The 136,956-nt window shown below is 41.2% G+C and overlaps 1 protein-coding gene across 1 annotated transcript; it reads right to left on the reverse strand.

Annotated features, from left to right (window-relative positions):
- Positions 1 to 1,274: 1,274 nt before the first annotated feature.
- lamb1a (laminin, beta 1a) lies at positions 1,275 to 107,543 on the reverse strand. The gene is made up of 33 exons (XM_060842930.1): positions 107,356 to 107,543; positions 105,862 to 106,037; positions 95,248 to 95,377; positions 92,035 to 92,108; positions 86,455 to 86,643; positions 86,205 to 86,268; positions 84,772 to 84,977; positions 79,946 to 80,066; positions 75,963 to 76,151; positions 73,463 to 73,642; positions 70,597 to 70,709; positions 69,713 to 69,792; positions 68,860 to 68,995; positions 68,615 to 68,773; positions 68,396 to 68,523; positions 68,070 to 68,190; positions 67,459 to 67,660; positions 61,646 to 61,789; positions 59,405 to 59,636; positions 59,139 to 59,302; positions 56,853 to 57,077; positions 51,339 to 51,556; positions 49,133 to 49,229; positions 28,063 to 28,432; positions 26,236 to 26,420; positions 25,418 to 25,659; positions 24,851 to 25,054; positions 21,784 to 21,928; positions 9,130 to 9,337; positions 8,364 to 8,505; positions 6,289 to 6,465; positions 4,693 to 4,852; positions 1,275 to 2,450 (listed from the first exon to the last, which is right to left on the reverse strand). The coding sequence occupies exons 1-33, from the start codon at positions 107,384 to 107,386 to the stop codon at positions 2,314 to 2,316; spliced, it is 5,349 nt and encodes a 1,782-aa protein (XP_060698913.1). The 5' UTR covers positions 107,387 to 107,543; the 3' UTR covers positions 1,275 to 2,313.
- Positions 107,544 to 136,956: the final 29,413 nt, after the last annotated feature.

Here is a 136,956-nt window from a genome sequence, read left to right on the forward strand (position 1 = left end):
TTGGCCAAGTATGTCCTGTACATTAAAAAAGACATATCCAACTTGACCAACTATAGTCTCATCAGTGTACTCTTGATCATTATCAACAGTGCTATCTAGCAGCATCTGTTCAGCCACACCCAGTTCCTTACCTCATCACAGCCTTGGTTCAAGCAGAGAGAAAAAAAAAATTCCAAAAGGTAGGCTGCTAGTGATAGCCCTCGACATCAAGACCACATTTGACTGAGTGTAGCATCAAGGACCCCTAGCAAAATTGCAATCAACGGGACTCAACGGCAAATTCTTCACTGGTTGGAGTCATACCTGACATATAGAAAGATGGTTGTGGTCGTTGAAGGTCAGTCATCTCAGTTGCAGGAAGTCTCTGCAGGAATTCCTCAGGATAGTGTCGCTGGCTCACCCATTTGCAGCAGCTTCATCAATGACCTTCCTTCATTCAAAAGGTCAGAAGTGGAGATATTTGCTGTTGATTGCACAATGTTCAGCATCATTCACAACTCCTCAGATATTGAAGTAGTCCAATTTCAAATGCAACAAGATCCAGACAATATCCAGGCTTAGGCTGACAAGTGATAAGTAACATGTGTGCTACACAAATTCCAGGGAAAACCCTGTCTCCAGTAAGGGACAACCTAACTGGTACTGAACCCCCACTACCAATATCCTGGACATTACCATTGACCAGAAACTCAATTGGATGCATTACATAAACAGTGGCTACAAAAGCAAGTCAGAGGTTCAGAATAATGTTATAGGTATCTCACCTCCTGACTCAAAGTCTATCTACCATCTACAAGGCACATGTCAGGAACATGATGGAATATGCCCCACTTGCCTGGCTGGGTGCAGCGTCAACACTCTAGAAGCTTGACATCAACCAAGACAAAGCAGCCCACTTTTTGATTGGTATCATATCCACAAGCATCTACTCCCTCCTTCAATGCTCACGAGCAGCAGTGTGTGTACTATCTACAAGATGTATTGCAGAAATTCCCCCAAAATCCTTAGGCAGCATGTTATAAATCCATCACTACATCCATCTAGAAGAACAAAGGCAGCAGATACATGGACCAACACCACCTGACAGTTCCCCTATATGCCACTCATCACCCTGACTAGGAATTATATCAGTGTTCTTTCACTGCCACTGTGTCAAAATTCTCAAATTCCTTCTGTAAAGGCATTATAAGGCCACATGCAGCATGCAGTCTGCAATGGTTAAATCATTTGTGGATTGTTTAAAAAGTTGCAAAGACCAAAGCAATTTTTTTAAAAAAGCATTTATTGCGCAATGGATGTTTATGATGTCCATTTTATATATGATTTGAATGCAATAAATGTATTCAATACTGGCTACAAAAAAGTTTGCTACCTTTTCCGGAGAACTTTAACTTCATTTTCCACTAAGTTTAAAGAACAATAATATAAAAATACTGCTGGTGCCTGCAAATTGCATTTTATGGTTGCAACATTTGTTGTTAAACATTTGAAACACAGGTAGCTCTCCTATAACGCGCGTTTATAAATACGATATGGTTGCAAGGCAATTTGTGAATTGCAGACTTGTTGAAAAAAACAAAGTGAACCCCTGTTCACTGTTACACGGATTCTATCCCCCGCTGGAGTTGAACAGCAAAACCCAGCCTCAGGATCCTGCATCTGCAAAATGCAAATTCAGTGTGTACAGCTAAAACAGGAATGCAATCAGCTCTGCAAGCCTTGAAACTTAGTTTGAAACTGGGAATTGTAATCTACATTTAGGAGGAACTTTATTTCAAACTGTGGGAGAATCTTAGGGAGGACTGGACTTCCGTGTTGGCATCACTTGGACAGTCAGCTCACGCACTTTCTGGTGAAGAGCATCATGAAAAGGTACAATGCTGTGGTCAGTGTTTTTTGTGTTACAATGTTAGATTTACTCTGTTATTTAATTAAAATATATGATTTAAAGATGTATTTAGACTGCGCTATTGTTTGTGTTACGCTAATTATTATGTGCGTTTAATTTTTACTGATATTTTTAGCGGTTTGCCTGACCCCTGTTTTTTTCCATCAGCCCTGTTATTGATATTATGCTATTTTCTACAACAAGTTGTCACACGGGAACACAACTACTGCGTTATAGGAGAACTACATGTAAAAATCAAAGTGCTTACAAATAATGTACCACTTTAAACAATGACTCAATAAATTTGCAAGCTTTCCTTTTAAAATGTTGGCTTGGCATGGATTGTTCTTCAGCTTAACAAGTAGAATATTAGGGACTGACAGGAAGGCAGCTTGAAGTATATAGTGTCAGTGAAGTGATTCGCATTATAAACAGGTACTATAGATGGCAACCTTCTGGCTAATCGTTTGCAGCAACAAGCGCACATCTTCTTCCAGTTTTATTAACTTTTGGGCTTTTTCCTCCAAAGCTTTTTGGTTGTCTTCATAACTTTTTTCCAGTTCTGTAAGGAAACACAATGTCAACTTGTAATTCTTGAGCAGTTAGATATGAATACACAATTTCTGACAGCAGTCTTATCTCATCTGCTTTACGATTCAATTAGCTAAAATCTTTATTCATATTTAATATTTCAATGTATGAAGAGGAAGATATTGACATTGAAAATAAAATTTCCAAATTGTGCGTGCAAGAACATCACCTTGTCAAAGCTATTCAGAGCTGGAGGATGTTAAATCAATGCTACAACTTCAGATAGGAATCCCTTTAGTTGACACTTGTTAAGAAATGTGATATGAACATGTGGTCTGATCAAAGTGCATGATCAATACTTGATTAATTTTAACCCTTGCTGACAATATGCTTGCAGTACTTAGTGCAACTAATATCAAGTGATTTGCTTTCAATAGAATAGAAATGAAAAAGTCACAAAAGCTACAGCTTGATCAAGTCATTTAACCAAACTGGGGAGGGCTTTAGGAGACAGAAAATTCACATTCATAACACAATGCATGGACTGTAGATAGATCAGCTTGTTCAGACTTACTTTATTCCAGAAGGTTCTAGTATTCATACCCTCGGTCCAACCCGTCCATGCCGACCAGATATCCCAACCCAATCTAGTCCCACCTGCCAGCACTCAGCCCATATCCCTCCAAACCCTTCCTATTCATATACCCATCCAAATGCCTTTTAAATGTTGCAATTATACCAGCCTCCACCACATCCTCGGGCAGCTCATTTCATACATGTACCACCCTCAGCGTGAAAACGTTGCCCCTCAGGACCCTTTTATATCTTTCCCCTCTCACCCTAAACCTATGCCCTCTAGTTCTGGACTGCCCGACCCCCAGGGAAAAGACTTTGCCTTTTATCCTATCCATGCCCCTCATAAATTTTTTAAACCTCTATAAGGTTGCTCCTCAGCCTCCGATGCTCCAGGGAAAACAGCCCCAGCCTGTTCAGCCTCTCCTGTAGCTCAAATCCTCCAACCCTGGCAACATCCTTGTAAATCTTTTCTGAACCCTTTCTAGTTTCATAACATCTTTGCAATAGGAAGGAGACCAGAATTGCACGCAATATTCCAAAAGTGGCCTAACCAATGTCCTGTACAGCTGCAACAGACCTCCCAACTCCTGTACTCAATACTCTGAACCAATAAAGGAAAGCATACCAAATGCCTTCTTCACTATCCTATCTACCTGTGACTCCACTCTCAAGAAGCTATGATCCTGCACTCCAGTACCAAGATTGGTATAACACTGAGCTCTGATCAGATGGGGAAAAACTCTCTTTAAATCTAACTGCAACTAACATACACATAAAACTTGATTACTTAATTGTACCGCCAGAATAGGAGTAATTAATGTGAAATTACCACAACAAAATTACTATCAACAAGACTGAGGAGATGGACATCAGACCTGGCTGTGCTAAGAAATAAGATGTTAGCAGATGTAAGCATTGAAAATTCTGAAGAAATCCAGTGAACTTCACTAGCAATGAACTGATTTTTGCTGAAATAAAGCATAAAGCACATCTTGTAAAGTCTACAACTCTTAAATCTAGGCACTATCAATTGAAACTACTAACGAACCACTAGATGGCACTTCCCTTTGAGTGCTATAACTGGCAATTTATCAATTTGACTTCAATCTATTGCCATCAAAATAAGATACATGCAAGGCAGAACACAAAACAGTTTTAGATGCATTTATATCGTTCCTTTCTTTAAAAAAAAAGTCTCCTAATCTAATCAGAATGAACTGTTGCTGATAGTCAAAGAAAAAGATCTGTTGCTCATTCGCTCTTTGTGGACAATGTGAATCAGAAATTTTTTGTTATGCTCCTGGCACAATGCCTTAGTACTTCTTTGCTGCTCACTCAGACCTGACCCCAAATTCAGTCCAAACAAAGTTTAAACCCTCAATATCAATAGTCACGAAATACTATCTTCCACTTAGTCCAAACATTTTGATGACTGTCAACATCAATGAGTAATTGTTATGCTACTCAAAACAGAAGTAAACAGTACTGTGTTTCAGAATGTAAGGCTGTTGAACAGCTGGACTGAATTCCATCTTACTCTGGATTTGCTACAATACATTAAAGGATTTTTAGCAATGAAACTGAAGTTTAAGCCATAAATACTTATAGAAGCAGCTTCAGTGTCTTGCTTGAGCATTTTCATATTGTTTGCCCACTGAATCATGTAATCGCCACTTTACGTTCAATGTAATACTTACTCTTTAATAACTCAAGTTTCCGACTTGCATCTGATAACAAAGATTCAGCTTCGACCTGCAATAACTTGGCTTTTTTCCGAGCATCAGAAGCTGCATCAGATTTTTTGATGATAGTGTCTTCTACAATGGTGTACTTGCCTTTCAGGACAGTGTCGAGTACCTAGGTTAAAGACAGCACCTTTAAATATATGGTTAACATCTCACAAAGGACGGTTACCAATGTACTCTGCAGGATGGCTCTGTCTACTGTATTCATATACTGGAATCAATAATTAAATGTATAGCACAATAACTAGATCAACAGCTCAAATGGCAGATCATATCTATGTTCAATGAACTTCCCACTCCTTACTTTACCTGGAACGATCCGGAAATGAAATGTAACGTATTCACACAGCAATATGAGCTAAACTCAGATGTTGAATTTCTACACAGGGTAGGAGTACAAAAAGAGAGAATTTTGGATAAGGCAGTGACTTACAGCCTGAGGAATTGAGAGCAAAGGACTCTGCCAGAATTAGGTACCCTCATCTCAAACTCATTAAGCCGCCGCCAGTGGAACATTCCCTATCTTAAGGGAGTGTTAAGATCATGGAGTGAAAAGTACCTGACACAGAGCCAGATGCAAGAAATTAAAAGGAAAGTGAACCTGCTATCTGCTTTATTTGAAAGCAAAAGGACTTTCATTTATACAATGCCAACCAGAATCTTTGAATGTTACAGCACAAAATCTTTTTCCCATCCCATATAGAATTTTCATGAGATTTCCTTAAAATCACATTTTGATTTCCAGGGGCTCTTTCCCAGGAACTTATTTATAATGAAGTACAGGGCAAATCAGAGCTCAAAGAGTTCATCAGTATCCTTAATTATAAACCCTCAATTAAAATTTAAACCCACCAAACTCCAAAAAATTTCCTAGACCCTTGTTTTTAAACTGACAAAATCACAGGCATACGTTAGAAACAAAAGTTTTATTTTCCCCTCAGAATAGGAGACGAGACAATTCTAAACAAAACAAAAATCTATCAGCATAAACACTACTTACTGGTGAAATCAAAGCTAATATATTTCCATAACATATTCCTAACAGCTGGAACATGCCAACTATGCATTTCTGATTTAAACTTAACAATTGACAGTGTTCATTACAATATAATTCACTGCACTGCTCTTCATTTAGTAGCTCCTGAACGTGCACAGTTTTAAGGTGCAGATTCCAAATTCATTTGTAAGCAACCTATTACCTCAATGATTTTAAGTTTTCCTAGCCTCCAATTAACACAGTTTTCCTTTCATGTGCTTAAAACCGTTCTGCAGCCTTCCTCTCTCTCACACCTTCTCTCTGTGCACCCTTATAACCTTCCTCCATCCAAGTCCACAACCTGTAGCCACTTGCTCTTCCCCACCCTATGCCCATTGTTTCTCTTTGACATCCATCTCAGAGAAGTCGAGGCCAGAGCTTCATGTCTCGGTTGAAGAGCCTGGGAATACTTTTCCAGAAGATGAAAATGTTCTAGGCTGAAAATATTGAAATAAAATCAAGACAAAATGAACTGGATTCTAAATTTCCTTTGAACGATCATAAATGCCTACCTGTTTGGCTTCATCTGCAGTCTGCTTTATTTTATCTGCTGTATCCCCAATGTTTTCTGCAGTATGTGTGTTGTCAGTGGTCTTTTGTTTTATTTCATCAATGTCCTTTTCAATCTGTGCCAGGCGTTCAGTTGCATTGTTGAGGCTTTGTTCTGATGCTACTGTCTCTGATTCAATCTAAACAGCATTTAAAACAGTAAAGGTTTTTTCATACTGAAGTACAGGAGGTAAACCAAGAACAACTTATAGTCTTGAAATGCAATTATCCAATAGCTTACAAGAGAGAAGTTCAACACAGGGGAAACATTTTCATTTAGACTATAAACCAACATCTTCACATACCCTGTTTTGAAGTATAGATTGTACTGGTTTTCCAATTAGATGTCTAATTTCCTTGCCCGGTAGACCATACCATATGAGAAAGAGTGTAATAGATGGTGTAAATGTACACTAAAGGCCTGTCATAAACCTTAGTTGGCACATTAGAACCACAGCAAAACTGGAAACTTCTTGAATGCTGAAGAAATTTCACCTCTATGAATTTGAGTTTTCTCTTGATTAAAATAATGAATGTAAGAAACAACTTTGGCAACAAAATTAGAATGCGTAAGGATGAGAAACATTTATCACTAACACAAACATCAGCAAGACTGAAATGATTGAGATTGGCGTCTGGCTACAGGCTAGTCTGCACTCAACTAGCATGATTAGCTAATCAATCTTTTTTTTGACCAAACTAAATGATACAACATACTAGCCAACTGCAATTTCTCAAGTTTCATGGCTTGAGAGCAGTAAATTGATTTGCAATATATGTATACAAAAAGAGACATTTCAAATTCTTTAATGGTTGAATTAAGGCTTGCTACCTTCTTTACTGTCAAACGCATTTGCTTTATGTTTCACTGAGATGACAAGTTTAAACAAACAGGCATCCATCTACGAGCAGGAATGGATTACTGAAACAGACAAAAACGTGCTAAAACCAAGGATGTGAGAGAGAGAGAGTGTGAGAGAGAGAGAGAGAGAACAGATTGTGCTATGCATTCCCTGTCAAACAAATATGCACTTAGGAAACTGTAATAGTTAACTTTGCTCCAGTTCTTTGATCTAATCACAGGGGCTACTCTGACTTAGACTGTGCACGGACTATTTTGTGATCTAAGTGGCGATACAGCTGAAGGCAACGGGTGAAATTCTGGCATTTTATCACGAAACATAAACCTGCACAGAGTAGTTCAAAGCATATGACATTAGCACCTAATGCATTACTGCTCTGGGTTAGCTATAAATTCACAATTATCAGGCGAAGGCATCAGGGCAGCTTAATAACTACAATAGAATTTTTCAAACCTAAGTACAATCTTACAGATGAACCTGAACAGAAAACATATGGAATAGTTTTGAACCCACAGCCATATTCAAAACACTGCGAAATGTTTGTTGAAAGATAAGTTTTTATTTTCTTTTCCCCCACGAATGGCAAGTAAATGCAACATCTTGTTTGGGGTTGCACAGAATGTGAAAATCTCCAGTTCCTGGTTTGAGTCTAGTTAGCTTATTTAGCTAGTGCACTGCAATGCAAGTGTAGAGGGTTTTCCTGTTTCACATCACTGTCTTATAATCTTTCCATAAAAAGTGTGCACATTGCAACATTAACTGAAGGGTGAAACTGCTGTAATAACTATTCCATTTAAACAGCTCGTGATGCCAAGTTCACATCTGAAGGATGGACATCAGTGCAAAGTACCAAAGCCTGCACTAAAATAGTACGATAGTATTTTCAGGGGCTAAGAGTGCAGGAGGGAGAGTGACAACAGTCTATATTACACACAAATCAATCCCAATGGTCCAGCACCAAATTCTTGGGTGGGGGGTTTAAGGGTGAAGGTCAATTTTACAGCAGATTAAAGCTAACATCAGAAATGAAAATAAACAAGCGATTGCAGCACATGCAAAGTTAAAACTATGACAGCTTCCCTACATGCAGAGGGCAATGGAAGAGTAAGGACATCAAAACCTCTATTTAGAAACTCCTTGCAAATGAAGTCCAACTTATCGATATAAGAACATACTGAGGTCAGAAGGTCCTGTGTTCCCTCAATGTCTTCGTTAGCTTGTTTAATTGCTTTCACAGCTGCGTTCTGTGCCTTTTCTGCTTCATCCAAGGCCTCCTTCACACGATCAGCTGCAACTTTAACATCTGTTGCATGGATTCTGCACCACAGGAGTAGCCATGTTAATATAATCAGCCTCTGAACTTAAATTCATTATGCAATTGGAGAAAATTAAAACAGGAGATTTGGCTAATCTAATTTCCATTAAAATGTGGCATTTGACATTTTAAATTACTGGTGACAGCAATTATTTGAGGATACTGACGGATGAAAATGTGAAGAAAATCAATATTGAAAGATTGATTTAGTAATATTTCCAAATTTAAGAAATATTTCATTACTCAGTGAATGAATATGGCTAATATATAGCAATAAAATGAGAGGACAAATTGTTGAACTCAAATGAGTTCAAAAGGAGGTATATATTTTAAAGTAAAAAATGAGGTCTGCAGATGCTGGAGATCACAGCTGCAAATGTGTTGCTGGTCAAAGCACAGCAGGTTAGGCAGCATCTCAGGAATAGAGAATTCGACGTTTCGAGCATAAGCCCTTCATCAGGAATAAGCTTATTCCTGATGAAGGGCTTATGCTCGAAACGTCGAATTCTCTATTCCTGAGATGCTGCCTAACCTGCTGTGCTTTGACCAGCAACACATTTGCAGATATATTTTAAAGTAAATAGCATCTACCAGCTGATATATTTTAAAGAAAAAGAATGACTCACTTGGCCTTCCTGGCTTCATCCAACAATGCTTCAGCCCGCTCAATATCTGCAGCACTCTGGTTTAGAATCACTTCCACGTCTGACAGACTTTCCACTCGGTCCCGAATGTCATTGGTCAGGTCCTGAAGCTGCTGAGGAGTGGTGGGCATTTCTAACTTCAGTACTTCATTGGCAACTGCCTCAATGCTCTCCAGATCAGCGCCGTCCTCTGCAGCATGTGCAAAACAAGGCGGTTGGGTTTTTTGGATCAAAGTAAAATGGATTTCAAAGTGCAACCAACAGAGAAAGGCCAGTGAATTTAAAACATTTTAATCTCAAATGTAATCAGGTTTAGAAACCTAACTTGCGCGCACACACTTTTGAAGAGAAAAGTGATCATTCTATGAACTAATGGCTGCCCATGATATACCAACAAGACAGACAAGAGCACTGTACCTTATTTGATTGGTTCTTAGCACTGGGTTTGCACTGACAAGTACAATGTGGTTGTTAAACTGGACTAAAAGTTCTCCACAGAATGAGCACTGATGTTATTGAAATTGTTGCACCCAGAACAATAAACAAAACTAAGGAGGTCTGCAAAGTTTATCTTTTAATCTTATTTTTATGTTTTTTGCTACACTATAATTACTGAGATGTTTAATTTTGTTCTATCTTTCTACTTAAGATTCTTGCACCTAATGTGCCACATTGTGTGGTGACATACACATCTCACTGTACTGCTGAACTTTTGCACTCGAATATGCTTGACAATCAAAATTTAAAAATCAAAATCAAAGAGGGAGTTTGTTTTCTTCCCAAAATATCCAAATGAGATCTATTTCATTGCATCACCTACTTGGTCCTCAATTCTCTCCTTATTTGAGAGGACACTACAACTGGAACAAATTTCCAAACAGTATCTACCTGCCCAGGAATAGCATCACTATCTTGAGTTTGCTTAAAATACAAGGGAAGTATGTACTTGATAAGTATGTACCAGTCAGGCAAGGAGGGAGTTGTCGATTAAGGGAGCCATGGTTTACTAAAGAAGTTGAATCTCTTGTCAAGAGGAAGGCAGCGGCTTGTGTGTTAGGAATGAGACATGAAAGCTCAGCTAGGGTGCTTGAGAGTTGCAGGTTAGCCAGTAAAGACCTAAAGAGAGGGCTAAGAAAAGCTAGAAGGGCACATGAGAAGCTGTTGGTGGATAAGATCAAGAAAAACCCTAAGGCTTTCTATAGGTATATCAAGAATAAAAGAATGACTAGTGTAAGATTAGGGCCAATCAAGGATAGTAGCGGGAAGTTGTGCGTGGAGATAGGGGAAGTGCTAAATTAATATTTTTCATCAGTATTCACACTAGAAAAAGACAATGCTGTAGAGGAGAATACTGAGATACAGGTTATTAGACTAGATAGAATTGAAGTTCACAAGGAGGTGGTGTTAACAATTCTGGAAAATGTAAAATATGTAAGTCCCATGGGCCGGATGGGATTTATCCTCGGATTCTCTGGGAAGCCAGGGAGGAGACTGCCAAGACTTTGGCTTTGATCTTTATGTCTTCATTGTCTATAGGAATAGTGCCAGAAGATTGAAGGATAGCAAATGTTGCCCCCTTGTTTAAGGAGGGGAGTGGAGACAACCCTGGAAATTATAGACCTGTGAGCCTTCCTTCAGTTGTGGGTAAAGTATTAGAAAGGGTTATAAGAGACAGGATTTAAAATCATCTAGAAAGGAATAAGTTGATTAGGGACAGTCAACACTGTTTTGTGATGGGTAGGTTGGTCCTCACAAACCTTGAGTTCTTTGAGAAGGTGACCAAACAGGGGGATGAGGGTAAAGCAGTTGATGTGGTGCATATGGATTTCAGTGAGGTGTTTGATAAAATTCCCCATGGTAGGCTATTGCAGAAAATACGGAGGCATGGGATTGAGGGTCATTTAGTGGTTTGGTTCAGAAATTGGCTAGCTGAAAGAAGATAGAGGGTGGTGGCTGAAGGGAAATAGTCATCCTTGAGTTCAGTTATTAGTGCTGTACCGCAAGGATTTGTTTTGGGTCCACTATTGTTTGTCATTTTTATAAATGACCTGGATGAGGGCGTAGAAGGATGGGTTAGTAAATTTGTGGATGACACTAAGGTTGATAGAGTTGTGGATAGTGGCAAAGGATACTGTAGGTTACATAGGGACATTGATAAGCTGCAGCGCCAGGCTGAGAGGTGGCAAATGGAGTTTAATGCGGCAACGTGTGAAGTGATTCACTTTGGAAGGAATAACAAGAATGCAGAGTACTGGGCTCATGGTAAGATACTTGGGAGCCACCCAGGTTGATAGGGTTGTTAAGGCAGTATACAGCGTGTTAGCTTTTATTGGTAGAGGGATCGAGTTTCGGAACCAGGAAGTCATGCTGCAGCTGTACAAAACTCTGGTGCGGCCTCACTGTGGAGTATTGCCTATGGTTCTGGTCACTGCACTATAGGAAGGATGTGGAAGCTTTGGAAATGGTTTAGAGGAGATTTATCAGGATGTTGCCTAGTATGGAGGGAGGGTCCTATGAGGAAAGGCTGAGGGATTGGAGGCTGTTTTCATTAGAGAGAAGGAGGTTGAGAGGTGACAGTTGAGACATACAAGATAATCAGAGGGTTAGATAGGTTGGACAGTGAGAGCCTTTTTCCTCAGATAGTGATGGTTAGCACGAGGGAATATTGTTTAAAATTGAGGGATGATGGATATAGGACAGAGGTCAGAGGTGAAAGTGAGGACTGCAGATGCTGGAGATCAGAGCTGAAAATGTGTTGCTGGAAAAGCGCAGCAGGTCAGGCAGCATCCAAAGAGCTGGAGAATTGACGTTTCGGGCTTGAGCCCTTCTTCAGGAATGAGACTAAGATAAAAGGTAGGGAGGAGCGTTGGAAATGTGATAGGTGGAAGGAGGTCAAGGTGAGGATGATAGGCCAGAGTGGGGGTGGGTGCGGAGAGGCAGGAAGAAGATTGCAGGTTAGGAAGGCGGTGCTGAGTTCGAGGGATTTGACTGAGACAAGGTGGGGGGGGGGGGGGGGGGAGGAAAGAGGGGAAATGAGGAAACTGGAGAAATCTAGGAGCATCCCTTGTGTTTGGAGGGCTTCTAGGCGGAAGATGAGGCACTCTTCCTCCAGCCGTCATGTTGCTATGGTCTGGCGATGGAGTCGTCCAAGGACCTGCAGGTCCTCGGCGGAGTGGGAGGGGGAGTTGAAGTGTTGAGCCACGGGGTGGTTGGGTTGGTTGGTCCGGGTGTCCCAGAGGTGTTCCCTGAAATGTTCCGCAAGTAGGTGGCTTGTCTCCCCAATATAGAGGAGGCCATATCGGGTGCAGTAAATGACGTGTGTGGAGGTGCAGGTGAATTTGTGGCAGATGTGGAAGGATCCCTTGGGGCTTTGGAGGGAAGTGAGGGGGGACGTGTGGGCGCAAGTTTTGCATTTCTTGCAGTTGCAGGGGAAGGTGCCGGTAGTGGAGGTTGGGTTGGTGGGGGGTGTGGACCTGATCAGGGAGTCACGGAGGGAGTGGTCTTTTCGGAAAGCTGATAGGGGAGGGGAAGGAAATATCTCTCTGGTGGTGGGGTCCATTTGGAGGTGGTGGAAATGACGACGGATGATACGATGTATGTGGAGGTTGGTGGGGTGGTAGGTGAGGACCAGTGGGGTTCTGTCCTGGTGGCGATTGGAGGGGCGGGGCTCAAGGGCGGAGGAGCGGGAAGTGGAGGAGATGCAGTCGGGGGCATCGTTGATCACGTCAGGGGGGAAATTGCAGTCTTTGAAGAAGGAGGCCATTTGGGTTGTACGGTATTGGAACTGGTCCTCCTGGGAGCAGATGCGGCGGAGATGAAGGAATTCGGAGTGTGGGATGGTGTTTTAACAGGGGGCAGGGTGGGAGGAGGTGTAGTCTAGGTAGCTGTGGGAGTCGGTCAGTTTGTAGTAAATGTCCGTGTTGATTCGGTCACCCGAGATAGAAATGGAAAGGTCTAGGAAGGGGAGGGAGGAGTCTGAGATGGTCCAGATAAATTTGAGGTCGGGGTGGAAGGTGTTGGTAAAGTAGATGAACTGTTCAACCTCCTTGTGGGAGCACGAGGCAGCGCCAATACAGTCATTGATGTAGGGGAGGAAAAGGTGGGGGTGGTGCCAATGTGGCTGCGGAAGATAGACTGTTCCATATATCCTACGAAGAGGGAGGCATAGCTGGGGCCCATGCAGGTGCCCATGGCAACTCCTTTGGTTTGGAGGAAGTGGGAGGATTGGAAAGAGAAGTTGTTTCGGGTGAGCACCAGTTCAGTCAATCGAAGGAGGGTGTCAGTGGAAGGGTACTGGTTGGTACAGTGGGAAAGGAAGAAGCAAAGGGCTTTGAGTCCTTCGTGATGGGAGATGGAGATGTACAGGGACTGGATGTCCATGGTGAAGATAAGGCGTTGGGGACCGGGGAAGCGAAAATCATGGAGGAGGTGGAGGGCGTGGGTGGTGTCTCGTACGTGTCTCCGCCACCTCCAAACGGACCCCATCACCAGAGAGATATTTCCCTCCCCTCCCCTATCAGGTTTCCAAAAAGACCACTCCCTCAGTGACTCCCTCATCAGATCCACACCCCCCCACCAACCCAATCTCCACTCCCGGCACCTTCCCCTGCAACCGCAAGAAATGCAAAACTTGCACCCACACCTCCCTCCTCACTTCCCTCCAAGGCCCCAAGGGATCCTTCCATATCCGCCACAAATTCACCTGCACCTCCACACACATCATTTCCTGGGCACACTTTCCTCATTCTTGAAGAAGGGCTCATGCCCGAAACGTCGATTCTCCTGCTTCTTGAATGCTGCCTGACCTGCTGCGCTTTTCCAGCAACACATTTTCAGCAGAGCTCAGAGGTAGTTTCTTTACTCATTAGTGGGGACGTGGAACACATTGCCTGCAACAGTAGTAGACTTGTCAACTTCAAGGGTATTTAAATGGCCATTGGATAGGCATATGGACGGGAATGGAATAAAGTCAGTTAGACGGCCTTCAGATTAGTTTCACAGGTCAGCTCAAAATCGAGGGCTGAAGGGCCTGTACTATGCTGTAAAGCTCTACGTAAGGGGCTTTGATGAGGTTAATGATGGAAAGGCTTTCTGATTTTTGAAAGTACCACCAGAATAAAAAAGCCTTTCCCTTTGACAGGGCATCTACTGGCAATGGCACAGTAGTGACTTTAACTTGTTCAAAATCACTGCTTTCAGTTTGAAACATCCCCGATTGGTAACAAGGCCATAGTGGATATATATTGAAGATAAACAGCAAAAGAACAAAGACAGAAGTTAGCCCTATTTCCACAAAGGATATCTAACATTTGCAAACTCCCATCAGGAAATGGAATTAAAAGGTTTTGAATGGGAAAAGGGCAGTAGAGGTAAGAGTAACAAGAGTTGGCACAGACTAGGAAAAAACTCTGACCACTACATTACTGACTACATTTGGCTACATGCCACTTTTTCGGCAACTGTCCAGAGCGCAGCACTTTTCACTCCTGTAACTACAAACAGGAGGAAAACCAAAGATCCGTGGTCACAACAGTAATGCTGAACTCCACTGGTTCCACATGCACAGCAAGAAACGAACCCAGTCCAAAAACGTTCAAACTGATCCAGCCCCAAATATTAGTCGCTAGAGAAATTCAGCTTAAAATGGCTCACATAAAGGCTATTATTTCAAGCTGGAAGCCAAATGTTAAAAGCAGGAGATGTGCAAAGCACAGTTCTCTACTCTGAAGTTTGTTTGACTAACACATGGAGAAAAGATTTATTATTCCTCCTTAACTGTTGAAACTATCAGTCAAGCTACCTTTCACCAGCTCAAATCATTGGAATTGTTTCGTTCATCTTCATTGATATGTTTCCAGAATGTGCATCAAGCAAGAAATGAGAACATACAATATTGATTTTGTACAACAAATGCAGATTTTCAGAGAAGAGTTATGTAGAAAGTTTCGATGAAATCACTGATCTCATTTACTGAATGCAATGGAATTCAGTTCAGTTGAACAGACACTTTGGGCACATCTGGTAATAATAGGTGACAAAAGTCTGTGTGAAGACTGTATAAGGAGAAGTTGTCACAAAGTGAATGATGAAACAAAATGTTTTGTCTCACTCATGTCTGTTCAGAACAAGCATTTTACTTAAAACAACCACCAATGAGCAATGTACTCAAACCTGACTCATAACTCATTATCTGACAAGTTTGCCTTCTATGTCCAGCCTAAGTGTGCTACAACATAAACTAGACTGAAAAGGCACCATGCCAAGGCTGGTGAGAAGTCTGTCTTACGTCAGTTGTTCTTTTTTCTTGACTAGCTGTGATAACAATATAATAATTATGGGATGATCAACACTTGCGATAAAGCACAAGAATGCCAAAGCAGAGGAATAAAAACAACAATTAGATAGATAACAGCTAAACTGTAGAACTGTAGGAAAATCAAAGAAATGAACTTGAATAAGCAAATGTCATAGAGTCATAGAGATGTACAGCATGGAAACAGACACTTGCATCCAACTCGTCCATGCCAACCAGATATGACAACCCGATTTAGTTCTACCTACCAGCACCCGGTCCATATCCCTCCATACCCTTCCTGTTCATATACCCATCCAGTTGAGTTTTAAATGTTGCAATTGTACCAGGCTCCACCATTCCTCTGGAAGCTCATTCCATACACCTACCACCCTCTGCGTGTAAACGTTGCCCCATAGGTCTCTTTTATATCTTTCCCCTCTCACCCTAAACCTATGCCCTCTAGTTCTGAACTCCCCCATCCCAGGAAAGAGACTTTGCCTATTTATCCTACCCTTACCCCTCATGATTTTATAAACCTCTAGACGGTCACCCCTCAGCCTCCAATGCTCCAGGGAAAACAGCCCCAGCCTGTTCAACCTCTCCCTGTAGTTCTAACCCTCCAACCCAGCCTTGTAAATCTTTTCTGAACGCTTTCAAGTTTGAAATATCTTTCCAATAGGAGGGAGACCAGAATTGCACGCAATATTCCAACAGTGGCCTCACCAATGCCCTGTACAGCCGTAACATGACCGCCCAACTCCTGTACTCAATACTCTGACCAATAAAGGAAAGCATACCAAATGCCTTCTTCACTATCCTATCTACTTGCAACTCCACTTTCAAGGAGCTATGAACCTGCACTCCACGGTCTCTTTGTTCAGCAGCACTCCCTAGGACTTTACCATTAAGTGCATAAGTCCTGCTAAGATTTGCTTTCCCAAAATGCAGCACCTCACATTTATCTGAATTAAACTCCATCTGCCACTTCTCAGCCCATTGGCCCATCTGGTCCAGATCCTGTTGTAATCTGAAGTAACCTGCTTCGCTGTCCACTACACCTCACATTTTGGCATTATCTCCAAACTTACTAACCATACCTCTTATGCTCACATCAAAATCATTTATATAAATGATGAAAAGTAGTGGACCCAGCACCGATCCTTGTGGCACTCCGCTGGTCACAGGCCTCCAGTCTGAAAAATAACCCTCCACCACCACCCTCTGTCTTCTACTTTTGAGCCAGTTCTGTATCCAAATGGCGAGTTCTCCCTGTACTCCATGAGACCTTACCTAGCTAATCAGTCTCCCATGGGGAACCTTGTCGAACGCCTTACTGAAATCCATATAGATCATATCTACCGCTCTGCCCTCATCAATCCTTTGTTACTTCTTCAAAAAACTCAATCAAGTTTGTGAGACATGATTTCCCACACACAAAGCCATGTTGACTATCCCTAATCAGTCCTTGCCTTTCCAAATACATGTACATCCTGAACCTCAGGATTCCCTCCAACAACTTGCCGACTACTGAGGTCAGGCTCACTGGTCTATACTTCCCTGGCTTGTCCTTACTACCCTTCTTAAACAGTGGCACCACGTTTGCCAACCTCCAGTCTTCCAGCACCTCACCTGTGACTATCGATGATACAAATATCTCAGTAAGAGGCCCAGAAATCACTTCTCTAGCTCCCCACAGAGTTCTCGGGTACACCTGATCAGATCCTGGGGATTTATCCACTTTTATGCACTTCAAGACATCCAGCACTTCCTCCTCTGTAATATGGACATTTTTCAACATGTCACCATCTATTTCCCTATATTCTATATCATCCATGTGCTTTTCTGCAGCAAATACTGATGCAAAATATCCAACTTCTTATCCACACCCGTGTCCACCCTCCACCTTCCAACAGTCCCAATCCCTCGAACCCCATCTCTTCCAGCCCCAGCCCTTGCCGTGTGTTCACCATACCCTCTGACTTTCCCCTAGCTGAGGCTGAGCGTGCTGTTCTCAGGAAAGGATTCAGCTTTGTACCCTTACATTCCTACCTCAATGAATTCCGGGCTCGACGTGATGCTGAGCTCTTCTTCCATCGCCTTCGTGCTCACTTTTTTGGGCAAGAATCCTCCCCCGCGCCACAGATCCTTTCACATCCCTCTAATATTCCACCTCTAACTGGACACCCTCGCCAGGGCAATTTCCTGCCCTCGATCTTTTCATTGAGAATTGTCGACTGGTCATTGGCCGCCTTAATTTCTCTGCCCCTTTTACCCATTCCAACCTCTCTCCATCCAAACTTTCTGCCCTTTGCTCCTTTAGGTCCAACCCCAATCTTGTCATTAACCTGCTGAGAAAGGGGGTGCTGTTGTCGTCTGGCATACTGACCTCTACCTCGCAGAGGCTGAGTGTCAACTCTCACATTCCTCCTCCTACCTTCCCCGGAGCATAACCACACCACTGAGAATCAAGCCATTGTCTCCAACACCGTGACTGACCTCATTTCCTCCAGATGCCCCCCCCCCCCCCATAGCTTCCAACCCCGGACAGCCCGTTTCTACCTACTCCCCAAAATCCACAAGGAGGACTGTCCCAACTGGCCCATTGTGTCAGCATGCTCCTGTCCCACTGAACTGATTTCCTCCTACCTTGACTCCATCCTTACTCCTGATTCACTCCCTCCCCACCTACATCCGGGATTCCTCTGATGCCCTGCAACACATTGACAGCTTTCAATTCGCAGGCCCTAACCACCTTCTATATTCACCATGGATGTGCAATCTCTTTACACCTCCATCCCACACCAAGACGGCTTGAAAGCTCTTTGCTTCTTTCTCAAAAAGCAGCCTGAACAATCTCTATCCACCACCACTCTCCTCCACCTGGCTGAACTTGTTCTCTCTCTCAACAATTTCTCCTTCAACTCATCCCATTTTCTCCAAATCAAAGGTGTAGCAACGGGCACCCGCATGGGTCCTAGCTATGCCTGCCTTTTAATGGGGTACGTGGAACATTTCTTGTTCCAGGCCTATCCGGGTCCCCTACCAAAACTGCTTTAGCGGTACATCAATGACTATTTTGGTTTGGCTTCTTGCTCTCGTCCTGACCTGGAAAAATTCATAAAACTTCGCTTCCAGTTTCCACCCCTCCATCACCTTCACCTGGTCCATCTCCGACACTTGCCTTCCTTTCCTTGACCTTTCAGTCTCCATTTCTGTCAATAGTCTATCCACTAATATCCATTACATGCCCACTGACTCCCACAGCTATCTGGACTGCAGCTCTTCTCACTCTATGTCCTGTAAAGACTCCATCCCTTTCTCTCAGCTCCTTCGCCTCCGCTGCATTTGTTCCGATGAGGCCACTTTCCAAAGTGGTGCTCTTAATAAGTGCTCCTTCTTCTCTAACCGTGGCTTCCCACCTACAGTTGTTGACAAGGCTCTCGATAGCGTGTGGTCCATCTCCTGCACCACAACCCTCACTTCCTCCTTCCCCTCCCAGAACAAGGATAGGGTCCCTCTTGTTCTCACCTTTTACCCCACCAGCCTTCACATGCAAAGAATAATCCTCTGCCATTTTCGCCAACTCCAACACGACGCCACCACTAAACACATCTTTCCTTCGCTCTCTCTCCGTCTGCATTCCACAGAAAGCGTTCCCTCCGCGACAACCTAGTCCACTCCTCCATCACACCTAACACCTCTCCCATCACACCTAACACCTCTCCCATCATAACACACGGCACCTTCCCATCACACCCAACACCTCTCCCATCATAACACATGGCACCTTCCCATCACACCTAACACCTCTCCCATCATAACACACGGCATCTTCCCATCACACCTAACACCTCTCCCATCATAACACACGGCATCTTCCCATCACACCTAACACCTCTCCCATCACACACGGCACCTTCCCATGCAATCGCAGAAGGTGCAACCCGTGCCCCTTTACCTCTTCCATGCTCACCATCCAAGGCCCCAAAACACTCATTTCAGATTAAGTAGCGTTTCACTTGTACCTCTTTCAGTTTGGTCTATTGCATTCGTTGCTCCCAATGTGGTCTCCTCTATAATCGGAGAGACAAAACGCCGACTGGGTGTTCGCTTTGCTGAACACCTTTGGTCTGTACAGAGTCAGATCACGGACCTTCCCGTGGCTTGCCACTTCAACACACAATCCTGCTCCCATGCCCACATGTCTGTCCTTGGCCTGCTGCAATGTTCCAATGAAGCTCAACGCAAACTGGAGGAACAGCATCTCATCGTCCAACTAGGCATGTTACAGCCTGCCGGTCTCAACATCGAATTCAACAACTTCAGATGATTATCCCATCTCGACCCCTCTGTTTTCATTCTGCTCTGTAATTTTATTTTATTTATTCTTTTTAAAAAAAATTTTCACTGTTCTGCACCTCTTCTTTCTCGCTCCCCACTCTCTCATCACCTTTTTCCACTCCTCTTCCCCCTTTGCTATCCTTCTACCCTGTTTTCCATTTTGCCTCTGCTTCACCCATCCCCCACATATTTTGTCACATAGCACTACCTTCAGCCTTGGCCATTCACAGCTCCTAATCTCCCTATGATCTCTCTATGCACTGTCATTATCATCTCTTTATTGCTACCTTTGCTTCTGGAGCCATGACTCACCTTCTCTCAGCCTTGTGTAAATACCTCCCTATTTCTCCCTTTTGATTAGCTTTGCCAAAGGGTCAGTTAGACTCGAAATGTCAGCTCTTTTTTTTAAGATTAGATAGACTAGACTAGATTACTTACAGATGCTGCCGGACCTGCTGAGATTTTCCAGCATTTTCTCTTTTGGTTTTTTGCTTTTGTTTGATGCAAAATATTCATTTAGTATCTCCCCATCTCCTGTGGCTCTGCACAAAGGCCACCTTACTGATCTTTGAGGGGCCCTATTCTCTCCCTAGTTACCCTTTTGCCCTTAATGTGTTTGTAAAAATCTTTTGGATTCTCCTTAACCCTATTTGTCAAAGCTATCTTAAATCCCTGTTGTGTGATTTTTAACTTTGTACACCCCAGTCCAATACCGGCATCTCCAAATCACAAAACAATCACTCCTTCTGCTACCAATGCTCAGAAGCAACAGTCCCTTTCAAACCCACATCCACCACCATCTAGGAGGACAAAAGGTAACAAATATTTGGGAACACTATCACCTGCAAGATCCCCTCCAAGCCACACACCACCCTGACTTGGAAATATATTACCGTTCATTCAGTGTCACTGGGTCAAAATCTTGGCAATCCCTCCCTAATGATGACAGTGTCCCTGCCCAAATGGATTGCAACAGTTCATAAAGCCTGCTTCAATACCACTTTCTCAAAGGCAGAGTGTAAAGACAGAAAAATTTGCAACTATAAACAACAATCGCAGAAAAAAGTATTTTAGTTAAAAATCGCACAACAACAGGTTATAGTCCAACAGGTTTAATTGGAAGCACTAGCTTTCAGAGCGCCGCTCCTTCATCAGGTAGTTGTGGAGGACACAATTCTAAGACACAGAATTTATAGCAAAAGTTTACAGTGTGATGTAACTGAAATTATACATTGAAAAATACCTTGATTGTTTTTTTGAGTCTCTCATCTGTTAGAATGACCATGATAATTTCACTTCTCTCATGTGTAAATCACAAAACTTTCTTAAAAAGTTACATTCTCAGGTTAACTGTAACAATTGGCGTCTTCCAGATAAGATGTTAATATGTTGAAGGTGTTAGCCCGTGTGTTCCTGGTCTGTGTCATAATGTTTAGGCTGATTCTAATCTTAAAAAGTGAGTTAAGAGTCTTACATGGATTCATACAGTTTTTGAGCAAAGTACAATGTAAGTCTGCAATGTACTGTGTAACTTTTAAAAAAGATTTTGTGATTTACATACGAAAAAAAGTGAAATCTTCATGGTCATCCTAACAGATGAGAGACTTAACAAACAATCAAGGTATTTTTCAATGTCTAATTTCAGTTACATCACACTGTAAACTTTTGCTATAAATTCTGTCTTACAATTGCATACTTCATAATCACCTGATGAAGGAGCATCGCTCCAAAAGCTAGTGTGCTACCAATTAAACCTGTTGGACTATAACCTGGTGTTGTGCGATTTTTAACTTTGTACACCCCAGTCCAAAACTGGCATCTCCAAATCAGAAAAATTATTCATATGGTTGTAAATAGCAAAAGCAAATTTCAAATCACGCAACTCAAAATAGCTTATCATTTGGATTCTACTTCACTATTGATATAAGTAATATTACAAAATTCTATTACATAACAGAAACACAGATGACAACAGTTAAAAGTTTAACCTCAATTCTTACGTGTAAGAAATTCTCTGATTTGTTTAATAAGATTTCTGAGGTCTTCATTGCTCTTGTCCACTTTTTCTTTTGTTGCATTGGTTCTTAACAAGACCTTTTGTGCATTTAGTTTAGCTTCATCTGCTTTAACTTTCGCATCAGCAACCTTTAGGGACACAATATGAGCACTAATTAATGCCACATATAATCAATAAGTGTGCTCAGTGAAATTTCACTTAATTGCACCCACCCAAGACAGCAGCACAAACTATAATGAAATCAGAACTGACTAAAGCAGGAGGCAACAAACTCAGCTGCAGAAGCAGCAGGACTGAGACAACATCAGGTCTTGAGCTGATGTGTCAAGGAACAAAAACATAAATTGCTGGAAAAGCTCAGGTGTGGCAGCATCCATGGAGAGAAATCAGAGTTAATGTTTTGGGTCCAGTGACCCTTCCTCAGAACTGTCAAGTAATACTTGTGCCACACAATTGCCAAGTAATGACCATCAATGAGAGGATCTAACAATCTCCCCTTGACATTCATTAGCACTGTTGTTGCTGAAATCCTCACCAGCATTCTGGAGAGAAATACTATTAATCATACACTGATCAGGACCAGCCATAAAAATACTGTCGCTACAATTGCAGCTTAGAGGTTAGGAATTTTGCAACAATTTCAACTCGCCTTGTAACTTTGGGGCAGCATGATGGCTCAGTGGTTAGCACTGCTGCCTCACAGCACCAAGGACCCAGCCTCGGGCAACTGTCTGTGTGGAGTTTGCACATTCTCCCAGTGTCTGCATGGGTTTCCTTCGGGTGCTCCGGTTACCTCCCACAGTCCAAAGAGGTGCAGGTCAGGTGAATTGGCCATTCTAAAAATTGCCCCTAGTGTTAGGTGCATTAGTCAGAGGGAAATGGGTCTGGGTGGATTACTTTTCAGAGGGTGGGTGTGGACTTGTTGGGCCGAAGGGCCTGTTTCCTTCCTGTAGGGAATCTAGTCTAATGCCCTCACTGTCGTCTACAAAGGTACAGTCAAGAGTACGAAGGAATAATTGCCACTCATCTGGATGAGTGCAGCTCCAACTACACTAAAGCAACTTATCCAGATTAAATCTCCTGCTTGATTGCACCCCATCCAACACCAGTATTCACTCCTTCACCATCAATACAGTAGCAACAGTGTACCAACTCCAAGATCGTTTTTAGCAACTTACCAAGGCGTTCTCAAATTCTGTCCAGGGTTCCCCTCCCGAAACCACTCAATCACTTTCCTCCTTCCATTCAGACAAGCTATCAAACCTTTGGTCATCTGCTCTATTAACGTCTGATTGAACAGCTGAATCTAATCGAAATGGCTCAAGGGTTTAGCAGGTGAGGAGCGGTGTTTTCTGATTCACTATGGGAATGGGTAAATTACTAATTTTATTGTTCTGTATAACCACCAAATTATAAAGTCACAGGCAGTGTTGTGGTGAGACCGAGATGGTATAGAGACTGTGTCCAAATCATTATCTGCTGCAATGAATGAGATCCCTAAAAAACAGCATTTATGTTTCGGAGTAAAATTGATTTGTATGATGACAGGATCTATACATTCATAGAATTGCACTGTAAGATTAGACCAGATCAGAGATAGGATGAGTCGGTCAGTCATCTTTCTCTCCCCCCCTCACCGTTTTATAATTATAATGGCCTGATTGTTTAGCTGTCTTTGATAAGTCAACTCTTCCTCCCACGAATCAGGTGAGTAAATCTCTTTTGAACTGCCACCAATGCCAGTATACCCTTTTTAAAACGTGGAGACTAAAATTGCACTTCACATGTAGCCTCATTGACACGTGTTCAGTTGTAATAAAACTTTCCTGTTTTCAAACTTCAACTCTCTAGCGACAAAGGCCAAAATTCCATTTGTCTTATTAATTACTTGCTGCAGCTAAATGCGAACACTCGGCATTTCCTGCATGAGAACGGCCCAATCCTCTCCACTGCAGTTTTTCTTTTAGAGAGTCTCTCTTCATTTAAGTAATAGTTTGGCTTTGACTCTTTCTACTGAAATGCATGATCTCACACTTGCCTACTTTAAACTCCATTTGCCAAGTCTTTGCACACGTACTCAAATAAATTATATCCTCGGCAGATTCATCACAACACCTATTTTTGTATACTGGATATATTATACTCTGCCCCCTTCTCCAAATCATATATATAAATGATAAATAATTAAGGCCTGAGGACTGATCCTTTTGGCACTCCACTAATTATGCTTTACTAACCTCCATCCACATTAATTAATCCTGACTTGGTCTCTCGTGTGTTGATAAACTCTCAATCCATGCTATCACAACACGGTGTTTCCAATCTTTTCCAGTAACGTGTTATGGGAGACCTGATCAAATGCTCTCTGAAAATCCAGATACTTCACCTCTGGTTTCCCCTTTATCAACTCTGCTGGCTATACACTCAAAGGACTCTAGTAAATTTGTCAAACATTGTTGAACCTGTTTGATTACACAAATATTTGCTAAATGTTTTGCTATCTCTTCCGAATAATGACCTCTGGCATTGTCCCAATGGATGTTAGGTTAGTTTTGATGAAACATCATCACAGACTTGAAACGGGAATTATTTCTTTCTGCAGAGATGTTCCCAGACCTGCTGAGTTTCTCCAGCATCTCCTGCTTTTATTTCAGACTTCCAGCAACGGTAGTACGTTGCTTTTATTAGTATGATAAAGTGAGAAACCATATTTAACAACTGTCACATATAGATTCTATTAAAGTGGCACAGTCAGCGAAAAGAAAAACTCTACAAGCAGAGTACAGCATTTTTTTTTGGGAGATGGTGAAATGCCAAAGATCTGGTTCAGTACTGAAATATATTGCACAGTCTGGCAACAATTTCAACGAGTGCTGTCATGAAGTGTTGGAATCCAATTCCTAAAGTGAGTATTTGCATCGTCGTTCACACGTTATAATCACTTTGAGACTTTTGTTCCCTAAAAAATCAAGCAAGCAAAGCAACAAAACGCTTGATAAACTGCACGTTGGTTTACTTGACAACTAACATTTCCGAATGCAAAAACATACCATTTTTGAAAGCTGATCCACTTCTGCCAAAGCATTTAGAATCTCGGTGTCAAAATCCATGGAATTCTGCCATGCATTATGGGCCAAAGTTACAAGTCCATCACAGCCAATGCCACCACACTTTCTGGTTCCATCATCAGCGCGACAGTTGGGACCACCACACTCCGCTTCGGCACATGGCATTCCTGCAGGGCCACCACAAATCTGAGCAAAGAGAGTGAACAGCGCAGGTCAGAACATGCACTTCAGAAAAATGGAGTTTTATTTGGTTATGGACAATTGAAGTGCTCTAGTCATATTTTGAAATCCAGGATACATAACAAATACAGTCGTCATCTAACACAACAAAACTTCTTTAAAAAAATGCAGCTTAGATGGAATATATTGGTGTTGCAATCAAATCAAATAATAGAAACCTTGTTGTCAAATTCAACTTACTTTTAACCATACATATGTGATTATACATATTTTGCAAATGGACCACTAAAAATAGCCATTTAAGATAAAATGGCAGCTTAATATGGATCTACAGTGCTCTTCTAATGTTAAATCAAACCTGACATGTACCTTTTTGCTTAATGGTGAGAGGTCTAGACTTTGCAATTTGTCAGCTAGTTCTTCTAGACTTTGTGAATGTTCTTTTTGCTGTTGCTCAAAGCGATCCTGACTCTGTGAAATCATGTCATCCACCTTTTCACGAGTGCTCAAGGATTCCAGCAGTATACTACCAGGATCAGTGGTTGAAGCATTAACTGTCATTTCAGCCTCAACAGATTGGTTAAAATATTTCTGGACACTGTCCAAGGCTCCTACAAGTATTGTAGTGAATAGAAAACATTAAGTCATGCATTACTTTAAAAGGTGACATTACAAGATTCTGTAAGACAATAGAAAATTCAGTCCAGTAATTACAGTTTAGAGGGCAGATTTAATCACATCTATTTAGAGTTATACATAATAAATACATGGCCTTTTTATACTGATGTACTCAACAGAACATTACAGAAAGTGATTAACAAACTACTGAAGTTACACCGAAGCATTATGCAACACTTTCTGGAGCTCTATTTACAAAAGAGAGAGATAGAAACACAACTGAGTAACTTACGAAACTGTAATTAACATCCAATAGGTGCTTTAAGTACTCAAATAGATAAATGCCAAATACATTCTCACTATTTTGAAATAGTATGAAGCACTTAACTGTTTATATGGTGTTGTGAAGTCATTTGTATTTCAACATTTCCCTCCTCACCATTCAAAATCAGTAAAACCATAAAGTTGGTAGGAAAAAGATAACTAAGTTTTGATATTTGAGGTATCAATGAACTTGTAGATATTAAATATATCAGCATTCAATTTTCAATTAACAATCAAATCCTCACCATGGACATCAGAGTTCTTAATGTATTCCAATTGTTCTGCTAGCTCATTTACAACAGCTTTCAAACTTTCAGCATCGGTCTGAAGGACACTTATTTCTTGGTCTGTCACATTACTTCGGTCTGCTGTAGTTGCAAGATCTGATTCAATTACAGTAACCTTTTCTGCAAGGTCAAGTACTTTCTTCCTGAAATCAAAGGATTTTAAAACTTAATTTAATTAGCTTACTTAGGATAACCACAGTATCTAAGATGAGGGTTACATTATCACAACATGCAACATTTAAAATGATCTTACACTTGATTAAATCAAGAAAGTCTGCTTGATAATGACCAAGTACCCACATCTAAATCACAAGAAAGGTTTCTATCCCTTCGAAAAATTAACAAAGCTATCCAAAGATAATCCACATTCCATTCTTTACATACAATTATTGAAACCGGTATCCAATAGAGGAGGCTCAGTGAAACCTCAATATGTTGAATCTTTTAGAATACAAATCATGACACTTTTCATTATCCTATAAAAATGGCAAATCCCAAATGTTACTAATTCTTTTCCCCATGAGCAGCAACATCAACATTCAAGTACAAAAATATTGTGATATCTTGCATGCTAAATCTTACCCTCAAAAGGGCAAACAGGCTGATCCAACTGAATGCAGCATGTATCGGATGCCCTACTCAAAAGAATGAAACTATGTCTACACAATACTATGTAATATGGTGTGTAAACTAAACTATATTTTTTTAAAATACAGATCACTAGGCATTCAAAATGGACAAAACTATGACAATATTCCTCTGAGAATATGCCCACTGAGTTTTCCAGTGTCATATTGGGATTACTTTTCTTTTTAGCAGTGATAGTGTGATACAAACTGATATAAATAGGTAAGTAACAATCACTGCATCTGCATTGAGCAAATACAGAAATGGAGGCCAGTGAGTGGAATCAATATTGGTGGATCTTGAAGGAATGAAGATGACAACAGTGTAGATAATCTTAATATTTCAAAATAATACATAAAACTCAGAATCAGTAGCTCTGATACAAGACAAAATTGCAGGAGTAGTGCACCAAATGTGCGAGCTTCAATCGTCAAATTAAGCCAAAAAATATTTATTAAAGCATGCAAACAGCTTCACACAGCTGCCTTGCAGATGGTTATTAAACAACGTTTCCCAGCTGACCTGTTAGGAGTACAAAAAAGCCTCAAACTTTCCCAGTTAATCACAACTAGATAAAGACCAATTTAATGAGATTAACTGTAGAGCACAGATGGCTAAACATGAACAAGAATTTTGTTGTCAAAGTGTCTGGCTCAATAAATATGTTCAGTTTCCAAGAAGTCTTTTTGGTCTTTTACCCAGGGGAACACCCTTCGGTAGGCAAATGTTCAACTGTATGATTCCACTAGAAAAGAATCTTCATGATACATTCTTGGCAATGTGGCCATCATTAGGAGAAAAACGATGAAAAAAATTACACAGAGTGGCCTCACCACTGTTATCTGGTACAAAACCAAAGATGAAGACATTTATTCATGTTTTATCATAGAGTTCATGCTATCAGTCATTTTGACCATAGGACAAATCTGGCTACGTAAATCAATTGCAAATTCACATGAGTACAGCAGCATTCAGATAGTCAAACATCCCCAATACTTGGTAATGCTAGACTCTGGTCTAGCTCTCCAGGCAGTTTTCTATTAAAATGGCAAATGTAAATGAAGTGCAGTCAGCAGCACTTTGTTCCAGTATGGAGCAGGAAGTATTGGTGTACATAAGGGCACAAGAAGAAATTAACTCAACCTTAATCTTACTTACTTGGCTTCATCCAAGAGGTCCCCAATACTGTCAAGTGGTTCAGTCGCAGGATTTTCAGCAAGTAGAGCTCGTATGTCATTAATTTTGTCCTGGACAGCACTAACAGTTTCTTGGTAAGGCCCAACTATTCCACTAGCTTTGATCTCATCAGCCTGAGCTACAAGTTGCTTGCTTTGATTAGTCAGCTCTTCAATTTCTTTATCCCACAGTCTGAAGCATGCATGACATGGTTCACAATGAGGGAATGTACCAGAGTACCCTCGAGCGCATTTATCACAACGTTCTCCTGCAATCCCTTCCCGACAGATGCAGTGGCCATTGGCTTGGTTACACTGCTGGGTCTCAATACCAAATTCATTACAATCACATCCTGAAAAAAAACATAATAGTAATTATATAAAAAAGAGTACTGATAAAAATAAACAAATCAACTCAATGAGAAAAAGAGAGTTTTAATAAAATGAAGTCAAAGAGACACTTAAAAAAAACAGCTCCTTAATCAAATACACAGTCTACACTGTCGTTATGCTCATCCAACCTGCTCCACATGCACCTACAAGAAGAAAATTGGACAGACACAGGATAGTACAACTGGGAAGAAAAAGCATGGTAATCTTGAAGTAAACTCAAAATCTCACTGCAGTCTATATAGGAAACCATTACTAAGACTTAATATGCCTATCAGGACACTGGATCTGTAAACAAAAGCAAAATTCTGCAGATGTTGGAAATCTGAAATGAAACAGCAAGTGCTGGGTTCTGGAATGGAACTGGATCTGTAAAACCTGACTATCTTATGATTTCATTTCAAATACTAGTCAAATTTCCAAAGCAGCATTCTGAAAGATTGTTTTGATTAATCAACTCTCATGAACTTACCAAAAAGAAGAAATTGTTTTAGATGAGAAATAGAAAATGGTTAACTGCAACAATAGCATTAACTGAAAGTAAAGTAGGATTAGAGAACCAGAATTAACATGGTCATTTCACATTTCCATCATTAAAAAAAAGCCTGCTATATTTTGTGTAAGTAATGTATATTAAATTAGGAACCAGATTATATGTGCTGTACTTCTGGACATTTAATTCAGACTCAATTTTAAAAATGGCCTATGAAATAATTGGAAGACACATTGATGGTAAAGGAGAAAGGGAAGACTGCAGATGCTGGAGATTGATGAAGGGCTTATGCCCAAAATGTCGATTCTCCTGCTCCTCAGATGCTGCCTGACCTGCTGCGCTTTTCCAGCACCACACACTCGACATTGATGGTAAAGCCATTTTATGATGTTCATAAGCATTGGTATTTTAAACAGATTCTGGATTGAAATGAAAATGCTTGATTAAAATGACCATCGCATTTCACATATAAAGAAGTCATACTTCATCTTGGTCTCCAACTTGCAATTGCAAGCAAAATCTTCTCTGCACTTCTCCTAGCACAAACAAAATATGATTCACGGAGAGATTATAGTAAGATCACCCAATTTTGCAAAAAGTACTCCTGACCCACATGTGGAGTGGCACAGAAGAAATTCTAGGCTCCCCAAAGCAATTAAGTTCTGATAACTAAACACTATGCAGTTTGAGGTCCAACAGTAAAACAGTCCTAAAAGTCTCAACATCAAACAGCACCTATATAACAGTTAGAACAATTAGCAATTTTTGAGATTTGTAGCTCAGGATGATGAGAACTTTGTAAAATTTGTTCGCTCACTAACCTGGAAGGTTTGTTTTCAGACGTTTTGTCACCATATTAGGTAACATCATCAGTACGAGTTTCCAGCGAAGTGTTGTGGTATGTCCTGCCTCTCTGTTTTTAGGTCTTGGCATCTTAAGGTGGGTGATGTCATTTCCATTGCTTTTTTCAAAGGGAGGTAGATGGGATCTAAATCAATGCGTTTACTGATGGAGTTCCAGTTAGAATGCCAGGCCACTAATAATTTTCATGCGTGTCTTTGTTTAGCCTATCCTAGGATGTGTGTTGTTCCGTCAAAGTGGTGTCCTTTGTATGCATGGAAACTAATGGTAGTGGGTGGTGTCTTTTAGTGGCTAGTTGGTGTTCATGTATCCTGGTGGCAAGTTTCCTGCTTGTTTGTCCAATGTAGTTTTTTTTAAAAACAGTTCTTGCATGGTATCTTGTAAATGATATTAGTTTTGCTGGTAGTAGCTAATGAATTCTTTAGGTCCATTAATCGCTGTTTTGGTGCGTTAGTGACAATAAGATGATCGCATTTCAATGTATAGTGAGCATCAGAACAGCTCCCAGTTGCACACAGTTTATATTCACACTAATTACAAAATTCTAGCAATGTTTACTTATCTTATGCAAAAATATGCGAAAAGTTAAGCCAGTGACTCACGTTTCTGGTCTCTCCTTGCCATGTATGCTATGGTTACCCAACTTGAAATCTACTTCTGTAGAAACGAGTAATCCCTCTCCCTAACTGCTGAGAGAGCAGCAAGAGTCAACCAGATTGTTGTGGGTCTGGAGTCCCATGTAGGTCAGACCAGGTAAGGAGATCACATTACCTTCCCTCAAATACATGAATGAACCAGATGAGTTTTTCCAACAATCACCAATGGTTTCATAGCCACTAGATTAATTCTGAAACTTTATTAAATTCAAATTCCCCCGTCTGTCAGGCCAGTATTTGAATCCAAAAGCCGAGAATATTACCTGCGTGTCTAGATTAGTAGTCTAATGATACTACCACTAACACCATCATCTCACGAAATAAAATATTTGTGAAGAGACTCGAGAGCATTGTGCTGGAAAAGCACAGGTCAGGCAGCATCTGAGGAGCAGGAGAATAGACGTTTCAGGCATAAGTCCTTCGTCAGGCAAAAGGTAACAGTAGTCACAGGTATAATTAATGCAACAATTATTCTGAAGGGTATAATGTCATTTTGGTGACCAGCAAGTGGCCAATCAAACTATAAAAGGGAATAAAAAGCATCTTAAAATGAAATTCTATTGCAAGACTAGTACTCCTAAACTAGCATCTTGTTTCGCCATAATAAGAATCCTAAGAGCTCAAATATAGTAGTTTTCTATCAGAGAAGGAAGCTTAACAAAATCATATATAAACAAGACAGAATGTGCACAATTACAGTGAACACTAATTCATGGTTCTTAACATTAAGTTCAATTGTTACAGGACTACAAATTGTACATAGCATAATTATTGATTTAAATGTTAGGATAGCAAGAACTAACAAGGTAAGGAGGATAATGGGAAGGTTGTTACACAACTTTGGTGCTCTTGTACTGCTTTGAACTAACTCCAAATTTATATTGGAAATCCAAAATCACTGCTGGATCTCTGACAGGAGTGAAGCCCAGAAAAAAGGTTTCCCAGAAATTATTGTCTTGCTTCACAATGATGGCAAATCCAAACGACAACAAATTAATCTCAAATCTGAACTATTTCAAATCTAACAGATGTTAACTTGAAAGGGAAGAAGAGATTCTTTCCTCCCTATTCCACCCAGTTAAGCTTCTGACTGTTGGATCAACTCTCCTCTGGGCAAGATCCACAGAATTTAAACCCGCTGCACCAACATAATGTAAATGTGTCGCTGCTTGATCAGAGACCAAACCCAAGCTGCTGGTCCTAAACCTACAATGCTGTAATTTAGTAATTACAGCCTCATTGCTGCTGACTAAATTCAAATCTTTACCCTTCATAATACTGAGGTTCCAACACAAAACAACAGCAATTCATTATGGCTAAAACTCTTGCATGTGTTCATGAATTAGTGTCAAGTAACACAAAAGCAAAATTTTCTGCTTGCTGGAAAGTTTGAAGTAGAAATAGAAAATGCTAAGAATAATTTGCAGGTCAGGTAGCATCTGTGGACAGAGAAAGGGTTAACAGTTCAGGCTGCTTTCAATAGTTTTGACAACCTGAGATTTGCTCCCAATGCCGAACGATGCCACTGCACTTTCTTGACTGCCCTTTTCAACAACGCCAACTCGGACATGCTCTCATCAGCTAGTTCATTTCAAACTTGTCAACCAGCACTCAGTCGCTATTGCTGCTTTTAGGTGGGAAGGATTACAAGCTTCAACAGCATGCAGACCAATGCTCTGCCATGTCCTCCTTCCCCTTCACTTCCCTGATCCCATTTCTGATTCCAAGTGATCTGTCCTTTACAAAAGCTTCACCATCATCCAATTATATCCAAAGCCACAATAAATTGAGCTCAGTGGGAGACTGAGCTCATCCTCCTTTGGTTAGGATCCAATTACCCACTTCAATATTTCCCCTTCACCTGGACCCCTCTCTTCTAGACTTTGCCTAATTCGCAAAGATCACAGCAAATCTCAATTTCTCTGCTCCTCTTAATCATTACCTATCTGCCCCTGAACTTGCAGCGCTCAATTCTCTCAGGCCTTAAAGTTAGGATTGGACAGAGAAACAGTGACTATTTACAGCATTTTCTAAACCAGTTTTTCTTTGTAATCTTTTCTGGTTGCAGTATGGTGATGGGGACAAACAGCACACCGTCAGCGAGGTCAAACTTATAGTAGAACACAAGCTGAAGACATGCCCGTTATGCACAATCTTGCTGGTGTTGCACTATGTTTCTGACACCAGTGGAACAAATGAATTATGAACATTTACACAATTTCATTAGCAATTACAGCAATGTAACTTTCATCTTTCCTGCCTGGTTAAAGTTACTTCTAACTAGCTTTACTGACTTACAAATGTACTCCTAGCATGACCACCAGCATGGAATCCCCCAGAGCTCATTTAGGCACATTGCAACATCCACATCTCAGTCTTTGCCACTTATCAAGAAAAGGAAAATCTACATCAATAACTCATTTTACGGAGTGCTAATTAAAGCAAGGAATATTAATCCAAGGGAATAAAATAGTTTCCATGACACTGATCTCAATGAATATTCCAAGGCCGAATATAGCTTGTTTAACTGTGTAGTGAAGCTCCTTCCATAGCGACTCTCCCTTGAGTCTTACTTAATAGCTTCCTCAGCCTTCACATAAGACCTCCCCTAAATTGCACAGTGGCTTTTTTTTTTACCTTTTTCAGACCAGCTACAAATTCACCGTGAGAATTCTACTTTGGTGTTATTTTGTGTTGAATACTCATGGTTACTTCTGAAAATGGGTTCAATCTACCCTAAAGAATTTCCGTCTATTTGCATTGAAAATGAGTTTATCATGCGGATGTGAAAGCATAGCATGATCTACCAAATTTCTACTCACTTTTATGCAAACAATGTTAGCTTATCTATTAGCAAAATATTAACATTTCTCAAAAACGTCCCACACTATTATGTTGCATGATTTAACTTTCTTTTGCAAAGAACGGCAGTAACATTGAGACCCTCACCAATATTTCTTCCTCAATTAATCTAACACCAGGACAACAGGCATTTTTAATTGGTATTTAAATTTCTAGGACTTCTTCTGCACAAGTAGTTGCATCATTGACTCACATAATAAACGCACTTCAAAATAACTAATTTTGGGTGAAAAATTCGATATGTTTCAATAAAGCATCATAAAACACCAGTTATTTTCATTCCAAATTACATAAAAGCTGGAAGTAAATGCTTCAGTACTTAAGCCAAAGCTGAACTGGAATCTAAGGTGTTTGGCACACTTGCCTTCATTGCTCAGTCTTTTGAGTATAGGAATTGGGAAGTCATGTTGAAGTTGTACAAGACATTAGTGAGATCTCTTCTGGAATAGTGTGTTCAATTCTGGTTGCCCAGTTATAGAAAGGAAAGGGTTCAGAAGAGATTTACCAGGATGTTACTTGGAATGAAAGGTTTGAATTATAAAGGCTGTATAGAATCCCTACACTGTGGGGACAGGCCATTCAGCCCAACGAGTCCACACAGGCTGGGACTTTTATCACTGGATTGTAGGAGGTTGAGAGGCAACTTACTAGAAGTCTATAAAATAATGAAGGGTATAGACTGAGTTAATGTTAGTTGACTTTTCACTAGGATGGAGGATTTCAAGACTGGGGTCACATGTTTAAGGTGAGAGGAGAAGATTTAAAAAAGACACAAGGGGCAAAGTTTCTACTCAGGGGGTTTGCATGTGGAATGATCTTTCTCAGTTATGGGTACAATTACAAATGTTTAAAAGACATTTTGATAAGTACAGGAACAGGAAATTTTGGAGGCATGTGGGTTAGGAACCGGCAGATGGGACTAGTTTAGTTTGGGATTAGGTACGGCACATTAGACTGAAGGAGCTGTTTCATATTGTACAACTCTATGGCTCTGTGACCTTGGACCTGGGTGCAGTGCCCTACCAAACCCACATATGTTTTAATCTGGAATCAAGGCAGTTCCAAAAATAAACAGCAAAAGCAACCACAGAAGTGCAGGTGGAGGGAGAGTTTTTGCTGCGCTATTTTAATTTTAAAAAGTGAATGTTGTTTAGATTTGTGCTGCACTTGAAAATCAGTTAACCCCGTTTAATTATTTACCTAGCTTTCACGGGAAAATACGACAGACTTCTGAAAATGTTCTAATTGAGAACATCTATGCTAGATGACCACAAATTAAAGATCAATCCCATTTGCCTTTGCTAAAACAAGCCAGCAATGTCTACGCCTATCATCCTACAGTGTAATAGAAGATTTTTTGATTTAACCCTTCCAGACACACATCTAAGTGCTCAGCAAAACTAAGTGCTTTTAGCCAATTCAACCCTGTACTTGACCTTGTATACTCATTATCTCTGACAATCACACTAATTGTTCCCATTGACAACTGGCATGCTTTAAAATTTTTTCAGATCATACTGTATTGTGAAGAGGTGAAAGAGAAAGCAATGTTCAGGCATGTATGACAGGTACGCTGAATGTGAAACAAGGAGACAATTGTTAGGGCATTTACATATTTTGCCAAAAATTCTTTGTACTGGACAGAGTTAAGAATCAAAAGCAAGAAATGTATGTAAACAATGGACAAAACTAAGTGACAAGCCAAAAGCCAATTATACAATACAGAATTGGAAATTACATAGGATGTGCTAAGACTAAAGATTTTCCTTCAAAATTAGATTAGATTACCTACAGTGTGGAAACAGGCCCTTCGGCCCAACAAGTCCATACCAACCCTCTGAAGAGTAACCCACCTAGACCCATTTTCCCTCTGACTAAAGCACCGAATACTATGGGCAATTTTAGTATGGCCAATTCACCTAACCTACACATCTTTGGACTGTGGGAGGAAACCGGAACACTTGGAGGAAACCTACGCAGACATGGGGAGAATGTCTGTGTGGAGTTTGCACAGTCACCTGAGGCTGGAATCGAACCCGGGTCCCTGGTGCTGGAGGCTGCAGTGCTAACTACCACTGAGCCACTGTGCCACCCCATGGAAAGAAATCGTAAATCGTAAAAATGCAAAATAAGAATTAATCACATATTATGTGTGTGCACTTTGTTCTATTTGTAACCAATTTTATTTGTGCTTTTTTTGTCCTTTTTTATTAATCTATGACTGCAGGGACAAAAACCCGACAGGAAACTAAACCAATTTTCTAAGAAAAGCAACTAGTATGTGTGCTAAATATCTCACTAATAACTGAAACACAAATAACTTTAACTCAATTACTTCTCTCCCCAAACACTATAGGTTTTGTGACCAAATTGGTAATTTGATCACATACCTGAAATGCTACGTGGTGGGGTTGACAGTGAATGAAGCATTGCAATTCAGTAAAGGGTTTTACAACTCCAGTTTGACCTTGGGGGAGAAGTCAGTCTCCAGACTGGGAGGGGATTTTACCAAGCAGGAAAATACTGACCACAAGACTGCTATTTAACAATGGAAAACCAATAAATGAGCAAAAGGAAGTAAGTTAGTCTGAAAGAAGTTCACAGTTTACGTAGATCATTACTATTATGTTGTGGCATTTTATTTGAATGTCTGTTCTACCAAATGTTCAACAGATCAAAGGTTTGTGCAGGAAATGACATCTAATTGTAACATACTTTAAATTTAACAAACCTTAAAAGATATCCCTACATCAGTGTGGGTCATCCGTAAAGGTTCATGTTATTTCTAAATCTTTCACGACATTAAATATCATTGACAGCTGGATATGTTACCACAAATTCACTGCATGGAACTTTAACTATGGGATAATGCTGAAAATTGCTTATTGTAAATGTGCTGCCCCAGTGGAGACGACCAGGGTCATCACGTAGTTAGCTACAAATTGGAATGCAGGGCCAGCTCCTCAGCTTCAAGCAGCCGACATATGTATGCAAAGTACCTGCCCTTTGGGAAAGGCAAAAATATAGTACTACTTCTAAGCACACTGATTCAGGTACAAGTACTTGGATAACGGCTAATATGTATTACCTCAACAAACATTATAAAATGGGGCTGAGGGGAAAGATAGGAGCATAGCTAAATTCAAGTAAGTGTATACTGAACATGTATCTATTTCAAAATGATCAATTCATGATTAATTTGGAAGGAAATTGTTTTTGTTAGTTAACTAACACACTGACTTACAGAAGAGATAAAGTCAATGTTGCTTTGTAACCCCCACCAGAATCAGTCAGGACTGCTTGTTTTGAATACTTTTACATGCCTTCACTGCAAACTTCAGGGTAGTATGAAAGCCAGATGTTGTGTGTTTGACCACAGGTCAATCTCTACCATCTGTAATCAAATTTAGTGATACAACACACACTAGGTTGTGGGTGGGGATAGTTTGGAGGATATCAAGTCACTCAGAACAATTATATATCGTCTAAAAGTCTTTTTTTTGTTTAAAAAACTAAGACCAGGTAATGTGATTGCACATATCCATACATTTTATCAAGTCCAACTTCATATGCATGTCCATTAAAACATCGTTGCACAGCTACAACTTTCCAAAAATATCAAATTCAAAAAATTTTCTTGTCGCTTAAAATCATCCCTCTAGGGACAGTCTAACATATTTACTGTTAAAACATTTCAAGTATTACGTTGTTGTTACTCATAACATGACAATTCTAGTGCCAAACCCACAATCGGCAAGCCTGAAGTGCACAACTTTAGAACTATTTCCACTTTGATATTTTCATTTCAATATAGAAAATAGTATAAAAAGGCAAATTTGCAAATTAATCTCCACATTAACCCAAGAAAAGCAGCTAGTATGAAAGCCCTGCAAGATTTTCAAGTATAGTTTTAGCTGAGTTGTTAAATGAATTTCTACTTTATGGAATTATTCTGAGGCAGCACTGTTGTGTGTGTGTGTGTGTGTGTGTGTGTGTGTGTGTGTGTGTGTGTGTGTGTGTGTGTGTGAGAGAGAGAGAGAGAGAGAGAGAGAGAAAGTCACCTGTGGTGTACTTTAAATAAAGATCCACCAAAAGAATCATTTAAATAATTTTGCACAAAGTTATCATGTCAATTTCTTACAAACTTTACAGAAACAGAAAATGGAAAATCTCAGGGTCTGGCTGCAGCTACACAGCAAAATCAGAGTTAATGTTTCGGGTGCAGTGATCCTTCTTCAGAACTTCTGAAGTTCTGAAACTCAAAAGTTCAGACCTCCAATTCTGAAGGAGAGTCACTGGATCCAAAATGTTAATTCTGATTGTGATCCACAGCTGCTGCCAGACCTGAGATTTTCCATTTTCTGTTTTTGTTTCTGATTTCCAGCATCTGCAGTTCTGTTGTTTATTTTTCTTCTAAACCTACCTTGTTTATAGCAAGAGAAGGAAGCCAGCTTAGTCTCAGAAGTGAATGGCCATTCCAAATCAGTACTAAAACAAACAAGTTCCAACTCCAATCAGAGCAAATTACTGCAGATGCTGGAATCTGTACTGAAGACAACAAATGCTGGAGATCAGTGGGTCAGACAGCATCTTGATGGATTTGAAATGTTAGCGTGCTGTCTCTCCATGGATACTGTCTGACCCACTGTGATCTCTAAGATCCAGCACCAATATAAAACCAATAAAATTAACTCTATTCGTTACTTGGAATGACACAGTTCTCCAGTGACCCAATAATGAAACAATATTTTGTTTCTGAAACCTTTTTGGTCTGCAAAGTGGTTTACATTTATGTACAGATGTCACTAGGCTCAATAAATTAATGTGACCTGATTTTATAGTCAGGAGTTGCAGCTGTTCATTAAATGGTGCTGTAGTGCACTACTACCTGCCTGTGTCTCTATTCTCTACAAGTGAAGGAAAAGTTTACTACTCAGCAGGCAGAAATGCTTATACATTTATCATGAATAGGGAACAATGCTATATTTGTTAACAAATGCCCTCATGAGAATTAAAGTAACTTTCAACCCATGGAGATTGAAGAGGCAGACAGATGAGGGAGAAAAAGGAAGAAATAAGATGGTGCAGTATAAGAACATCTAAGAAAGTAACCAAGAAGAGATAAACGATATAATCATCTGTGAAAGATAGAAGGGGAAAACATGACAAGGTGAGCAATGGAGCTGAGACAGTCAAGGTGGGAGGGAGGACTGGGCCAAGACTAAGTGAATTAATACAGAGGCCAGAGATTACATGCAATGGGATTGGATAAGAAACAGGTGAATGGCAGGAGGATAAGAAAACACTCATCAGCATTGTAATGACTCAAGTATAAGAATAAATTTTGAATCAATTTGCATGTTGGACTGACTACAGGAAGTTCTGTCCTATGGCAATCTCTGAGCGACTGCAATTCTCCTTTAAGTTACTGCTTATTCTGTTTCTAGGTTTAGAAATTTTGGCTACTGTTCCATGATTAATAGATGGTATATTCATCTCCATTCACAGAATTTTTCTTTGCTAATGGAGAATTATAGAATCTAAACAAGACAAAGAAATGGGTGTAGTTCATAACTCATTTCTCTAACTCATTTTAGAGGGGCTTAGGGTTAACCATACAGAACAATCCAAATAAATCTTCACTGACTTTGTGCTACACATACTAATGTTGGTACATTATACTACAAACTGACCGACTCCCACAGCTACCTAGATTACACCTCTCCTCCCACCCTGTCCCCTGTAAAAATGCCATCCCATATTCCCAATTCCTTCACTTCCGCATCTGCTCCCAGGAGGACCAATTCCATTACCAAACAACCCAAATGGCCTCCTTCTTCAAAGGCCGCAATTTCCCCACTGACGTGGTCAACGATGCTCTCCACCACATCTCCTCCACTTCTCGCACCTCCCCCCTTGAACCCTGCCCCTCCAAACACCACCAGGACAGAACCCCACTGGTCCTCACCTTCCACTCCACCAACCTCCAGATACATCGTATCATCCTCCATCATTTCCGCCACCTCCAAACGGACCCCACCACCAGGGATATATTTCCCTCCCCACCCTTATCAGCGTTGCAGAGAGACCGCTCCCTCTGCGACTCCCTCGTCAGGTCCACACCCCCCACCAACCCAACCTCCACTCCCGGCACCTTCCCCTGCAACCGCAGGAAATGCAAAACCTGCGCCCACACTTCCCCCCTCACTTCCCTCCAAGACCCCAATGGATCCTTCCATATCCGTAGCAAATTTACCTGCACCTCCACACACATCATTTACTGTATCCGTTGCACCCGATGTGGTCTCCTCTACATTGGGGAGACAGGCTGCCTACTTGTGGAACATTTCAGGAAACACCTCTGGGACACCCGCACCAACCAACCCAACTGCCCCGTGGCTGAACACTAACTCCCCCTCCCACTCCGCCAAGGACATGCAGGTCCTTGGCCTCCTCTAATCGCCAGACTCTGGCCACATGATGCCTGGAGGAAGAGCGCCTCATCTTTCGCCTAGGAACCCTCCAACCACACGGGATGAATGTAGATTTCTCCAGCTTCCTCATTTCCCCATCCCCCACCTTATCTCAGTCCCAACCCCCAGACGCAGCACCGCCCTTTTGACCTGCAATCTTCTTCCCGATCTCTCTGCCCCCACCCCCTCTCCGGCCTATCACCCTCACCTCCTTCCACCTATTGTATTCCCAGCACCCCTCCCCCCTCTACCCTTTATCTCAGCCCGCTTGGCACACCGGCCTCATTCCTGAAGAAGGGCTTATGCCCAAAACGTTGATTCTCCTTCTCCTGGTGTGTTTTTCCAGCATCACATTTTTCAACTCTGGTCCCCAGCGTCTGCAGTCCTCACTTTCTCCTAGTTGACATTATACAAGGAGTCAAATCACGTAATTATGACTTCTCACTCAATCTTATTTTTGCAATTTCAACAGGAAATCCTCCAGAATTCTGGCTTAAGCAGCTGTCTGGACTGAAACACATGGCTGATTTCAAAGTCATATCAAAAGGTTTACAGAGATTAAATTTGCACTTTTTTTGTAGTTCTGCAGCTAATTAACTTTAAAAACACAAATGAACTAGTATAATGACGTAACTGGATAATATCATCATTGACTATTAAATAAAATGTATTACGTAGAAAGTTACAATGATATACATTAATACTATAGGAGAAGGGGGGAAATGGTAAGATCTTGCAATGTACAAGAGAATACATAGAGGTTATTTATTGGCTGCAAAGAGATAAGAAATCCTGAGACAATACCAGGATTAACATTCACCAGCAAAAGGAACGTGAATTTTGCAACAGAAAAATGTTCATGTTACATTTATATTGTTAACCTGGATCTCCAATTCCTTCTTCAATTCCTGAAATTGCCCAACTCTGTTTGGGGCATAAATATGTACTGATAGCTCTTGGTTTATGGACAAGTCTGGAAACTCATCTCTTCAGAATGGCACGCATCACCACAGATTTTCACATGGTATTGATTGCAATAAGGGAAAGTAGGATAGAAATCAAAAGTAGGCGAACATTTATCTAACAGTGGATTTGAAATTTTCGTCGGTACAAATCCGTTCCATTAGCAGACCCCACTATACTCTTACAAATTGGATTTGTCTATCTATTCTCAGTTACACATGTTAACAATCTGAGAGTAAAAAATGAGGTCTGCAGATGCTGGAGATCACAGCTGCAAATGTGTTGCTGGTCAAAGCACAGCAGGCCAGGCAGCATCTCAGGAATAGAGAATTCGACGTTTCGAGCATAAGCCCTTCATCAGGAATAAGAGAGAGAGAGCCAAGCAGGCTAAGATAAAAGGTAGGGAGGAGGGACTAGGGGGAGGGGCGATGGAGGTGGGATAGGTGGAAGGAGGTCAAGGTGAGGGTGATAGGCCGGAGTGGGGTGGGGGCGGAGAGGTCAGGAAGAGGATTGCAGGTTAGGAGGGCGGTGCTGAGTGAATCTGAGGTCAGATATTTATGGCTTGTGTGTGTAAACTGGACAGTTGGGTGATACTTGGCTGCAGAACATTTGACAAGGTTCACTCTTAAGGAGGATCAAAAAAGCCACTTTGGAGTGAAAAAAAAACACAATTTTACACTTTGGATGTCCATATTAGACCTGATGTGGAGGTGGCCAGTGTTGAACTAGGGTGACCAAAGTTAAAAATCACAACACCAGGTTATAGTCCAAAAGATCACAGTGTCAGCAACTGATACACTATATTGAACAAACCTAGACTGCTATTAAGTATTTCACCTTTTAGAATGTGCTGTAGGGTTTGGTTCATTAATACGTGAATCCCAGAACTTCTTTCAAATCACATTCTCACAATAACTTAAAGGGTTTATAAAAAAAATAGTGACACCTCAGTCCAGACAAAGTGTTAAAAGATGAGAGGTTAGTCTGTGTATATATCCCAACCTGGAGTCAGACTGGTTCTACTTCCAAAGTAGGAATTTATAAAATGTTACATGAATTGACCTGCCTACAGATTGTGCGCTAGTTGAACAAAATAGAATGTATCTGCAAACAAATTCTCTCAGACATCACGCCCCGCTCCCCCCAAACAGGCTTGTAATTTGTCACATTCATGCACATACTCTACTAAGCATACAAACACTCGCGTGCACGCGCACACACACACGCTCACATGCATTCGCACACAAGTCTATGGGTTAAATTTGCATTTACAAATACATTCTATTTTGTTCAAAAAGCACACAGTCAGTCCATGTAACATTTGTAAATATCTACTTTGGAAATAGAACCTGTCTGACTCAGGATTGGGATACAGACAGACTCCAATCTCACACATTTAATGCAACTAAACAGAGATGACACTTTTTTAAAAAATATAAAACCTTAAGTTATCTTGAGAACGTGACTTGAAAGTAGTTTTGGGATTTACATATTAATGATCTGAAACCCACAACCTATTTTAAAAGAGTAAAGACTTAACAGCAATCTAGGTTTGTTCAAGCATCTTATCTGATGCACGCATGACACAGATCTTTTGCTATAAATTGTGTGTCTTATGACCCTGCTACCTGAAGGAGCAGCGCTGAAAGCTAGTATTTCCAAATAAACTTGTTGGATTATAACCCGGTGTTGTGACTTTTTAAACCATATTAGACCGATCATGTACAAACAGAGATGGGCCACTCAGTGCAACTGCTGCTTTTAAACTGGAAACTCTGGCTTTGAATCTGCCCCAGAACTTGATGGCCAAGAACGGTGTGCACATAATGTGGCCAAGCAAATTTAGAAACAACTTGCAAACCATCCAACACACTGTAATGGCAGGCAATAAGAGCACATTCTGGTTAGGCAAGTGAAGGAAAGATTGGAGACTCTTATCAGCACTATCCACAGCTCCAGACTACAACATGCAGATACAGTGCATATTGCTACAGTGACTCTGACTTTATGAACTGTAACAGTGCCACAGGATCGTAGAGAAAACAAAGACAATGTGTGGGGAAATGTTTTTGGGAATTTGCTTAGCTTTACCAGTCTTTCTCGGAAAGAAAGAATTTCTTCTCATCTGAAGCAGGATTGTCAACATCACATGGAGAGGCAAAATATTCTATCATCTGCCTTCTATTTTATTTCCAGTTTTATTCCAGGCAACATCTTGAGAGCAAAGGAAAGTATTATCTATGGGAAAATGAGCAACATGCAATGTAATGAAGTTATAGCAATGCATAAGTGGTGTAGCATTTTCATTTGGTGCTCTAACATTCGATGGTATTGAGTGGGTGGGCACTGTTTATTTGGGAAAATCTTCCCATAGTCTCTGAACAGCTGTTAACACACAGCCTGACAATAGTTCACTTGCACTTTTGCTCTCAACGCTGAGAGAAGAATGAAAGTCGATGCAGTTAAAAAGGGACTTCCTCCTGATTGCCTTCCACCTACATCACCCGTGATACCACTGCTAAGGATTGCTCTCAGTCCGCAGACTGACTTTGCAAGCGCAAGTCTCATGACCACAAATTGGAAAGGTTTGTTTTTTGAGAGGCAGACAAAGAAACGGAGGAGAGGGAGGAGAGGGAAGAGAGGGAATTGATGGTAAATCATTAGATCTTAAAGCTTCAATATCTTAAACTGCTTCTACAACAAATTTCTCTCAGTCTAACAAATTATTATTTTGCCAGATCTCACATTTGAATTTTGAAACCAGGCCAGGAGGGAAAGTTACAAACAAGAGCTGCTAGAACATTAAGATTCATGTCAAGTTGACATGACATACAAGTATATGTACAAGACAAGCAAATCAAGCAGCAGATGCCAACTATTATCATATTTACTGGACTTTGACAAGTTTTTCAAAAAATGTAAATAACCCTTAAGATGCTGTAGTGCTGAGCACAGAAATGACCTGACTTGCTTGATAACAAAACCAAAGGGTTTCAAACTAGAAGCTACAAGGAGATCCCAGGGGTGCGAGGGGTCAGATTTCTGTTTGTCCAGGCATACACTAAACTTATGGCCTCGAGAATTCTACATTCAAATTTGTTGCGGCTGATGAGAACATGGTTTCAGCCTAAAGTCCTTAGGTTCACTAGTGATTCAGACTTGACACAGCTGTTACTACTTACATGTCAGAAGATTGAGTTCAAGTCCCTTCCAGAGCACACAAATTGACGCTCCTACGTAGCATTGAGGATGCACTGTACTGTCAGTGGGGGGCCATCTTTTGGATGAGACTTTAAACCCAAAGTCCTGGCTGCTCCTTTGGTGGGACTGCAAAAGAAGTCTCTTTTTTTCAAGAGCACAGGAGCTTTCCCATGTGTCCTAGTCAATATTCATTTCTCAATTTATTATTTAAAAGGCTGCATTTGTTGACACCTTGGAGCATTTCAGTGGTCCGTGCAGAGAGGTTTACATGTGTATCTTTGATTGAAAATCTTGTAGAGTGTCTATAACGCGTCACATGTTAACTGGGCTGGCTGCCAATACCAGAAACCACATTTGCTATGACATTATGATGGCTGACATTTTGATTTCAGTGGCAGGGCCCAGTGTGTCAGGAGTTGTGGGGAGAATCTAACTGCGTTCTCTGGATTTGTGGTGCTGGAAGAGCACAGCAGTTCAGGCAGCATCCGAGGAGCAATAAAATCAACGTTTCGGGCAAAAAAGTCCTTCATCAGGAATACAAGCAGAGAGCCTGAAGGGCGGAGAGATAAGTGAGAGGAGGGTGGGGTGGGAAGAAAGTAGCAGAGAGTACAAGAGGTGAGTGGGGGAGGGGATGAAGGTGATAGGTCGGGGGCGGGTGGATTGGATAGGTGGAAAAGAAGATAGGCAGGCAGGACAACTCAGGACAAGTCATGGGGACACTGCTGAGCTGGAAGTTTGGAACTGGGGTGAGGTGGGGGAGGGGGAAATGAGGAAACTGTTGAAGTCCACATTGATGCCCTGGGTTTGAAGTGTTCCGAGGCAGAAGATGAGGCGTTCTTCCTCCAGGCATCTGGTGGTGAGGGAGCGGTGGTAAAGGAGGCCCAGGACCTCCATGTCCTCGGCAGCGTGGGAGAGTGTGTTGAAATGTTGGGCGACAGGGCAGTGTGGTTGATTGGTGCGGGTGTCCCGGAGATGTTCCCTAAAGCGCTCTGCTAGGAGACGTCCAGTGTCCCCAATGTAGAGGAGACCACATCGGGAGCCAGCAGATAAAGGGGACGCAGTGGTAGTCTGGCGCACTGACCTCTACACCGCTGAAGCCAAACGCCAACTTGAGGAAACCTCTTCCTACTGCCTCCTCGACCATGACCCCACCCCCCCCATCTCCAAACTATCATCTCCCAGACCATACAGAACCTCATCAGCTCAGGAGATCACCCACCCACAGCTTCCAACCTCGTAGTCCGGGAAACCTGCACTGCCCGGTTCTACCTCCTTCCCAAGATCCACAAGCCTGACCACCCTGGCTGACCCATTGTCTCAGCATGCTCCTGCCCCACTGAACTCATTTCTACCTACCTTGACACTGTCCTATCCCCCCTAGTCCAGGAACTCCCCACATACGTTCGAGACACCACCCACACCCTCCACCTCCTCCAAGACTTCCGTTTCCCCGGCCCCCAACGGCTCATCTTCACCATGGATATCCAATCCCTCTACACCTTGATCCGCCATGACCAGGGCCTCCAAGCCATAAGATAAGATATAGGAGTGGAAGTAAGGACATTCAGCCCATCGAGTCCACTTCACCATTCAATCATGACTGATGGGCATTTCAACTCCACTTACCAGCATTCTCCCCGTAGCCCTTAATTCCTTGTGACATCAAGAATTTATCTATATCTGCCTTGAAGACATTTAGCGTCCCAGCCTCCACTGCACTCTGCGGCAATGAATTCCACAGGCCCACCACTCTCTGGCTAAAGAAATATCTCTGCATTTCTGTTCTGAATTGACACCCTCTAATTCGAAGGCTGTGTCCACGGGTCCTAGTCTCCCTCGCCTAATGGAAACAATTTCCTAGCGTCCACCCTTTCCAAGCCACGTATTATCTTGTAAGTTTCTATTAAATCCCCCCTTAATCTTCTAAACTCCAATGAACACAATCCCAGGATCCTCAGCCGATCCTCGTATGTTAGACCAACCATTCCAGGGATCATCCGTGTGAATCTCCGCTGGACATGCTCCAGTGCCAGTATGTCCTTCCCGAGGTGAGGACCAAAGCTGGACACAGTACTCCAAATGGGGCCTAACCAAAGCTTTATAAAGTCTCAGTAGTACAACGGTGCTTTTATATTCCTACCCTCTTGAGGGTTTCTTCCTCTCCCGACGTCCCCAACAGTACCCTTCCACTGACACTCTCATTCGTTTGGCCGAACTGGTCCTCACCCTCAACAATTTCTCCTTCGAATCGTCCCATTTCCTCCAGACCAAAGGGGTAGCCATGGGCCCGAGCTATGTCTGTCTCCACATAGAACAGTCGATCGTCTGTAATTACACCGGCACCACTCCCCACCTCTTCCTCCGCTACATTGATGACTGCATTGGCACCACCTCGTGCTCTCGCGAGGAGGTTGAGCAATTCGTCAACTTCACCAACACATTCCATCCTGACCTTAAATTTACCTGCTGAAAATGTGTTGCTGGAAAAGCGCAGCAGGTCAAGCAGCATCCAAGGAACAGGAGATTCGACGTTTCGGGCATAAGCCCTTCTTCAGGAATTTCTGAAGAAGGGCTTATGCCCGAAACGTCGAATCTCCTGTTCCTTGGATGCTGCCTGACCTGCTGCGCTTTTCCAGCAACACATTTTCAGCTCTGATCTCCAGCATCTGCAGTCCTCACTTTCTCCTCTTAAATTTACCTGGACCATCTCTGACACGTCTCTCCCCTTCCTGGACCTCTCCATCTCCATTAATGACGACCAACTTGATACCGACATTTTTTACAAACCCACCGACTCCCACAGCTACCTGGATTACACCTCTTCCCACCCTATCTCCTGCAAAAATGCCATCCCGTATTCCCAATTCCTCCGCCTCTGCAGTATCTGCTCCCAGGAGGACTAGTTCCACCACAGAACACACCAGATGGCCTCCTTCTTTGGAGATCGCAATTTCCCTTCCCATGTGGTTAAAGATGCTCTCCAACGCATCTCGTCCACATCCCGCACCTCCACCCTCAGACCCCACCCCTCCAACCGTAACAAGGACAGAATGGCCCTGGTGCTCACCTTCCACCCTACCAACCTTCGCATAAACCAAATCATCCACCGACATTTCTGTCACCTTCAAACAGACCCCACCACCAGGGATATATTTCCCTCCCCACCCCTTTCCGCCTTCCACAAAGACTGCTCCCTCCGTGACTACCTGGTCAGGTCCACGTCCCCCTTCAACCCACCCTCCCATCCTGGCACCTTCTCCTGCCACTGCAGGAACTGTAAAACCTGCGCCCACACCCCCTCCCTCGCCTCCATCCAAGGCCCGAAAGGAGCCTTCCACATCCATCAAAGTTTTACCTGCACATCCACCAATACAGTTTATTGTATCCGTTGCTCCCGATGCAGTCCCCTCTACATTGGGGAGACTGGATGTATCCTAGCAGAGAACTTTAGGGAACATCTTTGGGACATCCGCACCAATCAACCACACCGCCCTGTGGCCCAATATTTCAACTCTCCCTCCCACTCTGCTGAGGACATGGAGGTCCTGGGCCTCCTTTACCGCTGCTCCTGCACCATCAGACGCCTGGAGGAAGAACGCCTCATCTTCTGCCTCGGAACACTACAACCCCAGGGCATCAATGTGGACTTCACCAGTTTCCTCATTTCCCCTTCCCCACCTCACCCCAGTTCCAAATTTCCAGCTCCGCAGTGTCCCCATGACTTGTCCTACCTGCCTATCTTCTTTTCCACCTATCCAGTCCACCCCCCACGCCCCCAACCTATCACCTGCACCCCCTCCCCCACTCACCTACTGTACTCTCTGCTACTTTCTCCCCACCCCCACCCTCCTCTCACTTATCTCTCCACCCTTCAGTCTCTCTGCCTGTATTCCTGATGAAGGGCTTTTGCCCGAAACATTGATTTTATTGCTCCTCGGATGCTGCCTGAACCTGCTGTGCTCTTCCAGCACCACTAATCCAGAATCTGGTTTCCAGCATCTGCAGTCATTGTTTTAACTAACTGCCTTCTCCGTCAGTTTTGAGCACTTGGGCTCAGCATAAATAAGCAGCAGCTGGGTAGGGGCCATCCCCTCAGCCAGACCACAAGGGAGAGGATAATGGAAGGACAAAGGGGTGGGTGGTGGAGGAGTAAAGAGCTCTGAAGAGTCATGCCTGCCTAAAATGATATCTCTCTCTCCAGATATGCTGTCAGACCTGCTGCTTCTCTCCAGCATTCTCTGTGCTAGTTGTGGAAGAGAGGTGGACTGACAAACAGCAGCTCAAGTCACAGCCTTCTTTTTAATGAAAATTGAGAAATGAATATTGATCAGGAGCATGTATGGCTGCCAGGGGCACGCTGCCTTATAAAAGAGATTATCTGGTAATTAACAATTTGCTACTGCAAAATGGATAAGTGCCATGTAAAACTTCCTCAACCACATCGAAGTATTTAAATGGCTGAGAAGTGCCATCCCATTTAAAATGCAAATCTAAAGTAAAAAGCATTTTTGACAATTTTCCATTCAGCAGCCAAGCGGATGTCATCTCTGAAGCATCTTCTAACTCTATAGGTATCAAGGTAAATGTTATTAGCAATGGCACCAATGGTGTACATGTAAAAATCCAGTCTCAATGTTAATTTTACAATAAACTATCAAAGTTAGGTATAGATGATAATATTAAAACTACTTTTGAACTCAAGCTACTTTGGAACATCAAAAAGGTACTCATCACTTCATTTCTTCCTTGATCCTATCAGATGTGGAAACTTGAAACAAGACCAAAGCAGAGTAAAAACAGTGTAGCACAAAGAAACAAAAGGCCCTTTGATTTCTTGAAGATAGAATTTCAAAACCATACATCTTAGCAGAGTGTTTAATGTAAGCAGTTGTGCTGTGGGAAAATTACTGCATGCATCTCAATTACATAAACATCTTGTGGGTTCTTTCATAAATTGAGCTGAAGAAGCCAATTAAGTTTAGTCTACAGTTCAGCGTTGTCCAGTGCATCCGACCACTAATCCCTTGAGGCAGGAGACAAGATTGATTCTCATAACAGTACAAAGACAATTCAAGCATTTCCTGTACCTGCAGATTTTTTTTCATGAAAAGCAAACATGAAATGAACTCCAAAACTTTGTGCTCAATTACTTACTCATACACTCCACATCAGGATCTCCCCAGAAGAATTCTTGACAGTCACTACATGTGCGCCCTCCAAATCCAGCCATGCACTGACACTGCCCGGTGAACTGTTTAAAAATTAAAATCAGCAGCTGACATCATATCCTATTGATAATTATTACTTTTACCAAATTGAAGGAAAAAAATACAAATCGAGTGAACTGCAAAATATGGGTCTTGATAGTAAGGTGATCAAATACTTTTTTTACCTCCATACTTCCACTGCTGATAGATTGTTAGCAATTAGTATCAAAGTTATGCTCAACCCTTGTGTTCCCCACTACTAAAGATTCAAATTCACTTCAGACAGAACCTCCTCATTCAAGCACAGATTGTCTGTAATACCTCAGTCCTTGACAGAGAACTTAAGAAGAAATCAATCCCACGTGCAGAAGGATTAAGGAGCCAAGCATGAGGATTTTTTTTAAAAAGTGGTTGGCAAAAGAACTGGAGGTGACACAATGAGAATGTCATGGTCATGCTGAGTCGTGCTGGAATATGGGAAAGGCAAGTTTCAATAGAGAATTGGATAAGCACTGACGAGAAATCATTTGCAGAACTATGAGAAGGTGGGGAAATGGGGCCAGCAGAGCTGCTCTTGCAGAGACTGCACAAACATGACCAACCAAATAGCCTCCTTTTGTGCTGTAATCAATGTGAGATTCTAGGAGATGCAATTCATATTGAGCCTCTGTGTGTGTGTAGACAGGGAGGAAAGGAGGAAAGAAATAAAAAATGAAAAGTAAGGAACCACAGCAAATTTCTATCTTATCCTGCTTCCACGCCCACACACACTCTATTTCTCAGACGAGAGTGATCCAGAAATCGAGCCACTAAGCAGAGTTTCTACATGTACAATTGTTACACCCAGGATCAGATAACTCATTTCAATCCTGGATTAAAACCTCTTGGTCTTCCTGGACTGCTCAGTCCTGGACACACTTGCTGAATAAAATTACTAAGCCACTCAAGGGAAGTTGCATTATATCTCTAGCACATAATCCTGAGCTGAATTTTGTACATTCATTCCTAAATTAATCAAACATTGGAGTTGCAAATAATTACATGGAGATAGAAGGTAACCTTTTCTCAAGGTCCATTCGAAAACCACTTGGTTTATTATGACATCACAGTAGATTCATGGATGATAACTCCTTCACTGCCCTCAGAAATCTTAACCATATCCATGAGAGAGAAAAGATGATTGATTATATGCAACTTGACATGTTCTATTCCACAGGCAAAGGGCAAAGTAAGGAGGCTAACAAATGAACCCATACTGACAGCACCCTTCTACATCACACTTGAGCCATCCAGCTAGCTAACTGAGCTGACCAACCCCGGCATAAAGAGTTAAACATCAGTGATGAGTAAACAATATCATAGATGTGCATCATTAGGCACTGCACCGTATCAACCAATCTCCTCACTAAGACATTTACAGGAGGGGTGTTGTGATGCAGCAACAGTGTCCCTAGCTCAGGACCAGGAGGCCTAGGTTCAAGTCTCACCTGCATAATACACGTCTGAACACGTTGAATTAAAAACAATCTAAAAAAACTGTATAATTAAGCACTACTCTGTAGCACTGCAAGCCACAGGTGTGTATTGTGGTATTGAGATCAACACATTAGAAAGAGTGGAAAATAATGGTGAAGATACAAGGGCTTTGTCACAGTTTCCACTTCTGGAGGTACTGGTGTTGGGATGGGATGGACAAAATTAAATATCACACATCAGGTTACAGTCCAACAGGTTTATTTGGAAGTACTGGCTTTCAGAGCACTGCTCCATCATCAGGTAACTAGGTAACTAACCTCCAAGTAAACCTGTTGGAGTATAACCTGGTGTTGTGTGATATTTAACACAGTTTACACTGAGTGCGTTCCTGTTGAGCTTAGAACGTGCAATTAAATTTACAACTACATTTTCCTCTGAAGGCTACTGGATTACGATGCTACTCCAGAATAAATACTCATTATAAATACAAAATGCTTCAAGGATTAACTTATACAAAGTTATTATTCACTATAATTACTGGAGTGCCAAAAATTACAAGTTTGTGTGGTGATTCTTACTACTAAGAACAACAAAACTCCATTAAAAATGTTCAAACTTTCAACCACATTTTAAAAACAAAATCCATGCAAGTAGCAATTTTTCAGGAATTTTCTCACCTCATTACAAGATGCTGCACGTGAGTGAATTTCATTACAATTGCAGAGTTCACAGCCTGTTCCACTTGCTAGTTTCCAAGTATTAGGTGCACACTGATCACACATAAGACCAGTCACATTTGGAAGACACGGGCATTGACCAGTGGTTTGGTTACAATGGCATTCATCTGCAGAAGTGCATTGCTCCTTTACAGTACCCAAGTAGTTGCAGACACATTCTAAAAAATAGGAGTTCACAGATATAGTTTTTTTTTATTAAGCAACTTGTATATGTATATTGCTCTGAAAAGCAAAATTGCTCTGGAGAAACAAACCATAGATAATCAAACAACTAAGACTTATAACCTGGCAAAGGTTTGCAGTGACAATATTCACTGCCGATCTCAAAGAAAGCTGCCACAAATTCATGCAATCTTGGGATTTCCCTATTCCCAGCGTTAGTTTGAATCTGACACCAAGCTGAGCACATCTCCAGGAATCAGAAACATCGTCGTCAACAAGTAGGTTAAATGGTCCATCCCAGTGAATTACTCAGTGCATTTTATTTCTGGTCTTGCTGCCCGAATTCCCAACCCACTGTGCCCCTCATCACTTCATAAATCACTTGTAGATACACATGAGATTAAGATATATAAATTTGTCAATAAAATTTTCTAAATGTAATGAATTTAAAAATTTGATCACAAATGAGAAATTTGATATTTTGTAAATGAAAAATTGTTTTCTAAGGATAGTGATACTGTTAACAGTGATTATGAATGAGTACAGTATCAAAGAGTCATACAGGTGTACAGCATAGAAACAGATCCTTCAGCCCAACTCATCCATGCTGACCAGATATCCTAATGCAATCTAGTCCCACCTGCCAGCACCCGACCCATATCCCTCCAAACCCTTCCTATTCATATACCTATCCAGTTGCCTCTTAAATGTTGCAATTGTATCAGCTCCCACCACTTCCTCTGACAACTTATTCCATACACGTACCACCCTCTGCGTGAAAAAGTTCTCCATTAGGTCTCCTTTATATCTTTCCCCTCTCACCCTAAACCTATATCCTCTATATTCTGGACCCCCAACCCCAGGCAAAATACTTTATCTATTTATCCTATCCATGCCCCTCATGATTTTATAAACCACTTTAAGGGTCACCTCTCAGCCTCCGACACTCCAGGGAAAACGTTCCCAGCCTATTCAACCTCTCTCTATAGCTCAAATCTTCCAATCCTGGCAAAACCCCTGTAAGTCTTTTCTGAATCATTTCAAGTTTCACAACATTCTTCCAATAGGAAGGAGACCAGAATTACATGTAATAGTCTAAAAGTGGCCTAAGCAATGTATAGCTCCCAACTCCTGTACTCAATACTCTGACCAATAAAGGAGAGTATACCAAACGCCTTCTTCACGATCCTATCTACCTGCGACTCCACGTTCAAGGAGCTATGAACCTGCACTCCAAGGTCTGTTTGTTCAGCAACACTCCCTAGGACCTTACCATTAAGTGTATAAGTCCTGATAAGATTTGCTTTCCCAGAATGCAGCACCTCACATTTATCTGAATTAAACTCCACCTGCCACTTATCAGCCCATTGGCCCATCTGGTCAAGATCCTGTTGTAATCTGAGGTAACCTTCTTCGTGTACACTACACCTCCAATTTTGGTGTCATCTGCAAACTTATTAACTATACCTCTTATGTTCACACCCAAATCTATCAGAAATCCTGTTACACCTTATCCAACAATGTGTAATTCCAAGGCTTTTGACAACATGGTTAAATGATGTAATTGGACAGGTTTTCAACAGTTCAGTTATTGATAGCATTCTGGATGGACTTCAACAATGCAGGTGAACAGCAGAACAGACAGCAACATCTGGATTTCCAGGTTTAAATTGTGTGAACTCCAGAAGTTGGTATTAGTTTCAGAGAAATAATGATAGTGAATGTTAACAGTTCCACTATCATTACCACTAGAAAATCTGAGCTAATTATATTGATTATTTGACCTAAAAAACTTTAAAAACGTACAGTATAATGAAGAACATTACTTTATCCACTTCAGAGTATTCTTGCCTTGAAAACAAACCTTGTGAATCAATGTCAGCCAAAAGTAAAATGTAGTTAAGGATGGTACACCCTTCCTGTAGAACATTAAAGGGAATATTGTTCATGTAAATGTTAAACTACAAGGTGTTCTCCTATCCACGTTCCTCCCTCAACTAAGACCAAAAGCAAATTAGCTGGCCGTTCAATATTAGGTGAAAACTGACTCCCATGATAACTTAATTAAAAGTGCCTTTAGTTTACAGTAAGGCATTTGATGTGAAATTTCTTGCTACTATTCTTGTAAACTAATGTTGATAAATGTAAAAGGTCTACGGTTGTTAGGAGCCAAATCAAGAACTATTCTGGGAATGATGGCCATGATCTTCTTGGAGATCCTCTCCACTTTGAACCGAAACCTGCAACCCATTCTAAAAGATGAAAGACTTAACAGCAATCTAGGTTCGTTCAATATATCGTATCAGTTGCATGACACTGTAATCTTTTGCTAGAAATTCTGTGTCTTATGATCCTGCCCCACAGCTCCCTGATGAAGCAGTAGTGCTCTGAAAGCTTCCAAATAAACCTACTAGACTATAACCTGGTGTTGTGTGATTTTTAAATTCTAGGAATAAAAATGACTATTAATACCTGCGCTATTTTTAAATATTTGCTTCTACTGTATTAAATCTAAAATGGTTTTGATGAAACATTGCTGGTATTTCATATTAATTAAGCTGATTAAAAAAAAAAGGTACCTCACAAACACTTCTGTGCCCTAACCTCACTTTCTTTATAACCTCCAGCAGGATGGCTTTAGGCAGCATGCAATGTCTTCTTTTGTTAAACAGCTGATCAGTTTTATCGTGCTGTGTCTGGATTTTTTTGTATTTAACATCTCAAAATATTAAAATGAAATACCAGTCAGGAAAACCAAATGAGTCAACCCTTCTAGAATTACTAAGAAATATCTACGGTTGCCAGGTAGATTGCTATAGTCTTTCATTTTTGTACATTGCAGCGTACTGCAGCATTCAATTATTAGTAAATAATTTCAGGAATCCCTCAGTATTACTCTAACAAAAAGGTGCTGATGACTTGCCTTTAAAGACATTTTCAAGCTGACTTCTTCACACTATCCATTTGGAACCTGTATTAACCGTTAACCAGTATTTGTATGCCACCTTCCCTGTGTGTGCAACAGCCTGGGATATTGATATATATTAAGGGATTTATTAAATACAAGTTGATGATGTTTTGAAGCAAATACTCAAGTTATTCCAAACATGTATTTTATGGAACCTGCACTGACTTCAATTTCTACAATTAGTAGCCACACAACACCAGGTTATAGCCCAACGGCTTTATTTGGAAGCACCAGCTTTTGGAGCTCTTCTAGTGCTTCCAAATAAACCTGTCGTACGATTCTTAAACTGTGTCCACCCCAATCCAACACTGGTTCCTCCACATCATGGCATCTATTTATACACAACTGCTTGAAGGAAATCACAAAAGAAGATTGGGATCAGAACTGTAACTCAGGTCAAAACACAAGTCATTCAGCTCTTGATATGCAACAAGGCCACCAGAAAAAGACAATGACTAAGAATGGGTGGCATTTGGGGAAAAAACTCAAAAGGGGTCAGATGCCTGCTTGAGAATGCCATCTCCAGCTGACCTTCAATTTAATTATTGTCATTGTTTCAGGAAAAGTTTATCTCCTTAACCCCACCCACACCCCACCTCTGCATTTTGTTCTTGCATTTCACTAGTTAAATCATCATAGAGGAGAACAAATTAATGGGTGCTGTCTGCTGCATAAGTGTCAACACGAAAACCACTGAAGCAAACCTCAAGTGGCCAGGGATCCTTTGTTAATTACTTTACCATTCTGTTCTGATGTGAAGATTGCCATGGAGTGTTTATGTCAACAAAGCTTTTATTTTCCCCAGGTTTGTGAATCCATGGGGAACAAACATGTTGACCTGGTGATAAAGAGCAATGACTATTTGTAATTTTGACCTCAGGTTTGGGGGATGGAGATGGAAATGGGGGATGGGAGAGGAGATGGTCGAGACTGTGGAAGTACCTACTGTCTTCACATTCATTGGGAAAGCAATTTGCCTAGGATATTCAAGATATCACTAATGACATCAAGAAAGAAAATGGGTGAATTAAAAATGTAAAAATCATAGACATTTATAGACACTAATAATGCCTCTTTCAGAACATTTTCAGATCATGCATCTTTAACCTAACAAAGACATGCTTCATTGTTGATTTCCCTGTGGTGGGGGAGCCCAGAACTAGAGGGCATAGGTTTAGGGTGAAAGGGGAAAGAATTTAAAAGGGGCCAAAAGGGTAACTTTTTCTACTCAGAGGATGGTACGTGTATGGAATGAGCTGCCAGAGGAAGTGGTGGAGGCTGGTACAATTAAAACATTTTAAAGGCATCTGGATGGGTATATGAATAGGAAGGGTTAAGAGGGACGTGGGCCAAGTGGGACTAGATTAGTTTAGGATATCTGGTTGGCATGGACAAGTTGGACTGAAGAGTCTATTTCCATGCTGTACATCACTATGACTCTAATTACGTTTTTTTTCAGAAACTGCCAAATTGCCCCAGCTGTTGATCAGGACAAGAGAAATTATAATCAGTTCTGATATAACATGGAGTTCTGTTCTCATGCAATTTCCTGTTCTAATGGGGCTGGAGTCACATTAAAGCCAATACAGGTAGGAAAATTCACGTTCTCCAAATAACCATCTAAATTCTTCAAATCCGTTAAAGCCAATTCATGTTGAAGAAACAGGCATTATAGCAGAACTGAGTGTACTTGATTAGTAATTTGCTTATTTGAGAAGATTGTTTCCAATGATAAACAAGTTTAATAATCATGTAAAATAAGGACATTATATCACAAACACTAAAACTGGGTGCAGTATTGCTTTGCACTTTGTGTCAACTGCAAAGTACATGACCATCACTGGCAATACTCTATGTCGTGACCACTATTGAGTATCTCCATGTCAACAGATAGAGCTCACAGTTTGTTATTTACAGCAATATTATTTTCCAATTGCTGGATTTGATATGGATGACCATCTATTCATTTTGGCCAAGACTTTTACCAACAGACCAAACACGATGTGGTACAAAAATGTGAAACATGCAAATCTTGCACGCAGGCTGCTGCTCAATGTTACTTAAACCCTCACCAAGGTATAAACAAGGAAAATTTAGCACCAGTGCAATGGACATTCTTGACTGATCCATTACATAAACAGATGACAAAAAAAAACACGAGGGGCTAGAAAGGACTGGAATGAAATGAGCACACACCACTGAAGGATCAAGATATAACAAAATCCTTTAGAAAGTACATAATTCAGCCAAGAAGTGCAAAAGCAAAATATGCATTTCATGATCCGTAAGTTCATGCGTCATTGAAAACATGAAGTATTTCTTACTTTTACAATCCTGTTGCAGTGCCTTGCCATAATAACCAAGCTTGCAGAGTTCACAATGTTCACCCTCCGTGTGATATAGACACTTCAGGCAGGCTCCAGTTTGCTTGTCACATGATTCTGCATCAGTCATGTCAATGTTGTTGCTGCACTGGCACCCCTGACAATGCCCTCTTGTTTCATTCGGATTACCGTAAAACCCAGAAGCACATTCATCACACCGAGCACCTGGTAGAAGTGAAGAACAAGTTTACACAAAATAAAAGTTTTGGGCAATGATATTTAATGCAGTTAAACATAAATTGCAGCATGGAAATAAAACAGTTGGTATTGCTGTTAATTTTTTTTTAAAACTTCACAGGGTGTGGACATCACTAGCTTGGCCAGCATTTATTGCCCATGAGAAGGTGGGGAGCTGTCCTTCTGAACTATTTCAGCCTGCGTGACCTGGGTACACCTACAGTGCCATTAGGCAGGGAATTCCAGTATGTTGACAGTGACAATGAAGGGACACTGACATAGTACCAGTGAGGGATGTGTGGGACGTGTTGGCAAATTTGCAGATGGTAGGATGCCCAACTCTTTTGGGGCAGTAGAGATCATAGGTTTCGAAGGTGCTGTCAAAAGGAGCCTCGGTGAGTTATTACAATGTATCTTGTAGGTGGCATATACAGCACTGCTGTGTATGCCACCTACATGTGTGGTGGATGGAATGAACATTGAAGTTGTCAGATGATGCACCAATCAAGCAGGTTACTTTATCCTGAATGGCATCTGTGTGGCACAACTATTACCCATCACTTATTGCATATGGACTCAAACTACTTTAGTATCGAGGATGGTTCAGTGGTTAGCACTGCTGCCTTACAGTGCCAGGGACCCGGGTTCAAACCCAGCCTCGAACAAATGTGTGGTGTTTGCATATTCTCCCAGTGTCCACGAGTTTCCTCCAGGTACTCCAGTTTCTTCCCACAGTCCAAAGCTGTGCAGTTTAGGTGAATTGGCCAGGTTAAATTGCCCATAGTGTTCAGGAATGTGTAGGTTAGGTGCATTAGTCAGGGGTAAATGTAAAGTAGGGGGAATGGGTCTGGGTGGGATACTCTTCACAGGATTGGTGTCGACTTGTTGGGCCAAATGGCCTGTTTCTACATTGCAGGGACTTTATGATTCGGACTCATCAATGTGTAATATTCAGCAGCAGTGGTGAATATTATCACTTCTAACCACATGATTGAAAGAAAAGGCTAATCAATGATTAAGCAGTTGAAGATGATCCAACCTAGGACATGACCCGGAGGAATTTCTGCAGTGCAGTCCTGTCTCTGAACTGATTGGCCTTCAACGACCACAACCTATCCTCCTTTATTCTAAATACAACTCCAACCAGAAAAAAGAAAATGCCAACCCCCCCCTAACCCATAGCCCCAGCAGTCTGGCCATTTCCCATACCCAGGTTCCCAATAACTCCAGTGTTTATTGGGTTCCTTCATGCCACACTTGGTTGAATGCTGCCTTGATGTCAAGGGCAGTCACCCTTATTTCCCTTCAGAAGGTCAACTCTTTTGTCAGTGTTTGAACCAAGGCTGTAATGTGCTCAGGAATTGAGGGTCCTTGGCCAAGTTAATCTATAGCAAGTGTAGCTTTACAGCACTATCAACAAAACCTTCCATCACTTTTGAAATGACAGAGTAGATTGATGGAGCAGTAAGTGGCTGGGTTAGATTCATGTTGCTTTTTTGGGCACAGGACATACCAGGGCAAATTGTTACATTGTCAGGTAGGGGCTAGTATTCTAACAGCACTGGAACTACTTAGCAATAGTACTAAAGACCATAGCCAAGATGTTGTCAAGATTCACAGCCTTTGCAGTTTTTAGTGCCTCCAGTCATTTCTTGGTATCACAAAAAATGAATCAAGTTGGCTGAAGTCTGGGATCTGCAATGTGAGCGACCTCAGGAGAAGGCAGATAAGGAAAGTTCACTTGCATACGTGGCTGATGATTGTTGCAAATGCACCAACCTTATCTTTTATACTGATGAGGGGTGCTCCCCTATTATGGATAGCTATGAAGTCTCCTCCTGGTGGTTTAATTGCTACCATTCAGGACTGCACAGCATGGGTCTGACCTGCTGTTTGGTAGAAGTTGAAATGGTTTGCTTCAAGAATATAACTGAAAGGACATTTCACAGTGTCTCATACTTCTGTACAATGAAAAGACTTTCTGCTCTCTATATTAAACTATTTGCAATCTGGGTAAATTTAGCATAGCTTTACACCATCCTTACATACCTGTGTATCCATCTTGACAGAGGCACACAATATTTTGTGAACTAGGATCCTGGTAACAGCCAGAGGCAAACTGCCGTCCAGAATCTGGACCATCTGGGCAAGGACATGGGCGACAGTGATCACCTGACCCAAGTATGGGGTTCCCATAATAACCTGACATACAGCTACAAGAGAAACAAGGAAGCTTTAACAATAGCAGTTTTCTTATTTTAATTTCAAGTAAAATTACTTTTTTTTAATGAACACTAGTAAGAGAGAGACAATACCTGTCACAATTATGTCCACTAGTGTGACCTTTGCAGCCCAAACATTCGCCACTTTCTAGGTCACAGAGGTCCGTATGTCCATTGCACTGGCACGGGCGACAGGTCGGAAATCCCCAGTAACCAGGCTGACACTGATCACACTGCCGACTATAGACCCCTTCTTTACACCGACACTGGCCAGTACCAGGGTTGCAAAATTCATTGACTGAACCTTCCAGATGACAATCACAAGCTAGAACAAATTTTAAAATATATGTAGTCAGAAATGGTATATAAAACTGCCGATCACTTCATTGTCATAGAGTCACAGAGATGTACAGCACGGAAACACACCCTTCAGTCTAATTCGTCCATGCTCACCAGACATCTCAACCCAATCTAGTTCCACCTGCCAGCACTTTGCCCTTATCCCTCCAAACCCTTCCTATTCATATACCCATCCAGATGCCTCTTAAAAGTTGCAATTGTACCAGCCTCCACCATTTCCTCTGGCAGCTCATTCCATGTAAACATCACCTTCTGCGTGAAAAAGTTGCCCCTTAGGTCTCTTTTATATCTTTATCTTTCCCCTCTCATCGTAAACCTATGCCCTCTGGTCTCCCCCACTGCAGGGAAAAGACTATTTATCCTATCCATGCCCCTCACAATTTTATAAACCTCTATAAGGTCACCCCTCAGCCTTTGATGTTCCAGGGAAATCTTACCCTATTCAACCTCTCCCTGTCGCTCAAATCCTCCAACCGTGGCAACATCCTTGTAAATTTTTTTCTGAACCCTTTCAAGTTTAACACCATCCAAGGTCTCTTCGTTCAGCAACACTCCCATTAAGCGCATAACTCCTGCTAAAATTTGCTTCCCCAAGGTGTAGCACCTCGCATTTATCTGAATTAAACTCCATCTGCCACTTCTCAGCTCATTGGCCCATCTGATCAAGATCCCATTGTAATCTAAGGTAATCCTCGCTATCTACTACACCTCCAATTTTGGCGTCTGGAGGGAATTGAGATTAAATATTTTGTATATTCCCGTGCAACAATTTTGCACATTTGTTAAAATCCACACTCAATGCTAGCAGTATCTTTGGGAAGCTTAATTAAGAATGGAGTTGAATGGTCCAGGTTCAATCTCATGACTGTTAAGTTAGACTTTCGCAGCCAGAAACATTGGTACTTAAATGGAAATAATCAATGGAGAAAAATCAGCAACTTATACAGAATAGCTAAAAATGGTTCAGGGGCAAAGTGACCAAAGAAAACTGATGCCAAGCTAAATAAATAAATAGTAGTCATGACCAAAGGCTAGGTTATATGAAAGACTACAAAGACAGGAAGAGAAAGGGATGTCGGGAAAATGGCCACTCAAGCAAGATCAGCAGAAGCAAGAAATTCACAGAAGTCAGGATAGAAGAATGCAAAACTTTGAAGGAATTTGAAGGACAGGTGGAAGTTCAAATGTATAAGAATTTAAGTTAAGAATTGGAAGCATTGTATAACTGGGTAGAATGTAAGTTAGTAAGGATAGGAGTGACTGTTGAATGGTGCTGGTTCAAATGATAATAAAGCAATGGAGTACAAATTAAAAGTCCACAACATCATTCCGATCTCTCTTCCTATTTTGACGGCATTTTGTATACTCTATGCAGGAACCTTGAAAACAAATGGCAAACTTGGCTTACTGCGTTAGTGAATGCTTCCTCAGCCCCACACACTGAACAGTTCCAAAATAACCCCAGGATTTCTGGTCAGGATCGGGATAATAGGATAAATCCTTCACCAATTACACCTGAAGACAGCAATGTTGTAAATGATTGAGGTGGATTATACACACCATCACTCAACATTACCAGCTGGAGGAAGCACTCTTTTTATTGGAAAAAAATACTGCTCTTATCATGATGGCAAATTTTATTTGTTGTATTCAGAGATTATCCTTAAAATCTGTAGACTCTGTAAATAAACTGCGTTCTGCAAAATAAACAGCTCGCTGCAAACTTTGCCTCCAACTTGGTCTCTTGACGCCACTGTGCCAGACTAAAATACAATAGTGATGCTTCAACACATTACTCATAAAGGATGTCTAAAAAGGGTCTGATTTCACCAGCCCAATAAGATGGGCACCAAGAGTGCAGAGATCTAAGATAACCAAAAATAAGTGCTTCCTTTCAAAGTTCTCTGGAACACTTTCAAAGGAACACTGTGAAAGGAGAGCTCTGACCATACCCTTTTATAAAACTGTACTTACGCCGGCAGCCACTAGGACCAAAACCATAAGTTGCAGGAGCACATCGGTCACAGTTACGGCCAACTACGCTGGAGCGGCATTGGCACTGTCCTCCATTGGGATTACAAACAGAACTGAGCGATCCCTGAGGATCACACTCGCATGCTAGAGAACAGAGAATAAGTCTAAATTAGAATATGCAATTAAATGAAAACGTCACAAGTAGCCAAAGTTATATCTACAAAACAAAATCCATAAGTATTCTTCCTTATATCAAAATCAAAAGGGTGATAAGAAGGGAAATTGGACCTATTAGAGACCTAAAGTACAAATCATGAGGCAGGGGTATGGGTGAAATGTTGAGAGAGAACTCTGCATCAGTCTTTAGCAAGATACTGCCTAACTCTACTGAAAAAGGATGGTTGAGGCACAAGACAAAAAAAGGAAGCATTAGACAGGTTGTTTTACTTACTTTAAAAGTGACCTAGATCGAATCTGCATTCAAACATACAGCAGAAAGGTAAGAAATTGCAGAGACTCTGACCAAATTCCTCTAAATCCTTGGTAGACTGGAGAATTGCAAACTTTACAGTATTACCCAAAACAAAGAAAGGGAGCAAGGATAAGACTCACAACAACAGGTCCAGCAGTTTACCCTGTTTTTTTAAATTCATTCACCAGGTTGTGATTCTCATTGAACAGGCCACGGTGGCACAGTGGTTAGCACTGCTACCTCACAGTGTCAGAGACCCGGGTTAATTCCCACCTCAGGTGACTCTGTGTGGAGTTTGCACATTCTCCCAGTGTCTGCGTGGGTTTCCTCCCACAATCCAAAGATGTGGAGGTTAGGTAAATTGGCCATGCTAAATTGCCGGTAGTGTTAGGTGAAGGGGTAAATGTAGGGGAATGGGTCTGGTGGGTTGCGCTTTGGCAGGTCGGTGTGGACTTGTTGGGCCTGTTTCCACACTGTAAGTAATCTAATCTATGTAATCTAATCTTATTGGCTCAGCCTTAATTACGCATAGGATGGTTAAGAGTCGCATGTAAGCCTGACTAGTTGAGGACAGCAGATTCCTTCCCTTAAAAAAAAAATGAGTGAATCAGATGGCTTTTCCAATAATAGCTAGACTCTTAATTCCAGACATTTTTTTGTATACAATCAATTCTGCTCTAATGTGTGTTTCTTCAATGCAAATTAGCTTTACTGCGATTGAAGAATTTAGTTATTTGCAGAATGCCAACGTTTCTTACCCGTATTGGCTATAACATGACTCTGGCCCCACTAGTTTAAATGGAGGTTCTCTTATATCACGAGAGAATGGGAGTATTGCAATATATCAGAACTGACGATTGAATTTGCTCAAATCTGCCAAGGGGGATTTGAACACTGGCCCCCAGAACATTACCCAAATTTCTATACTAATAGTCTAGCGATTATAACACTAAGCAATTGTCTCCCCAGTGTTTGTGTGAAAGCCTTCAGAAACTGTACTTTGAGCCAAAATTCATAGTTTTACAAACACAAATGAATTCAGCATTAGAAAAACTGTTTATCAAAGTAGCTTGAGATTCTTTGATAAGGTAACAGAGGATTTTGTGTAAGGTCTAAAAATTGCAAATTCTAAATTGGAGGAAGGCTACTTTTGATGGTATTAGGCAAGAACTTTCAAAAGCTGACTGGGGGCAGATGTTCACAGGTAAAGATACAGCTGGAAAATGGGAAGCTTTCAGAAATGAGATAACGAGAGTCCAGAGACAGTATACTCCTGTTAGGGTGAAAGGGAAGGCTGGTAGGTGGAGGGAATGCTGGATGACGAGAGAAATTGAGGGTTTGGTTAAGAAAAAAAAGGAAACATATGTCAGGTATCGACAAGATAGATCGAATGAATCCTAAGAAGAATAGGAGTATACATAAGAGGGAAATCAGGAGAACAAAAAAGGGGACATGAGGAAGTTCTGGCAAATAGAGTTAAGGAGAATCCAAAGGGTTTTTACAAATACCTGAAGAACAAAAAGGGTAACTAGGTAGAGAATAGGGCTCCTCAAAAATCAGCAAGGCGCCCTTTGTGTGGAGGCGCAGGAGATGGGGGGGGGGGGGGGGGGGGGGGGAAGATATTAAATGAGTATTTTGAATCAGTATTTACTGTGGACATGGAGGATATAGAAAGTAAGGAAATAGATGATGACATCTTGAAAAATGCCCATATTACAGGGAAGGAAGTGCTGGATGTCTTGAAACGCATAAAAGTGGTTAAATGCCCAGGACCTGATCAGGTGTACCCTAGAACTCAGTGGGAAGCTAGGGAAATGATTGCTGGGCCCCTTACTGAAATATTTATATCATCGATAGTCACAGGTGAGGTGCCGGAAGACGAGAGGTTGGTTAACATGGTGCCATGTTCAAGAAAGGTGGTAAGGACAAGCCAGGGAACTGTAGACCAATGAGCCTGACGTTAGTGATGGGCAAGTTGTTGGAGGGAATCCTGAGGGAAAGGATTTACATGTATTTGGAAAGGCAAGGATTGATTAGGGATAATCAACATGGCTTTGTGCATGGGAAATCATGTCTCACAAACTTGATTGAGTTTTCTGAAGACGTAACAAAGAGGATTGATAAGGGCAGAATGGTGGACGTATCTATATGGACTTCAGTAAGGCGTTCGACAAGGTTCCCCATGGGAGACTGGTTAGCAAGTTTAGATCCCACGGAATACAGGGAGAACTATCCACTTGGATACAGAACTGGCTCAAAGGTAGAAGACAGAGGGTGGTGGTGGAGGGTTGTTTTTCAGACTGGAGGCCTGTGACCAGCGGAGTGCCACAAGGATCAGTGCTAGGTCCACTATTTTTCATCATTTATATCAATGATTTGGATGTGAGCATAAGAGATATAGTTAGTTTGCAGATGATACCAAAATTGAAGTGGACAGTGAAGAAGGTTACCTCAGATTACAATGGGATCTTGATCAGTTGGGCCAATGGGCTGAGAAGTGGCAGATGGAGTTTGATTTAAGTAAATGCGAGGTGCTGCATTTTGGGAAAGCAAATTTTAGCAGGATTTATACACTTAATGGCAAGGTCCTAGGGAGTGTTGCTGAACAAAGAGACCTTGGAGAGCAGGTTCATAGCTCCTTGAAAGTAGAGACGCAGGTAGATAGGATAGTGAAGGAGGAGTTTTGGTTGCTTTCCTTTATTGGTCAAAGTATTGAGTACAGGAGTTGGGACGTCATATTGCAGCTGTACAGGACATTGGTTAGGCCACTTTTGGAATATTGCATGCTATTCTGGTCTCCTTCCTATCAGGAAGATGTTGTGAAGCTTGAAAGGGTTCAGAAAAGATTTACAAGGATGTTGCCAGGGTTGGAGGATTTGAGCTATAGAGAGAGAGGTTGAATAGGTTGGGGCTGTTTTCCCTGGACGTAGGAGACTGAGGGTTGACATTATAGAGGTTTATAAAATCATGAGGGGCACGGATATGATAAATAGACAAAGTCGCTTTCCTGGAGCAGGGAGTCCAGAACTATAGAGCATAGGTTTAGGGTGAGAGGGGAAAGATATAAAAGAGATCTAAAGGGCAATTTTTTCATGCAGTGGGTGGTACGTGTATGGAATGAGCTGCCAGAGGAAGTGTTGGAGGCTAGTACAATTGCAACATTTAAGAGGCATTTGGGTGGGTATATGAATAGGAAGGGTTTGGAGGGATATGTGCCCGGTGCTGGCAGGTGGGACTAGATTGGGTTGGGATAGGTGGTCGGCATGGACAGGTTAGACCAAAGGGTCTGTTTCCGTGCTGTACATTTCTATGACTCTATGACTATGGGGTGAATTGCATTTGCAGAATTGTATTTGCTGATACATTCTATTTTTGCTCAAAAAGCAACAACCTGCGGGCAAGTCAGTCCATGTGACATTTTATCAATTCCTACTTTGGAAACAGAACCAGTCTGACTCAAGGTTGGGATACATACAGACTCTAATCTCTCACCTTTAAAGCATTGTCTGAGCTGAAATAATCACTTTTTTTAAAATTATAAAACCTTAAGTTATCTTGAGAACGTGACTTGAAAATAGTTCTGGGATTTCTACACTAATGAACCAAAACCTGCAGCCCATTCTAAAAGATGAAAGACTTAACAGCAATCTAGGTTTATTCAATATATGTTTAAATTGCATGTCACTGTGATCTTTTGCTATAAATTCTGTGTCTTCTGATCGTACCTCACTAGCTACCTGAAGGAGTAGCACACTGAAAATTACTACCCAGTGCTTCCAAATAAACCTGTTGGACTATAACCTGGTGCTGTGCAATTTTTGACTTTGCCCACTCCAGTCCAAACACCAGCACCTCCACATTATGTTCTTGTGTTCTAATAATTATTTGTCACTGTTTTGTATTCATTCTTTTAATTCAGTTTTACTTACCCTCTGGCAAACAATTTGAAATGCTTCTTGAAAATTTAAATCCATCCCAGACGAATAAAATCACTGATACATTAATCTACAAAGCTCTTCAAAGCATTCCTCAAAGATCATGATCCAAAACTGTTCAACTAAGCTCTTTAAACAAGCATTGATAGCATGCTGATAAAACATCTGAATATGCTTTTCACTGAAAATGTCAAATTTACTGCCCTTAGTTGTCCTTCATGTATAACTTCTTGCTCAGCTTATAAATCAGTTTTATAAAATTAAAACTGCCATACCAAAGCAACTGGAACATAGAACATTACAGTGCAGTACAGGCTCCTTGATGTTGTGTTGACCTGTGAAAACAATCTGAAGCCCACCTAACCTATGCTATTCCATTCTCATCCATATGCCTATCCAATGACCACTTATATGTTTGTAAAGTTGGCAAGTCAACTAATGTTGCCAGATGTGCATTCCATGCCCCTACTACTGAGTAAAGAAACTCACTATGACATTTGTCCTATATCTATCACCCTCTCAATTTAAAGCAATGTCCCCTCATGCTCGCCATCACCATCCAAGGAAAAAGGCTCTCATTGTCCAAAATATCTAACCCTCTGATTATCTTATATGTCTCAATTAAGTCACATTTGAACCACCTTCTCTCACGAAAACAGCCTCCAGTCCCTCAGCCTTTCAGTGTAGGGCCTTCCCCTCCACACCAGGTAACATTATAGTCAACTCCTTCTAGTAAATGTCATGACAATCCTGACCACAACTTTCTAATTAAGCTATTACACCCTTCAATACTGATTTATTTTTAAAAAGTACAAAGCCACAACAGAAGATAAATCACAAGTCTGTGTACCAGCAAAGAAATAAATTCTTCCAAAAACTACGTACTCAGCATGCTGAAGTGGATGTGAAAAACTACTTTTGAAAAACCACAGGTGTTTCAACATGGAAGAGTACAATTTTGGCACCTTTTATATTCTTATTCAAATGCTTAACTATTCCACTGTTTGTGCTAACTTATCAAGAGCAATTTGCAGTAACACATTCCATAATCCCTTATCCTTTAAGGAAATGTTCAAAGCCATGATCTTTTTCTTTAAGATTTCATGACCAGTCTTAAGTTTATGCCTTCTTGTTATTGATGCACTGAACAGCAGAAATAAATCTTTCACTAGTTTTTCCTCCAATCCTTCAAAGTAAAGATGTAATTAAGTCTTCAAAGTCTATGTTTCAATGTCCTTTCAAAACTGTAAATGCATTCCAACTGTGAACGAATGTTTATACCATATTTATTAAAATCTCTCTTGTTTTCAAGTAATCTAAGTAATTACTGCTCTGGTTACCCCATATTTCTCAACTACCAGCCCACCATGATAAATATTTTGTAGAAAGAATGAAGATAAACGTACGTAAAGCTCCTTCGTGGATTATGGAAGAAATGCTAGACAGGATGCCCTTACAGACATCTGTCATTGGAGTTTTAGTAACACTTTGACTGTTCTCCAAGCAGCGGTATCGTTGGAAGGTTTCCCAGGCTTTGTTTGTGACAATCTCACTCGATTCCCCTACAGAGAATATATCCAGTGACTTGCAGTGGGGCATGAGTACAAGCTGGAGAAAAATCGAATTAAGAATCAGTTCCTTTGTCAAAATCCATTCTCTTTTAGAGAAGTTCAAAAGTTTTACATTTTGTGTCATTGGAGATTAAGACTTAAGAGCAATTTTACTTATCTCTGCAAAGCAGAATCTAATAGAACATGCTGACTTCAGCAGGAATTTCTGATTCAATTTAGAGTGAAAAGCTGTAATCTAGGCAAACATATTGTAAGACCTACCAGTTAATTTCACATACATCCGTAAACATTACAACCATACTAACTTAAAGCTACAATCGTAACTTGTGACACTTGTAAGTATTAAAATGGAAAAAAGGGTATTTGTACCTGGACATGCCAATACATTTATCAATTAGATCTACTGAAGTAAATTTTAGATAATATTTATTTATAAACATACATACCGAATCTATGAGTGTATAAGGAGTTTCCATTTCATCATCAGTTGAGTACTTTGTTAACTCTAAACGAATGGTGTAATTAAGTTCTTTCTCAAAGCATACAGGCCGAGGTAGGACCACATACCTAGAGAGGAACATTACGACCAACATTCATAGTTATCCCAATACTTTAGACTGGTAGCTTACCACAATTCACAACATTTTATTTATCTTAAGTTGGCTTTATCCTAGTACAAGTCTACTATGCTACTTCCTTCCAAATTTTGTCAAAGAATATGCAAAATCTAAAACAGTTAACAAGTAAAACAATTAAGTACTTTGATTCTAACCTTGATCCTGATGGCAGAGAAAAGACTTGGTTGTCATCAGCAGGTGTAGTATTCCCACATCGACTGCTGCTGTGAATTTTACCAGGACGGAACACAGTTATTTTTGCTTCTTCCCAATTTTTTGGTAGCTGAACAGAAGGAGCACATTGCATTCATGTCAATATTACTATGTTCTATGTAAGTATTACGGAGACAGCTTACTGAATTAAGATTACTAACCTGAGGTTCATAACGTATCAGCAGATCATACTCCATGGAATATGGGATGTTGTGTACATGGAATTCTAGATATGCTCCTTCAGGAGCCCTTACCAATCCAATTCCTGTCCAGGTTGGAGAATGAGTTTGCGGAGACTGGCGCTGTACTATTGTCGCTTCCTGCAATGAAGGAAAGTCATCATGAGTGTTTCAAAAGTCAGAAAGGACCTCTACACAACAACTGTCCCTAATCAAAGCTAACTTACAGGACCCAAGGCAGCCTCCTCTGCCTCATATGTGTAATGATCCAGGGCAATAAAATAAAACCCAGATTCAACTTCATTGCAGCGACGTCCAACCATATGATTTTTGCATGGACACTGGCCTGTCTCTGCAGAACAGCTGTAAAAGCAAAACCAGTGTTACTTCATTGCAACCTGAACCATGTGCATTGGGACTATGCTTAATGGGAGTATTTGGGGGGGGCGGAACACAGAAGACAGCGGGGACTACTGTCTCCTAACGGGAGTAGTAGCCTGGTTACATTTAAAATTATAATGCCTTTCCGTTGGGCACTTCATTAGCAGCAGACATTAAAACAAAAGACAATTCCCCCCTCCCCTCCCCATGAAAAGCTAACACACTTTTGCTACTATTAAACACACAAAGAAATGAGCACATACTGACATAATTTTGCTGCGACTTACATTAGGACTCATGCACAAAAATCATCATTTGAACAAAGTACAACATCAGGGCTTCTGATAAACAAAATGGTACAACATCAAGAGTCCTCATCGCCAGAATCAGATAGGTATGAGGAGAAAATTAGAGGAACTGAAAGGGCAGCAGAGAAATGATCACATTGTTAAAGAAAACTTGTTTTATAAATCATCATTTTCATTCAAGTAGCTATTGGAGAAAGAATATCATTTGGGAGCATTCTTTCAATTGCTATTCAACCACGAGGCAGTTGAACGAAAAGACACTTTTAGAAGCAACTCGCTGTTGCATTTATCACTACCTCCTTTCATCCAAACTGTTGTGGCATTTGAACGTTCCCAGTTAATCAGTAATCATTTGAACATCATTCTTAAATGATTAAGAAGCCAGTCTTACTCATTGCTGTAGGATCCCCCCAAGTCACAGTCACAGGGGCGACAGCCATCAAGATCACTGCTTAATCCCCAGTGCTGCGGCTGTAAAACAATACATCGGTATAGTTTTAAATATCACATGACTACAGCCAAACCATTAAGAGACTAACTTAATTATGCATGGTCTCAAATCATGTGGTAAAACTAAATAGTCAATTCATATTCTTCAACTTCAATGAAGTTTTTTTTTAAATATAAAAATCACATTGCCACAAAAACCAAATCTGTGGACTCTGAAATAAACTAGAGAAGCTGTTTTCCGTGACAAATAACTTAAATCCCATCTTTGTTATTCCAAAAATAGAGAATTAGCTCAATTTTGTTTGAAAAGGGGCTGAATACTTTCACCAGCTTTGTTGAACAAACTTTAGTAAGTTTTTCCCACCACATTCTGTCAATATAACTTAAGCTTCATGGAAAAATTAGGTCTCCGTTTAATTGGTGTTCACCTCCTAGGCACAATACATTTAGGGCTGGGAAATGATATGTTCACTTACAGGAAAGTACGCTCAGTTTATTGTGATTCTTTGAATAAAATAGGTAGGTTAAATCAAGCAAGGCCTTTAGTATTCTATCATTTAAGGAAACAAATTCTCTGGTTGACCTACCCAGATATCAAGAATAAATTTCTGTTAGTGCACTGGGACAAGGGCTCATATACAGAAATCATTGATGCCAGTAGAAAATAAGTATCTGCACTGTAGGTTGACAAATTTGATGCCATTTCAAAGATTTAGGATGTTAAAACTAACCATGTGTTCTTTGAAAGGTTTAAATTAAATTCAACTCAGAAACCTTGAACAATTTTCAGCATTTTGTCCATTTCTGGTTCTGTAGTTTTCTTACCAAACACTGATCACAGTTCCTTCCCGTCACTAGACGCTTACAGAAGCAACTTCCCGTTACATCATCGCACGGAGTTCCGCCTGGATGAGTTCCCAAATGGTTACAGGTACATGCTAAGGTGACCAAAATGAAATGTGTCAGCAATGCTCTGTTTTAGTGATGCAGGAACATTTAAAATTAATTTTGAAGGTGAGTGTACGGTTTGTGAGTCATAGAATTTCAACTGCTGTCTGACCATACCACACCGTAGGAATGAGTGACCAGAGGAAAATCCGGGAGATGTTTGAACTGGACAGGTCATTAAATGGATCCCTAACACTTCTACCCACACATGCAGAAAGCTATTCAAAATGAAGGTTTCTACACTGACTGTATGGCTCGGATTTATAATTTTAATGAATAGAGCATATGCAACATATTCTTTCCCTAGTTACACTGGGTTTTGAGTGGTCTATCCCTACAGGGCTATTGAAACACCCTAAACTGAGGCAAGCCTTTTAAGTTTAAGATGTACATGGGGTCAGAATTAACATCTCCAATTCTTCCTAACTTGCAACTTGAGGTGGAGACAGGAGTGGTTTACATCTGCTTGTTTCATCTGTGCAGAAGTTAATTAAATTAGCAAAACTGGTTTGGTCCCAATGATTGCCATGATGTTTGAATCAAACCTCAACCTGGAAACGTGAGTTTCCTGATTGTACCTGCAAACAAATACCATAGGCTCAACAGGCTTCCCATTAACTTCTGCTGAAATTTTTTGTTTAATGTAATTCACTCATGCAATGTAAGCACTGCTGAGCCAGCATTTATTACCCATCCCTCATCACTCTTGAGAATGTCGTGGTGAGCTGTGTGTTTGCACCACTGCAGTCCTCCTGCTGTAAGTGAATGCACAATACTGACGTGAATGCAGATGACACAAAGGTTGGAGGTGCCATTGATAGCGTCGAGGGCTATTGCAGGCTGCAGCGTGACATAGACGGGATGCCGAGCTGGGCTGAGAAATGGCAAATGGAGCTCAACCTGGATAAATATGGAGTGATGCATTTCAGAAGGTCGAACTCGAATGCTGAATACAGGATTAAAGACAGGATTCTTGAAAGTGTGGAGGAACAGAGGGATCTGGGCATGCAAGTACATAGATCCCTCAAAATTGCCACCCAAGTGGATAGGGTTGTTAAGAAAGCATATGGTGCTTTGGCTTTCATTAGCAGGAGCATCGAGTTTAAGAGCCGTGAGGTTTTGCTACAGCTCTACAAGTCTCTGGTGAAACCACACTTGGAATGTTGTGTCCAGTCTGATCGCCCTACTATAGAAAAAATACAGAGGCTTTGGAGAGAGTGCAAAGGAGGTTTACCAGGATGCTGTCTGGACTGAAGAGCTTACCTTATGAAGAAAGGTTGAAAAAGCTCAGACTTTTCTCTCTGGAGAGAAGGAGGAAGAGAGACAACCTGATCTAGGTGTACACGATAATGAGAGGAATAGATAGAGTCAATAGCCAGAGATCTTACTCCAGGGCAGGATTGACTGGTACGAGAGGACATAGTTTTAAGATATTAGGGGAAAGGTATTAAGGAGATGTCAGAAGTAGGTTCTTTACGCAGAGTTGTGAATGCATGGAATGCGTTGCCAGCTGTGGTGGTGGAAGCAGAGTCATTAGGGACATTTAAGCGACTGCTGGACATGTACATGGATAGCAGTGAGTTGAGGGGTGTGTAGGTTAAGCTATTATATTTTACATTAAGATTAAACCTCGACACAACATCGTGGGCCAAAGGGCCTGTTCTGTGATATACTTTTCTACATGCTACATTCTACTGTTAGGGAAGGAATTCCCAGCTTTTAATCTGGTGACACTGAATACACATTTCAAAGTCAGGATGGTGAGTGGCTTGGGCAGGAACTTGCAGTTGGTGGGATTTCCACATGTTTGCAGCCCTTGCAGATGGTGGTGGTTGTAAATTTGGAAGGAGCGAAGAAGCCTTGATGAAACACCACGTGCATCTTGTAGATGGTACCCTTTGCTGTTACTGTGCGACAGTGGTGGTGGGAGTGAACGTTTGTGGATGTGCCTTGCCTTGGATCGTGACAAGTTTTGTTTTAAGTGTTGTTGGAGCTGCACTATCCAGGCCACTGGGGAGTATTCCATCACACTCGTGTGTTATGGGTGATGAAATTACTTGATGCAGAATTTGTAGCCTCTGACCTATCCTTCAAATGGATAATCCCATTCACCTTTTGAAACTTGGAAGTCATGAACAAAGTACAAGAAGTACGGCGTGTAGCACAATATCATCAGAAGGGTTCGGGATTTTCAGCTACTGCTTGAATAGAACAAATGTATTATACTGACAGGAGAAACTTGGATTCTGTGCTCGTAAGCCATTCAATTTACCAAAGGATATGCTATCAAAAAATTATACTGCTCGCTCCTACCTGATTATACATCTTATATGCTTCCTGATCACTTCCAATTCCTTTTCCAGATTCCCAGCACCTACATAACTCTTGTAAAACATTTAAAATATTTGCGTAGTTTGTGACAAAATGGCCCACATCTTAATTTAATTTCCCCACTAGAGTTATCATAGAAATTCACAGGTAGAAATTTAATTAAGTCATTTAAGTCACCAAATTTAACTTTCAATTTAGCACTTAACTTTTCATTTCTCTAAACTGATGAACAAACCATTGTATGCTGATCCAATTTCATATAAACATAATCCTACACTAAAATTGTATGATAGTTTATTCTCAATCACACTTGTAAACAGATTTGAGTGACAATACATGGGAGAAGATAAATAAAAAACATAAAACAAAGCACACAAAGTATATCAATTTTCAAAAATAGTCATCTACTTACACTGGCAACCCAGTGGATCATCTGCACTTAGGCCAAAGAAACCCTCTTTGCAGAGATCACAGCGTTCACCCTCAATGTTGAGCTTACAGCGGCACTGTCCCGCTATGAGATTAGCTGTCAAATCCGTGTAGCTGTCACAGATTCCACCATTTAATGATCCAGCAGGGTCACAGTTACAAGCTGCATTTGCAATAAATTCAAGTAGTTTATACATCAAGAGTACAGAAAATTGCATTTTGATTTACTTAAACAAATGTCATCAGTTAATTATATTTTTAGCTCAAACGTTCTTTTGTTTTACCATGACCACTGTTTGCAAAAGTGAATTTGAGCCAAAGGCTCATATTTAGAAGTTCATATTTCATTCAGTTGCTATGAATTGTCAGCAAAGTGATAGTTTTTGTTTTTCTTTCTTGGGATGCAGACACCGCTGGCAAAGCTAGCATTTATTCACCATTACTCATAGGCCTTGAGCAGAGTGGTTTGCTCGGCCATTTTAAAAGGGTCAAATGCATTATTGAACTCACATGTAGGACAGACTGGGTGGCAACGGTAAATTTCCTTTCCTGCAGGACATTAGCGAACTAAATAAGTTCTTACAACAATGATTGTTTCATAGTTACCATTAAGGAGAAATAACTTTATGTTCTATTTTAACTGCTGTGGTGAGCTTTAAAGCTGGGTCTCTGGAGAAAGGCCAGTCAGCCTTGACAGGCCTCTTCACTACTCAGTAAAATCATGGATGATCTGATCGCAGCCTCAGCTCCACATTTCCTGCTATCCCCAAAAACATTTCATTCCTAGGATTATCAAAAACCTATCTAGTTTTGCCAATACCTTGTATAACTGAAATATATCCTCTCTAAACAACAACATTCTATTAACTGTCCGAATGACTTAGAGTCAGAGTTGTCCTGCACATAGACAGACTCTTCAGTCCAATTCGTCCAGGCCAACCAAATATCCTAAATTAATCTAGTGCCATTTCCCAACATTTGGCCCATATTCTTCTAAACCATTCTTACTAATGAACCAGCTAGATGACCTTTAAACGCTGCAATTGTTGTACGGGACACTAAACAATTGCAATCAATGTATTAGGACACCCAGATCACTCTGCATCTTTAACTGTGCAATGTCTCACCATTTAGACAACTTTGTGAAAACACTTTCAGCCAAAATGGACAGTCACATTTTCCCAGATTATACTTCCCGGGTCTTGACCCATTCTCATAACGTACCTATATCTTGTAGCCTCATCTCCCCCTCACAACATAGTTTTCTACCTTTGTTGCATCAGCAAATTTAGCAACCATATTTTCATACCTGCATCCAAGTCATTTATATAAATTGTAATATGTTGAGACTTTGCACTGATTCCTGTAACATACCAGTCGTTACATCTTGCCAATCAGAAAATGACTAATCCTGCCTTTGTTTTCCTGTTAGCAAACTAATCTCCTATCCAAATCAATAGGTTAGCCCCTCACAAAGTCAGGTGACAGAAATCACAAGCTTTTGGAGTGTAGCCCCTTTGTCAGGTGAAGCGAGAGAGAAGCACACAGAGCACAGTATTTATAGGCAGAGAGATCAAAAGATCATTCAAATGGTGTGAGTGGAGTATTAAATAAGAAGCCTCTGCAGGTGATCAAAAGTGTCAGATGGTGTGAGTAAAGTGTCTACAGCTGAATACCAAGTGAAGGTATGGTTATGATTTCTCTAATTAGTTTCTACAGTTTGGATTGCTGTGGTTATTTTGAATAGGCCCACGGCACGTGAACCTTATACCTTTCATGTTATTCCAGTCATTTGGCTTAACTCCAGCACCATCTTATTTTTTAATTTTTTTGTAATCATCTCTGTCTCATTTAATTAGATTATAGGTCATCCCTTCATTTGTTATTCAGCTGTAGACACTTTACTCACACGTCCGACACTTTTGATCACCTACAAAGATGTATTATTCAGCACTCCACTTGCACCATTTGTATGATCTTTCGATCTCTCGGCCTATAAATTCTGGGTCTCTGCACTTCTCTCTCACTTCACCTGACAAAGAGCTACATTCTGAAAGCTTGTGATTTCAAATAAATCTGTTGGACTATAATGGGTGTTGTGTGCTTTCTATCTTTGAACTAGGTGGACAACACCAACACCTCCACATCTTAACACCTCACATCAGCTCAATGACATTTAGAAGACTAGTGACATTAACATGACATCAGCATCTCATCCAGTCCTAATTGTAACAAATATGTGCTTCTTATCACATTGCAAATTTGTTTCTGTATCGAGATAATTTTGAATTGAGGAGGCAATTTCAAATTTCTTCAGTTCAAAAGTAACACTGAATTTTTTTAAAGAAAGCTGAACACAGAAAGTAAACACCTTGAAGCACGTTCCATTCCAAACTCTTAAAATTCCCTCAAAGAAAAGATCAAACAGATCAATGTCAACCACTCCTTTCATAGATCCTGGTATATCAAATAACAGAACTTACGTTCACAGATGTCACTGGCACGAATACTTCGTTCTGGATGCTGGTAGTAGAAAGGTTTACATTGTTCACAGCGTTGTCCCATTGTATTATTCCGACAGCCATCACAAACACCACCACTAACGTTACCAGATGCTATATACACAGCCATGTCAAAATGACATTTATCAGCATGCCCGTTGCAGCTACATCCTGAAATTGAAAATATATAAAGCACAAGCTTGACTTCTCATCTAAGTAGTTCATGGTTCAAGTTAGAATCATTCACATTACATATATATCAAATTCTCATACGCTTTAGAGAATAAATGGTGGGCCTCTGGCAGCTAATCAGCGCCAGCACACTTGCTTGAGAAGTTTGTTGCCCTAAACAAAATACACAGCTGACAAAGGACACATAGATTTACAAATGAGTTGAAAGAAATGTTTTGGTCTGATCACACTTCTTTGAAGCATCTTAAAACAGTGTGTTCTGTTAAAGGGTGAGATATTCAACCAGGATTTGGCAGCTTGAATGCTATTCCATCACAGATCATTGTAAAAGTGGTTTTACCGAGAATGGATGACTCTAGCTGGAAATTAACAGCCATATTTTACAACACATACAACCATGTGGAGAGGGTGTGGTTGGTTTAAGTGAAAGAGGGAGATCAAACCACTTAAATAACTTTCAACATTTACCAACAGTGTAAAAATAGCCAAACATTCTTGCTCCACAAAATACATTTGTTGCTCATAGCATGTTTTAGATCTACTGCAAGAGGCACCTTCATGGTCTGGTATGCCACTGATGTAACGTTCATTACTCTGCAAGTCTCAACAGCAGATACCATCAAGTTATGGAAGTAAAAGATCAAAGTCCAATGCAGACTTTGAAACAAACTCCCAATCATGGTTGCTGGTCAGCAATTGGGTGCAGGGACTGAATGCATCAAAGCATTGCACCAGTTTACTTCAAAATTGTAAAATTCCATCGTTCGCAAGAAATTTTGAATAGACAATTATATTAGAAACTTTGAGAACGCTCATGAGCTGTTTTCTGAAACAGCCTATTTCTGAGAGAAAAGTGTGACAGGTCGTAAATCTAAGCAAAATACTGTAGATGCTGGAAATCCAAAATAAAAACTGAAAATGCTGGAGAAACTCAGCAAGTCAGGAAGTATCCATCACTGTGGAGAGGGAAAAAATTAATGCTTCAAGACAGATAGGACTCTTTCAGTAAACACATAAATCTGTTTGAGATAATTGTACTTTAAGGGGAATAAGGTGAGTGAATAATGTGGCTGGCTAATTGCCAACATCTAGGAAATAATGAGAAACTGTTTGTTTTTGATAAGATTATTGTTTATGAATTCAGTCTAAGAGCTGAATGTTGTGAGCAATATATTTATTTGAAGTGTCAAAGATGCCCAACGTAGCTGAATTCCATCAACCGAAACATTCACACAATAACTAAAACTGATCGATAATAAAATATGGTTATGTGAGAGCATCCATTTGATTGGGTATCGAAAGTGAACTTATTTCTGAATCTCTGGGGATGCTCCAGTAAGTCCACTTCAGATAGCTAAATCAAATGGATAACCATGTAATGACGGATCAGCCTTCATGTGAACATATTAAAAACGTGTCAGCTAAAATATTTACAAAAGGTAAAAACAAAAACAGAAATTGCTGGAAAAACTCAATAGATCTGGCAGAATCTGCAGAGAGAAATCAGAGTTAATATTTCAGGTCCAGTGATCCTTCTTCAGAACTGATGTTAGCTAGGAAAATGTTGTGTTTTTGAATGCAAGTGATAGGGTGGTGGTGGTGGTGTTTGGGGGCAGGGTGAGGGGCTAAGGATTAAACCATAAGTAGTGGTAGACCCCATACAGAGAGAGAGAGGGAGAGAGAGAGAGAGAGAGAGAGAGAGAGAGAGAGAGAGAGAGAGAGAGAGAGAGAGAGAGAGAGAGAGAGAGACACAGAGAGAGAGAGACACAGAGAGAGAGAGAGGACAACTGGACAAAGGAGTGGATAACAGCTGAGGAGAATGAATAGCTTCTAATGGGGACTGTTCGCAGCTAACAATAGATTGTGTGTAATAGCAGACCATGTGATAGCAAGACCTGGTGCATGAGGTTTGGGTAAGGTTATGAGAGAAGGTGCATCGAGTTCTAAAATTGTGGAACTTGATATGGAGTCCAGAAGGCTGTTCCAGTATCCAAGTGGAAAATGAGGTGCTGTTCGTCCAGCTTGGACTGAAGCTTTGCTGGAGCACTGTAGCAAGCCCAAGACAGATGTCGGTCAGCAAACAAGATGGTGTGTTGAAGTGGCAAGCAGCTGGATACTCAATTACTTTTTTGCAGACAGAACGTAGAACAAAGCCATCACCCAGTCTATGCTTCATTTCCCCAATGTAGAGACCACACTGTTAGCAGTGAAGGCAGTAGACTGGATTGTGTGATGTGCGGGTAATTTGCTGCTTCAGCTGGGAGGTATGTTTTGGCCCTGGCTACGGAGGAGGAAGTAAATGGGCAGGTGTTACATCCTCTGTGATTGCAGGGGAAGGTGCTGTGGGGATGGCTGAGGGAGTTGGGAGTGAAGGACGAGTGGATCAGGGTTTCCTGGAGTAATCCCTTGTCAAAGGCTGACGAGGGAGCAGAGGGGAATGGGTGTCTGGTGGTGCAGTCCTATTGAAGGTGGTGAAAATGGTGACTAATTATCTCCTGGATATGGATGTTGAGGGAGATTGAAGGGGAGGACAAAGGGGACCCTATTCCTCTTTTGGGAGGGAAATCAGGGGATGAGGAGAGAAATGTGGGAGATGGGTTGGACCCGGCGGAGGGCCCTGTGAACTACAGTCCTGTGGAATCCTCGGTTGGGATGATAATGGACATTTTGGAGGCGCTCTTGTTGAAGTTTGCATCAGAACACATACAATGGAGACAGAGAAACTGAGAAAATGGAATGATGCCTTTAAGGAAGCAGGGTGTGAGGATGTATAATCAAGGGAACTGTGGAAGTTGCTTGGTTGGTAGTGGATATTGGTGGCCATCCTATCCCCAGAAATGGAAACATGTCAAGGAAGGGAAGGGAGGAGACAGAGATGGACTAGGCATACGTGAAAACGGAGTGGAAATTAGAAGCAAAATTGATAAACCTTTCCAGTTCTGAATGAAAGAGGGAAGCAGCACTGATCATATTATCAATTCACTGGAGAAAGAGTTGAGAGGGAGGGCTGGAGCAAAATTGGAACAAGGAATGTCCCACATACCCCACGAAGAGACAGTCCTGACTGCAGGTACACATGGTATCCCTTTGACCTGAAGAAAGTGAGAGGAGTTAAAAGAGGAGCTGTTCAGGGGGAGGACGAACTCAACCAGGCAGAGGAACATGTGCAGTTCTTTTGGTTTTTACGCAAGTTAAAATATGTCCACGAAAAGAATGAAGTTCGAACACTACTTTATTCAAGGTATTTGTGGAAGCTAAACTGCAATTGTTGTGCTGCTTTATCTTTTCAAATCAATCTTGTAGCCAAAATTTGATTACTCATGTTGTCATTAAGAATCCAATAAAGTGATTATACTGCAATGTATTTCTGTGCATTCCGATTAAAGAAATGATTGGGAATTTATTGAACCTCAGATGGGAAATAGAATGGTAAAAAAGATCAGTGTTTCTTAATTGTGGGCTGTGGTTTAGACCACAAAAGGATGTTAGTCCCACAGAATCAAACCACAATAGGAAGAATGTTTGCGTCTTCCTTCAGCAATCTACAGGCAAGGTAGTTGATCACAACCAACTCTACTGTCACTTCACTTGAGGGTGAACTCCTGAGATTGACCCCAAGCCTTTTGGTCTGTACTCAGTGGCTAATGTTGCTGAGTTATGTGGACATGCTGCCTTTTTTTATTTTTAAATGATAAAGAAGGCTATAAGTATATCCTGCATGCAAAAAGGAAGTCCCAAAACGAAAGTATTCACCAACTTGATGTGTGACCCACTTTGGCATGCATTGCTGTTGCGTCCTTCAGCAGGTTTCCAAGGCGCATTATGGTGGAAGTCCTGACATAGCTCACAGTTTAACCCCTTGGTGTTGTGACGACATACACACCGACCATGCACCTGGGAAACAAAATTGAATTGATTGCTTTATGAACTGTTACTTCAAATGACACTTCAGCAACATAAACATTGTGTACATTGCCAAGAACATTCCTGAAGAAGGGCTCATGCCCAAAACGTCGATTCTCCTGCTCCTTGGGTGCTACCTGACCTGCTGCGCTTTTCCAGCAACACATTTTCAGCCAAAACATCCACATTCACTTGACTTAAACACAAGGTAACCACAAACCCAATAATATACTAGATTTCCTGACTGAAAAAAATACTTGTTGCAGCAACATACTCTGAAAGATGTGCTATGGAACCTCTTGGATGCCCCAATGCATCACCTAGACAGGCTCTGTCCAGGAAATCAAAATTTCCAAAAGTCAATTACCTGGTGTCCAAAACCCTCTGAAAATACCCTTGTTATGGACCAGGCCAGACCCTCTCAAAACATTTCAAGAAAGCAGCCCAGACCCTAACTTTGCTTGTTGTTTTAAACTGGTGTAATGCAGGTATTCCAGGAAAGATGCAGCTGGTCAAACCACTTCGTTTTAAACAAAACAGAATTTATTTACAAGATTACCAAGAACACAAACAAGAGAGAACAGAATACCGAATAACTTAACCCATCTGAAAACCCAATAGACTATCCCCACTTAATGATGCTCTTCCAAATACTTGCAACAATCCCCATAAATACCCATGGCACAACCGGGAAAATCAAACACAGGCTCTTACATGGAAGGCGGCAGAGAGAGAGTACCAGCCTGGACCTGCTCCTTTGGGTCCAGCAGCTTCAAAACTCTATTACTTGCTAATGAAACCAAATCAGAGAAAAACTGAGCTGAGAGAAATGGCTATCTCCCTTTCATTGTACAAGTTCTTTTTTTTCCAAACCTGAAAGCCTTTTGTCTGAGGCAGTATATATTAGCTATAATCAAACTAGCCCTAAAACCCTTCAACTTAAGACTTTTTGGAGGCTGTAAGTTTTACAACCTCTGAAGAAAATGTCAAGGACACCATAACCTTATTAAAGGTGCAGCATCACATCCTCAACTCTAACGCAGAATTGGAGTTTTCAGAAGAATTTTGCTTACTTACCCAAATAATTCCAAAATAATAATAATACCCAGGAAGATTATTGTATTGTAAAGTGTCAGAGGGATTCAAACCTGTTCCAAGAGTGAGAATTCTTACCATGAAATATGCAAAAGTTCTCTACTATCTGAGATCCTCTTGTATTGTACAGTTGTTTGTAGCATACTTTTAACCTCAAGTATTATACCACTTGGACCATGATATCACACTGCTGTTGGCTATAGACAGTGTTTCTACAGTCACAGTATATGATCTGATAATATCATAGAATATGAACAGTTTATCTGTAAAGCAACAGGTCATTTTCAGAAAAAGTAGGACATCATACCAGAGCATCAACTCATCAAATAGATGTTCACAAGAAATTCATCAGATAAAGCAGACAACAGAAAAACCAACAGAAGGAAACATTTATGCTAATTAATATCTCAATAATTTTAAACTTGATCCTGAGGCAATTGTCACTATACTATTGGATCATATACCATGGCTGAGCTCACTGAATTATGTCAGTTAAAGATTCAGAATGTGACACAGTTTGGTGATCAAATAGTTTTAAATCTGATGTCAAGTATTGAAGTGATTCAGAAGACAAGTTTGAATAGGTAACTTAGTTTCCCTCACAGAAACAGAAACTGCTGGAGAAGGTCAGTAGGTCTGGCAGTATCTGTGGAGAGAAATCAAGAGTTAATGTTTTGGGTCTGGTGACCCTCCCTCAGAACTCAGTGGTTCTGAGGAAGCGTCACTTGACCCAAAACGTTAATTCTGATTTCTCTCCATAGATGCTGCAAGACCTGCTGAGCTTCTCCAGCAATTTGCATTGGTTTCTAATTTACCGTATCTGCAGTTCTTTTGGTTTTTAAACTTAATTTCTTTTGCATCCTAGGAGGAATCCTCAGTACCAGTGAGAGATATCATGTCAAGCAAGAAGCAATCTTCAAACAGTACAACTGATACACTGAATCAGTTGGCTGGACGGCTAGTTTGTGATGCAGAGTGATGCCAATAGCGTAGGTTCAATTTCTACACTGGCTGAGGTTACTACAAAATCCTTTTCATGGTTAAGCAGCCACCAATTGTCTCCCTCTGTCACACAGCCTTCTGGTCCTCGGAGACTAACATGACTTTACCTTTATCTCAGTCTTTTTAACTATGGTGATTATATCAGTATAATGTCTATAGCTGTTAACATGCAATAAACTACTTCACTTTTTAGGAGTCTAAGATAGAGATTAAGAAGTCTTCCTCAACCACAGTAAACTAAACATGACCTTGTCATGAAGGTGGATGGTGGCACCAAATTCACTTTATGCAAAGCAATAATACACAGGAGCCCATACAACACTGATCAGTGGTTCAGATAGCTCATAATACAACCACATCATCCACCTACCTGCCATCCTTCTAACCCCAACTATTTACATGCCACCCTATCCCTTCATCCACTTATCTATGACGCTACTTCCTCACCTATCTACCTTACATATGTTCCTTCTCTCCATAGGTTTTTAATGAGACTTTGTGATATTTAAACTTTTCATTTACTGGAATACAGCACTGTAAAACAAAAGGGATGTGGCTGACCTCCCGCACAGATGCTAAACTAAAAAGGGTTCAACCCAACTGAAGGAACATTGCACATTGACAAAATGTCCAACACTGGAATTCAGGCCAAGAAATACAGAGAGTGGTGTGACAACTACAGATCATAATGTCTGATCCTTATGGACATGCTGAAATGTTAATTGCAGTGCGTTAGTTTTTAAAAAGGGAGATACAGCCAAAGGATGACTGTGATACCAGCTGCCTGGAAAGAAACTCAGAAATGTCACACCTGAAGGTGCCAAGGAAGTTTCAAAAAGGAGAAATGCACTGCAAGCTAAAATATAATTTTGACTACCTCAGACAGCGCACAAAATAGTAGAAAAGACAGCATTTGGGTCAGAGACATGTTCGCATCTTCCCCCTTGAATAATACAAGAGACAAAACAAGTTTCAGCCCTGGTCTGTTTTTGTTAGTATGCAGAAGTTCTTGCTTGTGCTGGCCTATGTAACCAATAAACTCACTCTTTCATAAACACAAGAATATCTGGGTGTATGCACCCTTGTAAAACAAATGCATTTGAACTGGAAGAGAAGGTACCTCCACAAGGGGAGGGATCCTTTACTCCAATCGAAGGAGCCAGGTGAACAAAGAAGGGGAGCCAGTTCAGCCTTCCAAACTCAGGAGCTCGACAATTGTGGGCACCCCACCTGGAACTCAAATAAGTTGGCGAGCCTGAAAATTAGTTGTAACAGGTGACATAAGGGTAAGAAAGGAGGTGTGGGAACACCACAATCTGGAAACTATTTGGGCCATTATTTTACTTACTATAATCACTGGGTTTCTAAACAAATGTCGTTTAGACTCACATGGGAACAGTTAGAGCAACAAAAGTTCAAAACTCTTACAGCTCTCTCAGTTTAAGAGCACCATAAATATTAAACTACTTACCCTCTGCATGGATCAAAATCAAACTTCTAACCTCTATATATACACACACACACTTTTAGTAGGCCCAATATTTAAATTAAAAACAAAATTAAAAATTATTTCTGAACCTTTGGGGAATAACGTATTAGGAACAATATGCATTTCTGTACATTTCAGAAATTGACATATTTTCCTATTTCACCTGCAATCATACTGTGGAAGAGGGGAAATGCAGTTCATTAGTCAAAGTTGGAATGATAAACATTACCAACAATTATTTTGCCTGAAAACTGAATGAGTGTGTATTCAATGAAACATTTCTGTAATACCAAACACCATGACAAAAAGCTGCACACTTTACCCTGAGTTTCCCATCAGCAAAACTGGTTGAACAGCACAGTGGCTCAGCAGGCTAAAGCACTACAGTGTCCAACAACAACAACACACAAGCATTCTGCTTTAAGTCACACCATGCAATTAATTATCTCTGCCTTTAAACAGCTGGGCAAACAGGAATCTGAGGCACCAAGAGGGAAGCGAGAAGCAGTTTCTATCCAAGGGATCAGTATTTGCTCCATCCTATCAGCTGGATCAGGCTGTTAGTGAAGGACTGAAACAGGGCTGATGCCAGTTTTATTCTGCAGCTGGGATGCAACTGGGGGTGGGGGTGGGAGGGAGGAGAAGGAAAAGAACAGAATTAAGAAAGGTATTAGTGAAATTACTGCAACATGTCTTATCAGAAAATGAATACATCCAGACTCTAATCTGACCTCTAACAGGAAACTGAAAAACCAAGACTTTGTGAACTCAAACTCAGTTTTTGTCTTAAAAGGCAAGAACAGGAAATGGCAGCGTCAGGTCAAGGAAACTTTTCATCTGGGTTCAATTAAGCTCTGATAGGAGTTCCATCAAACTTCACTCTGGAGTGGGTCACATTTCCACTTCAAGGCTTGAAACAAAGTTTGCAACACCTCACATTTCATAACAGCCAGCTTGAAAGTGCAAGTACATGTTTTATTGCCATAAAGTAGAATGTGGAAGCCAAAACAGCATCAAGTATTTAAATGACAGTTCAAGACTAAAGTTGAAAACTAATGTTTGCTTTAAATCAGTAAGTTCAATGTCATTGCAAGTGACTTTTGTACTCACCTTTCCATCCACGTCCTGGTCATCAGAATCATGAACAGGAGCACACTCACTGGCATGTCCATAGCAGAAACAATTTCCTCGAACTACCATGTCATAGATAGCATAGTAATATTTTTCTTTGATTTCGATTCGAGAGTCTAGCAAATTGTCACCCAGAGTATGGAGTTTGGTGAACTTTATCCTTAGATTTGTGATCTTCAGCATATCTTCAAGACAAAATATGTAATTAAACTGAAATCCCTCATTAAAATTAGTATCTTAGAAATAATGAAATTCTTAATTTTCTCAAAAACAGTCAAAACTTTAATTTTACTAACCTACATCCATTAATTCTGCAATTTCACTGTATTGCAAGGCTAACTAGAAGCTAAAAAGAAGCATGTTTTCAAATCTGACAATTTTTATTATCTTGAAAAATGCCTGATGACAAATCAGTAGGTTTAGAAATCAAAGTAGATTCTCTGCTCAAACTGAATGCAGCATTATAAATTTAATGCAAAATATACTTTGCAATAAATATCTTTCCCAATAGTTCTTCAGTTGGTATCTTTGCACAATTTACAACACAAAATTAACAAGTCTGACATCTTCCACCTTTTTGATCAATCAGTTCCAAAATCTATTTAATCTCTAAAAAACTAGTGCAATTAAGGAACAAAAAAAAACTGTAGCTTTCTTCCTGAATTCCACAAAGCCAATAAATTTCAAGCTGAAGAACCCCTGCAAGCAGGTCAAGCTGAGGGAAACTGTTGTGCAAGCAAAAACGTCAGCTTAGACACAGCCAACGGAGCCGCTTTCTAATAGATTCAAAACCGGAGTGCTTCCATTGATCAGAAACAAATAGTTTGGATTGAAGTGTAAACCTGGGTGAATCTGTTGTTCATCCAACTCTCAGTTATCCTCAAATTCAATTGTGAGTGTCGGGGTGGGGTGAGGAGAGAGCGCATACAAGAGACATGCAATGCTAGTATAAAAATCATTTTCTCTCTCCATCATGACCGGAATATGCTTATTGTTTCATTGAGATCATAAAAGGAACAGACAAAAATCAAACAGACGCCTGGAAGTTAACAAATTTTAAAAAATCTACAATTTCCAGTTTTCTGCCAAAAACAACATCTTGATGGGGAACATCCTACACTTCTTTACTGCAACCAGGTTATATTCAAGTCAACAGGAAGCATGTGGGGCAGACAGGAAACTATGATTAATACAGAATTATTTACCCAGTTACTACCATCAATAAAGAAACATTACCAGAAAAACAGTTGTTACAATGAAAAACATGTAGAGATCCATGTTAATATTAGCAGGAATATGAATAAATCATTGTTCTGTGTAAATCATTGACAGCAATCAAAAAATTACAGTATTGTTTAGTTCCCATTAAAAGTACTAAACTGTAGCAATATAAGTCTAGAAGTAACACTTACTTTGTATTCTCTGGCTATATGGATCTTCAATTTTAAAGGCTGGATCCAACACACGATAGATAACCTAAAGACAGAAAAGTTGAACTGATAACACAAGTGACACTGAGCGCATCATGACCTTGATAATGTTTAGATGTAGGCAATGGAAAATAGAATTCAATGATCATTTTAAGACTTAGATCTGTACTAAGCTGAGCTACGCAGAAAGCACTGGCCAACAATCGCTTGTTGCTCAGCATTTGTTACAAACCTCTCCTTCAGTAGAAGGCTCAATATCAGAGTACCGAGTGTCACAGATAATGTCGTCCACTTTCTTTAGTGATCCTGTTGGAATGCCTGGAAAGGACGACTCGCAATCATAAGCATAATACCGATAGACCTGCCAGGTTTTCCCAAAATCGGAAGATCGCTCGATCATCATAGCAGCTGGGCGGAAAGTCTAGAGAGAAAAAGAGAGATGCTTTATCTTATTAGCCAAACATATTCAATAATTTGCATGTGGGAAACGTAACTTCAGGACAGGAGTCAGGGTCTCCAACCTATTCAGCCATTCAATTAGATCCTGTCTAATTTCAACTCCATTTAGTTATCTTTAATCCATTTCCCTGGTACCTTTACTCAACATGATTCGCTGATCTATAGTGAAATTTGCAATGGACTCAACATCAGCTGGGAGAGAATTTCATGTACTTTATTGTCCTTTATACGAAAAACCACTGTGATTTTAAGAAAGACAGGTCCTGCTCCAATTTTAAGGTTAATTATATTATGGAATTCCTCTCAGAATCCTCTTATTAGACCACCTCTCACCCTTCTAAACAGGAAGAAATACAAAGTAAATATGTGCGAAATCTCTTTAGAATTCAACCCTCACCACCCATAGATGACTGCAAGGCAATGAGAAGAACTTGAACAGCTTTGAAATGGAAACTATCACTGACTAAAGAGCCATTGTTATTTAAGGAATGATACAGTCCTGCTAGCCATTCTGTATTATCTTCCTTCTACTTTAAAAAAGTTCCATAGATACAAAAGAAAATCTCACTTTGTTCATAGCCAATGTATGTTTAGACAAATACTTGGTAGATTAATAAACAAATAGTTTGCAAATAAACTGAACATGCACAATTTTGTAAGTAGGAACTTAGACCCTCTATGGAGTTACATGTGCATCATTTAGTAAAGCAGATCAATAGCTCCCGCAAGTTGTTCTTCCAATAGCAGATTATAATCGAGGGAGGAAAGAGGCTTCAGAAATTAACTTGTACTGATTTACTGTATGTGGTTTTGAAATGCTAGATTTCCATTTTGTACAATTCAATACTAATTATCTCACTTATGGTCAAGGTGTATTCCAAACTTATTTTTTCCCAAATGCATTTTATATTGTTGATATCTTGGTTTTAAAATTGCAAAACACAAGATATTCTCTTTAATAACTAGAGATTAGAGAGGCTTATTCCCATCATCTCTATTTAAAGCATCACAACGGAACTAGGCATCACTGCTTAAAGATCTGTGGTTGCCCATTGAAAATATTTCTCTCAAACTTTTGGAAAGGTGGTTGAAGCAGAGTCTTTGAATATTTTTAAGGCAGAGGTAGATAGATTCTTGTTAAAAGAGGTGCTAAAGGGCTATCACAGCAGGAGGTAGGAATGTGGATTGGAGCTTAAATTCAGATTAGCCTTGGTCTTATTGAATAGCAAACTGGCTCAAGGGACTGTGTGACCTATTTCTGTTACTGATTCCTACATGTGTATGCCTTACAGGCAGATGTACATCAGGAAATGGAAGGAAGGGATCAGTTCATGAGAATTACAATCACTGCAGAAGTGGTAGCTGCAGGTTGGGAGCTGCAGGCTGGTAAACTTCACCTCAACTTTTAAAATCAGCCAGTGAATCAGTTGGTACATTGCTATTAATTTTTCAAAATTCCCTCCATTCAAGGAAGGTCTCATTAGATTGGCAGATGGCAAATGTAACTCTTTTAATTAAAACAGGAGGGAAACCGAAAGCAGGAAAATATAGGCAAGTTTGCTTAACATCTGTCATAAGAAAAATGTTAGAAGCTATTACTAAAGAAGCTCTAGCAGGACATTTGGATAATTTCAAGGTAGCATTAACATAGTTTTACAAATGGGGAATCATGCTTCGCCAATTTTTTGAATTATTTGAAGAAGAATGTGCTGTGGATAAAGGTGGTGTGGTGGGCGTACTGCATTTAGATGTCCAGAAGGTATCTGATAAGATGCCACAAAGATTACTGCAAAACAAAAATTATCATTTTGGATTGAACAGGTAATTGGTTGGTTTACAGGAAGCAGTGATTAGGAATAAATGTGTCTTTACCATTTTGGCAAGATTTAATAAATGATGTACCCTAGGGAAGTACCCCACTGGGACCTCAACTGTTTACAATTTATAAGAATGATTTGAATGAAGGCTTAGACGATAGAAGTGCCAGACTTACTGCTGAGCTAACAACAGGTAGGAAAATAAGTTGTGAACTGATTAAATGGAGCCTATTAAAAGGTAGTCGAAGTGAATGGACAAGGATCGGAGAAAAGATAGTTTCCCAATTGTCCATTTTGGCTAGAAAAATAAAAATAATAATTTTTTAAATAGTGAGAGAATGCAGAGCAAGTAATTTGGAAAGCCTACAGAATGTTATTCTTTATTGATCGAGGAATTGAATCTAAATGTATGAACATTCTGCTTCAGTTGTACAACCATGTCTGGAGTATGTGGAATTTAAAGAAGGAACCAAAAAGGTGCTTGAAGCAATTCAGACGATGTTTACCAGGCTAATGTCTGAAAATTGGTGTGTTGCCTTATGAGGAAGGGCAGATGGAGCTAGGCTTGTATTCACTGATGTTTAGAAGAGTAGGTAGTGACTTGATCGAGGAGTCTTGACAGGGCAGATGTTGTTACCCCCAAAAGGAGAATCTGGAACTAAAAGGCCACTGCTTAAAACCAGGATTCATTTAAAATGGATGTTTTGTTTCTCCCTCTCAGAGTACTGAGAGTCTGTAGAATTCTACTTGAATAGCCTTTTCGGGAAGAGTGTCTTGGAATATTTTTACGACAGAGGCGGATAGATTTTTGGTGAGCGAGCTGGTGAAAGGACATTAGTGCCGGTGAATGTGTCAAGTTCGACATATAATTAGATTCGAAAAATGTGGTGCTGGAAAAACACAGCAGGCCAGGCAGCATCCGAGGAGCAGGAGAATCAACATTTCAGTCTAGAGCCCTTCTTCAGGAATGAGGCTGGTGTGCCAAGCGGGTGGAGATAAAAGGTGGGGGGGGGAGTGAGGCTGGGAATACGATAGGTGGAAGGTGAGGGCGAGGGTGATAGGCCGGAGAGGGGGTGGGGCGGAGAGGTCGGGAGGTCTTCTTCCCGACCTCTCCGCCCCATCACCTTCACCCTCACCTCCTTCCACCTATCGTATTCCCAGCGCCCCTCCCCCAAAATCCCTCCCCACTACCTTTTATCTCAGCCCACTTGGCACACCAGCCTCATTCCTGAAGAAGGGCTTATGCCCGAAACATCGATTCTCCTGCTCCTCGGATGCTGTCTGGCCTGCTGTGTTTTTCCAGCACCACATTTTTCAACTCTGGTACTCCAGCATCTGCAATCCTCACGTTCTCCTATACAATTAGATTAGCCAAGATCTTATTAACTAACACAGCTGATAGACTTGAGGGGCTACATAAGTCCTGCTCCTTGTTTATACATGTGTATGCAATACAGAGTATTCTGTTAAAAAAGAAATTTGACAAAGAGGCAGTTAGGAAGGGCTGCCAAATTTTACTAAATTGCACCAATCTCAATTATACAGATGGGAAGTAACTAGATAATATTGACCAGAAGGTCCCTCATTCAATCCCTAGCTGTATAGAAAGCTCCTATCATTTGGTAGAGTTACCATATCAACGTTATTACTGAGTACCAAGGCTAGTATTGGGCTTCTATCACAATTAGCCCACTTCACAAACAAACAGGCTTCAGGCACTCATTGATTATGCAGACACAACAGCAGCCACACGAGCAAAATATTGGAAAGTGACCGAAGTCAAAAGGTACTGAAAATCTACTTGGGAGTAGAAGCTAATAAAAGAACACTGCTGCGGAGTTATAATTTACAGAAGGTTTTAAACATTCTAACACCTCAATTCAAAAAACTGCCCTATGCACGGGGAAAACGTTTTACCTAACATTTTCCCAGTATATTTTGGGAGGCATGGAGATCAAACTCTCAGCATAAAGACGTACCCTCAGGATGACCAAAGGTAGCATGGCTGCAAATGTTTCCCCCAGGAGGTAACAACAACAGTATGAACAGCACTGCATTGGATATCCACACTGATCTTTATGAGAATAGAATAAAATTGAATCCCTACAGTGTGGAAACAGGCCCTTCAGCCCAGCAAGCCCACACCGACCCTACAAAGAGTATCTCACACAGACCTATTTTCATGTTACTCTACATTTATCCCTGACTAATGCACCTAACCTACACATCTCTGAACACTATAAGCAATTTAGCACGGCCAATCCATGGCATATCTTTGGACTGTAGGAGGAAACCAAAGCACCCCACACAGACACAGAGAGAACGTGCAAACTCCACACAGACAGGCACCAGAGAGTGGAATTGAACCCTGGTCCCTGGCATTGAGAGGCAGCATTGCTAAATTGATGAAGGGCTTTTGCCCGAAATGTCAATTTTCCTGCTCCTCGGATGCTACCTGACCTGCTGTGCTTTTCCACCACCGCTCTGATCTAAACTCTGGTTTCCAGCATCTGCAGTCCTCACTTTTGCTGAGCACTGCTAACCACTGAGCTGCCCCATAGTCAGAGACGTACAGCACAGTCCAACTGGTCCATGTTGACCAGATATCCTAAACTAATCTCGTCCCATTTGCCAGCATATATCCAATATCCCTCTAAACCCTTCCTATTCATATACCCATCCAGATGCCTTTTAAATACTGTAATTGTACCAGCCTTCACAAGTTCCTCTGCATGAAAAAGTTGCCCTTTAAATTCTTCCCCTCAGTTTTGAAAAGGCCCAGAGAACAATAAGCTTGCTTATAGGTAAGGAACACTCAAACAAGAGATCTACTGTAAGGACAACTAAGAAATAGCAATAAGTTACTTACCAATGTGATATCCTGAAAATGAATTTTTAATAAGTCGATGCCATACAAATACTAACTGAGATTAACAACTAAATTGCCATTGCTTTAGGTGCTTTACATTAAGTGGAGTAGTCATCCAAATTATAGTGGCATAACATCACACTCATTTTCTAATTTCAAATTTTCCACACTATAAGTAACTGTTAAAAGCATTCTTAATGTTTTTCAGGTGGTTGTTTATACAGCAGTCTTTATAGAGTGACCAACTCAAATATAGGAGAGTCTCTACCAAGCAGGTAGAAAATCGAGCACAAGGTAGACATTCAAATTTATAAACAAACCAAATATCCTTAAGTGGAGCTTTATAAAAGCGAAATGAAATGGCTGAATGCAGTGTATTCAAGGAAAAGTAAAACTAAAAGCCTGGTAAAAAGGTTAGTAAGATCAATAAGCTCCTGAAATAAACTTCAATGGTTTTACTGCTCAAAGTAGCAATAACATCCACAAGTTTAATGCATATAAGCAACTATTAAAAAGTCTGGAAACTCACGTATAGCCAATAATCATTCGTAACTCATTCACACCAAAACAATTTTACTGACGAGAGGTCATTCCATGTATTCCTTCCGTTAATAAAACTTACGAGCTTTTCACCACTAGGACCACTTGTGCAGAACTAACTGTTTACCTTGAAAGTCATGATGAGGTGGGTAAAATGGAACTCAGCTTCCAGATCCAGCTGAAGGGAAACATTTTCCACACCTATGGAAAGGCAAATTTTAAATAAAAAAAAAGAAAGAAAATCAGGGAAAGCTCATCAGAGCAACTTAAACATGTTACTACTAACTTAAATAGCAAAAACAAGATGCAAATGATATTGAAACCGCTGTACAGAAAACAGACCTTTCAATGTAACTGTCTATACTAGAGTTTATGGTCCACAGAAACCTGCTCCCAAATAAAAACACTAGTAATACAAGTACAGGAAGCAATAACTTCAGTCACACTATAAAAATCAAAGCTGAATTTTAAAAAAAGTAATATCTGAGAAGTAAAGTGACAAAACGATAGAATTTTAAGATGAACAGATTTTGTACGAGTAATTTTCCAATATCTTTTCCATAAGCACCGATTGAGAGTTTTATAGAAACAGAAATTCCTTTGAAGGTGCCAAGAATGCCTCAACAAACCAGAGTTTTAGTTCTGCGCATGTGTTCAAAAAGAGGGAATGAATGGGATCATGTTCACAATTCAACTGAGATTTAATCTATTACCATAAGACATAGGAGTGGAAGTAAGGCCATTCGGCCCATCGAGTCCACTCCGCCATTCAATCATGGCTGATGGGCATTTCAACTCCACTTACCTGCATTCTCCCCGTAGCCCTTACTTCCTCGTGACATCAAGAATCTATCAATCTCTGCCTTGAAGACATTTAGCTTCCCTGCCTCCACTGCACTCTGCGGAATGAATTCCACAGGCCCACCACTCTCTGGCTGAAGAAATGTCTCCGCATTTCTGTTCTGAATTGACCCCCTCTAATTCTAAGGCTGTGTCCACGGGTCCTAGTCTCCTCGCCTAACGGAAAAAATTTCCTAGTGTCCACCCTTCCCAAGCCATGTATTATCTTGTAAGTTTCTATTAAGTCTCCCCTTAATCTTCTAAACTCCAATGAATACAATCCCAGGATCCTCAGCCGTTCCTCGTATGTTAGACCAACCATTCCAGGGATCATCCGTGTGAATCTCCGCTGGACACATTCCAGTGCCAGTATGTCCTTCCTGAGGTGTGGGGACCAAAACTGGACACAGTACTCCAAATGGGGCCTAACCAGAGCTTTATAAAGTCTCAGTAGCACAACGGTGCTTTTATATTCTAACCCTCTTGAGATCTCTTCTTCAGAGATTCATTATTGGATGGGGAGGAAAACATAATGTGAAAATATCATAGTGGTGAAGGAATAACTAAATCAAGCGCAAATACTGTTGCATTGTAAAGCATTTCTATTAAAGTCCTGTAGCACTAAAAGGTACATCATTTAAGATCAAACTTTGTACACTTGGCAGAAAACTTATATAACTCATCATAAGATAGGCATTAAATCCAAAAACAAATCTGTTTGCTTAGGAACAAACCAGGAGCCATTTCCTCACAAACTTGTTACATCGAAAGTTCTAGGTTAATGCTAATTACACAATATATTATACAAATGCAGGTCTTTGCTGGTCTGCAATCAATTCAGACACTAAAAACATACATCTTGCTTTTGATGAATACATTTATGAATGCAGGTTTGCTTGCTGAGCTGCAAGGTTCATTTCCAGATGTTTTGTTACCCTACTAGGGAACATCTTCAGTGGGCCTTAGATGAAGCAATGCTGAATATTCCTGCTTTCTATTTATATGTTTGGGGTGGTGATGTCATTTCCTGTGGTGAGGTCACTTCCTTTTCCTTTTCTCAAGGGGTGGTAGATGAGGTCTAACTTAATGTGTTTATTGATAGTGATCCAGTTGGAATGCCATGCTTCTAGAAATTCTCATGCATGTCTTTGTTTGGCTTGTCCTAGGATGGATGTGTTGTCCCAGTTGAAATGGTGTCCTTCCTCATCCAAATGTCAGGATACTAGTGAGAGAGGGACATGTCCTTTTGTGGACAATTGGTGTTCATGTGTCCTGGTGGCTAGTTTTCTGCCCATTTGTCCAATGTAGTGTTTGTTACAGTTCTTGCATGGTATTTTGTAAATGACATTTATTTTGCTCATTGTCCGTATTGGGTCTTTCAAGTTTATTAGCTGTTGTTTTAGTGTGTTGGTGGATTTATGGGCTACCATGATGCCAAGACCATCAATAATACCCTTCCTGGCATAAAATTCACTAAAGCTGAGGAAAACAACAACAAACTGTCAATCCTAGATGTCGCAGTAGAGCGACCAGCCAATGAGGAACTTCAAGCCAGTGTCTACAGGAAAGCAACACATACTGACCAAATATTGAACTACAGAAGCAATCATCCCCACACCCACAAATGAAGCTGCATCAGAACATTATTCCAATGAGCCAACACACACTGCAACACAGAGGAACTACGCAGAACATGGGAAAATCACCTATACTGTGTATTCAAAAAGAATGGGCACCCAATGAACACAGTCCATCGATTTCTCAGCAACAAACCCCAACAAAACATCTCCAGAAACCCTAGCTGCTCTCACCTACATCAAAAGACATCTCGGAACTGACTGCCAGACTATTCAGATCCCTTGACATCATAGTAGCCCACAAACCCGCCAATACACTAAAACAGCAGCTAATGAACTTGAAAGACCCTATACAGACAACAAGCAAAACTAATGTACTTTACAAAATACCGTGCAAGAACTGTAACAAACACTACATTGCACAAACAGGCAGAAAACTAGCCACCAGGATACATGAACACCAACTAGCCACAAAAAGACATGACTCTCTCTCACTGGTATACTTACTTACAGATGAGAAAGGACACCACTTTGACTGGGACAACACATCCATCCTAGGAAAAGCCAAACAAAGACATGTACGAGGATTCCTAGAAGCATGTCATTCCAACCGGAACTCTATCAACCAACACATCGAGTTAAACCCCCATCTTCCACCCCTGAAAAAAAGGAACAAGAAGTGACCTCACCACAGGAAATGACATCACTAACCCAAAGAAACCCAAAAATATGAATAGAAAGCAGGAATTTTCAGCATTGTTTTGCCTCAGGCCCATTGAAGATATTACCTAGTAGGGTGATGAAACATCTGGAAATGAACCTTGCAGCTCAGTGAGCAAACCTATATCCAAAACCTCAACTTGAGCTACTGATCTTCTCAAAACTCACAAATAAGTTTATATTTTTATACCAACCATACTCACCGTTTTCAGATTGCCACCAGGTATTTAGTCGATTGTGAGCAAATGTTGTGACAACATTCTCAATTCTATGACTTTTTGGATTTTCAGCAAAAACTGTGCGCGAATCACACGAAAAGCACTTTTTTTCTTCCTGAGAAAAAGAAATTGAACATTTAGTCCACTTTCTAGTTTCTTCATATTCAATACATCACAATCTAATTGTGAAATCTAGTCAACAAAATCTGATACATTTAGTATACATGTTTGTTTGTTCAAATTTTATAGTGGAATATATGCTCAGTACCAAATATATCTTGCCTCATTGCAAAACAAACTCTCAGTGTGGACAGATGGATCAGTGAGGTTGCTGGGACTCAACTGTTCAGGAGATTTCATGTTTCAGTCATAGTCAATGGTGAGGTAGAAGATCAATTTGAGAGAGAGGGCACAGGCAGAGAGAGGGCACAGGCAGAGAGAGGGCACAGGCAGAGAGAGGGCACAGGCAGAGAGAGGGCACAGGCAGAGAGAGGGCACAGGCAGAGAGAGGGCACAGGCAGAGAGAGGGCACAGGCAGAGAGAGGGCACAGGCGTAAAGTTAGGGAAAAAGAGACGCCGAAAATGAAGCAGCAGTGAAATTTGAAGGTGAGTAGCTTCAGAACCAAGGGGATAAACAGTCAAAAAAACTGTGGATGCTGGAAATCAAACAAAAACAAAAATTGCTAGAAAAACTCAGCATGTCTAGCAGCATTTGTGGAGAGAAAGTACAGTTAACATTTCAGGTCCACTGGCCCTCAAATGTACTAACAGTTTGGCCAAACATGACTTTATCCTACTTTCTAATATGTTATGAAAGGGGATCTGCAACTGAAGTATAGTAAAAGGCTACACTTTGCAGCTTGTACACCAAGAATAAATTTTGTGTAGAGTTGCAGAATAACTGTCATTAACCTTGCACTTTGTCACAATTCTAAATGGGAAATACATCTGAAAATAAACTTCTGGTGATTACTTCTTTATGAATGCTTTATCATGAAAGAGAGTTGTATATCATTCTTTTATGATAATGCCAGATACAAGTAACATAGTGTTGTGCTTTCATTACTCTTATATCTCATTTATAAACAAAACAAAAACATCAAACGTCTTTTTAAAACAAAATGAAAGCACTTTGAAATCACAAATTATTCTGAGGTAATTGGTACATGCCTTTTATAACTTTCAAATCACTACAATTTTAAAAAAAATCATGAACATGGAAGCCAATTTATCCATCTGCAATGCATTACTGCCTTTCCAGCAAATCACATACCATGCAGTTTACATCTATCCAGGGGGTAAAATTCAATTTTAGTCAGGACTCATATTGGGCGGTTGTGGATTAGCTGCCTATTATGTATCCTACCTGACTTACATCTCTAAGGATTTTGATGTTTGATCAAAACAACTGTCTGGAAAGTAAATTAACTGATGTTGTCTATGGAACTTAGTAATTACCAGGAAAATGTGTACAATGCCAAATTATTTTGTACTGTCTTGTGCATTTCATATATTTATTTAGTTTTGCAAAAATATAGAGTAATGGAGTCAGAGATGTACAGCATGGAAACAGACCCTTCGGTCTAACTCGTCTATGCTGACCAGATATCCCAAACTAATTTTGTCCCATTTGCCAGCACTTGGCCTATCTCCCTCTAAACTCTTCCTTTTCATATACCCATCCACATGTCTTTTAAATATTGTAATTGTACCAGCCTCCATAACCTCATCTGGCAGCTCATTCCATACATGCACCACACTCTGGGTGAAAATGTTTCCCCTTAGGTCTCTTTTATATTAGATTAAGTTAGATTACCGTAATTGTGGAAACAAGCCCTTCAGCCCAACAAGTCCACACCGACCCGCAACCCACTCAGACCCATTTCCCTACATTTACCCCTTCACCAAACACTACGGGCAATTTAGCATGGCCAATTCACCTGCACATTTTTGGATTGTGGGAGGAAACTGGAGCACCTGGAGCAAACCCACACAGACACGGGGAGAATGTGCAAATTCCACACAGAGAGTCGCCTGAGGTGGGAATTGAACCCGGGTCTCTGGCACTGAGAGGGCAGCAGTGCTAACCACTGTGCCAATATCTTTCCCCTCTCATTTTAAACTTACGCCCTCTAGTTCTGGACTCCCCCACCCCAGGGAAAAGGCTTTGTCTTTTTACCCTATCCATACTCGTCATGATTTTATAAATCTCTATGAGGTCACCCCTCAGCTTCTGATGCTTCAGGGAAAACAGCCTCAGTGTATTCAGCCTCTCCCATAGCTCAAATCCTCCAACCCTAGCAACATCCTTGTAAATCTTTTCTGAACCCTCGAGTTTCACAACATCCTTCCGATAGGAACGAGACCTGCATTGCACACAATATTCCAAAAGTGGCTGAACCAACATCGTGTACAGCTGCAACATGACCTCCCAATTCCGATACTCAATACTCTGACCAATAAAGGAAAGCATTCCAAATACCTTCTTCACTATCCTATCTATCTGCGACTCTACTTTCAAGGAGTTATGGACCTGCACTTCAAGGTCTCTTTGCTCAGCAACACTTCCTAGGACCATATCATTAAGTGTATAGGTCATGCTCTGATTTGCTTTTCCAAAATTCTTAGGGCTATGGAGATTAAAAGGTATGGGGAATAAGCAGGAACAGGCGACTGAGTTGGATGATCAGCTGTGATGTATTGGATGACAGAGTTTTGACTGAGTAGGCTCAAAGGGCTGAATGGCCTCCTCATACATCCATTTCCTATGCTAATATAAACAGATCATTTCTATCCAGGCCCCATAATGTTGCACACTTTTGAAATTGCCTCTCAATTTCCTATATTGCAAAAAAAAAGTCAAATTTTTCTGACCTTTCCTCCTCACAAATTCTTCAGTCCTGACAACAAACTCATTATTCTCCTCTATACCCTCTTCAGTCTCAACACTCAGTAAATTGGTGACCAGAACTGCACACTAAACCCTACCCACAGTCTGGTACTTGGCAAGCAATGGGAAAAGTCTATCACCCAAGTTCACCTCTTCAAGCACACTAACTTAAGAAGGGAGACAGTGATCAACTATTGCGAGATCCACATAATTGATAGATCGGAAGAGGTTAGAAACACTGTATAGAGCTTCTGCGGTCTTGCTAAGCTACAATCTGTATCCAATCAGATTCAAGGACTTATGCAATTTGCTCCATGATCTTCCTTTACATTTGCACTTATCAACCGAAATAATGCCTTTCAAACTTTTGTTTTCCTATAAATTCTCACTACCTCCCAAGAATTCTTAATGCAAACGTTAAGAGTTTGGCCCCTCCAAGCTTCTTTTTATCGTACAGCTGCTCTCCAGTTCAGTGTATCAGAATTCACCATAACCCTTCCAACTGATCCCTTGATCAAAACTCTCAAACTCAGAGGGGTTTGGAGTGATCGATTCTCCCGAAATGCACAACCAACCACCATCGCTTCCACTTCTCTTGCCCTCTCTTCATTCTCCCCCAATCCCTCCCCACTACCAGCATTGCCACCTCGTCTCTCTTCACATATCCCAACTAAAGCACTGTTTCTAATCTTTGATGGCTTGGACACACTCTAAATTCCATCTCCCCTCCAACACGTCAATGGTTTACATCTCCTACAATTTCTCCCCTCCATCTCACTCTTCAAATCTCTCACACTCTCCCACTCCTTTGTCTCCCCTCAATGTCCTGCTGCAGCCTCCCCACTCCACCAAGACCCCCTTCAGCCTCCCCACCCCACCTGACCCCCTTCAGCCTCACGTTCCCTCAAGTCCCCTTTCAGCCTCCCCACCCCACCAAGCCCCCCTGCTCCATTCCTTTCAGCCTCCCCACCCCTCCGCCCCATCCCCATCCCCTCCTCACCCCCAGCCTCCGCCCCATCCAGTCCCCACCCCTTCACCATTCTCCAGCCACCAAATAGGGTCAATGTAATCGTGGCCACTGCCGTTCATGTCAACCACTCAGTTGACAAAGTAAGAAAAGTGAGGCAGAGGCCGCAGCAGCAGCTGTAGGCCCTGGAGGCTGGGACCTAGCTTGGCAATCTGCCTCGGGCTCTCCCTTAGGCTCCGCACCTCATAACAAGCCTCCTGGCTTTTACTCAAAAATTTTCTTTTTTATGCACATATAGATTTACTGAAGCAGTTCAGATCTATAGAGTTTTTGCATATAGCGAAGAAAACAAACATTAGGTTCTGATTTCTTTCAAAGTTACAACTCATTCAAAGGCACTTCTTAATTATGCTAGGTACTAGGAACTACTGACATGTACCTGAGACACCAAGTGGTGTCCAATAACTAAACGTACCCCTGTTGTACTTTGGCAGAGACACGTTAGATGGTGTCTTTCCCCACTGCGTCTTGGTGGCAGCTGCTCCAAGCTTTAGTGCGTCCCTTAGTATATAGTGCTGGATCTTGGAATGGGCCAGTTTGCAACACTCAGTTGCGGTCAACACTTTCACTGGAAGACCGACACGTTTTGAACAGACCAAAGAATTTTTCTGTTAAGTTGGTGGTCTTCCAGATGCAGTTGATTAGATTAGATTAGACTTAGATTAGATTAGACTTACAGTGTGGAAACAGGCCCTTCGGCCCAACAAGTCCACACCGACCCGCCGAAGCGCAACCCACCCATACCCCTACATTTACCCCTTAACCTAACACTATGGGCAATTTAGCATGGCCAATTCACCTGACCCGCACATCTTTGTGACTGTGGGAGGAAACCAGAGCACCCGGAGGAAACCCACGCAGACACGGGGAGAACGTGCAAACTTCACACAGTCAGTCGCCTGAGTCGGGAATTGAACCCGGGTCTACAGGCGCTGTGAGGCAGCAGTGCTAACCACTGTGCCACCGTGCCGCCCACGGTGTTTGTCTCAGTATGCATCTCGTGGTACAGACTGTAGAGCAGAGTCCTGCATCATGGAGCTGCTCTGGACAAACCCTGACATAAACTACTGTATCTTTCTCCAGACTTCCTTTGCATGGTCTCATTCCAACAGCTGTGTGACAGGCTTGAAGGCTGTGTGAGGTGACACAGAGTGTCCAGGCATTCATGAAGGTTGTCAAAGGTAGTCTGCCCTTCTCCCCACCAGTTAAGTGATATCTTAGTGCTTGTTGGAAAGCTCTGGTGATGAGGCTTTCTGCCAAATGGTTTTGGCTGAAAATGTGTTGCTGGTTAAAGCACAGCAGGTCAGGCAGCATCCAAGGAACAGGAAATTCGACATTTCGGGCCAGAGCGTCGAATTTCCTGTTCCTTGGATGCTGCCTGACCTGCTGTGCTTTAACCAGCAACACATTTTCAGCTCTGATCTCCAGCATCTGCAGACCTCACTTTTTACTTCCAAATGGTTTTGTCAGTCTGTTCAGAGGCTGTATGGTGGTTCAGTGATTAGCACTGCCTCCTCACAGCTCCAGGGAGCTGGGTTCGATTCCAACCTTGGGCAACTGTGAGGAATTTGCACATTCTGCATCTACATGGGTTTTCTCTGGGTGCTCCTGTTACCTCCCACAGTCCAAAGATGTGCAGGTTAGGTGAATTGGCCATGTTAAATTGCCCATAGAGTTCAGGAATGTGTAGGTTAGGTGCATTAGTCAGGGTATATATCAGATAATAGGAAAGGGGAATGGATCTGGGTGGGTTACTCTTCGGACGGTTGGTGTGGACTTGTTGGGCTGGAGGGATTGCTTTCACACTGTCGGAATTCTATGACAGGATTCACCCTCTCTTCTTCCCCCTCAGGGTTGAGGACACTACCTACTGACCACTGCCTGATTGACTCATGGTCAAAGGCATTTTCTCTCACGAATTTCTCCAAAGATGATATGGATGATTTGACTACTTGGAGTGTTCCGCAACAACGAATCCAGTCCCATCCTTTCGAACATAGGGGACAGGTAGAACCTCAGCGTATAGTGACACTTGGCACTTACATATCGAGGGTCTACGCACAGTTTGATGCAGCAACACAGGGAAGTGGCCATCAGCATGAGGGTGGCATTGCGTGTGTTCTTCCCCACTTTGTCCAGTGCTTTATACATGGTATCCCTTTGGACCGATCCATCTTCAATCTCCAAATGAAATGGAAACTGATCCAGTTGTTTACAGAGGTGCCTATTCAGGGAATAGGCCAGACCTGCGCCACACACAAACACAACACCAAGAGTACCTCTCACCTGATGACTGGGCTTTTACCCACAATGGAGAGGGAGCAGTGCTCCCATCTTCCCAGTTTCTGCCTCACCTTGGCGATATGCTCCTTCGCAGTTTTGGCACACGCCTCAGCACCCCTCCCCTCCCCTCCCAGTACCTTCAGTAATCTGGCCTGATGGTGAAGGGGACAAAGGATTGATCGGCCCAGTTACAGCAACTTTAAAATTTGAAACAGATGTGCTGATGCGAAATCACATAGTACTCAGACAGAATTCAAATAACTTTCAACTTATGTTGACTAGAAGTCTACAAGTGATGCTCAATGCATTGACAGTTATGGAACACCTACAAAAAAGGTTAGCATTGTGACCAGGTTACGGTTGTCAGTAACAATTAAGTGTAGTCATTTCTTCAGGGCATCAATATTTACATAGCTTCTTGAATAAAGTTTAAAACAGGCACCGTCAAAATTTAATGAGATTCCACCTACAAATAGACAATAAAACAGGAGTGCTGATTGTGTTTGGAAACAATGATTCAGATTAAAGCAGCTACCATACTCCAATTGATTAGACCTATTGCAAGTAAAGCTTTACTATGCAGTTGCTGGAGAAGATTTTAAACTGAGCCGCTTGTAAATTCCATGTTACTAAAAGCTTGTTACTGCTTTAACTACTTTAAACCTGAATTGAAGAAACAAACTGTTTAAACTCAAGAGAAACTGGAGCAGTTTAATGTTTTCCTTCAAGAATCTGGAACTGAAGCTTGAACAGCATTATGCAATTGACTAAACCACAGCCAGCTAAAGGTGCAAATAATGAGGGTGAGGTTTACTTCAGCGAGGTTCGCTTAATGCTGAAAAGGAAACAGAAACGTTGAGAATATTCACAACTATCTGTAAAGAGAGAAAAAGAGCTGGGGTTTTAAAGCGAAAACTTTTCTTTGGAAGAGACCGGATTCATTAGTCTGCAGAGACACATTGGCTCCAAAGAACAATGCCCTTAATCTGATGAAAGAACTCCAGATCCACATTTTTGTGGAGCTGGGAAGAAAGCTCATTGAACTGAAATGTTAACTCCGCTCCTCCCTTCATTGATGCTGCCAGATCGACTGAGATTTTCTAGCGCCTTCTGATTTTAGTTTAGATATCCAACATCTTACTGAAGCTGGCTGACTGAAATAAAAAGATATAATCATTTATACCTTTGCGCATACAGAACTGGCTTGAAAGCAGGAGACAGAGAATGGTGGCGGGGGGAGGGCTGTTTTTCAGACTGGAGGCCTGTGACAAAAAAAAACAGTGCTGGGACCACTGTTTGTCATTTTTATAAGTTATTTGCTTGATAACATAGGAGGTATGGTTAGTAAGTATGCAGATGACACCAAAATTGGAGGTGTAGTGGAGTCAGAGTACAACAGGACTTTGGGCCGATGGACCAAGGAATGGCAGATGGAGTTTAATTTAGACAAATGTGAAGTGCTGCATTTTGGAAAGGCAAATCAGGGCAGGACTTCTAGACTTAATGGTAAGGTCCTGGAGAGTGTCGCTGAATAAAAAGACCTTGGAGTGCAGGTTCATTGCTCCGTGAAATTGCAGACAGAGAGGATTGTGAAGGCAGTGTTTGGTATGCTTTCCCATATTGGTAAGTGCATTGAGCATAGGAGTTGGGAGGTCATATTGTGGCTGTACAAGACATTGGATAGGCCAATTTTACAAATATCATGTTCAATTCTGGTCTCCCTGCTACAGGAAGGATATTGTGAAACTTGAAAGGGTTCAGAAAAGATTGGCAGTATTGGAGGATTTGAGCTACAGGGAAAGGCTGAAGAGGCTGGGTCCGTTTTATCTGAAGCATCAGAGGCTGAGGGGGTGACCCTACAGATCTTTATAAAATCATAGGGGCATGGATAGAATGAATAGACACAGTGTTTTCCACAGGGTAGGGAAGTTCAATACTAAGGGCTAGGTTTAAGGTGTGAGAGGAAAGATTTAAGAGGGACCTAAGGGGCAGCTTTTTCAAGCAGACTGGCGTGTGTGTGGAATGAGCTACCAGAGGAAGTGGTGGAGGCTAGTACAACATTTAAAAGACACCTGGATGAGTATATGAACAGGAAGGGTTTAGAGGAAATGAGTCAATTCTGGCAAATAGGACTAGATTAATTTAATTGGATCGTCATGGATGAGTTGGTCTGAAGGGTCTGTGTCCATGCTGTACATGTCTATGACTTTACTGTTTTGTATGTTTTAATTAGTTGGGAATCAAATGGAATTCCAATGTAGAGTTAGCACCAGGACAATTGGGCATGTCCTGACCCCTGTCTTCAGCAATACACCTACAGACTCATTGTCCTCAACAGTCTCTCTGGGTTGTCGTTTTTGAATAAAGATGACAACTTTCAGCACAGAGAACAAGATTAGTCCTGGTTCAGTTACTGCAGTAACCATTGGAGATAAACTTCTTTTCAGTTAAAATCATCCACTTAGATGACATCACTTCTCTATTTCCTTGCATGTTAAAAGAGCAGTCTGCAGAGACAGAAGGCATTGTTGCACTGCTTCTGTCTAGGGAGAATAGTCGACATGGACTGTTCTTCCCCACCCCCAAAAAACTCCCACTCACTCAGCTATTTGTCATACTTAGCTCAACCATACAATAGCCAGACCTGCTTGTAATGAAGGTGCTAGAACTCGGATTTTAAGAACCAATGGCTTTTATCTAGTAAAAGGTTTGAAGACCAATGTTTTTGCGCAGCAATGATTCAATTGATTCTAGGTAATAAGCTGAAACGAAATAGTCACTATACGAAGGCTGGATGCCTTAGAAATGTATTAAATTTGGAGAAGAACTCTCTTTGTAGATGTTATCAAAAGCAAAATTACTTCTACTTCTAGCGTAACAGGATCACTCAAAGATTTATGGTCCAACTCCTTGTACCTTGTTCTTCTTGGCTCCCCTGCCTCTTCAAACTGGAGGGGCATCTATATCATCTTCTACACAAAGCTTTTTTTCTTCCTTTCCACACACTTTACTGCCAAATACAGTTCTGCCTCATAACCTCTCCTTTTGCTTACAATAGTCTGCCCAAATGCTTTCTTGTAGTTAAGTTTCACATCACTTCCTGAGCCAATTTTCCCTCCAACGCATAATTTTTTTTAAAGATCCTGGTTTGTATGAGATCTACCTGCACCATAAATAATTCTACGAATTTGTGCACATTCACCTGAGCAATGGGGTGGCACGGCGGCTCAGTGGTTAGCACTGCTGCCTCACAGCACCAGGGTCTCAGGTTCGATTCCAGCCTCAGGTGTGGAGTTTGCATATTCTCCCCATGCCTATGCGGGTTTCCTCCGGGTGCTCTAGTTTCCTCCCACAGTCCAAAGATGTGCAGGTCAGGTGAACTGGCCATACTAAAGTGCCCATAGTGTTAGGTGTATTAGTGAGAGGAAAATGGGACTAGGTGGTTTACTCTTCGGAGGGTCGGTGTTGACTTGCTGGGCCGAAGGGCCTATTTCCACACTGTAGGGAATCTAATCTTAATGTTACGTCCAAAAAGTGACACCTGAAAAATGCAATGCACCCTCTATCTTGCACGATAGTAAGAGAACAGAAAGATGTATTTCTGTGTGAAGGAATTACTATTACACATCTATGAAAGTGTATTTCCATTGTTGACAAACATTAACACTTGAGAAATGCAGATATAATTTTATACTGATTGGTTATTGACTTTTGATACCTATAAAACATCTGTGAGTTACTGCCAAAAGCAATCAGCTATAGCAGCAATATCACATCATGCCATCAAACACAAGATCAACTGGAGACAAGTTCCTTTAAGGCAAGTGAAGAAAATATCAATCACCGTCAAAAGCTGGAGATTTCCATTTCATCTGGCAGTTTCAGGTTTAGCATTCCCATTTAGTTTTCAGCCATAGTTTTCTATAAGCTAGCTATTATAAACTTGAATAAATTATTGCAGAGCATCAGTTTTGCACAAGGTCCACAATTCCATAGACTGATGGCATGAGTGCGAATCTCAGTGTAAAAGCATCTTAAAACTGCATTTACAGCCGCATGCATTGGTCTTTTTGATCAATGCAATTTGATCCACAGCACAATCACAATGCTTTCCACATGATCAGATACAGAAAACATTACCAAGCAATTTTCTTTAAAAGTGATTGTGCATGGAAATAGCCTGGCAGGTCCTATCAAAGTAACATTTGTTGTATCCCAGACTTACCACGTTAGCACCTGTGCTACATGAACAGGCTAAAGACCAAGCTATTAACAACGACTGGACTTTTAATGTGCAGACATAGCAAATTATAGGCCTGGCTCCAGTACACCAGTATATTTCTGTTATGTACAGACCTCTAATTTTTTTCTCTTGCAACCACACTCAAGCCAATCATACCTGAAGGTGGCTGACAATGCAGAAGGGCTCTGGCTTATGCAAACCACAGGTGGATGTGGCAGATAATCTATCTGCACGCCCAATCAACAGGTCTCCTGTGGCTGGGTAACAGCTTCCCTCAGCACATCCATAGCTGAACTCTGGCCCCTGTGCAATAGCACAGTGCCAAAGTATGACTGAAAGACAAAAAAAGGCAGGTTACAGCATACATTAGCTATTAGGATATATACCACTATAATAGAAACATAGTGCTCAGAATGAGGCCATTCAGGCTATTATGCCTCTGCCAGCTCTCAAAATGTCCAATTTCCATTCCCTCTAATTCCCACCTTTAACTAAATATCCAGTTCAAAGCATTCAAATACACTAGCCTAAAATGAGACAACACTATATGAGATTATTTTCCCTAATGTACTGTGTTTCATTAAGATTTATTTTATATTCTCGTTAAGATTCCACAGTATGATAAATCAGTTGACCATGAAAGCGTAAAGATCAACAAACAGGTTACAGATGGAGACATGAGAATGAGTGCATTTTGATACCTCCATCTGAATCTCTCTCACAATGCCATCCAGTCAACCAAACTTTCACACAAGTGTGTTTCTTTTTGGAAGTTCCAAATTCAGGTAAAATTTCAATATTGAAGGAATTGAGGGAGCTTTGTTGCTCCTCAGTGCTGGTATGTGAGAAACTTCTGCCCTACAGGAGCATGTTTTGTTGGTTCCCTCATCTCTCACATTTAGGACCAATGGGAGTCACAGATTGCTAATGTGGCTGCCTTTAAAATAGCTCTTTAAAAATTCTAAAGCTCTGGGATAGACAGAAGTCTATGAGATCTGTTAAAAGGTATGCTGACAACAGTATCAAATAGAGATACCATTAAAATTTAACTTTAAAAGCCAGTTTTATTACCCGACACCTCTTGGGGCGGGGAGAGGAGAATAGGTCGATCAGTATTTGCAGTTTTCGATGAAAGTCTTACTGAAGTCTCACAGTAAGTTGTAACTTGGTAGAAAAAGGTTATCGTTAAAATTATCTTGGATTCAGACAACTGATAGAGGGGAAATCCTTTGAATGTATTCAGTACTTGTTCTATTTGAACAAACCTCTGCACAAAGTAAGCGGGATTGTGCGGAATTTATAACGAATAACCATTATGTCTTGCAATAATAACCGTCTGAAAGTTTGCAAAAATAATTAGCACTCAGAACACGAGAAATTTATCACTTTAAGTTAACTGATGGGCACATTCCCTACAAATAAAATCTGCGAATTTGGCAGACAATACATTTTAAAACATTTCTTTGAGGAAATTCGCGCTTCGCACGAACAGATGGCTTTTTTAAAAAAATAAGTTAATTGATCTCAGCCGCATACAATAATTTTCTGCTCAATCTCGGAATGTTTCCTGGAGGAACCCACTTTGTCATGTACCATTTGAACGTTTTGAGGGAGAATTTTAATTTTTTTCTTAAAAAAAGACAAACTCACCTAAAACAGTTAAAATCCTGAAGTGGAACATGGTGTTCTAAGTGCCCTCTCTTCACAGGCAAGAAAGCTCTCACTAATAAACGACAAGGAGAGAGTTAACGAAGGAAAAACGGGTTGTGTGTGTGAGAAAGAGAGCCTGGAGACAGCGTGCGCTCTCCCCCAATAGGGCGAGGCTCCAGCCGCGGGACTCTCGCTAACTCCAAGTGACTCGGACTCTTTCCAACTCCAGCTCCAGGAGTGGGGAGAGAGACACGCAATACATGCACCACCCCCAACTAGATTGTCATCACACCTTCCCGTTCTTACACACACACAGGAACCTCTTTGGTGCCTGAAGATATTTGGAAGGTTGACCTCACTGAGTCGTTTTTTTAAAAAAAAGTCAAGACAAAGAGAGTGACTGGAATAAGGAGAAAAGCTAACACTGAACAGAAAAGGTTAATGAAGATCTGGTGAATAACACGGGAAAGGGTCAGAGCTCAGGAGACCATTCAGCTCCCCCCACCCCCAAAAAGTCTAACATATTAAATGCAACATTTAAATCGTTCGCGAGTTCTGACCTTTGTAAGTTATTCACCGAGTCTGTAGCGTGTTGAAGTACTGACTAAATCTCTCCATTCAGTGCTGTTCTCGAATTTAACAATGCAGCAGTGTGTCTGAGTGGAGAGCCCAAAATGTTTAATGAAACCGAAAACACGAATGTTCGTGGGACATTATTTTCCATTTTTTTTGCCAGTCTGAGCACTGTATCCACCCCACCCCTCCTCTGATTTCTGTTTTACAGGCAACTAGCTGTCCGCTTTGATAATGTCTTTAATTATAAACCTCCTCTGTAGAAACATCAAAAGTTTACCAGGGAGGCAGTTCGGCCATTGTATCCGTGCCAACTGTATAACAGCGATCCAATTTTCCGGATTTTGATCTGTACCCTTGTGGATTTCAGCACTTTTTCAAGCATTTACTCGCGGGAATTGAGCTTCAGTGGCTGAATCAGCATTTATTGTCCATCCCTAGCAATGTTCTCTCTAAGCTGCTTGGCTATGCACACTGCCTCTCCAACTTCTGGCGATCGCGGTACAGGGTATTTACTGCCCCATATGAAGCTCAGAGACCCGTGCAGACAGAGAAAAAAATTAGGGGGAATGCTGATCCCTAATTGCCCTTGAGACTGTGGTAGTGAGCCACCTTCTTGAACCACTCCACTCCATTTGATGTAGACCCACAATATCTATTGGAATGGGAGTTCTAGGCTTTTGAACCAAGAAGTGACACTGAAGGAACAGTGATGTATTTCCAAGTCACGATGAGTTGGCTTGGGGGCGTGGGAGCCTGAAGGTGATGAGTGTCTTATGTATCTGCTGATCTTGTCCTTGCAGATGGTAGTGATCATTGGTTTGAATGGATCTGTTGAAGGAGCCTTGGTGAATTTCTGCAGTGCATCTCATAGATAATACGCACTGTAGCTACTGAGTGTCTGTGGTGGAGGGAATGGATATTTGTGCATGAGGTGCCAGTCAAGTGGGCTGCTTTGCCATGGATTTCTCGAGTATTATTGGAGCTGTATTAATCTATTGCAATGTTCAATTGCAATCCTAACTTGTGCCTTGTGGACAAGGTTTGATTAGTCAGGAGGTAAATTTTTCACTGCAGGATTCTTAGTCTCTGATGTGCTCTTGTAGCCACAACATATCACTGGTCCAGGTCAGCTTTGAGTTGATGGTCACCTCAGTATGCTGTTATTGGGGATTTCACAGATTGTCAATGGGGAGTGGTCTGATTCTCGTGTTGAAGATTGCCATTGCCTGACACAAATGTTACTTTCCATTTATCATCCCTAGCCTGGATATTGTTGAGGTTTTGTTACATTTGGACATGGCCTGCTTTCGTCAATGAGGAATTGTGCTGGACATTATGCAATCAACATCCCCACTTCTGACCTTCGGATGGAAGGAAGATCATTGATGAAACAGCTGAAGATAGATGGACCGAAGAACACCTGCAGCTTAATGACTGACCTTCTACAACTATAACCTTCTTCCTTTTTGCCAGGTATGACTCCACAGTTTCTCCATGATACTCATTCACCCCAAGTTTGCTAAGATTTCATGATACCACACTCAGATAAATATGGCCTTCATGCCAAGGAAATTTACTCTCACCTCATCTCTGGAGTTCAACCATTTGTCCATATTTGAACTCAGGACTGTAATAAGGTCAAGAGCTGAGTGGCCTTAAAAGAAACCAAACGGAGTGTCAGTGAGAAGGTTGTTGCTAAACAAGTGCTGTGTGATAGTTATATTGATAATCCCTTCCATCACTTTACTGTTTATTAACAGTAAAACTGATGGAGCAGTAATTTCCTACTTTTTGTGTACAGGACATACCTGGGTAAATTTTCCACATAGTCTGGGAGGTGTCAGTGTTGTGATTGTACTAGGAAAGCTTTAGGTGCATGTCAAAGTTTGGCACACACATCTTCTTGACTATTGCCAGAATTATGTGAGAACACACAGCCTTTGCAGCGTTCAGTGCTTCCAACTGTTTATTGATACCATGTGGAGTGAATTGATTTGGCTGAAGACTGGTATCTATGATGTTGGGGTGAATAGTAATTCTGGTTGAAGATTGTACTGACTGCTTCAGTCTCATCTTCTGGTCTGTCGTGCTGGACTCCCCTGTCGTTGAGGATGGGGATATTTTGTGGACCCTCCTCCTCCAGTGAGTTGTTGAATTGGCTGCCACCAGTCACAACTGCATGTGGCAGAATTGCAAGGATCAAAGCTGATCTGCTGCTTTTGGAACCACCTAGCTCTGTCTATCACTTGATGCAGTTTAGTACTTAATTAGTGTTATTTTGTAACTGCTTTGGACACTATTTCTACAGAAACTCTTTCTGATTGATTAGTACACTTTTGAGACAAACAGAAAGGTCAGAGTTGAAATGCAATTCAATGCAATTTTCACAAAATACACAAAAGACACAAAAGGGACCATTTAGCTCAATGTTACCTAACACCCTGCTATTTGCAATAAAACTCCCCATTCATCATTAATTACTCTACCAATCACATTGTTAAAACTTTGACACAATCCTTATCTAAACTACTAGGACCCGGTCTTAGCCATGCAGTTAAACCTGGCCAGGCTGTGTAGTTGGCTCTCACAAACTTGCTGAAGGTTGGAATTGCATGTAGTCACCTCCTTTCTCTTGCCATGTGTTCAGGGCTCCGCTGTTGCGTCAGATTGCATCTTCACTGAGGGAATGGCCACCATTCATCCCTTATCCATCCCTGCTGCAACTTTCCAGAATGGTGTCTGTCCCTCAGTCAATTGATCTCCCAGGTCAAGGCCACGGCATTCAAGGTAGCCACGGTGTGTCATGGATGCATCTTTCCATACATGGTCATAGCAGAAGCTAGGGCTTCAGGGCTGATGTTCAAAAATGTCGATTCTCCTGCTCCTCGGATGCTGCCTAACCAGCTGTGCTTTTCTAGCACCACACTCTTTGCTTCAGTGAGCCTGCTCACCATACTTGATTACACAAACCAATCCTCTTTTCGAGGCCACGTCTGGACTGGTCCTTGCCTGCCTTTGTCCTGTGCAGATGCTTTGTGCTTGACCTGTCCTGAAAATCCCATCAAGATAGGATAGCGAAGAAGGTGTTTGGTATGCTTTCCTTTATTGGTTAGAGTATTGAGTACAGGAGTTGGGAGGTCATGTTGTGGCTGTACAGGACATTGGTTAGGCCACTTTTGGAATATTGCATCCAATTCTGGTCTCCTTCCTATCGGAAAGATGTTGTGAAACTTGAAAGGGTTCAGAAAAGATTTACAAGGATGCTGCCAGGGTTGGAGGATCTGAGCTATAGGGAGAGGCTGAACAAGCTGGGACTGTTTTCCCTGGAGCGTATGAGGCTGAGGGGTGACCTTATAGGGGTTTACAAAATTATGAGGGGCATGGATAGGGTAAATAGACAAAGTATTTTCCCTGGGATCGGGGAGCCCAGAACTAGAGGGCATAGGTTTAGGGTGAGAGGGGAAAGATATAAAAGAGACCTAAGGGGCAACTTTTTCACACAGAGGGTGGTTCATGTATGGAAAAAGCTGCCAGTGGATGTGGTGGAGGCTGATACAATTGCAACATTTAAGAGGCATTTGGATAGGTATATGAATAGGAAGGGTTTGGAGGGATATGGGCTGGGTGCTGGCATGTGGGACTAGATTGGGTTGGGATATCTGGTCGGCATGGAGAGGTTGGACCGAAGGTTATGTTTCCATGCTGTACATCTCTATGACTCTATGACTCTAAGTCTGGCTACTCAAAGGTTGTCTGGTTTTACACCTGGCTGTCAGGCCCTGGGCTATCTGGCCGCATAACCTCACCAAGTTAACACCTCATTATTAGGTCCACATGGTGGTGTTCTTGATTGAATTGGTTTGATCCCTTGCCTTGATCATAATTATAGAGTGGAGGATATGATATTGCAGACTGTCTTGGAGTATAATTCTGCTGCTGCTGATTGTCCACTGTAGATCATTGCTGCAGGATGTTAAGTTGCTAAATCTATATGAGGTCTGTCCCATCCAACACAGTGGTAGTGCCACACAACATGATGGAGTGTATCTTCAATGAAAAGATGGGACATCTTCTCCAAAAGGTTGGTATTGTGGTCATTCTTACTGATAAAATGGTGGCAGATTAGTGTGAATGTGGTCAAATATCTACCTTGTTGGTTTTCTCACCACCTGGCACAGAGCCAGTCTCGCAGCAAAGTCTTTTAGGACTCAACCAGCTCAGTCAATCATTGAAATCCCCCATCCAGAGTACATTCTGTGCAGTTGACACCCTCAGTGCTTCCTTCAAGTGGTGTTCAACGTGGACGAATACTGATTCATTAGCCCAGGAGGGGCCGCACATGGTAGTCAGTAGAAAATTACCTATTGCCTATACGTAACCTCATATCTGGGACAAAAGTCAATGTTGAGGACTGTCAGGGCAACTCCTAAATATATATGATGGTGCCAACACTTTTGCTAGGACTGTCTTACTTGTGGAAAAGAATATACCCAGGAATGGGCATTGTGTTGTCTGGGCGGTTATGTGTAAGGTATGTTTCTGTGGATGTGAGTATGTCATGGCTATGTTATTTGATAGCCCATACAATTTTAGCACTTGCCTCCAAATTTTGGTAAGGAGGACTTTGCAAGGTTGACAGGGCTCAGTTTGTTGCTGTTGTTTCTAGTAACTAAGTAAGTTCTGGGTGGCTCTTCCAATTTCACTCTTTTTGAAACCTTTAATGGTTGATACAACTACATGGTTTGTTAGGCCATTTCAGTGGGCATTTAAGAGTCAACCACAATGCTGTTGGTCTAGAGTTACATGCAGGACAGACCAAGTAAGGCTGGCATTTCTCCTTCCCAAAGGGGCATTTATAAACCAGATTGTTTTTTATTATTTCACGAATATCATTAGACCTTTACTTTTACAATTCAATTTCCCCTATTTGCTATGGTGGGATTTAAATTTGGTTTCTAGCATACTGCCTGGTTCCCTGGATTACTAGTCTAGTGACAATATCTCGACACCAATGAATTTCAGACCCCCACCATTGACCATTCCCCATTCCTTCAACATTCTCAGAAATCATCTGCATCTTTTCTAGTGAGATTGTCTCCTTCCTATAACACAGTGGCGGGAACTGTATGTAATGTTCTAGCTGTGACCTACTTTGTGTTTCTTTTAGGTTCTACATAGCCTTTCTCCTCCTCTATTTTGAGCCTCAGCTAATAAATCAACAGGTCCCAAATGCTTTGTCAATCATTTACTTACCTGTCTATCTTCAGGGGAAAAAAATGAGTACTATCACTTTGTGCTTTGAAGTTATAAACATTCCAATTCCAAAGAGTTGTGAGACAGAAAAAAAGCAGATGGAACAATAGACCATTAAAACATGTTTTGAAATTTCAAAGAAGAGAAAGCCTGAAAGGCGTTGGTAAGTAAAAACAGGGAAAATCCAAAGATGCTTTATAAATGCATAATATTTTCCTTCCTTCCTTTTAATTACAGCCCTGAAATTTGTCCACTTCTCAGCTTTCTGCAGTTTTCATAAACTGGACAAAATTTTGAAGGTAACAGGATAGTCAAACAACACAATTAACAAGGCATACATAATCCTTGATTTTGTAAATGTATACCAAAGGCAGGAGGTGGTGTTAAATCAACTTGTTCAACTTCAGCTGGAATAATATGTTCCATATGAAGACCATGTCTTATGAATTGGCAGTGAAGGCTGTGGAGAAGTACAATTTGCTAATTAGAGATCACAGACTAGATTAGAGTGGTGCTGGAAAAGCACAGCCGGTCAGGCAGCATCTGAGGAGCAGGAAAATTGATGTTTTGGGCAAAAGCCCTTCATCAGGACTGAAGGCAGGGAGCTTCCAGGGTGGAGAGATAAATGGGAGGTGGGGGTGGGGGTGGGGGGGTTGGGAGTGGGAGGGGTGTGCGGCTGGGAAGAAGGTAGCAAAAAGTACAATAGGTGGATGGGGGTAGGGATGAAGGGTGATAGGTCAGAGAGGAGGTTGGGAGAAGGTAGCATAGAGTACAGTGAGTAGATGGGGTGGGGACGAAGATGATAGGTCAGAGAGAAGGGTGGAGTGGATAGGTTGGAAGGAAGATCGGCAGGTAGGACAGGTCATGAGGATGGTGCTAAGCTGGAAGGTTGGAACTGGGGTAAGGTGGGGGGAGGAGAAATGAGGAAATTGATGAAGTCCGCATTGATGCCCTGGAGTTGAAGTGTTCCGAGGCAGAAGATGATCCTGGAGGAAGAACGCCTCATCTTCTGCCCCGGAACACTTCAACCCCAGGGCATCAATGTGGGCTTCACCAGTTTCCTCATTTCCCCTCCCCCCACCTTACCCCAGTTCCAATTTCCCAGTTTAGCACCATCCTCATGACCTGTCCTACCTGCCGATCTTCCTTCCAACCTATCAACTCCACCTTCCTCTCTGACCTATCACCTTCAACCCCACCTCCATCCACCTATTGTACTCTTTGCTACCTTCTCCCCTCCCCCACCTCCCATTTATCTCTCCACCCTGGAGGCTCCCTGCCTTCATTCCTGATGAAGGGATTTTGCCCAAAACGCGGTTTTCCTGCTCCTTGGATGCTGCTTGACCTGCTGTGCTTTTCCAGCACCACTCTAATCTAGACTCTGATTTCCAAAATCTGTAGTCCTCACTTTCGCCTAATTAGAGATCACAGTTTCTTTGATAGACTGGAGAAGCTAGTTGGCTCTCCTTTAGTGCAGAGGAGATAAAGGTGAGATTTGCTGGAGGTGTTTACATTTTTGAAGGGTTTAGATTGAGTAGACAAAGACAAGGTTGAGTTTTACCAAAGTACTAAGTGTCAGTTCCAAGAGTTTCATGGAATGTTTTTCTGCATTAGCTTGAACACATTATCTCTGGAGCTCATGTCATTGAATATGTACCACTCAGAAGTGATGAAACACTCACCATTGCTTTCTGGCAGTCACACAGTGGGCATCAAATTTAAAAACCTCCTGTAGGTCAAACACTGCCAGCCTGGTCTAAAGCAGCCACTCAATGTTAATGATTTAGATGAGGGAACTAAATATAGTATCTCTAAGTTTGCAGATGACACAAACCTGTATGAGAGGTTGAACCATGAGGCGGATGCAGAGATACTTCACTGTGATCTGGGCAAGTTGAGTATGTGGGCAAATACATGGCAGATGAAGTATAATGTGGTAAATATGAGGTTATCCATTTTCATTGCAAAAACAAGAAGGCAGATTATTGTGTGAATAGTGATAGTTTGGGAAAGGGAGGGATGCTATGAGATCTGACTATCCCTGTGCATTGGTAGCTGAAAGTACGTATACATAGCGAAAGGATTTGAAAGCAGGAACAGGGTTGTCTTGCTGCAATTGTACAAGGTATTTGTGAAACCACACCTGAATATTGTGTGCAGTTTTTGGTCTCCTTATCTGAGGAAGGATGTTCTGGCTATGGAGGGAATGCAATGAAGGTTTATCAAACTGATTCCTGAGATGGTAATACTTTTTAAAAATTTATTTGTGGACTGTGGTGTCACTTGCTGGCCAGCATTTATTTGCCCATCTCTAGTTGTCCTTGAGATGGTGGTGGTGACCTGCCTTCCTGAACAGCTGCAGTCCATGTGCTATGGGTTGACTCATAATACCATTAGGGAGGGAATTCCAGGGCTGATTTTTGAAGAGAGAATGATCAGTTTGGACTATTCACTGGAGTTGAGAAGAATGAGGGGTGAAACTGATAGAAACCTATAAAATTCTCACAGAACTAGAAATTCCTTCACCTAGAAAGTAGTGAGTCTGTGTAATTCAATGCCATGAAAAGTGGTTAAGGCCAAAACATTGACATTTTAAGAATAGTTCATTGGCTAAAAGAACCAAAGGATATAGGGCAAAAAATGGGATTGGGGACTGATTTGGATGACCAGGTATTATCATATTGAATGGTGGAACAGACTTGAATGTCTGAATGGCCGTTTGCTGATCCAATTCTCTATGTTTCTATGTCAGTGTGTGGTCCACAGCCTGGAGGAATTGATAGCAATGCTACAAGAAGGTTAATGACTGTCTGCATTAAGAGCCACCACCTAATTAATGCTATTACACACTCTAACTATACTATTGTACCCACCTCCTATGAAACTTCATGGTCTACCACTCTCAGTATTTCACACAGCATTTTCCTTGAATGTTTCCATCCACCTCATTCTCCAAACTACCAACCGTTCATGTCCTCTGTGCTTCCTACTCAATCACTTAGGCCAAACCATCACCTTTCCTGATAACAAAGGACTGACTGATAATAGTCCCTTGTGACTGTCCGTTGCTTTCAATAAACTGTCTGGCTATCTGTCTATGCTTACAGGCAAGGCATGGGGAGGCAGAGATGCTGTGAAAGCATCCAAAGTGAAGGGAGCATGAAAAAAGCAAGCTAACAGTCCTGAAGTACACACGTGTTTGATGCATGAGATGGGTGCCCATCGCTGCATGAGAAATAGCCTGCCAGTAGCATTGCGATGTGCGGTATTGGTGAGCTACAATGTGTGGTATTTAAATGCCAAATCATGACAAAAGTGCTCTCCAAATGTATCTTTATGATGAGGAGGGGCTGGTGCTTTGTTGGTGCCAAGTTCCATAGATGGAGAGTGAAGGCAGTCACTGTCCATGGAATATGACCGGAGGTGTTGGGGAATGCTAGTTAACTTAGATGCCTGGCAAAGAGGTGAGTGAGTTTCAGCCACATGCTCAGGCTTTCATGTCAGGAGTTGCTGCCATCTATTTCCTCCCCACTGCCTGGGAAAATAGCAAATTGCATGTAAACGAGGACATCCTAGAAAATAATGAGATGTTAATACATTCAAATAGGCTACTTGCTAGCTAGATTCTCATCTCAACGTTAAAAATTGATGTGGAAATTCGGACTTCTTTCTCTCTGTTGAGAATCCCATTTTTCTGTTTTTGCCATGTTTTACCAACTGATTCACCACTGCCCATGTTGTTCAGGGGCCATGAATGTTCTCCCCATGATTCTGAAGGCTGAAAGGTTGACAACAAGAGTGATTGTAAAGTGAATGGTAAAGAAACCAGGGAAACATGAGGATTTTTGCTTCCACAAAACAAATGGTAGAATTTTGAATGCACTATCTGATAATGTGGTGGAAAACGGATTCAGTTGTAGCTTCCAATAATAGATTGGATAAAAAATGCGAAGGAGGAAAAATTGCTGGGACATAAAGAAGGAGTGGGGGTAACTGGATTTCTGTTGGAGCCAGCATGGATTAATTGAACTAAATGTCTTTGTTCTGCATTGTAGTGTTCCATGATGACCTTTCCTTATGCATTTTTGGATTCTCTCGTGAGAACACAAAGAATGCTTACAAATTCGTCCAAAAGTGCATCTGTATGAGGCCTCCAATAGCCTCGGGAGAGGGGCGCCTGTGAAGGAATGGAGAAACTAATTTGTACAGTACTGCAACGTCTTAACTGTGGTACATTTTGTAGAAAATCATCTGACATAGCAATGCCAAAAGAAAGTTGACTTCTGCAGTATCCTGGCTATATAGAAACATGAAACAAAACAAATATAAATAGCACAAGGAATGGTACTCATCAGAATTGAATTAACTTTCCCATCCTTTTGAATTGAAGTCAATTTATATAAGACCAGTTCTGTCCCACAAAGAAACTAAACGCCACACATACCAAAGCTTTACTGCCTAAGAAACATCAACTAGCTGCATTACTAATCAATTCAAGATACAGATCAGGCATGCATGACATGGATTAACCATATAATTAGAATTGCAAAAACTGACAGCTACAACAGGAAAAACAATTCATTCATATGGATGCAGTTCTAGATTTGAAGTTCACTCCCCATCATTAGCTTTATGTGCACTAAATTACATGTACTGGAATAATCCAAAATGTTTATCTGTATGGAACAGATATGAGTCTGGCTTGAGTTATGTTGTCTATCTGTAAAGTTTAAATCAATGTTGCCATTAATTTGCCTATATCTCACTAGCAGATCTTGATGTTTTATTTGGAATTTATTCACCAATGAGGAGATAGCATTAACACTGCTCTCCAGAAGTTCCAGATCCAGAAATTCAAAAGGACGAATCAACAAACAAGAAAGGAAATTTAAAAAGAGCTATCTGACCAATGCTGCCAGTACTTGAGGTCTGGAAATAATCAGCCAGTTGCACTTTGGACCCTTTTTCTATAGTGAAGCAGACAATGCACTTCACTGCTGCTTTCCAGGTAATATGTGCATGTGAATGCAAGTGAGTGACTGCAGCTAGATAGTGAAAACTGAGTTCACTGTCATGATTTCCTGTTTATTCAAATGTATTAATTATGATATACCTTAAGTGCCACAACTGTATTGTTTGGTGACAGCAACTTGTGAATGGCTTCTATTGTGCACTGGGAAATGGTCCAATATTAATCAGGTGGGAGGTTTGGGGGAGGCAGAGACTGAGCATGAGGTCATACCTAATCAGACATGAATGAGGAAATGACAGAGGACAAGAATGGTGTTGCCTTTTTCTGTTATCAGCTGTGGTTCATCAGCAAATTTCATGCAGCTGGGGTTGTGCATGAGTATCTCCGTTGCATTGTGGCATTACTGCAGAATTTATATTTTAGTTGGGGACTTAATGAGCCGAATGCACAATGTGTGTGCAGACATGCTACCCCCTTTTTGTTAGCAGTTCACATAGTGATGCATTAAGTGCCCCGGATCAGTGGTCCATTCCCAATAATACTGGGCGGTATTCATTATCATTTTACCATCAATACCACTGTCACTCAGATCTGTAAATCTGTTTATGATTGTTTGCAAGTGCACAGATATTTTCAGATTCAGGTTGCAACTTTTCGTCACTGTCTCTAACAGATCATTGCTTCTCTAAGTTCTTTTCTGGAACATTATTGAGGGGGGTGTCATGATAGAGTACCTCTGAGTGTGTCTTGATTTCACTTTGTAACATGTATTGCATTGTGTTTCCTCCTCCTCAGTTCCTGCTCTGCTTTCATCACAAGAACATCTATGTGATTGTCCACAGGGAGGACCATTCAGGATGGAACGATGGGAGCATTGGGTTAACCAGCCTGAAAGACATCTTGCAGATTCCATTCTTTGTTGTGTGATTCAGAAAAGAGTTCTCCAATTGCTACAACCAAAGCTGATGATTTTGATAAAGTCTATGGATAAAGCTCAAGAACTTGCCCTTTCCATTGTGTAACAAATCATGTATCCACTCCTTTGTTTTCACAAGGCTAACTTAATTCGGGTCCAAGTCCAATTTAAATGAAAACATTTCTCGGATTGCAGCTTTTGTCATCAGTTTTGTGTCATTTGGAGATGTGCATGGGGCCAGCAGTCAGAATTTATCCCTCTATTTGAGACAGGGTGTAACTCTGCATTTGCAACTATAAAGGCACTCCCCTTATGCAAGAACATACCACTTGTCACTTGTATAGTATTTGGTCAATTTGGTTAATTATGACATCATTAATGTATATGCTATATGTATTTATTTACAGTACACTCCTATTTTATTTTTTCCATTTTGTGTGAAAAGGTAGCTGGCACTGACAATTTTATTTATTTATTGACACATATATGCAGTGTTGACCTCTATTTGACATTTATAGAGTTTTTATTTTGGCTTTGAGTTCAGAGAACCAAACTGTGAATCATTTGCAACGAGACTTTTTAATTTATCTTGGATTTGTTTTTTCACCTTCAACCACATATGTACATGATAAGGAAATGCAACTCCACTTCAAGCTGGTCTCTCCTTTCTTGCAAAGAATGAAGAAATAATGAAGTTGGCATACACCATCTGATTTGTGGATTCCATACTGTCGGAACTGAGTTCCCATGGTAAGGTTCTGATTTCCTATCTCTGTCTGGAACTTAGGCAATGTTTGTTGGAGTTTCCTGTTATTTAGCAAAACCCACGTCACCCTGTCTGACAAGCTCCATCTGCCTCCACTCTGCTCCTTATAATATTCCAGTGTTGCAATGACTTAATTGTAACTTTTACATACTGGGATTTCAAATGTTCTGCTTTATTGTGGGATTTAATTAAACTATTTCCCATGATTATTCAACTGTTTCTATATAACATATGGGCAGAATGTTAGAAAAAAGTGATGACAAGAACTGCAGTAACAATTGTCTTCCAGAGTTTTTAACATGCTCTTCCCCTTCAGATTTATGATTTACTTGAAAATTATCATGCATCCAGTTCACTTGGACGTAAACAAAATATTAAACCCCCAGTTTGTCCTGCTAGGTATGTGCGTTGTTAAATTAAAGCATAAAAAGTTAGAAACACAGTCCACTATGTCATTGTGTGGGTTTATAAAATGAATCCACAACATTCAATTATTAATCTTAGGCAGGTCATAGAGAGGAGATACTGTGTTGCACAGTAGGAAGGAAGGAAGATGAAAGGTTTTTTTAAAAATATAGAATCCCTCCAATGTAGAAACAGGCTATTCGGTCCAAGAAGCCCACACTGACTCTCCAAAAAGCATCTCATTCAGACTCATCCCCTGCCCTAACCATGCAACTCTGCATTTCCCATGGATAACCCATCTAACCTACACATTCCTGGACACAATGGGCAATTTAGCATGGCTAATCCATCTAACCTGCCCATCTTTAGATTGTGGGAGGAAATCATAGCACCTGGAGGAAACCCATGCAGAGACGGCAAGAATGTGCAAACTCCACACAGACAGTCACCTGAGGCTGGAACTGAACATGAGTCCCAAACACTGTGAGGTAGTAGTGCTAGCCACTGAGCTAGCATGCGGGTTTGGGGAGTCCAGAACTAGAGGGCATAGGTTTAGGGTGAGAGGGGGAAGATATAAAAGAGACCCTAGGGGCAATGTTTTCACACAGAGGGTGGTATGTGTATGGAATGAGCTGCCAGAGGAAGTGGTGGAGGCTGGTACAATTGCAACATTTAAGAGGCATTTGGATGGGCATATGAATAGGAAGGGTTTGGAGGGATTTGGGCCGGATGCTGGCAAGTGGGACTAGATTAGGTTGGGATAACTGGTCGGCATGAATGGGTTGGACCAAAGGGTCTGTTTCCATGCTGTACATCTCTATGACTCTATGACTCTATATCTCAGGTGACTGGCTTGAAGTGGTAATTATTTCCCACTACCCCCTTCTATATTGGATGTGAATTATAAAAGGAAACAAAATGTGTTGCAAATACTGTGACTTTAACATAAAAACATAATATAGTTTTGCGAAGACATAAGGAAGGCAAATATAAAGCTGAAGGAGGAATAGTTCAAATGTCTGGCCTCTGGCATGATGCATGAAGTGAGTTTTGAAGATGGAGAATAAGTGACAGGGCAGAAATGTATTTTTTATACAGAATCCCCACAGTGTGGAGACAGGTCACATGGCCCAATAAGTCCACACCCATCCTCCGAAGAGCATCCCACCTAGACCCATCCCCCTACCCTCTCCCTGTAACCCTGCATTTTCCACAGCTAACACACCTAACATACACATCACTGAATACTATGGTTAATTTAGCATTGCCAACCCACCTAGTGTTATTCAGGAATGTAATTTTCAACAAGACGATAACTTGTTGGATGTACAGCTACAAAGTGGTGAAGGAAGAGAGGGTGATACTCTAGACTGGAGCTTAGGGAGGGAAGCGACTTATGAATGTAAAGAGGTTCTGCAGAAAAGAAGGAGCAGCTTACACTGGAGGGAATCAAAGAGAAGGAGAAGAATTTTAAATGCGAAGTAACATGGAACCAGACACCACTTTAGGTCAACAAGATTGACAGGACAATGAGCAAATAATTCCCATTACCGAATAACCTAGGGCAGCAGATGCTTAGATTAATCAGATTGTGTGGAGGGTGGAGGATGGGAGGACACTAAGAAGACCATTGACTCTGGAGATAAGAAAGGCATGTGTTAAAGTTTCAGCAGCTCAGCTAAGTATGGAGGCATGCAATGCTGCTGGGTTGGAGGAAGGGGGATCTGACTGATAGTCAACCTTGTGTTGTTAACAGAATGTGAGCATTGTAAACTGTGGCCTTAGGGGTTATAGCCAGCGAGGAGAGATAGTTAATAGCAAGGGAGAAAAGCCTGTGATTGGAGTTAAGGCACTGGATTCAGTCTTGCAAATTGTTTAACTGGGAAAAAAAGAAAGAAAACTGAAGAAAAAAGAAATCTAAACAAGGACAGCTTGCCCTAAATTATGTTCAGAGATATTTAATGAATACCTCTTCAGATTTTTGTGTGGGCAGAGCAACAAAGGAAATATTGTCTTCACAGATGTTTTTTATGTGTCTCAATTGTGCTGTCTAGTTCACCAGCTTTATATGCTTTGAGTATAATAGATGTTTACAACAAAAAACGTTTTTAAAATATAAATATGTTATTAAGAATCCATAAAACTAATTAATGAAATGCAACAAGCGTCTATGGAATGTTACACAATGATGCATGTTGTGCCTTGAACTTTCCAGTCTTTATAAAGCAGCAAGTCATCAGAAAATGACATTGTTAATGGAGTTTTAGTGCTGAACAGAATTTGCTGGTTCACATGTGCAGACATGGGCAGTGATGTGTCTGTAACAGCAGATGCTGCAGGATGCATCTGTGCACACATGTGTGGTGACATCATCGCCAGCACCTGTTTCACAAGGTAAAAACAATGACTGCAGATGCTGGAAACCAGATTCTGGATCAGTGGTGTTGGAAGAGCACAGCAGTTCAGGCAGCATCCAAAGTGCAGTGAAATCGACGTTTCGGGCAAAAGCCCTTCATCAGGAATAAAGGCAGTGAGCCTGAAGCGTGAAGAGATAAGCTAGAGGAGGGTGGGGGTGGGGAGAAAGTAGCATAGAGTACAATGGGTGAGTGGAGGAGGGGATGAAGGTGATAGGTCAGGGAGGAGAGGGTGGAGTGGATAGGTGGAAAAGGAGCTAGGCAGGTCGGACAAGTCATGGGGACAGTGCTGAGCTGGAAGTTTGGAACTAGGATGAGGTGGGGGAAGGGGAAATGAGGAAACTGTTGAAGTCAACATTAATGCCCTAGGGTTGAAGTGTTCCGAGGCAGAAGATGAGGCGTTCTTCCTCCAGGCCTCTGGTGGTGAGGGAGCGGCAGTGAAGGAGGCCCAGGACCTCCATGTCCTCGGCAGAGTGGGTGGGGGAGTTGAACACAGGCAAGGGGTTGAGGAGGAGGCAGAGGCTGGGATCCTGGCAGCCTCAGGCAAAGGCCAGCACGGGGAATTGAGGCATGGTGCAGGCTGGAACGGCAAGTTTTGGGACAGAGGACTGCTTAATTTGCTACCACCTAGCCTTTTCCTTGTGCAAACACTGCCTCACCACCTCATAGGCAGGTGGGCACTACTTGGAGCCACGTTGGACCCCAGCATTACTCACCTCCCTCCATCCTATATTAGTTCTATGTCCTCCAGTGTCATTTCCTTCCATTGCTTCTGTGACACAGGATTGAGACAAAGTGCATGTGAGCTCCTTGCACCATCTGTTCATGCTCTTTGCAGTATGTCCACCATATAATTAAGTTGAGTAAGTCTTGGTCTTCTTGGGGAGCCTCAGCTCCTCCACCAAGTTCAGGAAGCTGTGACAAACTACAGTCCAGGCATTGAGTTCTTTTTGTTTCTTTTTTTGTTTTTCTTTTCTTTTTTCTTAGTGTTTATTTTTTCCCCAGCACCCATGGTGTGTGTGTGCGCACAGGTGTGAGACACAGTGAGAGACACAAAGTGCACGAATCTTTATTCAATTTCCACCACCAGGAAGATAGGAAAACACCCGGGTGGCCAGTGACAAGCAGGGACCTTCACATCAAAGGGCAATGCTGTGTGATCAAACAGTGAAGGGGAGGGCAGGGACTAAATCAAAATAGAGTTGGAGGGGGAATTCAGGCATTGAGTTCTTATTTGCTGATCGGGCAACTGGTCAATTTGGTGATGGTTATTTCAAATAACGTAGAGCTGAGTTCCTACCCAGTGGAATTGGCTTCCAGAAGGGAAAGGTGAAAATTGATGCTCATACTAAACTTGATTCACAATAAAACCCTTGCAAATCTCTGAGAGTCTTCTGCTGCCAGATTCAATATATGGATAGCTGTGGGCGGAAGATGGCAGCAGAGGATTAACCTTGATCTCTTTCTTGATTAAAGACAGCGGAAGAAAATTCCTGTTTGTGGCAGAAACAAACCTCCTTGTGACCTGTTAAAGTTAGGTGGCAGAGTCATATTACGGGATCAGGAATTATGATTATCTGCCAGTGTTTTTGGCATTAGAGCCATATAAGCTGTAGAAGAATAAGGTGGAAATATTGCTTTGGGTCCCCTCTCCTATCAAGAAGAAACAAGGTATGGTTTCAACCAGGAAAGAGTAAAATTAAACCTGAAGTATTTTTGAAACAGGATATAATAATCCTGGATAATGAAGGGAGACTGGAGATTGTAATACGATTAATGAACAGAGTTTCCAAAAAGGATAACTTATTGAATAATTTAGTGAGATTGTCCATCAGTCCATTGGAGAATATATCACAGCATTTGAGAGATTATATAAAAGGCTAGAAAGTAGACATTTTGGACTGACACTTGACAGTTGGTGGGGAATTCAGCGGGTCTGCCAGCATTTTTGGATAGAAAGCAGAATTAACAAAGTGTCACTGGATTCGAAATTTTAACACTGCTTTCTCTCTAGAAATGCTCCCAGGCCTGCTGAGTTTTTCCAGCAATTTCTGTTTCTGTTTTAGCTCTTCAGCATCCACAAGTCTTTGTTTTGTTTTAGAAATTCCAGAGTCTGTTCTGGCATTTAAGCTGTCAGGCTGCACACAAATCTCACAAAGACCTTTGGTATTTGGCCAGTGTTCAATTCTGCGATAATGCTGCTATCTTAAAATATTTTTAAGGAGACTTTAATTTCCAGATATCTTTACAGGACATGTTGAGGATTCTGCAGTGTTACAGGGAGTTGCTATGATTAGTGACCCTTGTAGGTTGAAGGCAGCCTAGCCACAGGCATCTGTATAAGGAAGAAATTGTGGAAAAATGTTTTGAGAGGGTCACGCTTCCAATAAATTTCTGAATACAAGAAAAATGCAGATTGGGTGAGAACCAATAATGCATAAATCTCAGAAATCCTCAGGGATAAAGGTTCATAGATAAGGAGATGTTTTCAGTGTGACTCTAACTAGCGCTATGTCAGGAATTGTCCAAGGATAAGGAGTCAACTATTTGATAAGAATGAATAGCAAGAAAATATTGTGTAAGTAGCCAAAGATTTAAGTTCTCCCAGGAGTATGTCAGTTACTGATTCATTCAATTGTGCTGTACTAGATAGTGGCTATATCTCAACTGTGTGTGGTATCACGCTGAACTGATATTCGGAAAACAAAGACAAAGTAAACAAAAGTAGGTTCAAAGAATTTGCATCTGCTTTCAATTCAAGGATGATAATTTGTTATCGTCTTCAAAGAGAGTGGTTCTCCTGTGTGAGATTGCAGGACTGCATCATTTCATAAGTACCATTATCATTCAGAGTGTAATATAGTTATTTTGAGAAAAAAGTGAAAAACGTGCATTGGGACATTGAAAATGATAAAGCATTCATATTTTATAAAGTGGTAAAGTTGCAATTCACAGGATCCAGGCATTATTTTATTCCTTGGAAGAAACCTGGAGTTTCTGTCAGGAGGTCCAAGCAGATGACCTCTGCAGATAGGAGTCTGGCTAATAAGAAGAGGGTTATTTGGAAAGTGCAATTTTCCCATTAAAAAACTAAAGCTGCTGCAAAAGAAACCAGAGTTATGGATAAGAATAGAGATCATTGATAGAACACATCACAGTGTGATATTGAAAGACAGCACCACACCTCCTTGTGAGTATTCCTTTAACCTGTGGATTTAATGAAATAGTATTCAGGGACCTGAAGACATGAAATGGAGATGAGAATGTCTGTTCTGACATTTTGTAGAAATGATGACCAGGTTTGGTATATCCATGGTGATAAGTAAAAAGGACAGGTAGACTATGTTGGACAAAGTCATGAAAAAGTGGGTAGGTACAGTCTTTATGCCACCAACAAAATTCTTAACAGATAATGCTGGTGAGGTTGCAAATGCCAAATTTTGGGAGATGGGTGAGGATTTAAGTATGATGTTAAAGCTGCAGAACATCCATTCAGCAATGCTTAGTGCAAAAGAAACCTGCAATAGTTGATGGGGTATTGCATAAAACACAAGCAGAACCCTAGGTTACAAATTATGCTTGCAAGAGCAATGCAAAAAAATACCTTACAATTGATTGAGCAGTAAAGCCCATAACCATTAATGTATGGTCAGGACTCAAAATTGCCTTTAATGTTGCAAAATGAACCTCCAGCACTAGAAGGAACAATGCTCAGCTCGATTCTTTTACATAGCTCATTAATCTAGAGCACATTCTACACACCTGCACATGGGATAAAACACACAAAATATCATAGAGCAGATCAATGTCATGTTGTATCATCTGCCTGTGAAGCATGTGAGTCAACACTTTTCACTGTGCTTAGGGACATGTGATATTAATAAAACAAATCAAATCTACAGCCTGAATAGTGCTGTATGCTACCTCTAAATTCACCCTCTAACTATATCCACCATTGCCTGGACTGGTTGCAGTTATTGGGCATCTGAAAGGGTAAAACCACATTGGCCGGGTTTTGCTTGGAGAGCAAAGTGGACTTCATTACAATTCTCCTGCTTGCAAATCAGAAGAAATATTAGCATTACTAGCAGTTGGGAGTCTCAGAGTAAGGATAAAGCCATGTTGATGTTTTCTTCTCTCCTGCTTATCCATGAATACTCTCATGACCACCACCTCTTCTCTGGAGGTAAGGTCACATAGTGACCCCTGCCTGTTGGCTGCTGCTGACTCCTGGATTTCACCACTTGGCTTGCAAGTGAAACGTATGCGGGCCAATTATGTCTAAAATATGGCACTAGGGTGTACTATTGTGTGCGTATCGCTCTGTCAGAAATGCCACCTTGGCAGAAATATTAAACTGAGATTCCATCAGCCATACTCAGGTAGACATGAAACATATCATTGTGCCATTTCAAAGAAGATCAAGTGAGTTATTTACAGTGTGCCAACCAAGAGTTCATCCTCAAGCAATTTAAAAATATAACACATTATTTGGTTGATTTGTTGTTTTCAAGAATTTTCTTATGCATATTTACTGCCACATTTCCAACACTGCAAGTTCAGACTACACTTTAGAAAGTACTTCTTTGGCTGTCATATTCACTAAATATCCGGTTGTCATGAAAAAGCACTATGTAAGTACAAGTCCGATTTCATTCAATATACAAAGCTGAGCTCAGCCAGAGGCCCTCATCCTCAGTCAAATATGTCATGATTGAATAGCAGATATTGTGTACAACCTATGAGGCTTGGAATCAAGGTTTACAGTATTTCTGAGTGTGCAAGATTGCAGTAAAGCATTTGAATATCAGATGTGAGACCTGAATGTGAGAACATGTTCGGGGTATGGTGGATTTATCAATATATATAACATAGAAACTAGTAGCAGGAGAAGGCTACTTGGCCCTTTGAGCCTGCTTTGCCATTCAGTATGATTTTGACTGACCATCCAGACACTGCTTTCTCCTTATACACTTTGATCTCTTAAGCCTTATATTGAAATTCTCCTTGAAAACATTCAGTGGTTAGGCCTCAACTGCTTTCTGTAGCAAATGATTCCACAGGCTCACCACTGTCTAGGAGAAGAAATTTCACCTCATCTCTGTCCTAAATGGCCTACCCCATATCCTCAGACTGGGACCCACATTGCTGGACATACTGGTCATCGGGAACATCATTTCTGCATTTGATCTGTCCAGTCCAGTTAGAATTCTAAGGGTTTCTATGAAAATCCCCTTCAATCTTCTAAACTGTAATGGATATAGTCTAACTGATCCAGTCTCTCTTCATACATCAACCTGCCATCCTGAGAATCAGTCTGGTAAACTTTGTTCCACTTCCTTCATAGCTAGAACATCTTTCCTCAGATAAGGAGACCAAGACTTCACACAGTGTTCCAGCTGTGATCTCACAAAGAGCCTGTAAAATTGCAGCAAGCCATCCCGTTCCTGTATTCAAATCCTCTCACCACAAAGGTCAACATAGCATTTGCCTTCTTCACCACCCGCCTGTTCATTTTCAGTGACCGGTGTGGATGGACATCAAGTCTCATTGCACCTCCCCCCTCTTTCCCAATCTCTCATCATTCAGGTAATAATCTGCCTTCCTGTTTTTGCTACCAAAGTGGATATCCTCACATTTATCCACATTATTCTTCACCTGCCATGATTCTGCCTACATACTCACCTTGTCCAAATCACATTGAAGTATCTCTGCATCTGCCTCACAATTCATCCTCTCACCCCATTCTGTGTCACCCCAAGATGTTGGGGAGTACTGACCATGTTGGATTCCCAGAGAAGACACTGGTGAGCTGCAGCCACTCTGATTTTCATGGTGCGTAATAACATCATCTAGTTTCTCTCTGCTACTAGAGAAATTTGCAACCTGCATATAAATGGGGTAAGATTAAATAATAGTCAGCTGTTAATACATGCAAATAGGTCACTTCCTGCTCACCAGTGAGATTCTTATCTATGTGTTGATCCCCATGACAGAAAATTGGACTAATTTGTCTTGATATTGAAAATCTAATTTTTGCTATATTTTGACCATTGTCAACATTGTTCAGGGGCTCGGAAAATTCATTCCCATGAGTATGAAATTGCTCAGTGTTTCTGCCCTCTAGTGGAAAGGGAGAACCAGTTAACTTTGCTGAATTATGCTAAAAATCACACAACACCAGGTTATAGTCCAACAGGTTTAACTGGAAGCACACTAGCTTTCGGAGCGACGCTCCTTCATCAGGTGATAATGGAGGGCTCAATCCTAACACAGAATTTATAGCAAAAATTTACAATGTGATGTAACTGAAATTATACATTGAAAAATTGATTGCCTGTTAAGCCTTTCATCTGTTAGAATACAGTGATAGTTTCACTTCTTTCATGTGTAAATCATAAAACCTTTTTTTAAAAAAGTTGCATTCTCAGGTTAGCTGTTAACAATGGTAATAGCTAGACAATATGTCTCCAAATCATTCCTGAATTATGTATCACTTATTCACATGGATACCAATGTCTGCATTGTCCTTTCATGAACTGCATTGAGAATTTCCTCATGGGTGTTCGGTCACTATTACTTTCACAGAAACTTTCTTTAAACTATATTCATCCAGGATTTCTAATGATCTTCTGAAGCTTCAGTGGTCCAAAATGAAGACCCAATGGGAAACTCCTGGCTAAAGTAAAGCAAAGAATATTTTCAAGATGGGAGTAGAAAGACTTAAAAACGGAATTGAGGGCAACATTTTTTTACTTAGTGGTTCTTATCTGGAATGAACTTCCAGAGAAAGTGGTGGATGCGTGTACAGCTACAACATTTAAAAGGACTCCTTGATAAGTAGACGAATAAAAAATGTTTAGAGGGATGTGGGCCGAGCACAGGCAGGAGGGTTTCATTCAGTTTGGGGTTATGGTCAGCATGGACTGGTTGGACCGAAGGGTCTGTTTCCATATTCTATGACTATTTAACTTCACATGGTGGAGATCTAAAACACGCAAAAACATTCTGAAGGATGGTCATTGGATTTGAAGCATTAACTCTGTTTTCACTCCAGAGATGCTGCCAGCCCTGCTGAATTTCTCCAGCAATTTCTGTTTTTGTGTGTCTTAAGAAATTCCCAGCATTTAACTTTCCAGCATGAGAATGAAATGGCTGCAAGGTGTTCTTACAGAACTATGAAAGATTGTGAAAGGATTGGAAAAAGTTAAAATTGCAGGAGAATAAGGACTGTAGCTTCAAACAAATGAAACGATATTTTAAGACAGTATATCAAAAGCATCTCTAAAAGATATGATAGTCAATACTTGGAACAAACTTCTCCAGGGAATTAGAGTCATAGGATCACAGAGATATACAGCACTTTGGTCCAACTCGTCCATGCCGAAACGATATCTCAATCTAATCTAGACCCACCTGCCATCACCCGGCCCATATCCGTCCAAACCAGGGGTCGGCAATTAATTCTTCCAAGGGGCCACATGAGAAACCTGAGTTGTGTTGGAGTGCCAAACCAACAATAAGTTGAACATAATTCTGCTCAGTATTAATTTTCTCCCATTGTAAAAAGTACTAAATTATACAGTTTTGCACTGAAACTTATAATCAAAAGAATAAAGATATTCTGTTATAATAAAGATATGAAATTATGGAGTAGGTCAAATCTAGAAGAAATAAACAGTAAAAACAATAATTTCAGTATTTCATTTTATTTTTAACATGTTAATCTCACAAACCAATAATGAAAAGTTGTTTCATTATTGTTCAGTATTACAAACAACAAACAATTCTATACAAAAAGCAATAAGATTAGATTAGATTACTTACAGTGTAGAAACAAGCCCTTCGGCCCAACAAGTCCACACCGACCCGCCGAAGCGCAACCCACCCATACCCCTACATTTGCCCCTTACCTAACACTATGAGCAATTTAGCATGGCCAATTCACCTGACCTGCACATCTTTGGACTGTGGGAGGAAACCCACGCAGACACGGGGAGAATGTGCAAACTCCACACAGTCGGTCGCCTGAGTCGGGAAATGAACCCGGGTCTCAGGCGCTGTGAGGCAGCAGTGCTAACCACTGTGCCACCGTGCCGCCCACAAGTGCTTTTGATGTTTTTCATTTCATTTTACTTGTTGAGTGAGAAAAATCCAGTCTGTTTTGGGCTGGAACAAGTGCACTGAAATTTGGTTGAATGTCTGAGGTGGACATGCGAAGGACAGCTGAGAGGTGATCAGTGATAGAGGATCGGTATTTGGATTTGTTGAACTTCATCACTGAGAATGTCTGCTCGCACATATAGGTAGATCCAAAGAGGACTAGATTCTTCTGAGCATGCCTCCTCATGTGTGGAAAGTTCTCCTCTTTGAGGGAAGAGTAAAAATCAAGCAGTGAGACTGACCTAAAGTACTCTGCCAGAAGTGTGTCAGACTGCAGATCAATGAGTTCAAGCTGAACATCACTAGGTGCATTCTCCACATTGCATGTAAATGGGGATAAAATCATGTGCATTTCATTCTCAACCATTTTAAAGTCTTGAAATCGCCTTGAAAATTCACCAGGCAGTGGTTCTAACATAGATGAGTACCTGTGGAGGTGATCGGCTGAAGGTGTGGCTTCCTTCAGTGTTGGCAAGTGGGTGAGGATGTTGTCCTCCATGTGGCTTGAGAGAAGCTGCAACTTTCTCATAAAAGCCTTCACCAAGTTGTACATTTCATGCACAAAAAGGCCCTTGCACTGCAGTTTCACATTTAATTCATTCATAAGTGCAGTCATTTCAACAGCAAAACCAAGGTCTGCAATCCAGTCTGCATCTGAAAGCTGTGGAATGCCATTCCCTTTCTTCACACAGAAATATTGAATCTCTTCTCTCAGGTCCCACACACCTTTCAGCATTTTGCCCAGGCTGAGCTCGCCTGACAGCTGTGTGGTGCCTATGTCACGATGTTCAGTCTCATTTTCCTCCAAAAGTGCAACAAACTGCCAGTGATTCAAAGCTCTTGCCCTGATGAAGTTAATTATTTTAGTTACAACATCAACCACATGGCTAATTTTTAACACTGACTTACACAACACTTCCTGATGTACAATACAATGCAAAAATACCAATTTCTGTTCAGGGTCAATTTCTGTCACTTTATCCTGCATTCCCTTTAGAGTTCAACATTTTTTCCCGTTAGATTTGGACAACCATCCGTTGTCACACCCGCCAGCTTGTCCCATTTTAGTCCCAACATGTCCAAACATGCATTTACCTCTGTGAACAAATCATTACCAGTTGTTGTTCCTTTCATTGACTGCGTGGCTGCCAGCTCCTCTGTGATTTTAAAGTCCGTAGTTATCCCACGTACGGAGGTGAGTAGCTGGCCTGTGTCACGTATGTCACAGCTCTCATCCAAAGCCAAGGAAAAAAAGTCAAAGTTGATCGCTCTGTGCTGCAGCTGAAGCTCCAGATTTCTCACCATGTCCCCAATCCTTCTCGTTACAGTGCATCGGTAGAGGGGCACATTCTCAAAAGACTCCTTTTTCTCCGGGCAAATTAGTTCCACAGAGTCCAACAAGCACTCCTTAATATACTCTCCATCAGAAAACGGTTTACTGTTTCTGGCGATTTTGTGGGATATGACATAACTTGTCTTGGCATGAGCTGACGTTTTGAGGGCTAGCCAGCAAGCATCACTTTTAGCTGTTCACACTCGCACATACACGCACATGTGCGTCCATACATAAATAAAAAAAGGATCCTTTCCAAAACAAAAGCGACACAGTTGTATCGTATGCATGGCATAAATACTTTTTCATTTATATTATAATTCAAGATTGACCTCATGCAGGCCGGACAGGAACGACCAAAGTGCCAGATATGGCCCGCAGGCCGTAAAATGCCCAGGTCTGCTCTAAACTCTACCTATTCATATACCCATCCAGATGCCTTTTAAATGTTGCAAATGTATGGGCCTCCACCACTTCCTCTGGCATCTCATTCCATACACGCACCACCCTCTGTGTGAAAAAGTTGCCCCTTAGATCACTTCTATATCTTTCCCGTCACACCCTAAACCTATGCCCTCTAGTTCTGGACTCCCCTACCCCAGGGAAGAGACTTGGTCTATTTACCCTATCCATGCCCCTCATGATTTTATAAACTTCTATAAGGTCACTCCCCTCAGCCTCCAATGTTCCAAGGAAAACAGCCCCAGCCTATTCAACCTCTCTCTGTAGCTCAAATCCTCCAATCTGGCAACATCCTTGTAAATCTTTTCTGAATCCTTTCAAGTTTCACAACATCCTTCCGATAGGATGGAGACCAGAACTGCACGCAATATTCCAAAAATGGCATAACCTATGTCGTGTACAGCCACAACATGACCTCCCATCTCCTGTACTCAATAAAGGAAAGCATACCAAATGCCTTCTTCACTGTCCTATCTACCTCCTACTCCACTTTCAAGGAACTATGAACCTGTACTTCAAGGTCTCTTTGTTCAGCAACACTCCCTAGGACCTTATCATTAAGTGTATAAGTCCTGCTAAGATTTGCTTTCCCAAAATGCAGACCTCACATTTATCTAAATTAAACCCATCTGCCCCTTCTCAGCGCATTGGCCCATATGATCAAGATCCTGTTGTAATCTGAGGAAAACTTCTTCGCTGTTCACTACACCTCCAATTTTGGTATCATCTGCAAACTTACTAACTATATCTCCTATGCTCACATCCAAATCATTTATATAAATGAAAAAAAGTAGTTGACCCAGCACTGATCCTTGTGGTACTCTACTGGTCACAGGCCTCCAGTCTGAAAAACAACCTTCCACCACCACCCTCTGTCTTCTACCTTTGAGCCAGTTCTGTATCCAAATGGTGAGTTCTCCTTGTATTCCGTGAGATCTAACCTTACTCACCATTCTCCCATGGGGAACCTTGTCGAAAGCCTTACTGAAGTCCATATAGATCACATCTACCACTCTGCCCTCATCAATCCTCTTTGTTACTTCTTCAAAAAACTCAATCAAAGTTTGTGAGACACAATTTCCCATGCACAAAGCCATGTTGACTGTCCCTAATCAGTCTTTGCCTTTCCAAATACATGTACATCCTTGTCCTCAGGATTCCCTCCACAATTTGCTCACCACCGAGATCAGGCTCACTGGTCGATAGTTCCCTGACTTGTCTTTACCGCCCTTCTTAAACAGTGACACCATGTTAGCCAACCTCCAGTCTTCTGACATCTCACTTGTGACTGGGCAATCGCTTCCACTGAGTACACCTGATCAGGTCCTGGGGATTTAACCACTTTTATGTGTTTCAAGACATCCAGCACTTCCTCCGCTGTAATATGGGCATTTTTCAAGATGTCACTATCTATTTCTGTACATTCTATATCTTCCGTGTCCTTTTCCATAGTAAATACTGATGCAAAATACTCGTTTAGTATCTCCCCCATTTACAGCGGTCCTCACAAAGACCACCTTGCTGATCTTTGATAGGCCCTATTCTCTCCCTAGTTACCCTTCTGTCCTTAATGTGTTTGTAAAAACCTTTTGGATTCTCCTTAACTGTATTTGCCAAAGGTATCTTATGTCCCCTTTTTCCCCTCCTGATTTCCTTTTAAGTATAGTCCTACTGCTCTTATACTCTTGTAAAGATTCATGCGATCTATCTTGTCTATACGTGACATATGCTTCCTTCTTTTTCTTAACCAAACCCTCAATTTCTTCAGTCATCCAGCATTCCCTATACCTACCAGCCTTCCCTTTCACCCTGACAGGAATATACTTTCTCTGGATTCTTGTTATCTCATTTCTGAAGGCTTCCCATTTTACAGCCGTCCCTTTACTTGCGAACATCTGCCCCCAGTCAGCTTTCGAAAGTTCTTGCCTAATACCGTCCAAATTGGCCTTTCCCCAATTTGGAACTTCAACTTTTAGATCTGGTCTGTCCTTTTCCATCACTATTTTAAATCTCATAGAATTATGGTCGCTGGCCCTGAAGTGCTCCCCCACTGACACCTCAGTCACCTGCCCTACCTTATTTCCCAAGAGTAGGTCAAGTTTTTTTTTACCTTCTCTAGTAGGTACATCCACATAATGATTCAGAAAATGTTCTTGTACACACTTTACAAATTCCTCTCCATCTAAATCCTTAACACCATGGCAGTCCCAGTCATAACTGCCCCATTCTTCGTACAGATAGTTGAAATCTCCTTACATGTTTGTTTCTCAATTTCCCTCTGATTATTAGGGGGTCTATAATACAATCTCAATAAGTTGATTATTCTTTTCTTATTTCTCAGTTCAACCCAAATAATCTTCCTGGATGTATTTCCAGGAATATCCTCCCACAGCACAGCTGTAATGCTATCCCTTATCAAAAATGCCAGTCCCTCTCCTCTCTTGCCTCCCTTTCTGCCCTTCTTGTAGCATTTGTATCCTGGAACATCAAGCTGCCCGTCCTGACCATCCCTGAGGCACATTTCTGTAATTTCTATGATGTCCCAGTCTCATGCTCCTAACCATGCCCTGAGTTCATCTGCCCTCCCTGTTAGGCTACTTGCACTGAAATAAATGCAGTTTAATTTATCAGTCCTACCTTGTTCTCTGCTTTGTCCCTGCCTGCCCAGACTGTTTGACTCACTTCTGTTCTCAACTGTACCCGTCTCAGGTTAATCTCTTTCCTCACTATCTCCCTGAGTCTCACCCACCACCTTACTAGTTTAAATCCTCCCAAGCAGCCCTAGGAAATCTCCCAGCCAGTATACCCAGAAGCGATTCCAGTGATCCAAAAATGTAAATCCTTCTCCCATACACCATCTCCTCAGCCATGCATTTATCTGTTCTATCCTTCTATTCTTGCCCTCACTAGCTTGTAGTGCTGGGAGTAATCCAGATATTACTACTCTCAAGGATCTCCTTTTTAAATTTCTGCCTAACTCTTGATATTTTCCCTTCAGAATCTTATCCTTTTCCCTTCCTTTGTCATTGGTTCCAAAGTGTAAAATGACTGGGCCCTCTCCCCCTTGAAAACATTCTGCACCCTCTCTGAGACACCCTTGATTCTGGCACAAGTGAGAAAATACATCATTCTGATTTTTCGCTGCTGTCCACAGAAACGCCTGTCTGTGCCTTGGACTTGAGAGTGCCCTAACACAGTTGATGTCTTGGAACCCGACATACCCCTCATCGCATTAGAGCTAGTCTCAATACCAGAAACTTGGCTGTGAATGCTACGTTCCCCTGAGAATTCTTTACCCCCTACATTTTCTAAAACAGCATACTTGTTTGAAATGGGGATAGCCACAGAAGGCTCCTGCACTACCTGCCTACCTCTATTACCTTTCCTGGAGTTAACCCATCTATGTGACAGTATCTGTAATTTTTCTCCCTTCTTATCCATTACATCCACTTGCTTTTGTAAATTCCTCATTGCCTCTGACTGTCTCTCCAACCGATCCATTCAATCTGATAGGATTCGCAACCAATGGCATTTATTGCAGATATAATCCTCAGTAACCCGTAAAGTCTCCTTAAATTCCCACATCTGACAAGAAGAGCATATGACTCCACTAAAGGTCACTTTTGCTTCTTTCAATCTATAACCCAAAAAATAGCACTGTCTTATTCCTCTACAAAACACAGCTCCAGGCTAATTTAATAATTATGGCTTATATTTTTAAGTTTAATCAAGAGAGACAACTAAAAAAAACATATAATCAAGAAAGAACCCACTCTACTCACTACTGCATACTTACTGGTAGGCAACACTTAAAAATATTCACGTATCTGTTTCTATGCTGGGACCTCTCCCAGACAGGTTCCTCCAAGATTAGTTGTGAATTTCACTGTTTGTTAATTTTCCCAGATGCACTCCGATGTCCAGTGATACATGAATTCAAACAGCAAAGGCAGTAATTGTGCAGGTTCACTGCTGTGTCAGTTAGCATTTTGGGGTTTTCTTTCTCTCTCTCTCCCTCTCTCTCTCCTGCTTCCTTTGTCTGCTCCTCTCCCTTTTGAACTGCTGTTTTTTTAAAGTTCCAAAACAATGCAATAGCATATAAAACTGTAATTGCTGCTCCTAGAATTCGAGGAAATCACCTCCAACACTGAAAATACCTCAAAAAAGGAGCAGTCTGATACAGCCAGAAATTTTCCCCATCCTCCATCTTGGATTACCCAGACAATTAACTCTGCTAACTGCGAAATGCATCAAATGGTCTCTCATACATCTGGCAAAGAGGTTACATTTGTGACTTTGTATACATTGGTCCCTTGCATTGTGGGCTGCCTTATACTTTTA

The sequence above is a fragment of the Hemiscyllium ocellatum genome, chromosome 23, assembly GCF_020745735.1.
Source record: "Hemiscyllium ocellatum isolate sHemOce1 chromosome 23, sHemOce1.pat.X.cur, whole genome shotgun sequence".
In the NCBI taxonomy this organism is placed as follows: domain Eukaryota; kingdom Metazoa; phylum Chordata; class Chondrichthyes; order Orectolobiformes; family Hemiscylliidae; genus Hemiscyllium; species Hemiscyllium ocellatum.

Coding starts and splice junctions, on each gene's coding strand:
- lamb1a (XM_060842930.1), bottom strand. CDS start 107,386: ATGTTCCACTTCAGGATTTTAACTGTTTTAG. Junction 73,643..75,962: donor TGCCAGTGACATCTGTGAAC/GTAAGTTCTGTT, acceptor TTGCAAATGCAG/CTTGTAACTGTGACCCTGCT. Junction 61,790..67,458: donor AATCCACGAAGGAGCTTTAC/GTACGTTTATCT, acceptor TCTGTTCTCTAG/CATGCGAGTGTGATCCTCAG.